This window comes from Ochotona curzoniae, unplaced genomic scaffold (assembly GCF_017591425.1).
Source record: "Ochotona curzoniae isolate NIBS_2020 unplaced genomic scaffold, NIBS_Ocur_1.0 contig_2321, whole genome shotgun sequence".
Classification (NCBI taxonomy): domain Eukaryota; kingdom Metazoa; phylum Chordata; class Mammalia; order Lagomorpha; family Ochotonidae; genus Ochotona; species Ochotona curzoniae.
In genome coordinates this window covers 23,072,914-23,197,806 of record NW_024465421.1, presented here as the reverse complement: position 1 = coordinate 23,197,806, position 124,893 = coordinate 23,072,914, and the positions used below count along the sequence as shown (strand labels likewise).

The following is a 124,893-nucleotide window of genomic DNA, read 5'->3' as shown; positions in this document are numbered from 1 at the left end:
CTTGGCCTCTGCGTGAGCCTGACCATACTGAGTTACCGTGCACCTGTGCTGTCGGCAAGAGGGGAGGAGGAGGGAACGGTGTGCCTCCATCCCTGCTCCCACTCCCTTCCCTGCAGCCTGTGAGGGCCCTGGCTTGGAGCTTGCCTAGCTGCCCAGCAGGACCGGATCAGCCATTGCACTAGACTGCATCCCTCAAGCCTTGTTCTTCCAGCCGTCCCCAGCCAATCAGGCATCGTGATGCAGTGAGGGGACGGATCTGGCAGAACTGGCCAATCATGGTTGACATTTGTGCTCCTAGGTCCTTCCACGCTCCAAGCCTTACGGTTGCCCAGGTAACTGCTCTGGGCTTACCACTAGAAACTCCTCACAGCATGAATCCACCACGCCAAGGTAGCCTTTGTGGGGCTTCCTCTGAACCGCCGAGCCTCCTCCCTCTGGCAGAAGGCGAATGTTGTGCCAGATTTCTGAGATCCCCAGAAAATCATCGAGTCTGAAGTCTGTGGTAAGGGATAAAGGCGGTTTATTCAGGTTAACTTGGTTCTCCCAGCCACCCGAGGCTGCAGCAGGAATAGCAGGGCAGAAAGAGAGAAGGGCCGAGGTTCAACAGCACAGGGTTCTTATACATTTCAGGACAATTCCATATAATTATAGTCATGATTGGTCAGTTTTAACTGTTAACTTTCAAAAAGAGCAATTTGGCATGCTTCTATTGGTGGGTTTGAAGCAAGCAACTTTCAAAAGGCACAAACGGATGGGCTATAGGGCAGTGGGTCTTATCTAACACCAGGGACCTCCTTCCTGAGGAGTGCTCTGCCTACGTGACTGCCAGGTGTCCTGCCAGATGTCACGTAGTAGGCTTCAGGCCTGGAGTTCACACAGCCCCTAGCCAAGCAAGTAAGGCAGAAATCACAAAAGCAGGAAAGACCTAAGTTCTTCACAACCACATCCGAGCCCCTGCTAGAGGCCCTGGAGGCCGCTGGGAGCTCAGGGGGACCCTGGCATTCCCGCTCGGGTCTTCTTGGCTCCTAGCAGCAGGCAGCTGGGACTGTTGGACGAGAGGCTGGCGTGGGTTTGGCCACAGCCGTGGGGGAAACGTCCAGGGAGGAGTCTGCAGGGTAAACTGAGACAGGCTGTGAAGGAGGTTATGGGGGTTGCTAAGCGAGAGGGGTCCAGTGGACCTCACATGTAGGGCTCTACTGTGTCCATTTTTTCACTTGCATTCCAGGTCCTTGGCTAAATGATGGCATAAGTGAGAGAAAGCCGGACAAGGTGGTCTCTCTTGTGGACTCCCAGGTTGCAAGGGCTGAATGACACACCCGATAGAAGAATAGGGGAAGAGGCAGAGGATCATAGGGATCCCTGGTGGCCAAGGTCCCTGTGAGGAAGGGATAGTTCACCTGAAGGGTGACAGGTCACCATGAAACCCATGTTCGTTACTTGAAAACTCTTCAAGTAAAGGGACTAGGGCACATTAAAGCCCTACCTGCAGGAGCACATGGGTGACCACGGAGCTGAAATGACATCCAGGGTATGGCTGCTGGAGCAGTGGGACCCATCTGGGGCTTTGGCCTATGGATGATGGGAAATGGGGTGGGGCTGGAAGGCCTCTCTGTCTCGAGGACTTGGGGTCAGGCGGGCCTGGCCGAGGTCTCTGGGAGGACTGTTTCTCTTCTGCACTAGCAGGCCTGCCACGAAGTGAGCAGAAACTAAACTGTCAAACCTTTCAAAGGTTCAAAAGGTCCTCCTGAGGCCATCACAATTAAACCCAGGCTGCCCACTGCTGGATGACCAGAGATGAAAGCTGACTCCAGGGAGCAGGGTTATTCAGGGGCTCCCGGGGAAGACAGGTGTCCTCTGGAGCTAAGTGTCTGCTCTTAGTTTGCAGGTTAGCAGCAGGGGGACTTCTACAGGAGGGGGAAAGTAATGGGTCTCACTGGTTGTGGTCAGCCTTGTCCCCTAAATTCCCATCAACCTGGCTCAGGGGGAGGAGGTGCACCTCGAGAATGAGTGGAACCAGACCCATGTCCTACAGGCCTTGGGTAGCGGCCACCACCCTGGGTAGCTGGGCTGCTCCCTCTGCTTGCCAGGTGTCTCCATGGCATGTTTCAGGCCTCCTTCTTAACTAAACAGTGCCATAATTTTGGTGTGACATCTTCGTGGAGGCTCTGAACTAAGTGGTCACTGCAACACGGTGACCTCACAATTACAACTTATAGCAGAGTTCCCGGGTTACTGTCCAGTGGCCCTGCTGCCAGGGCCAACCAGGTATGGAAGGCAGAGGCAAGCACTTCTTCCAGCTGTCCGTGAGGGTTTCTGGGACTCAGCCTGCATCATGAGCTGAGTGGAGGGATATAAACTCTCATAGTAGACATTCAAGTGCCCTCACAGCACTGTCTCCTGCTCTCGAGTCTGTAATTACTGCTGCATTGACCACAGGCCGCAGCCACATGCTTGGTACTTCCTATCCCCTTCAAGTATTGTGTCTTTGTGAATTCTGATATTATCACAAGGCCTTGTGCCACGTGGGGAGTGAACCAGTAGATGGAAGATCTCTCTGTCTTGCCCTCTCTGTAACTCTTTCAAATAAATAAGTCTTTAAAAAAGCAGTAGCTAGGGCCCAGAGTGATAGCATAGCGGTTAAAGTCCTCGCCTTGGGCGGGCCAAGATCCCATATGGGCACTGGTTCTAATCCTGGCGGTCCTGCTTCCCATTCAGCTCCCTGCCTGTGGCCTGGGAAGACAGTCAAGGACGGCCCAAAGCCTTGGGGTCTCCCACACGGGTACAGGGTCCCAAGGCTTTGGGCTGCACTCAACTGCTTCCCCAGGCCACAAGCTGGGAGCTGCACGTTCAAGGTGAGGACTGCTAATTTTTTTTTTTTTCTTTTTTCTTACGGGGAGTAGGACAGGCAGCTCCCAGGTAGGGTCTCCAGAGGATTTTATTGGGGCTCTTTGAAAGTGGTGGGATGTCCTAAGCAAGCATGCAAGTGCGCTTGCGCGCGCGCACACACACACACACACACACACACACACACACACAAAGATATCGATTATCTGCTTAAAGAACAAATTGGCTTCTGGAAAAGGGAAATTTGTTCAAGTGGCGGCTGCTGAGTGTGGCAGGGTTGGGCGCGTGGTACTGCAGCTGGAGAAACCTAGGCGGTGTACACGTGCCCAAGCTGCAGCCAACGGACTGTGGGCAGCGGCGAAGCTTCACGCACTGCCTTCACCTAACCTGTTCTTTGTGCTTCTGAAAATATGTTTTGTCTGTTTCCTGCTTTTGGGGCCAGATCACTTAGGCCAGCATGCCCTGCTAGCAACCCTTAGTTCCAGGAAACAATACTGCATGGTTTATTCACTCACTGTTCCTATAACTGTCTCCTGTGGTTGCCTGAGCTCACCCATTACCCCATGGCGGCCTCTCGTGGCTGTCCAACTCACCTAGTTCCTATGGGTGTATAACTCATTTTTGTATAAAAACCCATCTAACTCTTACCTTGGGGTCACCCTCTGAAGGAAAGGAGAGCTGACCCCAACCAGCTGGTTTACCTCCCTCCTTAATAAACTTTGATGTAACATGAGAATCCCGGCCCTGGATCCCTCTTTACCACTCAGTGAAACGTGGAAGAGCACAGACGACGGAGCACGTCCAGCCACAAATCCTGGCCTTTCATCATAGGCGCCTGGTAATAGACGCTCACAGCATCGCTTTCTGCTGATTTGTTGGCTCTGAGAATTCTCGCTGTTCATTGGCTACGGGCTGGGGGAACGACAAGTCGCGAGTGAACGGCCTTCTGGGAGCTGTAGTTTTAAAGCCTTGACGTCCCGCCTGGTCTCCCGATTAGCCTCGCGCGGACTTCCGGCTCCTGTGGGAGGTGTGTGTCCGGGGGCTGGGCCTGGCGGGCTGAGGCAGCTTGGTTTCTAGGTCCGGGCGGAGACCGGAGACCTGAGGGGGCGTGCTCCGCGTCCGCCCGGGCCGGCCCCGCACCCTCAGCGCGCTCCCCGCTCCAGGGCAGACCCGCCACCTGCCCTCTCAGCCCCGGTCGCCTCCCGCCGAGCGACCCTGGTGAGTCCCTGGCCCTCTCTGAAGGGACTCTTCAGAGGAGAGAATGGCGCGCGGCACCCTCCCGGGGTTTTGTGAGGAGCAGGAAACTAAGTCCTTGGTGTGAAGTAAAGTGGACGCAAGCCCGACGAGGCTTGGTGCAGAGAGCGAAGCTGCACGTGCAGGGAACTCTCGCTGGCGTCCAAGCCCACATCCAGCACACTCCCCCGCCCACGCCTGTGAATACCGTTTTGGGAAAACTGCACAGAAAGGTCCACGCGCACGTCGTGGGTCACACTGGTGACAGGGACGGAGGACTCCGTTGAGGAGGAATGTTGTCTAAATATACCTCTTACCCTCTTAACGGCAATGGCGCGTGTCACTTTGGCTCATAGGCTAATCTTTAGTGTTGACATACTATGTGGGCGTTGGTTTGTATCCCAGCTGCTCCACTTCCATCCAGCTCCTTACTTATATCCTGGGAAAGCAGTAGAGGATAGCCTAAAACCTTGGAACCCTGCACCTGCATGGGAGAAGAGACCTGGAGGAGGCTCCTGGCTTTTCCAATCAAAATCTTTTTTTTTTTTTCCATTTTTAAATTATATTTTTGACAATCTTTACATAGTCAATTAGGGTAAAAAGGAAAGTGGGTTCGACCATCATTTCCATATTGTTTCCTTCATGTATCTGAGGTAAAGGGGGATATTGCGGGAGAAGCCCCACCCAGACTCCTACCTACCCCAGGTCCCGGATGTGTGGCATGCTCTGAGATTCTTGCTCAGGTGGTTTTGATAGTTCACCAGTAATGAATCGCTGCCAATCTTGCCACTCCAAGGATGATGGTCGTTGAAGAATCCACTGATTGACACAGTCCATCATAGAGTCTCCGTTTGTCCAGATTTTCACTGCCCACATATAGCTGAGTCCAATCAAAATCTTTAATCTTTTTTTCTAATTAAAACTCCAACATACAGTTTCTAGAAGACTTGTAAAGAACATGACCAAAGATGACAACGTATGGTACATCCAAATCCAGTTGTGGCTAAATGGCTTGGGGTAGTTTCTGTGAGCCCATCTCTGGCAGATGAATTTTGGAATACAGTTTTCAGAATTTGAGCAAGACACTACAGGCTCATGTGATCTATAAGATAAAATCTCCAGAGGAATTGAGGGCACCATTCAACCATCAGATACATTCATAGCATTTTTAACTTAATATACCGTATGTGCTGAAAATTGTACTGTGACTACAGCTCTGTGGTATTTTCCAAGTAGTTTTGCAGGTGTTACTGTTTGTATCACCTGAAGTGGGGTCTGCGGGATGTAACTATAGTCCGTCAGTTGTCAGTCCGGCCATGGGTTTGGTGGTGTGGCAGCACCCTGAGTGAGGTTAGGTGTTGCTACCATAGAAATTGGGCTGGTAGGCTGGGGGAATCGTGGGAGCAAGGTTCTATAGTAATGGTTAGTAAGGAGGGAAGCCCCTGTGGATGTCAGAGGTTGGAGACTGGGATGCTTGCAGCCTTGGGTTAACTAAAAAAATTGGTGGAAAAATTGAATTAGAAGTTTTTTATCTTGTTACAAACGGTTTTTAAAATTCCATACATAACTTTTTCTTTTAAAAAACATTTTATTTGTTTACTTGTAAGGCAGTTAGAGATGTCTTCTATCTTTTAGTTCATTCCCCAAGTGGTCATAATAGCCGGGACTGGGCCAGGCCAAAGCCAGGAATCTGCTGCTCCATCCAGGTCTCCAACTTGGGTGGTAGGGGTTCAATCACATGGTCCATCTTGCATTGCTTTCCCAGGCTCCCCCTCAGGAAGCTGGATTGTAAGTGGAGCATCTGGAACTGGAGCAGGCAGTCATGGGATGCCAGCATCACAGGTGGCGATTTAATCCACTGCACCAAGATGCTGGCAATGTTTTCATAGTATGTGTTTTCAATGAATTTCGCACTCTCATTCCACATCGCCTCCATTCTGTACCACCCCCATTCCACACCACCCCCTGTCCTACTCTTCTTTCCCCAGGAGTGTTCAGATGCCAACCTGGCCATCAAGGGTGATCCCTGTGGGAGACTAAAAGGGTAACCTCCAGGGCCAGGTTGAGGCTGGCCAGCCCTGAACCTCAGCTGGGGAGCATGGCAGCCCCCTCGGAGCTCCTGGAGCAGGCTCCTGGGGAGCGGGAAGGGCTTCTCATCGTGAAGGTAGAAGATCCCTCCTGGGAGCAAGAGTCTGTCCAGCAAGCAGACAGCAGGCATGTGGAGGCATGCCGCCAGCGTTTTCGACAGTTCTGTTACAGGGAAGTAGGACGGCCTCATGAGGCCTTCAGCCGCCTCTGGGAGCTGTGCTGCCGCTGGCTGCGACCGGAGCTGCGCACCAAGGAGCAGATCCTGGAGCTGCTGGTGCTCGAGCAGTTCCTGACGGTGCTGCCAGGGCACATCCAGAGCTGGGTGCAGGAACAGTGCCCAGGGAGTGGCGAGGAGGCTGTCGCCTTGGTGGAGGATCTGCAGAAGCAGCCGGTGAAAGCCTGGCTGCAGGTGAGGGGCCCCTCCCGTGTCCAGAGAAGAGTGGGCTGAAGACAAGGGGTCGTCTCCATGGAGACAAGTCTCCAGGACACTCCTGGGCCAGGGGAGACACTGAGCCAGAGGGAGCGTGTGCACAAGCATGAGGTAGCATGGCATGAGGTGCTGAGAGGCGCCCTCCAGGGTACAGGAGGGCTGTTTCATAGAACAAAGTGGACATATTCCATCCAGCAGGGAGGTTTCAGTTCCACATGGGTTATGCTCTAGGCCAGAGGTGTGCACCCCATGCCCAAGCATGAGTAGGAAGGCAGGCAGAGTGGTTCGTGGGCACCCTGATGCCTTGCAGGGTGCTGGGCCCTTCACTGCAGGAGCATTTTGGGGTGATGCTTGAGAGCAGAGGGGTTGTGAGACTCTGTGCTCGGCAGGAGTATTGCCCTCCTCCTTCCTTGCTGAGTGCCTGTGACTCCTGGTCTGTGGGGGAAGGTTCTGCTCAATGCTTGACAATGGCTTGCCGCATGCCCCAGCATCCTGAAAGACGTGTCCTGTGTCTCCTTCCCAGGGGTTAGAATTCTGTCTCCATCTGGTCTCGGTGCTGACCGGCATGTTGTGGTTCCCGCACAGGATGTGCCCTCTGAGGAGGTGGAATCTGAGGTGTTGGGCCAGGGGTCTCGGGACGAGGGGCCTCCTCCGATGGCAGGGGCACAGAACGTGCCCCAGGAGCGGGACAGCTGTGGTGGTGAGTAAGCCTCCATTCTGGCAGGTGCTGGTGGCCAGGCAGGGACCTGGTCCCTTCCCCAGCACTGCTGCAAGGACAATTCTGTTTGGTGAGGCTCGGGCCCTGTGTGCAGCTGCGGGGAGGCTGTGAGGTATGGGTCCTGGGCCTGGGTGGCTTCTCTGAATTGTTCTTTGCCTGTAGCCCAACTTCCTGCGTGTCTCAGAGAGGCGAGTACCAGAGAGAGGACGGATGCCGGCCTGGCCTCTGGGGTCTCTGTGAGTTTCTTTCTGTGACACCGTCACCATCACCACCATCACTACCACCACCACCACCAGCAGCACCATCACCACCGCTGGCCCTGCCTCCTCTGTCTCTGGCCTCCTCCTGGGAGCCCGGAGCAAGGCAGCTCGATCCAGGCCCTCTCATCTTGTTCCAGGGACCTGTGGTGTTGGGAGACATTCCTTTCTATTTCTCTCGGGAGGAATGGGGCTCCCTAGACCCCGCTCAAAGGGATCTCTTCTGGGACATCAAGCGTGAGAACTCCCAGAACGCCACCCTGGGTGAGTATGTGTAGGACTGGGGCCCTGACGCAGTGGGGTGAGGTGAGGCAGCTCGCTTCCCCTTGGGAAATCCCTTAGTCTTCCCTGCTACAAACCCTCAGCCAGTTCCAAAGGGGACTTTCCTGTACAGTTTCTCTTGTGCTGGTGGGGCCAGGGGGGTGTATGTGTAAGGTGTGATGGTGTGGGCACGCTTAAGGGAGTTTTTATCTTTGGTTCTCACTCCTGGTGCGTTGAAGTGTCGTCCCCATTTCACAGATAAGGAAGCTGAGATGAAGAGAGATCAGAGAGGGTCAGGGCTGTAACTGATCAGACATGGTGGGGAGGTTACCTCAGCAGGAGTAGGGGTGCCCATCAAGCCTGGTCTTTGCCACAGGGCCCGCCCCTCGCTCAGGCAGAGCCCTCTCTCAACACGATTAGGAGATCTTTCACTGATATGGGTTGGCCATATCCAGGGCTCCTCCAGGTCCAAATAGGAGGAATGTTCCAGAAATGAGCTCACTGGAGCCTTTGAGGGAATCAGGTCAGCCAACCCTGATGGGTCCCTCTGCAGCCAGCAGGTATCAGGTTGGCCTGGGTGTAGTCAGAGCTGGGGTCTGAGCTAGCTGCAGTGTGAGCCCTTCAGCTTAGACAGACTTGTAGGCGCAGAATTAGCTAGCGTGTGCCTCCCTGAGCAGGGTCAGCTGAGGTGGACTCCAGGAGCCGCCGGGAGTTGCTTGGAATTGCATTTTATCACCATGCTAATGCTCTGCTGGCTCTCTGGGTCCAGGGGTTCTGAACTTGAGGCTGGGGTTCCCCCTTACCCCAGCCTGTGCCGATGGGGCTCAGGACACTGCCCTGCTCTCTCCTTGCAGGTCCAGGGCTCCAGAGGCCCGGCAAGAGGTCGCAGCTAGAGGCAGCTGTGCGGGGCCAGGCGGGTAGCTGCGGGGCTCTGTCCTGGGACTCCGAGGAGGCCGTAGCCTGGGAGAGCGAGAACCGGCCCGGAGTGACGTTGGGCGGGTTGGCGGGGACGCGGCGGCGTCGGCCTCCCACGAGCCGGCTGCAGTTCCAGGACCTGGCGACAGAGAAGCCTCACAGCTGCGGGCAGTGCGGGAAGCGCTTCCGCTGGGGCTCGGACCTGGTGCGGCACCAGCGCACGCACACAGGCGAGAAGCCGCACAAGTGCGCCGAGTGTGACAAGAGCTTCCGCAGCTCCTCGGACCTGGTGCGGCACCAGGGCGTGCACACGGGTGAGAAGCCCTTCTCATGCTCCGCATGCGGCAAGAGTTTCAGCCGCAGTGCCTACCTGGCCGACCACCAGCGCATCCACACGGGCGAAAAGCCCTTTGGCTGCAGCGACTGCGGCAAGAGCTTCTCGCTGCGCTCCTACCTGCTGGACCACCGGCGTGTGCACACCGGCGAGCGGCCCTTCAGCTGCAGCGAATGCGACAAGAGCTTTAAGCAGCGTGCGCACCTCATCACCCACCAGAGCCTGCACGCCAAGATGGCTCAGCCCGTGGGGTGAGCGGCCCTGGGAGGCCCCGCGCCACAGTGCAGCCTGATCCTCCACACAACGGGCCTGTCCATGGACCTGGGGGTCATGGAGGATGACCCCAGGACTGCTCCTGGAGACCCCCCGCACTTCCCTGTAATCTTGCTGCCTCTTCGGCCTTCTCCCTGTGCTTGTTTCCCAGGCCCAAGACAGCTGGAGAGCGTGAGGACCCTATGGGAGCCTCATGCCAGCACTCTTAGCTACTGCTTATGTGCAAGGGCTCCCTGGCCAGGCTCTCAATTCTGCCAGCCTGTGCAGATTGGCCCCGTCTCAGGGGGCTGCCAGACCGATGGCCCCTACCCCTCCAGCTCCAGGTCACAGCCGCTCTCTGTTATGTCCTGGCTGTGAGGGTGTGGGCTGTCTTGTTCTCTGTCCCACATGAGCCTCAGAGCCACCCCTGGCCAGTGCGTGCAGTGGTGGGCTCAACCCTGGAGACGAACAGTTCAATCAAGGCCAGCTGCCATGGGGGCAAGGCTTGTACTTTAACATTAGCACTCCATCTGCTCTTTTGTATTCCAGTCTGCAGGCTGGTTTCCATGAGCAGAGGCCAACTGTAGGCCCTCCACCAGAGGGTGTGGAATAAACAGGGAGACTTGCCTCCCACTGCTGTGTCCTTCCCATCACTGCCATGAGCTCCTGAGGACCCAGAATTGTCTGCCTGGCACCGTGGTCCTATGGACTGGATCCCAAAGAGCGGTGGGAACCCTGGGGCACCGGCTCCTGTGCCCACTTCACTCCCAGGCAGGACTTGGCCCCTGAAATGAGGAAAAGGGACTCAGAGATGTGGCCTTTGGGAGTGGGGACCCCTAGGCTGCTCTCTGTGGATCCAGAGCTACAGTCTGCTGGAGGCCCTGTCCCTGCTCCCCACAGCCTGCCCTCTGGCTGGCCCTGGCTGCTGGTGCTCACAGAGGAAGGGCCCCTGCTTGCCACCTGACTGAGTCCTTCCTGCTTACCTGATGGTGGCCTTCAGGGGCCCTGGCAGACACACAACGTCACTTGGTGCCTGCTCTGTGAGCCAGACCCCTTGCCGCCATCTAACATATTGCATGATCCTTGTCACAGTTCCTGTGGGTCTCCTTTTGTATCTGGCACTGATTTCCCTGGTGGCTTTTTCCCTCCAGGGCTTGGTGCTGACATGTCCATCTGGGTGGGGCTGGGGTTGGGGCAGTGGCAGGGCCAGTACAAGGACTTCTTCGGAGCTGGGGGCTGGCTCCTCAGAGAGCTGCTCAGGTGTAACAAGATCAGATAGGAACGTGGGCTAGGAGCTAAGAATAGGACTTGGCACTGGTTCTTAGCTCAGGGAAAGGCTTGGCCCCAGTCAGGAAGTGACCTGCCAGGCCCAGGACCCAGGGTTCCAGAAGGGGACGAAGTCCAGCTCAGATCATAAAGCAAGCTGATAGCCGTGGCGGCTGGTGGAGGAGGAGGCACAGGAAAGCTCAATGTGCAGAGGAAGCCCCACCTGCCCCCATGGCTTTCCTAGTGGCCGGGACCCTGCAGGCAGCCGCACTACTGGCAGACACTCGCGACAGCTTGGGCAGAAAGGTAGCAGGAAGGACATCCTGGCCCAACCTGCTTCTGACTGCCACCTGAGCCTGGCCTTGCCCTGCCCACCTGTGGCTTTGTCTCCCTCCCCAGGGGAAGTACAGCATGCAGGGCCCGAGGGTGGCCCTGGTACTCAGTAGTCCTGGGGTGTCTGCCGCTACAATCGCTGCCCTGGAGGGTGTGTTCCGGGCCCTGGGCTTTGAAAGCTGCCAGAGGACGGAGGCCTTGGTCCAGGTGAGCCCTCGCTCCTCCCCTCCACCCCAGTCCCTCATTCCCACTGTGGCCTTCAGGTCTCAGCCAGCCTTTACTCTGTACCAGAACTTCCTGCAGCAGCTAGCTTCATTCAGGAAGCACCTGGATGCCCTCGGAGGTCCTGTGGGCTGTGCCCTCGTGGCCTTGGTGGCCCCACGTGGGCAGCTCAGGCAGCCCCAGAGGCTGATCTGGGAGCTGAGCTGTTGTGAGGTCCTCCAGGGCTGTCCCAAAGTCTTCCTGCTGCTTTCAAGTGGCCCTGAGGGTGAGTGGCCAGGGCGGGGTACCTGGCTTTGGGGTGGGCAGAGGGGGGGTGGGGGTCGGCCAGAGCTTCACTGTAGACTGGTGCTTCTCCATCCAGCCGCCCCGGAATCTGGGCCCTTCCTTACCAGCCTCCGGGAGCTCTGTGGCCGCTGTCCTCACTGGTCACTGCTGCAGCTGTTGACAGAGGTGGGGGCATTGGGCCCATTACATTGGTTGGCAGGTGCTTTCCCACCTATTCGCTCTGCCCACGTGGTATCAGCTTCCAAGCCTTGTCCCCCCTCACCCCCTGAGCACCAGCCAGTCTGTGCAGTCCCTCCCAGGCTGTCAATGGTGCCCTCCTTGCCTTCCTTGTGTATACTCTGGCTTCTCTTGCTGCCCACTTCAGCACCCACACTGGCAGTCAACATCTGTAGGACCCACGGTGCTGGGGCAAGGTCTGACAGTCTTGGGGGTGGCTGAGGAGTCCCTAGATGACCGGGAAGTGAGGGGCAGCCCCTCTGACGTGGCCTGGGCTGTACCCTCCCAGCTGTTCTGCAGGGTGACTGATGAGTCTGGGGGGAATGTGTGCTGCCCAGTCTTCCGGAGCTCTTTGAGAGGGGCACTGTGCCTGGGAAGCGAGGAGTCCTGGAGGCCGGAGGTGAGGGGCAAGGTGTGATCCTTCATGTGCCTGCAGCGGCCCACAGGACACAGAAGACGGTGAAGGGCTGAGTCCCCTGAGGCCATGTGGATGAGTCTACGCACCTCTCCATAGGCAGAACCCATTCCCAGTGCTCAGTACGACATGTCCGGGGCCAGAGCTGCCCTCCTCCTGGCTGTGACCCAAGGCCGGCCGGGAGCCGCGCGTGATGTGGAGGCTCTAGGGGGCCTGTGTCGGACCCTGGGCTTCCAGACCACCTTGAGGATAGACCCCACGGTCCAGGTGAGGGGAAGCCCAGAACATGTGGTGGAGGCTCTGAAGGGATGCCCCAGGACGGGGAGGACTGTGGGCAACTTACCCTTCACAGGAAGTGCATTCTTGAGTCTAATCTGCAGTCATTACTGCCCTTCTGCTGTCATGGCCTATATAATCACCTGGGTCTCTTTCCTGGGTCAGAGCTTTCCCTGCAAGGGTCTCCCATCAGCACTTGTCTTCTCCTCGGGCCATGTAACTTCCTTCTGGAGCTTCCCTGACAGACCAAGAGCCCCAGCTCTAGAAGAATGGGCCGACCTCCACATTGCCACAACCCTGCTGGGCTTGCTCCCTGGACTCAGCCTGGCATGTGGAGTCCCAGTGAGTGGGGCTGAGGAAGCCTTCCTGGCCCTCGGCCTGGCCCTCACCCTAACCTCACCCTCACTCTAGGCCTTTTGGGAGGAGCTAGCCCGGTTCCAGGAGCAGCTGGACTCCCACCAGGGCCCTGTGAGTTGTGTGCTTATGGCCCTGATGGCCCATGGTGGGCCACGGGGGCAGCTGCTGGGGGCTGATGAGCAGGAGGTACAGCCAGAGGCGCTAGTGCAGGAGCTGTGCTGCTGCCCGACGCTGCGGAGCTGTCCCAAGATCATCCTGGTTCAGGCGTGCCGTGGGGGTGAGTGGCACTCGGCCTTCTGCTGGTCTCCTCCTGCTCTGGTCAGCTGCCAGCTTTGCTGTTGGGAAATCTTGACCACCTGTCCCTGCCCCATGAACAAAGCCCTAAATCCTCCAGAGTGATGGGCGTGCCCGGCCCCCTCTGCAGGCTGCTGTCCACCTCTCTCTCCTCCTCCCAGGGAACAGGGATGCTGGCAGGAGTTTGAGGGCTCTGCCCTGGTACCGGCGCTGGCTGTGGGCACCCCCCGCCCTCCCCTCCCATGCAGATGTTCTCCAGGTCCATGCTGATGCTCAAGGTGGGTCCCGTCTTGCAGAGCCCAGGCTCAGAAACCTCCGGAGACCATTCCAGGGGTGTCTGCAGAGATGCTGCTGCCGAGACAATGGGAAGGAAAAGCCTTCCTAGAACCCCGGGGCCTCTCTCTGGGAAGGCCTCGTACCAAAGCTGGAGTCAGCAGGGCGAACTGGCTCCCCTGAGCTCTCATGCTTGTCTCGTCTGCCCTGGAGCCAGATGCGGGGCACTGTGGGATGGAGGCGTCCTGGAGGTCACTGTCTGCAGGCGGCTGTCTCAGGGGTCCCACTTCAGGGAGCTGCAGCCAAGCAGACGTGCTGATGGTCTACGCAGCCTCTGAGGGTGAGGACGCAGCCTCTGGCCACAGAGGCAGCTGGGCTTGGGGTGCCAGCTACAATGCAGCCTCCCCCACCCTACATTTGCCCTGGCAGTGATGGTGAGCCCGTGTTCAGTGCTGACTTCTCTAGTGGGCACCTGTTCCCCTAGTCTTGGGAGTCCAGTTGTTGGCACTGACCCAGGACTGCCCCCTCCTCAGCTTCCACCACCAGTCGGCCCTTGGGAACTCTGGAAGGCGAAGGTAGGAGGCCTGGCCTGATCCTGATTCTGGGTCCTTTGGTGTAGGCTGTGTGGCCTATCGGGATGAGAAGGGCTCTGACTTCATCCAGACGCTGGTGGATGTCCTCAGGGCGGACCCCAGGAGAGACCTCCTGGAACTGCTGACTGAGGTGTGTTGGGTGGGGTGTGGGTGGGGCTAGGCTGGCCCTTCTCCCTGGCCCCAGTGTTCTGATGACCCTCCAATGCCTTCCACAGCTGAGACCACCAGGGAAGCAGCGGGGTGGGGGTGGGGGTGAGGGGCGGTCCTTCTCTTGAAGGGAGGGGGAGGGGATTGTGAGGGGCAGAGGAGGGCAGGGAGCAGGTGGGGGAGAATAGAGCAGCCATTGGCGCCTTGGGGCTGAAAGATGTGAAGGCAGCACTTCCACTGGAGGACCTGATGGGCTGGGGCCCCGCAGGTGAACAGGCGCGTGTGTGAGCTGGACGTGCTGGGGCCCGACAGCGACGAGCCGCGCAAGGCCTGCCTGGAGATCCGGAGCTCGCTGCGGGGCCGGCTCTGCCTGCGGGGCTGATGTTAGCGGCTTGCCCCATCCAGCCCGCCTCGCCTGCCTGTGGCCACCTAGGCCGGGTGCTCGGCTGCAATAAACTGTGAATGACCACCGTGGCTCTCGGGGATCTGTGACATAAATGAGATATCGGGATGAAGCACCTGGAACGAAACAGTGGGGAACGAAAGGCAGCCCTGGGGTCCGAGTGGGCGTCGAGGGTCCCAAGGAACACAGCCAGGCGGGGCGAGATGTCCTCACGTCCACGGGGGACCGGGTCATGCCTCTGGTCTCCGCTTCCTCCGGAGACACGGTCGGAGGTCAGCCTGCGCCTCGAAGGCCCCAAAATAGGTTGTTGCAGGTGCCCCGCGGCGGGAGGACCGCCTGGTACTCCAACATGCACGGGAGTTGCGGCCGAGCAGCCCACTCGCGTGGGGAGGAGCTCGGAGCCGCGAGGGGCGGGGCGGTGCTCCAGGCAGGGCATGCGCACTGGAGTAGGAAGCGCAGACGCCTCTAAGAAGGCTTTATAGGAAAAACTGGAATCACCGTTCCTGTAGGGCCGCGTGGCCTAATGGATAAGGCGTCTGATTCCGGATCAGAAGATTGAGGGTTCGAGTCCCTTCGTGGTCGCTGCAGGGTTGTATTTTCGCGGAAAATTTTCTTTCTTGCAAGGCTGTACCTTCTACCACCCGGGCACTCCTCAGTCCCCATACCCGCTCGGTGAACCCTGGGCTATGCGAGTCGGGGTGAGGCAACGAACTCAGAACCCAGCGCTGCAGTCTGGACGGAGCTGTATTGTAAAAAATCCAGCGGATGCTGGCGATGAGGTGATGACGGTTGCCTTAGATGCCCCAGAACCTTTCTTCCTAACTGTATTACCCACAGTTTTAAAAAATGCAAACCGAAATCTAACAGGTGATTTAGACTTCTTGCCATGGGAACGCAACCCTTGAAAGACCGGTAGTTGTGCGTGGGCCCTGAAGCGTTTGCGTGTTTGTTGAACGTGCGTGCTCCGTGGTGAGGGCTCGGCCGGCGTTCCCGCCTCGGGAGCCTCGGAGCAGAGAGAGCCGGGGCTGAGGAGGGCTGAGTGAGGGGGGCTGAGTGAGGGCTGGCTGAGTGAGGGTCACCGAGGAGGGCTGAGTGAGGGCTGAGGAAGGCTGAGTGAGGGACCCGGCTGAGGAGGGCTGAGTGAGGGTCGCGGGTCCCGGCTGAGTGAGGGCTGAGGTGAAGGAGACGGCTACCTGAGGCGGAGCGCGGGCGCAGAGCCGAGGCTGGGGAGAGAACCGCCGCGAAGCAGAGGCGCGGTGAGGACAGCAGCTGAGGAGAGGAAAAGCGGGGTCCCCAGCGGTGAGTGGCGCCTTCCGACTCCGCCGTCGGTCGCGTTTCAGGGGCTCACTAGAGCGAGTCAAGAGGAAAGAAAAGCATTCGCCCAACGTGGGGCTCGAACCCACGACCCTGAGATTAAGAGTCTCATGCTCTACCGACTGAGCTAGCCGGGCGCTGTGGGAGCCTGGAGGTCATGAGGTTAGGGCCCACGGGGCTCTGCCCCCTCGGAATCCGGTGCTCCCCGGGACGCGCTCTGGGGCGCCGGCGGCGGGGAGAGAGCAGAGTGGCCTCCGCTCGCCCACGTCCGCGTCCAGGAGGCCCTGCCGGCGCCGTCAGGAACGTCACCTCTCCGCTGATCCCGGACACGCCGGGGAGCCCGCGCCCTAAGTCGGGAGCCCGGCCGGGCTGAGCGCTCGCGTCAGGCCCAGCCGCTCCTGGGGGGCTGCCCGAGGCGGGGGGCGCGAGCGGGCCCCGTGGCCGGGACCCGGAGGCCTGCTGCCGGGGACCCTGCGCGGGAAGCAGAGTCGTCCACGGCTCCTTCGAGAGCGCCTCTTGTCGGCCCCGGTGGCCTAATGGATAAGGCATTGGCCTCCTAAGCCAGGGATTGTGGGTTCGAGTCCCACTCGGGGTAGAGAGCTAGCGTTTTAGACACTAGCAAAAGTGCACAGGGGGCGGAAGTATGTAACCAAGGCCGGTTCTGTTCCACACTGTGTCGGAACGCTCCACGGTCAGCTTCTGACTGAAGCCAGATGTTGCAAATCTGCTGAACGGCGGCCTCTTTGAGCAAAGCGCTGGGGATGGTATCCCTGTTTTAGTATTATTTTTAAATTTATTTTTATTGGAAAGACACATATACCGAAAGGACAGAAATCTGACGCCCCCAACCCCCAATTCAGGGGCCAGGTCTCCTTGTCAGGGTCCTGAGTTGGGGTCCCTGGGAGAGAACCCCGCACTCTCACAGGCTTACCCGACCCTCCCCGGTGGGCTGCAGCCTCTTGTCACCCGCCACCGGAGCTCGAGCGTCGGGAGCCCGGGGCCGAGGCCGCAGCGCCTGAGGAAAGGGCGAGCGTCCGCAAAGTCAGGCCTGCGGCGCTGCGCCTCTGCAGGGGAGACCGCACTCAGACCACACACTCCGGGGCGGGACCGGAGGCAGAGGGTGGAACCGCCGGTCGGATCTCCAAAGACTTCACAGCAGAACCCGGTCCCGTCGGCTCGTTGGTCTAGGGGTATGATTCTCGCTTTGGGTGCGAGAGGTCCCGGGTTCAAATCCCGGACGAGCCCTTCTGTTTTAATTTCGTGGAGAGTCTCGTGCCAGGCCAGCTCAGGATGCCGGGCGCAACGCATTGAAATCTTGTGATTAGCGCCTGTGGTCCCTGGTCCAACACCTCCACTTTTGCATACAGCCTCATACCAGGGCTCTAGTTTTTCCATTGCTCATTTGCACCAGCTCCTCCCTCGGTTCTTTGTGTGTAACCCAATGTGAGGGTCTGTCCTTGCCTTGTGACTGTGCGGCACCCGTCACCCCTTTGTGGGCTAAGAAACTAATAGCACTTGTAAAGCTGGGCAGGAACAGGAACTGGGCTCGTGGCTAAAAACACCTAGACTAATTGGACTTATCTGTATCCAATTTCCTGGCTAAATTAGGACGGGGTGGGGGTTGGGGAGTACATAAGGAGAGGTGAAGGAGCAGTAAACAGACTTTGGAGAGATTTCTGCCATCACTGGTCTCCTTGGTGCTTCATCCCCAGACCCTCTCCCTGCCCACGTGACTGGCTCGGCTGGCCCGAGCACTGCTCTGCTAGGCTCTGGTGACCGCAGCTGTAACTTCACACGAACTCTCAGAACATCCACAGAACCCAGTTCCTTCTTGAGGGACTGCCAGGGGCCCGCAGCTGGGTGAGGGCAACCACAGGACCCCAGTGGTGGGGAGGGCCTGTGCCCCCAGCACGCCCCGGATGGAATGGGGTGTGCCCAAGCGATATACAGGGCCTCCTGGTTCCGTGGGTGCTCTCCTGGCATGGGGTGGTGAGACCAACACGTGAGATGATTGTCTTTGCAAGGAAGCAATGTCTAGACTGTGGTGTTGGTTAGGGTGGGCCCATAGGAGGAGCCCACAGGGAGCCCCCAGGCCTGCTGCGTTGCCCTGAGAGGCCCTTCGTGACCCTGAGACCCTCCGGGGACAAGCAGGGTCACCAGGCTCCCAGCGAAGCTTTTTCTAAAGTTATCGCAACTGGATATTATTTCTTCAAGATGGTCAACCTATGGGATAGTTTCTGCCAGAGTAAAATTAATGGAGTTTAACTACGATCACAATTACAAATTCTGCACAATGGCTCGTTGGTCTAGGGGTATGATTCTCGCTTAGGGTGCGAGAGGTCCCGGGTTCAAATCCCGGACGAGCCCAATAGGTTATTTTAGGATGTGTGCGTCCGCTTTGTGGTGGTTGGGGCATCCTAAATGACTGGATAGGATTGTGGTTAGATTTTATGTGGTACTTTATAGATTCTTAGGTCCAGTGGTAGTTGTGACGGGCGGTTTGCTGCGTTTGCAGCACCCGGGTATTGAGGTTTTCCCGACGTGCTGTCGGAGGGAGGAGGACGGTGATGACAGAGGACGCACCGTCCCGTTCTCCCACGGTGATTATTGAGATCACTAACAGTACTGAGTTAAAAAGAATGCTCAACATGGAACTCGAACCCACGACCAAGAACCTCATGCTCTATTGATTGAGATAGCCGGGATCCCCACAAGGAGCTGTCCTCCCTCCCCCCCACCTGTTGATCCTCTGTGACTCCATACACGAGTCCTGGGGGACACAGCCATCCCCACGTTCCCCTCCAGACACTCCGGCAGCCTGGCTTGAGGGGCTGCATTCCTTGCGGGCTACCTAAGTAAGAGAAAAGGGCCGGACCCTGCATCAGATTTGGGGCCCTATAGTTCCCAACCGGCTGTTTGGAAGGGAGAGGGGTGCTTAGGAAAAACCCCGGGAGGCCCTCCTGTGAGGTGGGCTCTGCTCCAGCGCCCTAGGGTCAGTCCCCTGCGGCCCGTGGGAGGAGCAGTCCAGGCCAGTGGCCAAAGAAAGGGCTAGGCTAGAGGGCAGCTGCAGCGGTGGCCAAACCAGCCTGGGAGGGCCCACGGGTGTCTGAGAGCCTCGGAGCCTGCAAACCCCTTTCAACCCGGCTCTGGTCGGAGCTCGGGGGTCATCTAGTCCTTCTGACGGAGCTAGCACATGGCTGGGGCAAGCAAGGTCACGGCACACCCAGGCCGGCTTCCTACCCCATCCAGCACCAAGGATCTGCGCTGGCAGATTCTGGGGCTGTTTCACCTTCTGACCCCAGCACCCGCATTTCCCGCGCTCAGCCGCTGGGCAAGGCGCCGGTGAATCCCGTCTCAGAGATGGACTCGAAGTGCTTTTGCCGGCACCAGGCGCTGGGCTTGAAGCGCTGGGATCGGGGACCGGGTGGCTGCTCCACGACCCCAAAGGGCGGTCAAGGCCGATGAATTCAGAGTCCTCCCTGCCTGCCCAGCCCCAGGTTCGGGACGCCGGCAGGCAGGCCCGCCCGGGACAGCCTTTGCAGACCTCCCGCCCCGTGCCCGGGCGATCGCGCAGCCGCACTGCGGCTCCGAACCTGGCGGCGACTTCGGATCGTGCCCACCCTGATTGGCAGGGGCCAGGAGGGTGATTCCTTGGGTCGTTTTAAATGATTTGAAGGCAGAAGGCTGAATGTTGGATTTATGCTGGCCGCAGGGGCATCCTCTGACGAGGGCCTCTCCTCTTCCACAGCGAAAGGTCCCCATCCAAGGGCTTAGCCAGTGCTTGCTTGCTACAAGCTCTACTGGCTGCAGGCTCCATCTGATACCTCCAGGGCAAAGGATTCGCATCCCACAAACAGCTGTGGTGTCAAGCTCCCATGTGTAGGGAGTCCTTGGCAACGACTGCGCCCAGGCGCTGGCCCAGGGTCACTCTGCAGAACTGAAACCGTCTCTCCCTTTTCTTATTTCCCCTCGCTCCAACCTTGAAGATTCTGAATAGCCAGGTGTGATCTGTCTTCACCCATCCAGTTATCTGTGCACAGCTGTCTGACTAGCTTAGTAGACTGTGAGGCTCTTAATCTTAGAGTCGTGGTTCAAGCACTACTGTTTTGACAAAGAAGAATAATTCATTAGCTGCCTCTTGTCTCAGAAACGCAGAACGGACACCTGGGCCAGGCCATCTCAAGGCTGGTGAGATTGACACACCCTTTTCACGAGGAAGAGTGTGGCTCATGGTTCATGCTGCAAGACGGGCAGGTTGCTACTCACTTTTTCAATAAAGGCACCTTCTTGGTTTCAAGTCCATCTTGCACTCTTTCAGGGTTCCAGGGGCTAGAATTCTGAGCTCAGCGCCAGCAGGACCACACCTCTTGGCGGGCTAGGGGTGAGCCTCCGCAACCCCCCCCCCCAGCTTCTGGTAGCTTCCACAGTCAATGGTGTCTTTGCCTGTCCCTGGCCCACCGCTGAAAGGCCTTCCTCTCTCTGTACAGCCCTGTGTCTGCATCAGCCCCGGGCTGCTGATAACAGGGTCTCCTTACTCCAGCTGAACCCATTTCAGCTAGTTACACCTGCAGAGACCCTAGGCTTTGGAGTTTGGGGGAGAGGGCTGTTCAACCCCGCTGAGTAGCTGCTGGATAACACAGTATTTTCATTTTGGTTTTAAACCACCACAGTTAGGATGAATATGTGTGTTTGTCTTGGGCTCAGAGTGAACATGGACAGTCACTCTCGCTTCCTGTTCCACCAAAACATTGCTGCCGTGTTTGTCTTCTACCACAGAAACCGCAAAAACTCAGTTCTGCAAAACACAGCATCGTTGGAATTTGAACGACCGAGCTGATACTTCACAGGGAGCACTGTGGGTGCCAGGCATTCCGTTTCCTTTTACATTTCTGCAAAAAGAAAAAAAATTTTTTTAAATTTTTTAATTAAGAAAAAGTCATCTCTGCAAAGTGCTCAGTTTTCTGACAGGGCTGGACACACTACAGCATCTACAGTAGATGATTTGAAAGTTAAACCCCTAGAGCTTTCCTTGGAATTAACACCCTAACCTTAATCTCAGTTCCTCACAGCAAAATCAGGAGCCCAATAGTGTTAGACTCGGGGAGAGTCCAACCCCGTGGAGGGGAGCCGCACCGTCATTGGCAAAACAAGTCAAACGCAGAGGCTGCAATAAGCATGAGGATTTTATTGAGCGTTCGCAAATGGGCAACAGAGTCTCTGGAGGCACCCAGGACTCTGCGCACCCCAAGCAGGTTAAAGCACCTTTTTAAAGGACAAAACCGCAAACTTTGCATAACAGCTGGCGTTTTTACTTTAAGATTAGACAGCGCCAGGGCTCCCTTGGCTTTGCACAACAGTCTGCACTTTCTCAGACTGTTATGCCTCACTTTCTTTTTTATATTCTTGCATTGGCCTTGTTGCATTGGCCTTGCTTCCTTATCTTCTCCATTCTTGCAGCTGCCTTGTTCATGTCTGGGAAACTGAAACTTTTACTTGCTTCATGAAATGACTTCTCTACATTTATTCTAACATGGCTCTACTCTTGCTCAGCAAAAAGCAATATACAGAAGCAAAATCAAGCGGTTATTCTAAGCTCTTGCAATAGGGGGCTTGAGCCGTTACCATGGAGATCTAAGAGTCTATCAACTGAGCTAGACAGGAAAGTGCAGCTGGGTTACAACTAACTATTTAGGATCCTCAAAGTTATAGCAGCAATGGGGGATATTATATATATATAAAAAAAGTGATTGTGATTCTGGAGAGGGACCCTGGAGCCAGCTGCCTGGGCACAGTTCACCTGGGGACAGTGCACAGTCCCCCCGTTGTCCAGCCGCAGTTGCAGGCTTTTGGAGTCAGTGAGACCATCAGCTTCTCTCTAGCTCCCCTGCCACTGCCCCCTCTCTCCTGTAGCCCACACACTCATTGCCAACCCTTGACCTCCCCAGCTGTGAGCCCATGACGTTCACTCGGTCCTCAGGGATGGGCAGCAGGGCTGCAAGGCTGACCGCTCAGATTCCTAGGCCCCGCTCTCCCAGACCTAGTGCTGCAGGATGGGGGAGGGACTGAGGAAGGTGGGACACAGCCCTGGCACCCCAGGGCCTGTGGCTCCTGCCTCCACGGCATGCCTTTCAGCACTCGCGGCTGATCCCATCCTGCTGCTGGCCCCCTCTCCTTCCTGGAGTCACAGAGCTCTCTTCCAGAGACTGAGCAGCTCTGCGCCCACTCCCCACAAGGACCTCAAGTCCAGCCGGACCCCAGCCAGAGCCTAGCTTAGAACAGGTGTCCAATCCACCAGTTAGACTACAAACTCAGTAATTACCCGATAGAGGATTAGTGGTCAACATCTCACGTGGATGGCTCGTTGGTCTAGGGGTATGATTCTCGCTTCGGGTGCGAGAGGTCCCGGGTTCAAATCCCGGACGAGCCCAAGGGGGTTTGCTCATTTTACTTATTTAAAATATCCCGACTTTTCTTGAAGATAAATGAATACCGAGCTTTCTGATCTTAGAAAGCAGGGAAAGCACAGGGCGCACACACCCTCGGCGTCATGCTGTGCCTCGGATCCACCCAGTTCTGTTACAAACGTGCGGGTTAGGAAGGAATCCTGGGCGGGGTAGCTCCGTGCACGCCGGCTGTTCCTGGCCCCTGGAGTGTTCCTGGGGGGCCGCCCCGCTGCACCAGTCTCTCTGTGAAGGGGAGCCCTCAAACCCCTCCATCCGCGCACTCCGCTCGCCGACCCCTTAACCACCGTCTGCGCAGGCGCAGCTGTAGATCGTGCGACCCGCGCCAAGGTGGGTGTGCAGGACCCCGGGCGGCGATCACGAGCGCCCTATGGCCGGGGTCGCGTGTGTCACTGCTTGTTGGAAACATGTTGAATACATGTGGTTGAGTGAGATGCCTGATTTTAAGAAATCATACCTGTTTATTTCCTTTTTAAAAATGCACCCATCAGGCCATGTTAACTGGCAGCCGTGGTACACGCTTGGGAAGGGCAAGAACGGATTTTGCTGGGCTGGGGACATGACCATCATGTGGGGGACAGAGGGCCTGGCCCAGATGCTGATGGCCCCTAATAAAGTTCCCCTCATTTGGGAGACCCTCGGCTGGGCCGGCCGTTGTTTCCTTCCTACCCTCTGAGAGGTTCTGCCATCTGTTAAATGTGGGAGTGGCAGCAGGCACCGTAAGCATCCTGGGGAAAAAACCCAGAGGAGTTCTGGGGCATTCTGTGAGTGCTCAAATCAGTTTAGTAAAATTTCATAATTCGAAGGTCAGGAACCTTGACTGCTTGTCGGGGTCTGTGAACCACAAGGTTGCTTGGTGGTCGTGGGTCCTCTAGAAAGTAGTGTGCTGTTGTCCCGAGCTGGCCAGAGTCCCCATGCTCTCTCCCTGGGCTGTTCAGGACGTTTTCTGGGGTTTCCAGTAGCCTGCTGGGGAGCACAACAGGGGGTTCAGCTCTGGATCCCATTTTGGGACTGCTGTGGTAGGTTGGGGACGGAGCCAGTCCATTACAGGTGGTCAAGGGCTTGGCTAGTGGCATCTTGGGGTTCAAGCCTTACCCTGGACTGAACTTTAATTTTGCTTAGGATTTACTTATTTAAAAAACTTTTTTACTTATTTCTCTGAAAGGCAGAATGAGAAAGAGAGGGAGACGAGGGTGAGAGACCTCTTCCATCTGCTGCCTCACTCCCCAGATAACCCAACAGCCTGGTCCGGCCGGGAGCTGCAGGAGTCCTCGTGCGTGGGCCATCCCCACTGCTTACCCAGACACGTTAACAGGGAGCTGATCTGGGAGTGACACTGCAGGGATACTTTTGTGGCCAGCGGCAGCTTAACTTGCTACTTGGCCCCTGGGCTGAATTTAGAAAAGGCTTAGCATCATTCGTAATTTTTTTTTAATGGCTAACATCCACTTTCCCTTTGTGCTCTGGCCCCTGATAGTCACAATAGTAAACTCATCTGTGAATTTCACTAGAAAGCTCTTTGGAGAGTAGGTCTTACCAGCTTGTAATTCCTGTTTCTAACCTGGGGGCTTGATGCACATACTGAACGCATTTTGGGGCACGACTGCCAAGTGAGTTCGCAGTACCCGAGCTGCCAGGGTGACCCCTGGGGGACAGCCGTGGGCCAGGCGGTTGCGGTTGCTCCCGGAGGCCCCGGGTTCAAATCCGGAGGAGCCCCTTCCTTTTCCTCCCGCATTTGCAGCAGAACAGAGAAAAGAAAGCCCTGTCCGCTTCGGCGAGTCCCGTCCAGTGGCCCCCGCCTGGGCCTCTCTCTGTATGAAGTGCTCCCGCAGCGACGGCGAGGCGCTAGCTGGACACCGACAGGCCAGCGTGAAGGCAGGTCCAGCTCCCTTCCCTCGTCCTGAGGTGGGTGTGAAAGGGAAGCGGTTTGCCGGTGGCCCCGGCGCGGGTCTGGTAGGCGGCCTGGCCCGACGTCCTCCTTGGCCATCGTTTAGAGAAACGCGGCGGTCCTTGGGCCCCCGAGGCCACGGCGCACTATGCGGTCGGTGGAGCCAAAGCCACCGAGATCCCACGTCCGATCTGGTCTTGCTCTGGCCTCTTCGGGGTTGGACGGGAGGAGCCGGCAGGGGCATGGCAGAGAGGGGCCGGTGTCCTGCACGCACGCAGCAGGCGCTTACTGAGTGCTTGGCGACCTTTCCTAGTGGGCGTCCGGTGGTTAAGGGGCTCCAAAGTTAGTCTCGACCCGGATGGTGGAAGGTCCCACTGCTCGATCAGACTCGGAGCTCCTGGCAGCGGGGAGCGACCGTGAAGTGATCTGCGCTCTGAGACTTGTGGGCCGCCAGCTCCACGCGAAGAGGCCGCCGCGGGAGGCCAGGGAGGAGCCACCGCACTTGGGGGTCGGGTGATGCTCCCCGCTTTGTGCGGCGCTGGCACGGTGGGGCTGAGGATGCCTTGCTTGGATTCACTCCGGGTCCCACCCTTGCCCGCAGGTCTGAAAACAGCCTTCTTGTGACTGGGCCGTGTCCACCCGGCACCACCCCTAGACACGGCCCAGCCTCAAATAGAAACCTGCGGGTCTTATAAAAGTGGCTCGTTGGTCTAGGGGTATGATTCTCGCTTAGGGTGCGAGAGGTCCCGGGTTCAAATCCCGGACGAGCCCTTCTTTTCAACCCGCCTCAGTGGCTGGTGTCTCTTCTGCTTTACTGCGAGGGTTGAGGACGCACAGTCTTAGCCAGGTCTTTCGATTTATTACCGGTGCTGGTTCTGCGAATGTACCGTGAACTGAGGATACGGAATCACCTTGATCTCTAGTCCTTGAGGGCCAGCTGTAAAATTCACCACAAGGCTTAATGTGACCTTGCGCTCCTGGCAGAAAAAACCAGATTTTTTTTTTTTTTTTGAAAATGAGATCACACTGATTTATTGATTTTTGCATGGTGAGACACAAACTGTACCACAAGTATCCTTATGTATCTAAAGAGATGGAGGACAATTGTGACATTATCACCATTTAAACGTTCTTATAATCTTCTAAATTAGAAAAAAAAAAAAGAATCAAGTACTGGTGCATATTGGAACAGAACAACAGGAGCTTTAGAATGCCATGCAAATGGGTAGCTGTGGGCCAACAGCTAAGATGCCACTGGTCACCCACATTCCACATCGGAGTGCGTGGGTTCCTCTGGAAAGTCCAGCTTCCTGCGGATAGGCATCCTGGGGGGCAGCAGGTGAAGGCTCAAGTATGTGAGCCCCTGCTTCCCGCGTGGGAGAATCAGTGAGAGTCAGGGTCTGCCTGAGGAGGGCAGTTGTGTTCGTGGTTTCTTTGATGCTCCAACAAATTGCTGCAAAAGTTAGTGGCTCAGAATCACTCACTGACAAAGAGCAGATTGTGCCAAGCGTGAGCCTGACTCCAGATGTGCTGTCTGGCTTGCTGTTTTAAGATGTTGCCTCACTCTCTCACCTGTGCTCCTGCTTGGCCACTGTCAGGCTCTAGCCAGAGGCTGGACCCATGAGGCAGATGTTTTACAGTCAGTCGGCCTCCTGCAGGACCTCGGGACCAGGAGGGCGGACCAGTGCTGGAGGCCGCTGCAAGTGCCTGGCTCAGGGCCCTATCTTCCCCTTCACAGGAACTGGGACCACCCAGTTGCCTCACCAGTTCCCTCCCATGTTGAAGGTCCCTGGGGCTCACCTCCTGAGGGGGAGACCTGGGGCTCTGCACTCTTCCTCCCCCCCAGGACCCTGGCACCTTGTCTCGGGTGATGTGAGATACAGCGAGTTCCTGGTTTGCAGGAGGAACAGCTGCCTGAATGTCCCAGAGTGGGGGGGCTCAAGGTTAAAGGGTTCCCCACATTCACACAGACTGACAGGGTGCCACAGCCTCCCCCTCCCCAATCTCTACACCTCACAGTGGCTTCCCTGCACCCTGGCCCCTCAGGTCCTCCCCCTGGATGTGGCATTGCTGCCCAGCAAGCCTGGGTGGAGTGGACCTGTTGGGGCTTCCAGAAGGAGGAGGGGTGAAGGGCTTGGGTGTGGGCCACAGGCCCTACTCGAGCCATGTTGGAACCTGGTAAGAGCTCTGCTCACCACACCAGGTGAGTCTAGCTCACTGACTTCCCTCCAGGGTGTCAGGTATGATTCCAGTCCTCTTGGTCATCCTCTTTTTAAGGGTTCGTTTTGAAGAAACTGGGCCAGAGAACAAGAAGCCTGTATCTTTTAACAAGCACTTGCCTTGTGCTGGCTCCCTGGTGGGCACCGCCGGGACAGGGACTGGCGAAGAGTGTGGCTTTGGTTTCCACAGCGCTGCCCCAGTGCCCGGGCCAGGTGCCGGTTTGTCCCAAGCTCTGGACTCGGTGGGTGTGAGCCGGACAGATCTTGCGCAGGCTCTTGTTTGGCGCAGTTAGGCGGTTAGGCAACGCGGAGATGCCGGGAAGGGGCCTGCTGGACGGGCGCTCCCAGCTTGCGGGGCGCCCGGGCTCCGGCTCTGCGTGGGGTGGGGGAGCCCGAGGGGGAGCCCCCTCAGGCTTAGGAAGCTGTGCTCAGGAGGCGAACTGATTGTCACCTTGCGCTCGGGACACCTCTCCCATATCCACACCTCCACCGGCCCCCGTGTGCCCCGTCAGCTCTGTCGGCAGCGCCGGCGGCCGTGAACTCCAGCCCTGGGTTGCTTCGGTTTGGGCTTTGGAATCCTGAACATCTCGGCACCTGTCTGAGCACCCACGCGTGGCCGCGTGCCCAAGAGGGGCGGCCTTGGCCTCTGCTTGCTTCTGGGGGAAACCTCCTGCCGACGTCTGTTCCCTGCGCACTCCAGGCAGCGAAGGGTGCGGAGGCCGATGGCCAGAGGCGATGACCTGCTAGGACTACTGGAGCCACCGGGGAGGATGCCTTCTTCGTAAAGGGGGCGTGGGTGGCTCCCTTCTTGTTTAGGAGAAATCTGAACGCGCCGAGTGCCTTCGGGTTGTTCCGATGGTCACAAGAGCGCAGTGGGAGAACCTGACCTACGTGGCTCGTTGGTCTAGGGGTATGATTCTCGCTTAGGGTGCGAGAGGTCCCGGGTTCATAATCCCGGACGAGCCCTTCTTTTCACACCAAGACCTTCTTCTTTTCGGGACTCGCTGCGCGACCACATTCTGTCCCGCAGATCCCGTCGCGCAGGAGGAAATGAGGGAAACAGCTTTGGAACTCGCAGACTGTACAAGGTCAATGTTTTAGCTGGGTGAGAAGTTCTGTGGGCTGCGGTATCTCCGGAAGGGAGGGGAGTTGGTGAGGTTCCAGAGCGGCCATTACCACACGGTTGTCCCGCCCTAACTCAGGCGGGGAGCCGGCGCCACCCTGGGTCGGGGCCGGCGCGTTTTGGGGTCGGTGGGCCCGTGGCTGGCCCGGCTGCCCTAGGCCCTTGCTCGGCGTTGGACTCTGGCCCCACCGCCCTGAGCTGCGCGGTGACGGGCGGTGGTCCTGGGTCCTCCGCGCCCTCGTTGGAGTCTCCTCTTTCCCGCCGGCTCTGACTGTGAGAGAGCGAGCAGTTCCTGGCATAACCATTTCTTTCCTAAGATTATTATTATTTTTTTAACTTGCTTTCTGGGTTAAAAAACAAAAAAAGTCTGCTTTAAGGAAAATACGCTAGCCGACATCTTCGTTTTGCGTTAGCGCTAATAGGCGGGGTGATTGGCACCAGCTGTCTTGCTATAATACTAGACATTTTTTTTAAAAGAAAAGAAAAGGGGGGAAAAAAAACCCTTAAAAGCAGCGAGGAGCTTTCAGGATGGTGAGGAGGCCAAATTAACCTCGGGCGTGGTACCCAGAGAGTGCGGGCAGAGCCCCCAGGTTACAGGCTTTTGGAGAACGTTTACCAATGTGGAAAAAGGAGAGAACTTGTCGGGGTGGTAGGGCTTCTCGAATCTGTGACCCTAAAACACAAGTGTCTCCAGCTCAGCTGCCTCTGTAAAGTGGGTGTCCTAGACGTGGGGACCCTAGGGGTGTCTCCAGGGCTTCCCCCAAGCCCACCTCCACTCCCGCTCTCAGAATCTTGTCGGGTGATCTTACAGTAGATTCCTCCGCAGGAGCGCTGGAGAATGGCTCTAAGAAACCTGGGGGAGCCTCATGGCCTGCCGAGAGCACCTTAGCCAGGACCCAGGACCTCCCTTAGGTCTGAGGGGGTGTGGGACTCACCCCAACTGCGTTACCTTTCTAGCAAAAATGTTTTAACCTGGATGAAATATAAGAAAAACTAGAAAAATTCAGACTGGGGAACATTCTCCGAGGCAGCCGAGCCAGATCAGTCTGCTATTCAGGGTTAGGCGTGGCTCTGTGTCGTCTGACCCGGGAAACCCTGCTCCATTCAGCCTGTTTCTGCAGGTCTCTCGTCTTCAGGGCCTGGACAGGAGAGCTCGGGGTGCGGGTGGGGGCTGCGCGCCGGAGCCAGCCAGGACCCGAGCTGCGCCTGCAGCGCCCTGGAACCCCGCGCGTCCCGGAACGAGAGCTGCCTGCCGGGTGCCTTCGGAGGCGTCGGGGTGAGGGAGTCTCGGGCCCCTGCAGGCAGGCGGGCCTCGAGGAGATTGAAGACCGGTCCCCGGTTCGGTCCTTTTTTAAAGCCACAAAACGCATTCGTTATTTGAGGGGAAATTGTAGTATGAGACGCATGAGAGATCATCTCATAGCGCGGAGGAAAAGGGTAAATGGGAGCGCCAAGGGGTGTCTGAAGTCCCCGAAGTACTCTTGAGCAAAGGGGCGGATAGCGAGGAAAGTTCCTAAGGAGGTGACCTCGCCCTGGGGAGAATGTGGCTTCGGCAAGGAAGCCCGGGTGGGGGAATGGGGAAGGAGGGTCTTTTCGGCGCGTGACTGGAACCGCGTGCTCCGGGGTGGACACCACAGGCAGCCCCCGGTCCAGGGCGTGCTGGCGTCCAGCGGCGAGCTCTGGCTTCGGCTGTAGCTCAGCGTCAGAGGACGCCACCCCGGGCGCTGTCTGCGCGACGTGGTCCACCTCGGCAGCACCGGCCTGTCGGTCTGGACGTCCGGGTCTCTGGCGGTGCTCGTGGAGGGAGCGGGCCAGCCCGGGACACCCCTGCCGGCAGCGCGGAGCTCGCAGGAGCTGCGGCGGGCGGAGGTTGGTCCCTTGTTCCCTGGGACTGCAATAGAGGGCATCGCGTCTGAGGAACCCAGTCTCTTCATCAAGTGCATACTCCAATCGGCCTTCAGGTGGCTTCGCAGCCACCAGTCACCAGCTTCCTCCTGGAGGAGGGTTTCTATCTGCCCCAGTGGCCTAATGGATAAGGCACTGGCCTCCTAAGCCAGGGATTGTGGGTTCGAGTCCCACCTGGGGTAGGGACGATGATGGGCACTAGATGAGTAGACTAGATGAGTTCATCCATCGTTGACGCATTTTGAAATATGGCACCGGGTGAATCATCATCTACTTAGTAAGAGACAAAAGGATGTATCAGAACAATTCCTTCAACATAAAATGTTTGCATTTACTGTTTAGGACCTGGTCATGGTATGCACCTTTGATCCACCAATTACACTCCTGTGAGTCCACGTGCAAAGAAGCAAGTTTCCCCTGAGCAACAGGTCTTGGCTTTGTTTATTTAACAGATATCTGTATATCTATGTATATCTATGTATATCTATGTATCCATCCATCTATCTGAAATTGCGGAAACTGGGGTGGAGCCTTGAAGGCTTAGGAGAGGGACCGTGTTTTGATCCTGGGTGATAGTGCTACTGAATTTTCACTTTTAACGCAATATCCTTTAAAAGTATTGTGGGGGCTCAAGAGTGAGACACAGCAGTCCTGGGTATGTGGCTAGGGTGCATGGGGTGCCCCCCATCCCAGGGACTCAGGTTTGGGGCTCCCACATGCAGCTGCTGCCTGTGGCATCGATGACCTCCGCAACTTTCTCAGTACAAGGAGTGGCTCTCTGTTCACCTCCTTGCTGTCCAATGTGGCTCTGTACAGTCTTGCTGTTGAAATGATCAGGAGGAACTACAATCTTTTTCTTATCTCCCAGCCCCCTACCTGACCTGAGATTTGGAAAATGTAAATTCACCAAGGGAAGAATGTCTGGGCGGAAGTGTTAGTTCTGGGATCTGGTGCTGGGTCCCTCTGAGAATCCATCACTAGCAAAGGAATCCATTTCTCAGGAGAGTCTGCACCCACTTGTAACTCTTTTGTAAATACAGGTTCCCCCCCTTTTAAAAATGACTTTTATTTAAAAATAAAAGTTATTGAAAAACAGACACAGAGAAAGAGATGGCCCATCTTCCCACTCGTTCTTCAAACGTCCGTGGTGGCTTGGGCTGGACCAGGCCAAGGCTGACCAGGTCTCCCAGAGCAGTGGCAGTAACTCAGCCACCTGGACTATCGCTTGCTACAGCCAGCATGCACATCTGTGGAGAGCTGGCATTGGGGCTGGAACCCAGGCACTCCGATATGGATGCAGGTGTCCCGTGCAGTGTCTGCCCCTGTACTCTGTGTAAGAGACAGGCGTCTTTGTGGGTGTGTTCTTTTTTTTTTTCTTTAACTACGTTGCATTATGTGACACAGTCTGATAGGCTCTGGGAGTAAGTACAGTTCTTGATCTACTCTGCCATTTTCTCTTTCTTGGCTGTTGTTACTGCGTTGCCATACACACCTAAGCATCTTCATCAACTCACCTCCTGGGCTGCTTTTTTTTTTTTTTCCTTTTAAGTGTTTTATTTATATAAGGTAAACTGAGTTTACACACCTCACAGTACAGATTTGGGAGTGTAGAGTGATGCATCACTGGACTGCTTCTTTTGAGTCACATTATGTTTCCTTTTCAGCTTGAGGTCTTCACTTATTTATTGTCCTGTGCCAGCGATTTACAGAACCTTTCCCCATACTGTAGCCGGGTGGACTGCAAGAGGCTAGGGTTTGTCTGGGCATTGTCTTGCTCCTCAGTCTAGAAGCCCCACATCATTGGATTCTCAGAGCCCTGGCACCAAGTGCCGGCCATGTGATGCAATATTTAGTAACACATTTTGGGTGCTAAGATGATCATAGATCATAAGGTTTTCTTCAGTTCACTGGAAAAGTGATTAAAGGAGTTGACTAATTGCTCTGTGTACTTAGGGATTCCATCCATCCTGCTGTAGGGGCAACTGATATTTTCAGATCCCGGAACTAAGCCCTGCTGGAAACACACAGACTTTGCCAGATTCTATTGCCCTTATGCTATAAGTCAGTTTCCTGCAAATAATGTCTTTATAATAATTCAATGATTCTTCTCCCCTCTCCATATCTTTCATAAGGAGCTTCAAGGGTTGCTTGTTTTGAGTTGGCTTTTGGCTCGCTTAGGAGGTGGAATATGTATGTGATGGCAAGTTCCTGTCGGATGAGGATGCAAGTGCCCTCACCTTAATCCTCAGGCTTTTGTCTTGAGTGACAGGGAATAGGTGGACGCTATTGACTAAGACGTCACAGAGCAGAGAGCACATTTTAAAAAAGTCTGACACACACTTTTGAAAGACTCAAGAAACACAAGGAGGGCCCGACACGGTGACCACAATGGACGGTGCTGTGTCAATCCGAAGCCAGGAGCCAGGAACTTCCTCCAGGTCTCCCACGTGGGTGCAGGGTCCCAAGGCTTTGGGCCATCCTCGACTGCTTTCTCTGTATATCTCCTTCTCTCTTTAAATCTGACTTTCCAATAAAAAAAAAATCTTTAAAAAAAAAAAGAAATATTAAAGAAATGACTTGTCATCTGGCCTGTTATAAAAATAACAATTGACCCATGAAGCTCTGCATGGGATGCTATGTACAAATAGTATTTATCCAGCATAGGGGTTTGATGGGACAGAATTAAAGATGTAATAGCATTTTGTAGCTCATGCCTCCCATGAGTAGACATGGTCCTAGCCTGAAGCACTGAGGAGGTTAGCCATCATGAACCCATAGAACTAACACAGCTGGGCGGTGTTAACACTCTCCACCACAGTAACAATGAAACCCTGTGACTCAGTAGGTAGTTCCCCAGGGTCAGACAATGGCAGTAGCAGATGCAGGAATCCAAAGATTATTTTCCTAATCCCTAGGCAGGTTCAACAAGGACACCCTTAGCTTGGGTGGGGATGAAATACAGAGTGGGTGTTTACTCCAGCAGAAGGTTTCTCCTTGGCTTCATGTTTGCAGATGGTTACCGCTAGCATTGCATCATCTTCAAGCAGGAAGCAGGTGACTCTGGTGACCCCAAGGAGGAGAAGGGCGATTGCTCTCTGCTTGTCTCTAATGAGGCTCACAGGGAACATGACCCTAGCGGCTGTGGCTTGTCCTGGGATTATCTCAAATGCTCTCCTGCATCAATAGCCCGGTTGGTGTCCTCCACCTCCTCCTGGGTGCAGACTCAACTTGTGACCCTCAAGGCAACCCCACTCCCTCAGACTCTGGCTGTGTCTGAAGAGGTTGAGCATGCCCAGGACCTGTGGCGACATCGAGGATATCCATTCATACATGTTTGTCAAGCAGCAAAGGTTTGTGCAGCCACAACTCACTGCCTTGTACACTGAGTCCTGGAGATAACCCTGCAGTCAACAGCAGCTTAATGCCATCCCCTGGTCACTCCCAGAGTCTGCCTCGTCCGGCAGGGACACAGACTGGCTGTCTCTGCTTGCACCTCTGGTTGTTCTGCTGGCTCCACAAGTGAGACTCGGGGTGCTCAGCAGCATCCTCAGGAGGCCCCATTTGGACCCTGAAAGGTGCCTGGAAAATGGAGACTGTGACAGCTGCCACAGGTTAATCACAACATCCCCTACCCAAGAACTGGGGAGCGCTATTGGCTGACTGTGGACACAGTCCCCAAAGTAGACGTGCCTGGGTGCGAGGGGTAGGGACATTTCCTGACCCTGGTCATCAGGGGGTGTTGTGTTAGCCTTGCACAGTCCACTTGTCCTTTTGAAAACTGCTGGATGTTGTGTTTGCTTGCCTTCACTACAAGCAGCAAAGTCTCAATTTTATTTACATATCTAAGTGAAAAATCACTGTCAGTATCTCGGGGGTCCTTCGAGAGGTTCTGTGTGATCACCCTAGGCAGATAACCTTATTTGCCAATGAAGGCGTGGAAGCCCATGGAGACATGGGTGGCAAATATGCACAAGGAGCAAAATCCTGACATCTTTTTCATGTCCTGTGGTTGTCTATGTGGCCTACCTGACTCAAGTTTTTGAACTAAGACTACCGGGTACCCAGCCCCATGAGCGGGGCCAACCAGTCCAGCGTCTCCCAGTTCCTCCTCCTGGGGCTCTCCCGGCACCCGCAGCAGCAGCAGCTGCTGTTCGTGCTCTTCCTGAGCATGTACCTGGCCACGGTCCTGGGCAACCTGCTCATCCTCCTGGCCATCAGCACTGACACGCGCCTGCACACCCCCATGTACTTCTTCCTCAGTAACCTGTCCTTCGTGGATGTCTGCTTCTCCTCCACCACCGTCCCCAAGATGCTGGCCAATCACGTCCTTGGGACTCAGGCCATCTCCTTCTCTGGCTGTCTCACTCAGATGTATTTTGTTTTCTTGTTTGTGGACATGGACAATTTCCTCCTGGCTGTGATGGCCTATGACCGTTTTGTGGCTGTGTGCCACCCTCTGCATTACACAACAAAGATGACCCGTCAGCTCTGTGTCCTGATGGTTGCTGGGTCATGGGTCGTTGGCAACTTAAATGTCTTGTTGCACACCCTGCTGATGGCGCGACTCTCGTTTTGTGGGGACAATGCGATCCCCCACTTCTTCTGTGATGTCACTCCTCTCCTGAAACTCTCCTGCTCGGACACACACCTCAACGAGGTGATGATTCTTACCGAGGGGGCCCTGGTCATGATCGCCCCTTTTGTCTGCATCCTGGTGTCCTATGTCTTCATTGCTGGTGCTGTGCTGAGAGTGCCCTCCGTTGGGGGCAGGTGGAAAGCCTTCTCCACCTGCAGCTCCCACCTGGCCGTGGTTTCCCTCTTCTATGGCACCATCATTGCTGTGTATTTCAACCCTTCCTCCTCGCACTCAGCCGAGCGGGACACGGCAGCCACTGTGCTGTACACGGTGGTGACGCCTCTGCTGAATCCTTTCATCTACAGCCTCAGGAACCGGGACTTGAAGGGGGCTCTCGGAAGGGTGGTCGGCCAGAAGCCATTTCCTGCCTGACAAGAGATGCAAGATGGACTCTCCCTGTCAGGCTAAGTGCAGCGGTTATTGAAGCAAAGGTGGACGCAGCCAGCTGGGCTGATCCCTCACTCACAGCTAGCTCTGTTGCTTCTGCTTAGTGAGTCATTTCTGACTTGTACGGCCAGGTCAAATGTTTCCTTTGTAAGTGGTTTGTTTGTAGGATGTACAGTCACCAAGGAAGTTTTCGTGATTCACTTGTGTCTGGTCCCCAGGGCTGTGGGGACAATGAATTAGCATCTGTGGTGGTAAGATCGCACTGGGTCAGAAAACACTGCCAGTGTGTCCCTCTGCGTCAGGTGGACAAGAGGTTGGCACACAGAAATCCCCAGAAATTCAGTATAATGAATCATACCAGGAATGGTGGATGAGCTTTCTCATTCAAATGAGACTGCCTGGTGGACATGAGAGCCTGGCTCAGGAGGTAAGGCGTATCTTATGGTCACAGTCCTTAAACTGTTGCTGGAATTGTGTGCATCACATTCTGGTACCTGGGTGAGTCCTGGCTCTGTCTCCTGCTAATGCAGACCCTGTGGTGCAGGTGATGACGGTTGGGTCACTGCCTCATTCCTGCAGACTCTGAGTTCCTCACTCCTGCCTGTGGTGGATACTTGGGGAGTAGACCAGCAGACTGGAGGTCCCTGTCCTGTCTCTGGATGAAGCCAAAGGTCCTCTGCCTTTCACAGATAGAAAGGACTGAGGGAGACGTCCCCTCTGCCTCTGCAGAGTCCTCAAGCCTGCTCATGGTGTATCTACTGCAGCCTTGCTGCCTTGGTCCATATTATTTGGGGACGACCTGGAGACCCTTGTGAGGTTCGGGTTACAGGTTTTCTGTGTTCAGGTTCATGTGGCTGTTCAGTGAAGTGACTCTGGACCATGGAGGGTATGCCTGCTGTGGCTGCCAGCTCGCCGTGTCAGGTCAGAGCTCCCCAGGAACACCAGCTCAGATGTGCCCTTCTCCCTTTGAGAGCCCCTCTGGGTCCTTGGGGTACTTTAACGTTCAATGAACTCCAATAAAAATTTTCCCTACTATGTATTGTTGTATTTCTAAAATAGAATTCAAACAGGTGTATACGAAGTTGATAGCATTCAGATACTGATTTTTCTCATTGTAAAACTCAATTTATGAAGTCTAATAGTTAATATTTGAAATCTCTAAAAATATTTTATTCATTTATTTGAAAGATTGCAAATAATAAAAAGCATTTATTCTCCAAATGGTCGCCGTGGTTGAGGTCAGTCTAGGCCCAAGTCAGGGGTCTCCCACGTGGGTGTTAGTGACCCAGGTTCTTGAACCACTCTGCTGCTTTCTCAGGTGTATTAGCAGGGAGCTGCATGGGAAGTGCAGAGGACTCAGCTGGCCACAGGCGTCATCTTGGCCCTCTGTGCCCGTCCATTCCCTGTCGTCCTGTGAACAGCTTGTGGCTCCTGACTTGCGGGGAGACGATGGAGGGATGGAGGACGTGGAGGCTCATGGATGTTACACAGTGTCTCTCTGGGAGCACAGTGATCTTGGTCCTGTTTAAACCTTTTTTCCCCTGATACACACTTTGGTTACTATGCATATTGCTACTCTACATTCTTTTGACACAGGTTTGCTCATTCTCCTAGACTTTCTGCAAGTTTTCTCGGATGAAGATTCACTTTTTTGGGGGTCAGGATCTTATGTATTTGTAGGGGGAAGACGAGGGAGGGAGGAGGGAAAGCAGTGAAAGGAGGAAGGGAAGAATTAGAGCCCCCCATCTGCTGGTCCACTGTTTGCTGGGCTGGATGAAGCCAGAGCTGGCAGCTGGGAACTTCATCCAGGTCTCCAGGTGGACAGCAGGAACGGAAGCCCTTGAGCCATCCTCTGTTGCTTCCCTAGATATGTGTTAGCAGAAAGCTGATGTAGACACAGAATCGGGACTCAGTCTCAGCACTCAGCTGTGGCATGCCAACAGCTTAAAGAAATGTTTCAACTGCTGTGACTAAGCCTGACTTCAGATCTTCTTATTAAAAAAGCTGCTGGGTGTCCCGGAGCAATGGTCTAGACTAAATCCTCACTTTGCAGAATCCCATATGAGTGAAAAAGCTGCTGGGTGTCCTGGAGCAACGGTCTAGACTAAACCCTCGCTTTGCAGAATCCCATGTGAGTGTTGGTTCGTGTCCCTGCTGCTCCACTTCTAATACAGCTCCCTGTTTGTGGCAGAGAATGGCCCAAAGCCTTGGGCCCCTGCACCTGAGTTGGGGACAGAGAGGAGGCTCTTGGCTTCTAATTCCTGGCTTCGGATTGAGCTCAGTTCTGCTGTTGAGGCCACTAAGGGAGTGAACCAGTGGATGGGAAATCTTTCTGTATCCTTCTCTCTGTAAATCTGACTTTCCAGTAAAAATATAAATAAATAAGTCTTAAAAAAAGTAAACTCCTGGGGGGGGGTGCACCATGGCATTGTAGGCAAGCTTCTGCCCAATATGGGTATTGGGTAGTGTCCCTGCTGCCCCATGTCTGATCCGGTTCCTTGCTTGTGTCCTGGGAGAGCAGAGGACAACTCAAGTCCTTGGGCCTTTGTACATACATGGGAGACCCTGAGGCTGCTGGCTCAGCTCTGGCCATTGTGGCCTTTGGGGGAATGAAACAGTGAATATAAGGGCTCTCTCTGTGTGTCTAATTCTCTCTGTAGCTCTTTCAAATAAAAATGTAAAGAACTTAAAAAAAAAAACTTAAAATCTGTGGGCAGTGGAGAAAAATTAGTGTGATCTTATTCTGTGAAGACTCTCTGATGGGTTTTCTGACTCCATTCCCTGTTAAAGATGAAACTGTGTGTATGCAATTAAGGTGTGCTGGTTGGGAGATCATTCCCCATGGGCGTCAGCCCCCCGTTAAGCACTCTTGCGAGGGGAGTTACTGACATCGCTCTAGGAGGTGCTGAGCTGACAACAGAAGGTCACCCATTCAACTGCTCTGTGCTTGTTTCTGCTTCCCAGCCTAATCCCAGCCCTGGCCTTGCTACTTCCTGTGAAGCAAAGGCTGTTCATTGTGCTACTTGCCACCCCTTGCCTGGAGCAGTCTCATGCACTCACCTCCTCACTCGTGTCCGGTGTGGACAGGCCACCTGCCACTGCTAGGATCCCTTTAGCTCCTTCTGTACCTTTATGTCTAGAACGCAGTGCTGTAGTGGGCAGCATGGGGTGCCTGCTGGATCCCTTATCAAGTGGGAAAGCCTTACACCCAGGCAGATGGGCCTGTTCCTGGAAGAGGCTATCACTCCCTGGAGTGTCAGGATGTTGTCTTACTTAATTCCAGGCCATAGGTCTTTCCCAGGAAGCCTGCACCCAAGGCTGTCAGTGCTTTCTGCCTCCCCCTCTCCTTTTCCTTCTCTTCTCTCTCTCTCCCTCCTCTTTTCTCTGTCCCCCTGTCTCTCTTTCCTCTCTTGTCTTCCCCTTTCTTCCTCTAAGGATGTTTAAGTTTCAGGGAACTGACTTGTGTGATTGGATAGGCTTGCCATGTTGGGAATCCTTGGGGTGGACCTGGGAGTGGGGCAGTAGGTGCTGTGGTTTGGGTCCACTGACTTCTGTCCTGCAGGAGGCAGTCTTGTGCTACTTTCTGACTACACCAGTCTGCTCTCTTTCTTCACGGAGTTGACTAGTCTTCCCATTTCATAGAAAAGGATCTATGCAAAAATGATCGTGTCATTTATATCCGCCTTTCAATGCAAAAAAAAAGATTCATTTTATTTTTATTGGATAGATATACAGAGAGGTGGGGGGACGGAGAGAAAGATCTTCCTTCCGATGGTTCACTCCCCAAGCAACCGCAACAGCTGGAGCTGAGCCAATCTGAAGCCAGGAGACAGGAGCTCTCCCAGGTCTCCCACATGGGTGCAGGGTCCCAAAGCTTTGGGCCATCCTCAACTGCTTTTCCAGGCCACAGGCAGGGAACTGGATGGAAAGTAGGCCCACCGAGATTAGAACCGGCGCCCATATGGAATCCCAGTGCGTTTAAGGAGAGGACTTTAACCATTGGTATTGTGCTGGGCCCGCCTTCCTTTATTTTTATTAGAAAGTCAGATATACAGAGAGAAAGAGAGACAGAAAAAAAAGATCTTGCATGTGCTGATTCACTCCCCAAAGCCACAATGACTGGAGCTGAGCCAATTCAAAGCCAGGAGCTGGGAGCTTCTTTCAGGTCTTCCACATAGGTGCAGGGGCCTAGGACTTAAATCACCCTCCATTGCTTTCCCAGGCCTTTAGCAGGGAGTTGGATTATTCAGGACATGAACTGGTGCTCATATGGGATGCTGGTTCTTCAAGATTAAGTGTTAGTAGAGCCATCGTGCTGGGCCCACTACTCTCTTTCTTGCTACTCTGATTCAGGTTCCTGCTGCTGTCACCCATGGTGGGAGTCAGATGGAGTTCTGGGTTCCTGGCTTTCATCTGGCTTAGCCCTGAGCCCATCTCAGCTCAGCCCAGGAAGAAGATATAGCAGACAGAAGTCTGTTGCGCTCATATTCTAGCTGAGCTACATGGTGACTTGGGATTGACTGTCTCTTTACTGCTTATAAAGCACCTGGTACCACCAGCTACAGTGAAAGGATGGGATGTGGTATATACATGGCTCCTGTGTGGATTCAGGAGTTGCCACTGGGGAAGGAGCCAGCCTTTGAGTGGTTGAGGCATCCTTGAATGGCCTGATGCTGAGATCACATAGGGTGCTGGATTCTCCCAACCAGATTCTCTTTATTGCCAATACGGTCATGGATTAAAGCCATGTGTCCTGTCAACTGGAGGGGCTATGTCACCTCTAAACCTCTCTCCAGATGCACAGAGGAGCTCAGGGTTTCATGGGAAACACAGAAAAAGCCAGAGAACTGAACAAGGAAGTAGGAAGGAGAACGGAGTAGCCGAGTTTCCACCTCTGTGGGCGCAGGCCCAGAAGAACCAGCGATGAGGTTAGAGGCCCTATGAACTCAGTCAGGGAATGTTGATGTCAAGGTGTCTTCAGGTCTAATGTCTTATCATTTAGGCCCAGAGCCACAGGTAATGGTCTGTGCCCTCATTGTGGGTCCAAAGGGGACAGAGAGAGGAAGCAAGTCTCTGCTTCTCATCTCTAACGAGGTGCTTGGGGAGTCTGCTCCCAGGGGTGGAGAGGACTCCTGTAAAGGTTGCTCTGTGTTGCTCCAAGCACTGTGGCTGCTTGCAGGGCTGAGAGCATAAGGCCTCGCTCCTCACCACTCAGGACCTGCCTGTGTTTCCAGAACCACACTGATGCTGGCCAGGTGTGCTGGGGGAAGGGGAAGGAGGCAGCAGCAGCAGCCTGGCCGAGGCGGCTTTAGGAGGTGGAGGTGTCAGTCTTTGCTTGTTAAGACGTGAGTCCTACTGAAAAATTTTGTGCTTCTCCCAGATACAGTGAGCACGAGTGGGAGCCCCGAGTTCCTTGTTTGTCCCTTGAACCCAACAATAATCATCAACCATGTCTCTTGCCTCTTTATGAGCCACTGGGGAGTTGGATGGGAGGGAGTAGAGCAGAAGTGCAACTGGAGACCCTCAGAGAGGGTCAGTGTGCTTTCCAGTGTCAAACACAAGAGAGCCAAGGAGGCTAGCAGGAAACACAGTAGAGCTGAGTGTATGGAGAGTGGGAAGTCCAGATTAGAAGGTCTTAGAACTACCTTGCAGACGTGGTCCTGCCTGGAGCCAGAACACACCTCAACCTCCCATGTGTACGCTTCTAAATCTGCTGCTTGCTGTTCACCTGGGCCCAGCCCCATGAACTGGGCCAACCAGTCCAGCGTCTCCCAGTTCCTCCTCCTGGGGCTCTCCCGGCACCCGCAGCAGCAGCAGCTGCTGTTCGTGCTCTTCCTGAGCATGTACCTGGCCACGGTCCTGGGCAACCTGCTCATCCTCCTGGCCATCAGCACTGACACGCGCCTGCACACCCCCATGTACTTTTTCCTCAGTAACCTGTCCTTTGTGGATGTCTGCTTCTCCTCCACCACCGTCCCCAAGATGCTGGCCAATCACGTCCTTGGGACTCAGGCCATCTCCTTCTCTGGCTGTCTCACTCAGATGTACTTCCTCTTTGATCTTACTGACATGGACAATTTCCTCCTGGCTGTGATGGCCTATGACCGTTTTGTGGCTGTGTGCCACCCTCTGCATTACACAACAAAGATGACTCATCAGCTCTGTGTCCTGATGGTTGCTGGGTCATGGTTTGTGGCCAATCTTAATTCTCTATTGCACACCCTGCTGATGGCGCGACTCTCGTTTTGTGGGGACAATGCGATCCCCCACTTCTTCTGTGATGTCACTCCTCTCCTGAAACTCTCCTGCTCAGACACACACCTCAACGAGGTGATGATTCTTACCGAGGGGGCCCTGGTCATGATCGCCCCTTTTGTCTGCATCCTGGTGTCCTATGTCTTCATTGCTGGTGCTGTGCTGAGAGTGCCCTCCGTTGGGGGCAGGTGGAAAGCCTTCTCCACCTGCAGCTCCCACCTGGCCGTGGTTTCCCTCTTCTATGGCACCATCATTGCTGTGTATTTCAACCCTTCCTCCTCGCACTCAGCCGAGCGGGACACGGCAGCCACTGTGCTGTACACGGTGGTGACGCCTCTGCTGAATCCTTTCATCTACAGCCTCAGGAACCGGGACTTGAAGGGGGCTCTCGGAAGGGTGGTCGGCCGTTGCTGTTTGTGATGACAGTGCAATGGATTTATAGCATTCCCAGGAGTAAATATTTTCTCCAGCTCACTGAAATGCAACAAGTGTCTTTAGGAACTCAGAAGCAATACGCTCTATCTTGGGAACTTTACATTACAGGGAACTCTGCCCGATAACCCCACCTCCTTAAACAGGTAATAGTATTTGTTAGTTATTCCATTTTACCTTTCTCCCCAAGAGCCAAGCCTGTCCTGAGCCGTCACTCAGACTCCCATTAAATATGTCTGTGCCTCACTTCTGAAAAGTCTCTTAGCATCCCAGCAGTGGCGTTCATTCCTGGGCATGTGTTGGTTGCACCACCCAGGAACCCTTGAACCATGAGCAAATCCCAGTCAGTTACCTCAGACGTGCTGGGAACGGACCTTTATTCTCAAGGTTCCCTGGCAGGCTCTAACATATACCATCCTAGTGCCAACTGCACTGCCATGAAAGTGCTCAGAGAAACTGAGGCCCCTTTTGGCAAGCACAAGCCTTGGACGTTCTCTGTGGGCCCACAAGCTGTGCTGAGAAGGCTGTGTCTTGGTCCTTCATCCAGATGCCTGGTTCCCATACAGAACCATAAGAATACTTCAGGATTGTCTGGGGCCTCATCCACTAAGACTCTCACCTTGTGGACCTATGCAGTGTCAGGGTACCTCTGGTTTGCAAGAGTTGTCTCCTTGTATTGCAAGTCCCTCCACCCCCTTAGCCTTCAGGACCCGGGCCCAGGTCTCCTGCTCTGTGGAGACTGCTGACTCTTGTCAGTTAACACTGATGGTCCCTGTCCCAGGTTCTCTCAGAAAACTCCTCTAGGACTTATCATCCACGTGAAGCCAACTGCTTGCCTGTTCTTTCTTCTCCATATCTCCATTCCTGCTTCATCCTCAAGACCCTTAACTGGTGTGAGATGCTTGGGACTCAGCCATGCACTGTGTGCCTTGGCTGACCTGTGCAAAGCCAGGCCCCCTGAACAAGCTGTGTGTGAACCCATTTCTACTAGTTCAGTGAACAAAAATGGTCTAATACATGCTGTCAAAAATTCCATGTAAGAAAGTCAAAGTCCCCTGTAAAACACTGCTAAATATCTGAAAGGAGGGGTGGACTCTGGCACAGCGGTTGAGTGGCCACTTGGGATGTCCACAGCAGACTGCCTGTACTCAAGTTTTGACTCAGTTCTTCCTCAGTTCCAGTTTTCTGCTGTTGTGCATCCAGGAGGTGGCAGCTGGTCACTCAAGCACTGGGTTCCTGATACCCATGTGGAGATTTGCATTGAGTTTGTGGTTCTTGGCTTTATGCTGGCCCAGCTGTGGCTATTGCAAGCATTTTGGCAAGAGAAAGAACAGAGGAAGATTTGTCTGTCGAACGGTTTCTTTGCCTTTCAAATACAACAGATAAATAAGAAGTTGAAAATATAGGAAAAAAATTTTAACTAGAGCTGGTCTGCAAGCACGCATACAATCTTACACATCGATTTTTCTATTTACTGTTTCCCATGGTATTAACTATGTTAGAAATGTGATATCTACAATTGTGTGGTATAACATGACATGGATGTATTAAGTTTATTGGGATAATGTTGGACTTTGGCAGAGTCCTTGTGTGATTGTATCTGATTGCAGCAGACACCAGGCTCACATTGCTTTGTCCACTTCATGAACATTTCCACAGGGTGACTGGCGTGTCACTTTAGCAACAGGGACAAGAACTGGGTCCTGTTCCTTTGTTCAACTCTTTTTTTCAGTAAGAGGTGAAGTCACCTCTCCCACTTGTGGAAAGTTTCCAAAGCTCACTCCAGTGGTGTCAGCCATGGCCCAGGAACGACCAGGTCGTGTGTTCATTCATGGGTGGCGCATGTGGCACCTTTGCCCTTTCAATCTGTTCTTGGTTTAAATTCTAATTGCTAAATTATAAATTAAATTAAATTCTAAATTCTAATTGCTCAAGTAAAAGCCATTGCCTGGGCTACTTGTACTGTGGACTTGTTAGCTATATACTTGGTACTCGCTTCAATGAATTCTGTGGCTTGAGAAGAGGATTCTTGTCTTCAGTTTCAGATGTTAACTTTTTATAATATTTTTCTTGCTGTGTCTAATTCTGTTAGAAAAGTTAGAGCTCAAATGATCTGCTGGAAAGAAAAGTTGGCCTCCACTTCACAATCATTTTTGTGAACATTTATTTTTGTTGGAAAGGTTGATTTTTAAAACAGACTTATTTTTTTATTGGAAAGACAGATCAGATTTATAGGCAGGAGAGACAGGAAGATTTTCTATCTCCTGGTTCACTTCCCAAATGGCCACAACTGGAGTTGAGCTGACCCTAAGCCAGGAGCCTGGAGTTCCCTCTGGGTCTCCCACAGGGGTGCAGGGTCCCAAGGCTTTGGGCTGTCCTCGACTGCTTTCCCAGGCCACAGGCAGGGAGCTGGATGGGAAGTGGAGCTGCCAGGACACGAAGTGGTGCCCATATGGGATCCCAGCGCTAGTAAGGGAAGGATTAGCCAACTGAGGCATTGTGTTGGGCCCTCTGTGCAAAGCTCTACCACAGATATGAGGCACTGGGTCTGGGTGATGGAAAGTGTGTGATGTTCACCACCAACAAAGCAGCAATGGGATTCAGTATCTGGAAGATGTTATCTTGTGTTTTTCTCCTTATCCTCCCCTCACCCCTCAACTAGGCTGTAGCTGCACACGCATACCCAGTTTGATCAGTATCACCCAGGATGTACTAGTTGCTACAATGATTGTTTGGATGAATAAGTGAGTATATAAAGGAATCAATATGATGGAGAAGATCCTGAAGGGGGAGAGCTCCCATCATGTTCTGTCACCAAGTATTAAAGCTGCCACACTGAAGCCTGAGGCAAAAGGAGAAGCATCTACCCCATACACATATTGCACTATTTTTTGAAAAGATTTATTTATTTATTGGAAAGTCAGATATACAGAGAGGAGGAGAGACAGAGAGGAAGATCCTCCGTCCGATGATTCACTCCCTAAGTGAGCACAACGGCCGATGCTATGCCGATCCAAAGCCAGGATCCAGGAACTTCTTCTGGGTCTCCCACGCGGGTGCAGGGTCCCAAGGCTTTGGGCCGTCCTCAAATGCTTTCCTGCGCCACAAGTAGGGAGCTGGATGGGAAGTGGAGCTGCTGGGATTAGAACCAGCGTCCATATGGGATCCCAGCACGTTTAGCTGCTAGGCCATGACGCCGGGCCCACATTGCGCTATTTTTAACTAAATTTTCCAGACCACTAAAGGTTGTTAAAAAACAAATAGTAGGTGTGTTGAAACTCACATTATTTTATTTATCAGTAAACAAGAATTTTAAAATATTACTTTCCCAGCTTTAGTTAAAGTAAAATTCAGTACTGTTGTCAAAATCCACTTCTTGTCCTGCCTGGGTTTTAGCTGAATTGCCTCGTTCAGTGACTTCCCTTCAGCAGCTAAAGGTTTGAAATAATATGAACTTGCATCTTATTGGTTTTGTCTTTAAATTTTTGATAATTTTTCTCATTTAAAATTATTTATTTATTTGAGAGAGATTTTCCAAATGCTGGTTCACTCCCAGATAGATGGCTGCAAGGGTGAGGTCTGGTCTAGGAAGAAGCCAGGAGCTTCCTCCAGGCCTCGAACAGGTGTCCAGATGGAATGCCTGTGTCGCAGGGGGTGGCCTTACATGCTATGCCACAGCGCGGGCCCTCGAGTAGCATACTTTATTACTTACGCTTCTCTGACACTCGCTAAATTCTGCACTGCGTCTCGGTGCTACCCGGGGCTGCTGGGAGACTTGGATCAGCAGCAGTTTCCCGCGGATGTACCACGCGCAAGCGCAAGTCCCAGAAGCTCTCCAGATGCCAGTGTCACTTCCTCCCGGAAACGGACCAATCAGAGGTTGCGTTGCCTGGCTTTCTTCGCCCCGCCTCTCCGCTTTATCCAATAATAGCGATTCTTTCTTTTGGTTGGTGTTCTGCCACCCAATTAGACGGGAGGGGGCGGGGCTCATTCGGCAGGGCTCTGAGGCGCTGGCGCGGCCTCTCCTCAGAAGGTCTGCAGGAACGGTGCTAAACTGCGCGTTGTTTTTACCGCCAAGAAGCAGGTATAGAACACCAAACTTGGGCGTTTGGCAGGTCCCAGGAACCCTCTTTGCGTGGCTTGCTGTGAGTCCTCTAGGTATCCCTCCACCTGTTTTACTACACAGTGTTTCAGACTTCATCTGCCAGTTACACACTTTGGAGACATTTGTGGCTCCCTCCGAGTGTCGCTGAACCACTGGCTCTGGGGACAGCAGCTGTGAGGACCCTTCGCGTAGCTCTGTGAGGAGGCTCGTGCAGCCCGAGTCAACCTCCGGTCTGAACGCCGCTGCCCGCTTAGATGCCGTCCCACTTAGATGCCGTCCGCCTGACCCAAAACCACTTGGCTGAACTACTACCAGAGTTTTGACCCAGAGGAACTGTGTGGAAGCAGTGTTCACAGATTTATATTTTGGGTCTCTGGGGGTCTAGGAACTGGAGGCCCCTCCCAGATCTGGAAAGACGTCTCCAGAGAAGTCCGCTCTGGGAGCCTGGGCCCAACATGCTGTGAACTCGCTCAGGGACCCATCCCTCAGTGACACACTCTGGGATGCCTAAAGGATCAAGCAAAGCTCCGAAAAGTACCCTGCCGTCTTTATTTGTAGATATATCCCTAGCTATGTGTTGTAAATGGGCAGATAGAAACTGAAAGATTCATTCAAATAACGATGAAATAACCAAGGTGTTTAAGCTTACAAAGGTATAAGGGCCAGTGTGTGGCTAATTGGGTTAACCACTGCTTGGGACAGCAATATCCCATATCAGAGTCCTGGTTGAGTCTCAGCTACTCTGTTAGCCAATTCCTGCCTGATGCAAATGGGAAAGTGGAAGATGGCTCAGATTTGACCCTGCTCTCAATGTTGAATAAATGGATAGAGTTTCTGGGTCCTGGCTTTGGTTTGACCAGAGTTGGCTGCTGTAGCCATTTAGAGAGTGACCAGAGGATAGAAGATTTCTTTCTCCCCTTCAGTTGCTCAGCCTTTCAAACTACACACACACACACGATTAAATGAATATTTGTATTAAGAAGATAGCAATAAAAAGTGTAATTGACTAAAAACCTGTAAAAATGGGCCTGGAGGAACAGGATGAGGTCTTACGGAATTTTCCCTGGGACTTGTCTGTCCATATTGTTTTGTATCCCAGTTCTGATGCAGAAGTTAGGTCATATACTCTACCATCATTGCCAAGTCTACAGGGATTGGCAGAGATGTGGGACAATTACTCTGAGCTCTTCTGTAATGAGGCTCTGAGGGAGTCTGGTCCCAGGGGCCACCGAAGCTACTGTAAACACCTGCCTGTGACTCCCCAAAACGTCCTTCCTGCACGAGGGTGAAGGCTGTGAAGATCTCTTCCCTCATGGAGCAGCTGTCTGTATTTGCAAGACTTTTTCATCCTTAGAACAAAGGGGAATGTGGGCCAGTTCCCCCAAGGTGACGTGCGCTTGACATCACCGGTGCCAGTGTCTGCATCCACAGCGGGGATGTCAGTGTTTGCTGTAATGAGTGCAGGTCTTTGAGGAAGGCCCTTGCTGAATCTGCCCCATATAGGCAGCAGTAGTCAAAGTTCTGAATCCAGAGAAGAAGCTCAATATGAGCACAGTGGCACTCAGCTGTGTCTGTTCTCTCTATGAGCTGTTAAGGCCAGAGAGAAAGTTCAGTGAGACTTAGCTTTGGAATGGTATGAGACCTCCACAGTGGCAGAGCAGGACTGTGTGTGTGTGCCTGCCGGTGGATTTCATGTGAACGTTGAGAACATGGAAAGCTCAAGTGCAAAGGGAGCGTCATGGTCAAGGACTGAGGGTTGGTGATGGAGGCTGTAGGGACCAGGGGTGGACTCTGACTTAGCAGCTCAAATACAGGATCCACTAGCATGTGCATGGCTGCATCTTGCCTTGCTGAATTGAGTCCCTCAGCTTCAGCTTTACTGTCGTGTGTTTCTCTTCTCTGCATCCATGCTCAGTGGGATGAGCAGGGCCAACCAGTCCAGCGTCTCCCAGTTCCTCCTCCTGGGGCTCTCCCGGCACCCGCAGCAGCAGCAGCTGCTGTTCGTGCTCTTCCTGAGCATGTACCTGGCCACGGTCCTGGGCAACCTGCTCATCCTCCTGGCCATCAGCACTGACACGCGCCTGCACACCCCCATGTACTTCTTCCTCAGTAACCTGTCCTTCGTGGATGTCTGCTTCTCCTCCACCACCGTCCCCAAGATGCTGGCCAATCACGTCCTCGGGACTCAGGCCATCTCCTTCTCTGGCTGTCTCACTCAGATGTACTTTCTTTGTGTGTTTGCTGACATGGACAATTTCCTCCTGGCTGTGATGGCCTATGACCGTTTTGTGGCTGTGTGCCACCCTCTGCATTACACAACAAAGATGACCCATCAGCTCTGTGTCCTGATGGTTGCTGGGTCATGGTTTGTGGCCAATCTTAATTCTCTATTGCACACCCTGCTGATGGCGCGACTCTCGTTTTGTGGGGACAATGCGATCCCCCACTTCTTCTGTGAAATCGCTGCTCTCCTGAAGCTCTCCTGCTCGGACACACACCTCAACGAGGTGATGATTCTGTTTGAAGCAGGGCTGGTCATGATCGCCCCTTTTGTCTGCATCCTGGTGTCCTATGTCTTCATTGCTGGTGCTGTGCTGAGAGTGCCCTCCGTTGGGGGCAGGTGGAAAGCCTTCTCCACCTGCAGCTCCCACCTGGCCGTGGTGTTTCTCTTCTATGGCACCATCATATTTCTGTACTTCAGCCCGTCATCTTCACACTCATCTGAGAACGTTATAGCATCTGCTGTGATGTTCGCAGTGGTGACCCCCATGATGAACCCTTTTATTTACAGCCTGAGGAATAAAGATATAAAAATTGCTCTTGGAAAAGTAGTTACCATGAGATTTTTCTTCACTTAATAATGTCATAGGCCAAGAAAATCATCCAGAGAAAGCAAACAATTCATCACTAAGAAATTTACATTTTTATTTTTCTCAAGTGGGAAGTTTATATTTTGTAAAGGAAACTGATACTATTCATCTTTAGAGTATAAAGGTCTTAGCACAGATTATTTAGGTTCGAGATGGAAAGAACGACTTTAATAAAATGGCTTGATGATTCTGTTCTTCTCTTTCTACCTCAGCACACCCAGATTGCAGCTGGCTAACGTGGCCATTCAGGGTATTGTGTTTGTTTCTCTAGAAAAGTGAGAACATACTGTGTTGTGGAACAGTAGGGATCTCAGTAAGAAGATGCCTGCGAGGAATTTCAGGATTGTGTGTGTGGATGCTGTTGAGGAACTAGGAGCTGCCTTTTGGATCTGGATTAGTAGTCTCTTTATAGCAACACTAATTTTTACTGAATAATTTAATATATTTTTATCTAGAATGAAAGAAGATTAGGTAAAGGTCTTTGGCAAAGAAGCAGGGCTGCTCATGTGGTCAGCTTTCAGGGATATTTGATCATGTTTGTGGCTGGGATGATATTCATGTGTTGAGCTTCAATGTGATTGCTGTTTCTGACTCCACCACAGTCAACGAATGGCCTTTTTTTGAACCTGACATTCTGTGAAATTCAGTGTCATCTCTGCAGAGTTTAATGTCCGTGCTCAGCTCTTGAGTAACAGGGCTGTCTGCTTTGTCACACTGCACACACTTGGGTGAGAATGTTTGATGAGAGAGCAGACTTGCTAAGACAAAAAAGGAGGGGTTTATCCAGGTCTGATCCTGCCATTTATTTAAACTCATTGTTTTTGTTTTGTTTAAGATTTATTTAGTTATTTCTCATGGAGAGCACTGGCTACCAATGTGTCCTGGGCATCTTTCCAATTCCTTCCATTGTAATCAGTTCTAGGGAGCACAGGAGCAAACCTGCAACCACTAGCATGCTAGACAAGTATTTTACCAGTGGAGCCACACATCAGCAGGCTATTTAGTTGTTTTAAAATAGTTAGAGAGAGAGAGAGGAACAATGTCTTCCATCTACTAGTCCACTCCTCAAGTGGCTGTAGCTGTGCTAGAAGCCAGGAATTCCGTTCTGGTTTCCCACTTGGTGGCAGGGTTCATCTTCCATTGCTTTCCCAGAGCATTAGGTGGGAGCTGGATCAGAAGTTGGCACACTGGCATGGCATGCTGTGGCTTAGTGTGCTGCACCACAACACTGATCCAGAGAGTTATTGAATATTGCTCAGATGCCCCCCAGGACGTTTTTACATTATGTATTTTTCTCCTCGAGGGGAACGAGGTCTCATTATTACTACATTCTTAGCTCTGGCTGTTGCATTCAGAGGAGTAGATGAAGATTTCGATTCGACTGTCTTTCTCAGTCTTTCTGTTTTTCAAATAAGTTAAAACTGCACGTAGGAAGGTGATTTTAAGTAAAGCTGACCTCAAGGCATCTATGCAATTTTGTATCCTGATTTTTTACTTATTATTTCTAGGATATCCAATACATTAGAAATGTAATATTTACAGTTGTAGGGTATTTCATGACATGGACATATGATACCTTATTTAGATGATCCCCAACTTGAGCAGAGCAAACTCACTACAAGTGTAGACTATGCGACAGTCGCCAGCAGGCTCACACCGCTTTGTCTCAGGAGCATTTCCATGGGCGACTGCTGGGAGTCCCTTCAGCAGCAGGAACCTTTGATCACGTCCCTCTTTCTGCACAGTAACTCTGGCCTTTTCTGCCACAGATCCCACCTGTCCTGCTTCTTGAGGAAACACCCCAGAACTCCCTGCTGCAGCGTGTCAGCCACGCCCTGGTGTGAGAAGATCATGTGTTGTTGTGGATAGTGTGTGTGCTACCTTTGCCCTTTCCATCCCTTGTCAGCTCCTGTCCTAATTGTTCAGTGATAAAAGCCATGTATTGGGCTTATTTGTGGTGCGGGTTTGCTGGTTAAATACCAGATGTTATCTTTAACTAGTTGTGTGAATTAAGAAAAGGATTATATATTCAACGTGAGATGGTTTCTTTTTTAAGCATTTGTTTTGAAAGTTATACACACACACACACAGGGCAGGGATAGAGAGAGATTTTCTCTCTGGCTGGTTTACTCCTTAAGTGGTCGTAATGGCTGGTGCTGGGCCAGCCGTTCCGGACAGTGCTGGGCCAGCCGTTCCGGACAGTGCTGGGCCAGGCCAGGAGGTTCCTCTGGGCCCCCACACGCAGGGCAGAGTCGTCTTTTGCTGCTGTCTCAGGTCTTTAGCAGGAATCTGGATCAGAAATGAATAGCATAAAACAAACAAACAAACAAACAGAATAACAAGAAATGAATAGCCTAGACAAGAACTGCTGCCTGTATGTGATGTTGGTGGTGTCGGTGGAGGCTTTACCCACTGTGCAACAATGCCAGCTGCAGATGGTTTTTCATTAGAATGGCTTACTTTCTGTGTGTCCACTAAGAAACCATTCGGAGCTCAGACTCTCCTGGGAAGATGTCCACCTCACAGCGATTCTGAATATAGTTTTATTATACAGTTTAAATACATCCTTGTGATAGAATGTTTTAGAAAATTATAAAAAATTATGAAGGTAGTCTACATTTGTAATAATCACATCATTGAATAAACCTCAATAAATACTTTGTGCATTTATATCCAGTTAATCTCCTTTGCACAATAATCAATGTACTTATATCTATTCATCTATAAATTTGATCACATTCTATATAAAATGCTGGATTACCTGTGGGGGTTTAACATTTACTGTGTAAGGTTTTATATCTGTTATTAGAAGCCCTTCCAAATCTGCTTTTCTTGTTAGAGTGCTGCACGTGCCCCGGGTCAGGGTGGTGACATCCCAGTTGTTGCTTACCTGCGCTAGTGCTGATCTCCTTTTTCCTGTTTGATGCCGTTGCATCTGGTTAGATAGGCAAGGTTGGGACCTTGGTTGGCAGTTGTCTTGCTGTCTTTACTACAGGTACCGCAGGTTGGGACCCGGGCGTGATTGTTGTTCTTCACTGTGGCTGCTGCCTCAGGCGTTTCTGTCCAATACAGGAATAGGTATCCCAGGGTTGGTGCTTACCAAACCTGAGCCATGGATATTTTCCGGGTCCCTCACTATCCAGGCCCTGACCCACCTGCCCCTCCATTTTGAACTTCTGAGGTTCCAGAGATAGGACTGGAGGGGCTGAATGTCTCATGTGCAATGTGGATGTCCTGTAACATGGGCTGGGGGGCTGGCAGTGCAAACCCCAGTCAGTGCTCGTGGATCCAGCCCCTCTCAGAGCACAGGCTCTGACTTCTCCCCGCTCTGTCCCCTACAGGTTCACGTGCTGGAAGCTTGGTTCTTAATGTAAGTGCATTTGAGAAGTGGTGGGCTGGTAAGCCTCTCCCAGTGTCAGGTTTATGACATCCCAGGCAGCACTTTGCACAAGATGACATTGGTGGAAAAATCTGTGGTGAGCATGGATACATGAGTGTATGTAAGTGAAGAAAGTTCAGCTAGTGGACAGAAAGAGATGCTTAACCAATGTGAGGTTGAAGGAGTCACAGAATGTGTGTGAGGGGTGTGTGGGTCTATTCACTAAGTTGTCATCCTGCAAACGTGGTCTCTAAGAAGGTCCCCACTAGTAACGGGCATGACGGCTGGTTGCCAAGGTGGCTTCCTAGGACCTGACCTTGTATAATCCCTTCCTGTGTTGCCCGGGGGATGAATATGAAGGCTGAGGGAACACCAGCTCTTCTGTGTGAGGACATTAGCTCAGTGGAGAGGTCCGGGGAGCAGCTGTGAAGTGAAGGAGCTCTCTTGGAGTTGGAGGTGCAGCCCAAGCCAGTCTCGAGGACTGAGCCCCTGAAGCCAGCTTACCTGCTGCCTCATGTGGAAACCTGACCCGGAACCACTCAGCTAAACCATGACCAACATCCTGACCACACGGTCTGTGTGATAGATGTTTGCTGTTTTCTATTATCCAGGTTTGGAATAATTTGGTAACTGAAACAAGGGTAAGTGTGGGTAACTAATAGCACAGGGTAAGGCTGGTATCTAAGGGATTCATTGGTATTTATTTATACATAATACCTGCAAATAATTGACCTTATGGACATAGTGAAATGGTTTTTTTGTGTGACTCATTTTGTAGCTGCCTTTCATATTTGACCTGCTGTGTTACCAGCTACTCCTACTCAATGCTACTTCAAAAGTTTATGGTAGGGTCCAGTGCAGTAGCCTAGCAGCTAAAGTCCTTGCCTTGCACCTGCTGGGATCCCATATGGATGCTGGTTTGTGTCCTTAGCAGCTCTTATCCAGCTCCCTGCTTGTGGCCTGGGAAAACAGTCAAGAACGGCCCAAAAGCTTGGGACCTTGTATCCGGGTGGAAGACCTGGAAGAGGTTGCTGGCTCCTGGCTTTGGATCAGCTCAGCCACTTGGGGAGTGAGCCAGCAGATGGAAGATCTGTCTCTCTTCCTCTTGGTATATCTGACTTTCTATAAAAATAAATAAAATTAAAAAAAAGATTATAGTAAATGGATTTTAAAAATCTATTTGGGGACACAGGATTTTGAAATGTATACGTTCTTTTTTCAGCATGTGCCTTTAGACATCTCCTTGTGCATGATTTCCATTGTCAGCTGTTTCCCTGGACTCCCGCTGTGGTGGCGTATACACAGGCTGTGTAGTTACTGGTTAGTTTCTAGGTTTGTCTCAGAAGTTCCAGTCCAGCGTGATGGATTATGATGGGAGCAGAGGCGATCCTGGTTGTGTACCTGGACGCCGTATCGTGTAGGATTGTGAGTCGTGTTCCTGCTGTGAGGATGGTGATGGTTGCGTTATGGCAGGCCGGCAGATTGCTTTCCCACTGAGGAGCACGTTGTGCAGGGGTGTGGAGGTTGTTGTGCAGTACAGGGTTGAATACTGTGGTCATTCCTCAGGCTTCTTTGCTTCCCAAGTTCCACATCCCCTTGCTCAGCTTAGGTAACCGTCAACCTCATGATTCTTGTGGTGAGAGCCTGCCTCACCCTACAAGCAGCCTGGATGCCTTATACACCAGCTGCTTTCGCAGCCAATATGTGGACACGTGAATGCACCTCAGATACCCTTGATTCTTTTACTGAGAAAAGGGGAGGGCAGGGTGATCTTTCCCTGGCCATGGCAGCACTAGCAGTGGCTTCACTAGCCCACGTCTGGTAAAGCTGTGTCCATGCCTTGAGCTGCAACATTTAGGCTTGGAGGTAGCAGCAGTGTCAGTATGCCGATCAGACCTGTGTTTGGCTCCGTGTGGGCCACCCACCTGCTGTGTGGTCTGGTTCTCCAGCGGCACAGTGGTGTAATGGTATGTGCTGTAGTTCAATATGTCCTCCAAAATCCTTAAGTTGGAGCCCTGATGACCAATGTGACAGTATGAAGGGGTTTTCCCCTTCCAGATGAGTAGGTTCTAGGGGTTCTTATGTCACGAATGTAGTAATACCATTATCTTGGAGGTGGGTTTCTCATAAAAATAATTCATTCAGCCGACAGACTGCTTGCTGTCTCTCCCTTGCTAACTTTCTCTTGCCATGCAATTTCTTTCCTCAGAAAGACCTTCACTGTATGCAGCTCCCGTTTAGTTACCACCTTTCAGAACTGAGAGTCACATAAATCTGTGCTTTACACATCATCCAGGCTGTGGAATTCTGTTAGAAGATGGAAAAAAGAGTCTGAAACAACACTCATTGCTAATTTCACAGAACTATTTTATGCTTGGCTCGGCAAGACTTGCTTGCTACTTGCTGCTCAGTGAAGGATGCCATGACTCAGCCAATCATCAGAAAGTGATTGGAGCCCTGGACTGGACAGCTCTCCACATTTCTTCTACTCACCTCTATTCCTCTCTGTCGTTTCATGTTTTAAATCTTACTTTAGACTTTTGCTTCTTCACCTGTGCAATAGCCAATGGAATGTTGCATCTGGATTTTTATTATACTTAGGATGACCTGTCGCCTTTCAGTGCCGGTTCCAGGTTCCATAGTCCAATCACAATTTGTTCCTGGAAGGAGCTGATGGACATCCTGGGTGGTCTGTGGATCAGAGGCCTATTTTTAGTAAAGTGTAGCACGTGACATGGGAAGCCATCCTCAAGGAAGGCTACTGAAGGGGAGCAGTCTCCTCAATGGCGGTGTGTTATGTACTACTTGAAGTTGCTCTTTTTGCAACATTATAAATGTTTTTTCTTTACACCCAGTGCTTTAAGGAATTAAGTATAACTTTGCCATGCTCTGCCCCTAGGATCTCTGTCTTTCCGTAGGAGATGACCAGACAGGAGAACAAAATGAGATGGTCATTCAGATAACCCTGCACTGATCCCAACCCTTTCACAACTGACTATTCAAAACCTACAGAAATAAAGTCAAGGTCAGGAAGGCAGTGTAGTTTGAAATTTGAGGGAGTTTTCTCTTGAAGCTGTTTCCATCCAGATTGCTATCTCTGTAAGTTCTGACCCAAGACTTACATAAGCAATGTAGTCCACAGGGACCAGAAAATGGGACAAGTACTTTCTGCTTGTTACTAACAAGGCTCTGGGGGAGTCTGGTCCCAGCGGCCATGCAGACTCCTGAAAACACCTGTCTGACTCCCCCAGACATCTTCTGGCTCGGAGGGCAGAGGCTGTAAACCTGCCTGTGCTCTGCAGGCTTTGCAATCCTTAGACTAAAGAGGAAAAGTGACCAGATCTTCTGAGGGGGAGGGTACAGAATGACCATCTCACAAACACCTCCAGGTATGATTTAATGTGGAAATGTCAGTATTTCTTTACCAATGAGAATGTTCTTGGAAGAACCGCCCAAATCTTCCCCATTCAGTGAGGTGTAGTGAGAACCTAGACTCCCATCTGCTTGAGTTTAGGATAAAGATGAGTTTAACCTTCCTCCTGTCCTTACTGTGGAGTGAGAGAAAGTTTGAGAGTGCTGGGAGGCCAGCGCGCTTAAGAGAAGGGCAATCCACGTGCCTGGTCTAAAAGTAGGTGGCATCTAGGATCAGGTGTTGAGAGGTGGTGCATGGACTAGGAGCAGATACTGACTGATCAACTTCAGTACACATTTTCTAGTACATGGCCACACCTGGAGCTTGATTGGTGGCATTCACACCCCCATAGTCTACGTTTCTGACCTCTCTTTATGTTCTGTGTATCCATGCCCAACCCCATGAGCGGGGCCAACCAGTCCAGCGTCTCCCAGTTCCTCCTCCTGGGGCTCTCCCGGCACCCGCAGCAGCAGCAGCTGCTGTTCGTGCTCTTCCTGAGCATGTACCTGGCCACGGTCCTGGGCAACCTGCTCATCCTCCTGGCCATCAGCACTGACACGCGCCTGCACACCCCCATGTACTTCTTCCTCAGTAACCTGTCCTTCGTGGATGTCTGCTTCTCCTCCACCACCGTCCCCAAGATGCTGGCCAATCACGTCCTTGGGACTCAGGCCATCTCCTTCTCTGGCTGTCTCACTCAGATGTATTTTGTTTTCTTGTTTGTGGACATGGACAATTTCCTCCTGGCTGTGATGGCCTATGACCGTTTTGTGGCTGTGTGCCACCCTCTGCATTACACAACAAAGATGACCCATCAGCTCTGTGTCCTGATGGTTGCTGGGTCATGGGTCATGTCGAACATGGACATGCTATTGCACACCCTGCTGATGGCGCGACTCTCGTTTTGTGGGGACAATGCAATCCCCCACTTCTTCTGTGATGTCACTCCTCTCCTGAAACTCTCCTGCTCGGACACACACCTCAACGAGGTGATGATTCTGTTTGAAGCAGGGCTGGTCATGATCGCCCCTTTTGTCTGCATCCTGGTGTCCTATGTCTTCATTGCTGGTGCTGTGCTGAGAGTGCCCTCCGTTGGGGGCAGGTGGAAAGCCTTCTCCACCTGCAGCTCCCACCTGGCCGTGGTGTTTCTCTTCTATGGCACCATCATATTTCTGTACTTCAGCCCGTCATCCTCACATTCAGCGGAAAATGATATAGCATCTGCTGTGATGTTCGCAGTGGTGACCCCCATGATGAACCCTTTCGTCTACAGTTGGAGGAACAAAGACATGAAACGTGCTCTTGGCAAACTAATTACCATGAAATTTCTTTTTCCTCAATGATGTGGTACAGAGGGAACTATTACTTCAAAGACTTCTCTCTACTGTATATGGCTTCACATTTGTCTGTGTAAGAGAAAACTCCTGTCCATTTTGGGAGAAAACAACTCTTGATACGAGTTTCTCAGGCTAAAGATGGAAAGAGCCCCCCTCAGTCTGGTGGCGTGACTGTTCCGGTCTTCAGTGTCCTCCAGCAGAACCCGCTATAACATGCTCAGGTGAAGGGCTGCTTGCGTGATACGAGCTTCTTCAAAAGGGGAACTCCTGGCTCCTGGCTTTTCGACTGGCTCGGCTCTGGCTGTTGTGGCCATTTAGGGGAGTGAACCAATGCATGGAAGATCCCTGTCTCTCTATTTCTCCTTCTCTGTAAAATCTGTCAAATAAATATAAATAAATCTCTACAAAATAAAAAATGACAAATATATGAAGTTGATTATATTATCCTTATCTGGTTTTTGATCTTTTTAAAAAATTAATTTATTTTCATTATAAAGTTAGATATACAGAGAGGAGGAGAGACAGAGAGGAAGATCTTCGTCTGATGATTAACTCCCCAAGTAACCGCAATGGCCGGTGCTGCGCGGATCCGCAGCCAGGAGCCAGGGACCTCTTCTGGGTCTCCCACACGGGTGCAGGGTCCCAAACCTTTGGGCCGTCCTCAGCTGCTTTCCCAGGCTACAAGCAGGGAGCTGGATGGGAAGTGGAGCTGCTGGGATTAGAAGTGGTGCCCATATGGGATCCTGGTGTGTTCAAGGAGAGGACATAAGCTGTTAGGCCACGGTGCCGGGCCCTGGTTTTTTATCTTAAAATTTTTTTTAATTAATTAATTGTTTTTAAAGCAGTCAGTATATGAACTGGCACTCAAGTGGGATCCCAGCACATGCAAGGCGAGGACCTTCACCACTAGGCTACTGTGCAGGGATCCTCATCTTTGTCTTGTTATATATCTGTTATGTATCTGTTATATATCTGATTTTGGATCTGCTGTATTTCTCCTACTTGAATTTAAATGAGTTTCCTGGATGTATAATGATCAGTTTTTATAATAAATGTAAGAAATTTTTAGCATTATTTCTTCAAACATGTTTTCTGTTCTCTCCTCATACTGCCCTCCCCTTTCCGTGTGGATTTTTTGCTCTTAATAATATCCCCAGTCAGTATTATTGTTATTACTATATTTTTAGAAAGTCAGATATACAAAGAAGGGAGGAGAGACAGAGAGGAAGATCTTCCATCTGATGATTTACTCCCCAAGTGAGCGCAATGGTGCTGTGCCGATCCAAAGCTGGGAACCAGGAGCCTCTTCCGGGTCTCCCACACAGGTGTAGGGTCCCAAAGCTTTGGGCCGTCCTCGATTGCGTTCCCAGGCCACAGGCAGGGAGCTGGATGGGAAGCAGGGCCACCAGGACATGAACTGACGCCCATATGGGATCCTGGCATGTGCAAAGGCTAGGACTTTAGCTGCTAGTCTACCATGCTGACCCCGAGCCTACATTTTAATAAGCATATCTCCATCATGTCATTTAAAATGTTCCTCTGTTCCCTATATTTCCTTTAAATGGAATTTGGATCAGAGGCTTGATCAGACTGAAGTGCAGTTTGTGTGTGTGTGTGTGTGTGTGTGTGTGTGTGTATGTGTGTGTTTTTACAAGACACATCGCACATGGAGATGTGATCTTCAGCTGGAAAATATGAACTGTATGGTTGTTCCTTTTCTTCAGTTGCTTGCTTTTTATTGATGCTTACCGCCATGCCCTGAACTCATTAGAAGCCTATTTCATTTTCTCGTCCTATTGCGTTACTTCGGAAGCCCAGGGTGATGTGGAATAGGGCTGGTGACAGGAGACATTCTTGTTCCTTATTTTTGATGCTAGGGAGAAAGCATCTAATTTCTGATGAAGCATAATATGAATTATAAGCTATTGTACATGTTAATTGTCAAGTTCTTGGCTCCTAGGATTTATGTCATAAATAGTGTTGGATTTTTATCAAATGCTTTTTCTACTTCCATAGATAGGATCATATGAGTTTTCTTTGTTGGTCGTGGGTGCGATGGGTTATATTAGTTGCTTTTTAAAAAAGAATTACATATATATTTGAAAGTGAGAGTTACAGAGAGAGGAGGAAGATAGAGAAATCTTCCATCTGTTGGTTCACTACCCAAATAGCCACCAAAGCCAGGACTGGCTGAAGCCAAGAATTGGGAGCTTCATCTAGATGTCCCAGATGGGCGCAGGGGTCTAGGGACTGGGCCCACTGCTTTCCCAAGCACACTATCAGGAAGCTGGATTAGGAACGGAGAACTGGTACTAAAACTGGCACTCATAGGGAATGCCAGCAGCACAAGTGGAGGCTTAACCTACATGGCAAAAGAAAAGAAATAAGTGAATTGAAAACATAAAATCAATAGGAAAAATCAGCTAAATAGCTAATTCTTTGAAAAGAACAATAAAACTTTTATTCAGTCTAATCAACAAAAAAGAACAAGATACAAATCACTACTATCAGAAATGAAACGGGGAACATTACTACTGACTCCATGGACAACAGAAGGATAACAGAAATATTGTGGCCATTTGCTCATAAATTTAATCACTTAAATGAAATGGACTTTTTGTTTTTATATATTTATCTCTTTTGGAAAGGCGGGTCTGCAAAGAGGAGAGACAGATTTTCTGGTTGTCTCCACAAGTGACTGCAATGGCTGGAGCTAAGCTGACCTGAAGCCAGGAGTCAGGAGCCTCTTCCAGCTCTCCCACATGGGTGCAGGGTCCCAAGACTTTGGGCCATTCTCTGTTTTCCCAAGCCACAAGCAGGGAGCTGAATGGGAAGTGGAGCAGCCAGGACAAGAACCGATCCCCGTAAGGATGCCGGCGTTGCAGGTGGAGGTTTAGCCTATTACACCACTGTGCCAGTCTCATTATCTCCAACCCTTTAAGGTTGCTGTTATGTTAGCATAACTGGAGTTTTCCTTCCTGCAATGCTTTGCTGTGCTTACTCTGTCCTCTTCTTGGCTGTGACTCCCTACTCTGTACTATATTTGGAATTGAACTCAATTCTTCTCTACCATTCCATGTGGTGTAATATGATACTTTTAGTCTTTTTTCTACCATGCTTTTATCATTGAAGTTATTACGTGTTACTTTCTTTAGTGGAGTCCTTTAAAAGAAACAACAACAACTCTCTCCACCTTATTCCATTTAGCCATGGCTAAGAACCACCGGATCACACCCCAACACAGAGGACCAAGTAGGAGCAGCCCATGAAGCAGTGAGAAGGCAGGAGAGCATGACACACCTACACCTGAATAAGTCAGGTAAGCTGTGCATGAAGGGAGTGATCATGGATAACAAAGGCCACAGAAGTCAACTGATACTGGAATGTTGGACTTGATAAAACTGGAGACCATTGCAGACCTTGATAAAAAGTTTAGGGAAGTGATGGGATTGAAAGTGAAACTCAGATGGACTTAGGAGAGATGGAAAGAGTGGAGACCACTCTGCCAACTAAGATTCAAGATATTAGCTTTTTTTTTTTAAGATTTATTTTTACTATTTTTTTTATTGGAAAGGCAGATATACAGAGAGGATATACAGAGAGGAGAGACAGAGAGGAAGATCTTCCGTCCGATGATTCACTCCCCAAGTGAGCGCAACAACCGATGCTATGCCGATCCGAAGCCAGGAGCCTCTTCTGGGTCTCCCACGTGGGTGCTGGGTCCCAAAGCTTTGGGCCGTCCTCAACTGCTTTCCTGGGCCACAGGCAGGGAGCTGGAAGGGAAGCGGGGCTGCCAGGATTAGAAGTGGTGCCCATATGGGATCCCGGGCGTGCAAGGCAAGGACCTTAACCACTTGCGCCACCGCGCCGGGCCCCAAGATATTAGCTTTGTAATATTCCATCATATGGGACCCAATGTGGTAGCCCAGTGGCTAAATCCTTGCTTTGCATTTGCTGGGATCTCATATGGGCACTGGTTTGTGTCCGGCTGCTCCACTTCCCATCCTGCACCTGGGTCTGGAGACCCAGAAGAAGCTCCTGGCTTGGCTCAGCCCAGCTCTAGCCATTGCAGCCACTTGGGGAGTGAATCAGCAGATATTTCACCCTATCTTTCTGGAAATATGCCTTTCCAACAAAAAGAAATAAGTCTAAAAATTTCTTCATATTCAGTCAGCTCTCCAAGTTGCTTAGAACTGTTCTTTATTGTTACCATTTTTTAAAATTGACATCTTTGTGCATGGGAAACATGGATGGGTCAAAGAATATAACATTTTTTGGAAACATTTTGGTCACAGTGTCAAGCGATGTCATCCCACTTTTGCCAAATTGGACACTTAACACACTGAGAAAAATGACATCATGTTGAACCTATAATTCTTACACGACTGGTAAGCTGGAAGTCTTTTGTCTGTCAGCCATTCACTGTTCTTTATCTCAAAGTTCTCGGTTCTGGCCATCTTTCTGGTCTGAATGGTTCCAATGCCACCTCCCAGAGCCCTTTCAGGAAGATTAACCCATAACTCAGAAGTCACTGTCACTGTAGTATGTTTGGGAGTTTGACTTCTCTTGTCCCCAACACTGTGGGCTGTGTCTAGAGCTGCAGCTTTAAGGGATGGAGGTTTTTGATTTATAGTTGCTGTCAGAGTTGGATTTTTGTCTTGTGTGTTTTCTCTTATTTTAAGAATTTGTTCTATCTCAAATTAAGACAGATTGGGCCTGGCGCAGTAGCCTAGCTACTGAAGTCCTCCCTTGCCTTGAATGTGCTGGGATCCCATATGGGCGCTTGTCCTAATCCCAGCAGCCTCGCTTCCCATCCAGCTCCCTGCTTAGGGCCTGGGAAAGCAGTCAAGGACGGCCCAAAGCCTTGGGACCCTGCACCCATGTGGGAGACCTGGAAGAGGCTCCATGCTCCTGGTTTCGGATTGGCACAGCTGCAACTGTGGCCACTTGGGGAGTGAACCATCAGACAGATCTTCCTCTGTATCTCCTCCTCCTCTGTATGACTTTCCAATAACAATCTTAAAAAAAAATTACAGAGACTGAGAGATAATCCATCCACTGGTTTATTCCCCAAATGGCTGCCAAGGCCAGAGCTGGGCGTCAATGCCAGGGGTCTGACGCTGCTTCTGGACCTCCCACCTGGGGCCGGGTCCAAGCACCTGGGCCACTGCTTCCTCAGGTGCATCAACAGCTGGATGGGAAGTGGAGCAGTCGGGACATAAACCAGTGACCCTAAGTGATGACAGCACTGTAGGCAGAGGATTAGCCAGCTTTTGTTTTTTTAAAGGTGATAATTTTGCATTTTTTGTTATAGCTAAGTAAAGCATTGATACTTACTGTTAAATTACCTCTGAAATCTTAAAGCAATTTGTTAATCACTCCTAACTACAATTTGCCTTCTATTTGCATTATTTTGGCTCAGTTAGTATACACATATTTCAAAATGACTTAAAACAACCTGGAAATCTTTTACAAGTGTCCCACTTTTTTCCTAGATTCTTAGGTCCCCCAGGGATCTGTGCTGTTGTGTGAAAGCCAGCCCTGGAGGATGAGATCCCCAGCCCCTAACTTTTGCTGCTGCTTCTGCAGAATCTTGATTTTCTTGCTATTCAATTGGTGATGGGGCCTGTAATGGGGCACTTAGTTCTCCTGCAGCTTCCCAAGGGCTCTGGTGTTTGAGAGGCTCCTTGCCCCACCTCCCCCACAGGCCTCACTGTCCCCCGTACGTGTGTGCGTGAGAAACCTATGCTTTCACAGCCACCGCTCCAGCATAAGGATATTTGGGTTGTGCTGTTAACAACCATTCATGCTTCATCTAGGACTAGTATCCTTGCGACTGCTGGTGAACTCTCGACCCCAGGCAGGGCACAGGACAGTCTCAAGGCCTTTCCTCTCTGTTGCCCTGACTGCCCCGTTCATCACTATCCATGGCCACTTCATTTCTGAGTGTGCAGGCAGCTTTTTGACCTCCTACAACCGTGTGGTGGTGGCCCTGGCAACAAAGGTCTCCTGGCCATCCTTGCCCAAGTTAGCCAGACTACCAAAGGAGTGACTGGCATAGTTTTGTGCCCAATTATAAAGGGCAGTTGGCCTGAAATAGGACTTCTAAGGCTTGTGGTTTTCTTCTGTTGTTTAATTCCCCAAATGCCTACAGTAGCCAGGGCCGGGCCAGGCTGAGGCCAGAACTCTACCCAGGTCTTCCACATGGTGGCGGGCACTCAGTTGCTTCAGCCACCACCTGCTGCTTCCCAGTGGCATGCTGGCAGAAGCCAGACTAGAAGCAGAAGTGGCACTGCAACAGGAGCTGCAAATGTCTCAAGTGGTACTTACCTTTGAGCTACATGCCCACCATGTTTTGTTATGGTTTTCCAATTATGATTCAGGGCTGAATTATGTTATAGCATGTCCTTTTAGGATACTCTGTATCAAAACGGCAAAGCACAAGAGCAGAAAAGAAAAAAAAAATTGACCTATAGGCAGAAAGGGAGAACAAAAACCCAAAAACCTAGTATTTGTATATGGTGTGATTTCACAACTAAATGAGAAACTGATGAAAATTTAAGAGCATTCAGTGAGGCGGCTGGTGATACCAATTAAAAAGTAACACTCCCTACACTCGGTTGACTGTAGTTCAATGCTGATCATGACAACGGCATTCTTATGTCTGTTGCCTTGCTACAATTTGATGTATATAACATTAAAAATACTGACACATTAAAAAAATAAGTAATGTCCCATGTAAAAACAAAACCCCAAGCAGGAAAAGCATGATGGAAAAATGATTACAATGAAAAAAACAATATAAAATGTGAAAATTAGAAAAATTTACTTAGATATAAAGTAGAATGTTTATGGTTCAAAAACAAAATCTGTAAACTTCACAAATTTTCCCAAGTAATTTATAGGACAAACGCATTGCAATGAAAATACCCAGAAACCTAAAACAACCAAAACTAACCACTAGTTCCTGGTCACGGCACAGGACTGGTCCTGTGAAGGCACTGGCGGCCTGGTTTCTATGCGGGGAATAGGAGCTTGGACATCAGCAGGTCAAAGATGGCGAGCATCTGCTCCCTGGAGACACCTGCAATCTGTACCCTGCGGGGAATGGAAGCTACGCACTCAGGACTCGTGCGAGGTAGATCACCCACTGCCGAGGGTCTGACGGCTGTGCAGCTGGGATACATGATGAAGTCGTGAGGTTCCTAACCTGCCCCGGCCCTAGCTAAGGTCTTCCTGCCTCCAGATCTATCACTTCTCTTCAGGCTGTCGGGGTTTCCTTCTTAGCAGATAAGACATTGCCTCAGTAGAGCGACAAGAATCTGAAAAGTTTTGTCAGGAGCGGGGCTGAATCCCAGACTGCCAGATCCAGGCACATCAAGCCTCTTTGGGCAAGAGACAGTTATTGAGGGGTAACAGAGAACTCACAACAGACACTTCAATTATGTTATGAAAGCATTTCTGTAAAATAGTTTTCACCACAAACTGCAAATGTTAAGTTTAGACTACATACACACGAGACCTCTGACACTGAACTGCCGTAGTTTTCTGATATTCTAAGTAAACAACTCCTTTCAATACCCAAGCCTTCACAGGGTGTTCTGAGGTTGTATGAATCATTACTAAAAGCTGCTAGCTTACAAATCAGTAGTTTTGTTCTTTCAGGGGAATACAGTTCCAGACAAGGACCTCTGCATTCTCTTTTTGTGTGAATTCCCCCGTGACAAAAGACTGGCAATACTTCGAACAGACACAGGTTACTCTGTTCACACACAGCTTAGCAGCCTTGAGAAACATTTGAAGTCTTTCTTGGGAGGGGGATCTGTAATCAATGCAATGTGCACAATTTCATGAAAGAAAGCTTAGCCCAAAGCCTTGATGCTGAGGTACAGCCCTTGAGGATGTTTCCTTCCCTGCGAATTCCCCAACAATCTGAAGTTTAGCCAAGATGGGGATTTATCCAATTTTGGCTACAATGAGGCTTTCCAGTATCGGTATCGCATTTTGGCAGCTGGCGAATCCAGAACTGCTTATGCTTGTCAGGCTCAGGTGGAACAGTCGGCCCGTTCTTGATCTCATTTCTGCTTCCTGGCCTTGCATGTGGGGGAGGTTCTCTCATGTCGGGTACAGTTTGACAGCCGACTGAATCTTCTCCCACATTTTTTGCGACCATATGGCTTCTGAGCCTTGTGACTCTGTAGATGAAGCAGCAATTCTTCATTCTTGGGGAAGGTTTTCCTGCACTCTGGACACTTAAGTATCTTCTCCCTTATGTGGATTCCCTCATGGCGACTCCGATGAGAATTCTGACGAAAGTTTTTCCCACACTGAGAACAGGAATACGGTTTTTCCCCTGTGTGGATTCGCTCGTGTTTATTGAGGTTTGTTTTATGATTGAAGCTCTTCCCACAGTGGCTACAGTCATAAGGTTTTTCTCCAGTGTGAGTCCTCCGATGGGAAATAAGGTAGGAACTTTCATTAAACTGTCTCCCACACAGCGGACAGGTGTACCATCTCCTTGTTTTGCGGTTTTGAGTCAGGGCAGTAATACTGACATCCACATATTTTGAGAGTTCTTCTGGTGGAGTATCATTCTCAATAGTAACTAAAAGATTTCTCACTTTCCTTCTCTGTGGAATGAATGTATTTAGTGTTCTTTCCTCACAGCAATCTAGAGGTTGCTTAGAGACGAAAGAACAATCTATTTCATCATAATCCCCAGACTCTTCTCCACACTGCTGCTTCTCTGCAGGTTCCTTCTGAAGATCTTCACCTTCAGGGCTACTGTCATCCACTGAGGAAGGAGAGAGATAACTCAGTAACTTCTGAGGAATGTATCAACATAAGACAGGAAAGACAAGTTAATTTCTCATGTAACTTTTCAATCAGAAATGTGACAGCTGGCAGATAATGGCCATTTATATTCCTTTGCCTTTCTTATTATTTTGCTATTAAAAAGAATTATGGGCCTGGCACAGTTGCCTAATCCTTGACTAGCATGAGTGTGGATATATATATATCCATATATACGGGTGCCAGTTTCTGTCCCAGCTTCCCCATTTCCCATCCAGCTCCCTGCCTGTGGCGCAGGAAAGCAGTCGAGGACAGCCCAAGGCCTTGGGACCCTGCACCTGCCTGGGAGACCCAGAAGAAGCTCTTGGCTTTCAGTTTTGGACAGGCTCAGCTTGAGTCACTGCAACCATTTGGGGAGTGAACCAGCAGATGGAATATCTCCTCTCTGTCTCTAGATCTTTCAAGAAAAATAAAAAAAACTTTAAAAAATAACAAATAACTGGAACCAATAAGATGAAAATAAAGGGTTCAACTACACCGTAAGTGGCAATGTGAATCTCTGCTGGATTTAGCAGTTGAAAGATATCTTCTTAAGGGCCCGGCGCGGTGGCGCAGTGGTTAAGGTCCTCGCCTTGCACGCCCGGGATCCCATGTGGGTGCCGGCTGTTGCACTCACTTAGGGAGTGAATCATCAGATGGAAGATCTTCCTCTCTATCTCTCCTCTCTGTATATCCACCTTTCCAATAAAAAAAAAAGATATCTTCTTAATTAACTTTTTAAAAAGATTTATTTTTATTGTAAAGTCAGATATATATAGAGAGAAGGAAAGTTAGAAAGGAAGATATTTTTTTTAAAAAATATTTATTTATTTTTATTGGAAAGGTGGATATACAGAGAGGAGGAGAAAGAGAGAGGAAGATCTTCCATGTGATGATTCACTCCCCAAGTGAGTGCAACGGGCCGATGCTATGCCGATCCGAAGCCAGGAGCCTCTTCCGGGTCTCCCACGTGGGTGCAGGATCCCAAGGCTTTGGGCCGTCCTCGACTGCTTTCCCGGGCCACAGGCAGAGAGCTGGATGGGAAGCGAGCTGCCGGGATTAGAACCGGCTCCCATATGGGATCCCGGGCGTGCAAGGCGAGGACCTTAACCACTGTGCCATCGCACCAGGCCCATGATCTACATTTTCAAATGTTGGAAATGTTTTCAGTGAAACTCTTAGGCTGGTACTTTTTCTTGTTTTGTCTTTTTTTTTTTTAATAATTTCAATCGACTAAGGTAACTGGTTTATCTACATTTATATATTTTTAATACTTTTTAGATTTCCATGTTCTTTAAAAAACCTTTAACTCACTAATTTACAATTTTATCAGCATCTTCTTTCAGTTTTCACTTTTCACTTACTCTACTGTCTTGCTAATCCCGAGTGAAAGCTTAACCTAATACATGTTTATAGCTACCGAATTTCCCTTTAAGCATCACTTAAGTTATACCCTGGATTCTGATGTATAGTATTCTCTAGAAAAATTATGCCAACTTAATTTATATTTTCTTCCTCTAACTGAAAGTTAAGAGTTTTGAAAATTCCAGCTTAAAGGATTTATATTTTTGAATTTTCTTTTTAGACATATTGCATTGTGGTGGATCCTAATGGATTATTTCCATATTTTAGAATCTACTAAGTATCTATTGCATTGTGTAAGTACTCAGTTCCTTCCACACTCTGGAACAGGCATAGGCTCAACCATTAGAGCAAATAAAATAGAAACTAGCTTACTGAGAATGTTTATAGTTTCTACCTTTGTCCTTATTTTGATGTGGGCTGAGACACACCTGCTCTGTTCCCTTATGTGAAGGCTCAACCTTTGATCCTTGTCAGCATGAAGTCACTGCCCACCTATAATATATCTGTGGGGTTCCAGCCATGATTTCAGAGACTCAGAGGAAAATCTCATCTCATTTTCTGTCATGGAGTTAATCTCATTTAAAATCAAATCTATTTTCAAACTGCTCCAGATCCCAATCTATCTCAACTTTGTGACAGTTTTTGTATCTAGACCACTTTCCCACTGTTTTACGTGACTGACTCATCTTACAGGCAAGATTAGAGTCAGCGAAGAAGAATAATTCATACTCTTATCACCTGCTGAATCCACCCCTACCTAAAGAGAAAGACAAGTAGCATATTGAAATGCTAAATAATAAAGTAATCTGCTTCAGATATGAGCAAAGTAAGCACAAGGATTGTGTTTACTGCGCCCAAGATGCAAGTCCAAAACACTCCTGCACGGGCGATATACGCACCAAGCAGTCACTCAAAATAAATACTAGCTTTAGCCAAGACCCAGGAAAGCCCAGTGAAACAAATCTGATCCTTTCACACTTTTCTCTAAAATAAAGAAAACCACTACAAAGAGCAAATTAAGGGAAGTTAATGAGGCTCATTATATACCAGTAACTCTGAAAATACAGTATAATAGAGCTAGGAGTTCCACAGGCACAGTGCAGTGCTGTGGTCCCAGGCCACTCCCCAGGCCTGTCCAACTTTGGCTCAGAGGTAAACAGCCCCACACAGCCCTGCAGACAAAGCAAAAAGCCTTAGCTGCTCAGGAAGGACATTCGTGAGCACACAAGCTTCGAGGGTAATAGTGCATTTTCTAGAAAAAAGTTGAATCACCTCTGATGGCTGCCATGATAACCGGAGAAGGGCGGAGTTTGCCCCCAACCAAATCTCGAACGGAAGACAAACAGAAAATGGGAGCATACTATTTCTGAACCCACTGTTTGGCTCATATGCTCACGCCTGGATGTCCTTTGAAGTAGTATTTTTACTGGTTATAAGACTAACTCTGAGTGACCTCCCTCCCCATTCATTTCATGTTCAATGCATGTGACTCCAACCTAGTACAGAGGAACTTCAAAAAAGCTCATGGAAAAATGCAATTAACCAATAAGTTTCCTTTGACCCAAAATAATTCTCAAATTGTAGATACAGATCACCAAAAATTCCTTTGAAAATACATGTTATGGGGAAAAAAAAAGCTTGGGTATATTTTTTGGTTTTTTTGGTACCAAAAGAAATTTGCTTACCTTTAAATCTGCCTTTCACAAACTTTTAGAAATACTCTTCTATAGGTGACTGTATAGCCTAACTCTAATGAAAGTAATTTCTAATAATTACTGAATACTGATGTGTTAGACAATAGTCCAAGTATTTGGTATGCATTTGTTACTTCATGCATTGCTTAAAATATTACTGTGAGTATAAAATGATTATTAGTATTGCAGAAAATTAAAAGAAAAGAAAGGAAGAGGGAGGAAGGGTGGGAAGTATCATGTACTTCCAATTGTATATATGAAATGAAATTTGTTTTCTTTATACAAATTTCTTAAAAATTTAAAATTAGTGGGCCCGGTGCAGTGATCCTAGTGGTTAAAGTCCTTGCCTTGAACACACAATGGGATCCCATATGGGAGCCGGTTCTAATCCCGGCAGATCCACTTCCCATTCAGCTCCCTGCCTGTGGCCTGGGAAAGCAGTCGAGGACGGCCCAAAGCTTTGGGACCCTACACCCATGTGGGAGACCCGGAGGAAGCTCCTGGCTTCTGGCTTCAGATAGGCATAGCACTGGTCATTGTGCTCACTTGGGGAGTGAATCATCACATGGAAGATCTTTCTCTCTGTCTCTCCTCTCTGTATATCTGACTTTGCAATAAAAATAAATATTTTTTTGAAAAATTTAAAGTTATCATTACTTTACAGATGAAAAGGTGGGACAAAAAGAAGTTAGGAAATGGGCCCGGCGCGGTGGCGCAAGTGGTTAAGGTCCTCGCCTAGCACGCCCGGGATCCCATATGGGCGCCGGTTCTAATCCCGGCAGCCCCGCTTCCCTTCCAGCTCCCTGCCTGTGGCCCGGGAAAGCAGTCGAGGACGGCCCAAGGCTTTGGGACCCTGCACCTGCGTGGGAGGCCCGGAGGAGGCTCCTGGCTTCGGATCGGCATAGTATCGGCCCGTTGCGCTCACTTGGGGAGTGAATCATCGGATGGAAGATCTTCCTCTCTGTCTCTCCTCTCTGTATATCCGCCTTTCCAATGAGAAAATAATAAAAATAAATCTTTTAAAAAAAAAAAAAAAAAAAGAAGTTAGGAAATTTGCTGAAGGTCACACAGTTCTAAGTAGCAGAGCAAGGATTTGGAGCAGGGGAATCTAGTGTGAGAGTTTACAGTCATGGTCCAGAGCCATTCTGCCTCCTGGCTGTCTTAAGATTTGTCAGTGAATTTCTATAAATGCTTGCCATTCAAGAACAAACTTATTTTTTTTTTTTTTAAGATTTATTTTTATTATTTTCTCTTTGGAAAGGCAGATATACAGAGAGGAGAGACAGAGAGGAAGATCTTCCATCCGATGATTCACTCCCCAAGTGAGCGCAACGGGCCGATACTATGCCGATCCGAAGCCAGGAGCCTCCTCCGGGTCTCCCACGCAGGTGCAGGGTCCCAAAGCCTTGGGCCGTCCTCGACTGCTTTCCCGGGCCACAGGCAGGGAGCTGGAAGGGAAGCGGGGCTGCCGGGATTAGAACCGGCGCCCATATGGGATCCCGGGCGTGCTAGGCGAGGACCTTAACCACTTGCGCCACCGCGCCGGGCCCAAGAACAAACTTATTTGACCTACTTATCAATAATAACTGACAAACCTGGGCCCGGTGCGATAGCGTAGTGCTTAAAATCCTTGCCTTGAACACGCCAGGATCCCATATGGACGCTGGTTCTAATCCCAGCAGCCCCACTTCCCATCCAGGTCCCTGCCTGTGGTCTGGGAAAGCAGTCAAGGACGGTCCAAAGCTTTGGGACCCTGCACTCTTTGGATTGGCTCAGCTCCAGGAGTTGTGGCCACTTGGGGGGATCAACCACTGGATGGAAGATCTTCGTCTCTGTCTCTCCTCCTCTCTGTACATCTGCCTTTACAATAAAAATAATCTTAAAAAACAAATAATAATAATTGACAAACCTCCTCAGTGTCACAGAGAAACTGCCCTACAGCAGCCTCTTTAATCTGCCTAGAGGTTGTTACATTTGCAGCTCGCCAAAATGTTAGATTTGCCAACCACCAGGAAAAGAATAATTCAGCCACATATGTGAAAAGAATTTAGATGGCCTTTATTTCAGGGAACCACGGTCACGGGCTTCCCTTCCCCATGCCGCAGAAAGGACAGACAGGAAGGCGTGGGCTGCAGAGGAAGAAGATCGCAGAAGAGACGGGGAAGGGACTTTTTAAACGCTCCTTGACACGGAAGCCAAAACATGGGTCGCCTCGGCCCCTATTTGGTGGGGGGATAAGGGTCTGTGCCCCTCATTGGTGCAGCATGTGGTTTCACAGCCTGAGGGGCCCGCCAGAATGCTGCCATCCTTTCAGAGTTTGGTTGGAGGCAAACCCCGCCCTTCTCTGGTTATTGTGGTACCCATCACTTCCCTTAAAAATGGTCCTCTATCTCTACTCCCTCTGCTACCTCCAACATACAAGGACAAAAAGCCACTTAGAGCCGGAGTGCTGCCGAGGTTCTGCCACATGGGATAATGCAAATGTGCACAGGTGCTTCACCCTGTGAACTGTGCCTCAAAAGCCCAAGGGACCAAGCACGTGCTCTTCATAACACAGAACTAAAACACAAAGGACTTGATTTCTTACCTAGTAACACCATCTCCCCAACATTACTATTCTCTTCCTTCTCTGACGTGGAGTGCTGAGCAGGATCCAGGCTTACACATTCTTCTTGGGAGTGAAATATATTCAAATCCTCAAAGAGTACCAGTTCCTGGAAGAACAAGAGGTCCCTTTCCTCTTAATAAATGAAGTTCTCTGACAGTTCTGCTGATAAGAAAGACCAAGACACAAAGATGAAAAGACAGTGAAAGGAACCTATTAATCCCACCCAGGTATGGTATAGATAATACAGCCAGGATGAGAAAAGCCAGGGGAAAAGCAGAAGAAAAATTCCCAAAGAGGCAACTCCTAGGAATGTGCTTGTGTACATGGATTGGCCAAGCAGGGAAGGCTGCAGGAGCAGAGAGGGTGGTGCACTCAGTGAATGGGAAAACCGAACCCACCTCCGGGTCAGCTTTCAAACACAGAGACAGAGTCTCTTGTTTCTGTGCGACTCCTCTGGGCAGAAGCTTCACTAAGGGTCGAGAACGCACTGGGAAGAGAGGAAGCTGTTAGTTATTGAGAAACTCTGTGATGCTAACAGAGCCTCTGCCTGCGCCTTGAGGCCAGGCCGCCCTCGCTCCTGCACCAGCAACTCAGAGAGCAGCCTGTGCTTTCCCTACAAGCCCTTGCAGAGTTCACGCCATAAACCTGAGGGCCTGGAATCTATATGAGCTTTCTCCTCGCTACTGAAAAAAAAAATTTTTTTTAAGCAAAATTTCCCAGAGAGCTACCAAAACAGAGCTTTAGGAAAGACCAAGTGTGAAGATGTTTAGAGCAAATATGAAATTTCTAAATTCCCACATAAACTGAATGCAACTTGATAATCTGATTTCCTTTTCCTAAAACAATATAACTTCTAAAATGTTTGGGTAAAACCAGCACTACAGAAAGACGCCCAGTGTTTAACCTTACACACACCCAGCCAATCACTCAGGCTGGAGCTCAGGAAGAAAATTTTCCTCTTCCCAATGGCTCAACGGAACAAAGAACTCCCCCTCTAAAATCTATCATTTGAACTCGAATTATTTACTGCCACAAAAGCCTATCTCAGATCCTGGCACCAACCCCTTCTCTGCCAGTGCAACAAACACACGCTTCTCACCTCTTCTCTGAAGGCTTGCGCTCACATCCTTCAGGATAACCAAGGTCTCCACAGCTTTCTGACTGGGCTGGGCCACACTTGGCTTGGGCAAGAAGGTAAGGAAGTGCTCCAGCACTAGCTGGTGGATGCTCTTGGGCCCACTCGTGGTATCTCGATGGAGGTCTTGGCCCAGCTTGGAGTTGGTAGGAACTTGCAATATAAAGGACTGCTTTGATTTGGGGGGCATAGGAGCCACTTTTGCAGCCATTGTGCCTTGCGACCACAGACCACACTCGTTTCTGGGGTTCCACAGCCAACTCTTAAAGAGGGAAATCTGCCAGAGCCAAGCTGCAGACAGAGAAACCACGGATCACCCACAAAGCCAGGGAGAGCAGGAATGCACATGTGATTAGGGCAGTAAGGCCACAAATGGTCCTAAATCAGGAAAGGAAGAGACCGGGACGGGGTGGAGACACAACTGAACCAGGATGGTCCTCAATAGGATACGATGCAAACCAAAACTCAGTGGCCAAGGAAGGGAGCAAAGATGGCTGAGCAGGAGGCTAAGGACCATCTTCAGAGGAAACCCGAAGCGCAAAACCAATCGGGAAGAGCGTTACATTCACGTTTGCAAAAAGCGCAACAGGCTGGATGACAGGATTCAGGGGCACAAATATCGAGGACAAGCTACTTAAAAGCAGACTGACTGCTGCATCTGGCCATTCTTCTACCCCGGGATCGGAGCTGTCTCAAGTGCCCTTCGTAGGGACAGCTGATGACTCTACAAGGTAATGTAAAGACGGCAAGAGTTGTCCATACAGGGGCTGCTGACTTCTCTCCAGTGTCAAAGCCTTTTTGAGAGCGCAAGAGGACATCCTTCTGGACCCACTGGGTCAGGCGTACCCTGCGTTTTATCTTAAGGGCCAAGGGCCATTTTTACCGCAAAGCAGAGCCGTCGGTGCTACCTGGGGCGCGCACCCAGGTGCCCCGATTCTACTCGGCTCCCCTAGCGACAGATCGCGATCTGTTCCCGCCCTCGCGGAATCCCTCACCTCTTTGGGCTCTGCGACCCAAGGGGCGCTCGCTGGGACCGACTCAGGGACCCAGGCTCGGGGAAACACCGGGACACTTGGCGCGAGTGACCGAACCCTGGCCTCGCCTTTCGGAGAGTTCTCTCAGGCCGTCGGCCACCATGGGTGCGAGCCGCCGTCACTCGAGAGGGCGGCGGGGACGTGGTGTCTACTGGGAGGCGAGGTGCCTCCGGCACTGTGACGTCAGGCCTCGTTTCCGGTCCTAAGGCATGGTCTCCCCACTCGGAGCGACCGTCTGCGTTGGAAAGAGCGAGTTTCGAGGCCAGTCCGCGGCGCTCTCAGGGACCGGGGAGATCAGTCAGGCAGCATCCGCTCTTTCTGCCGCTCCACCTCAGACCCTGCGAGCAGGAGGCTGGCTCCGGTCCTCTGGATCGGGCTGGCACCGCTGCAGGGGCGGCCGGCTCAGCCGCGGACCCTTCTGGGAAATGTAGTCCGACTCCAAGCTACCCAGGGAGCGGCGGGGCCGGCCTGATCCGCCACAGGAAGTGGCGCGTCGCGGGACCGGAAGGGCGATGTTGGGCGCTGAGGTTTCTTCGGGAGCACGCTGGCAGATGGGACAGCGAAGGCGACGTTGACCAACGGGTGGTCATGGCCTGGTTCAGAGCAGAGTCTCCTTCCCCGTCTCGCCAGTTTGCGGTCTGGACCTGTCATCTTCATCCCTCAAGAATCGTCGCTGTGCCTCTCGGGAGGTCTCCATGCTTGCGCTGCAGTTCAGGCTGCTGGAAGCTGAACTCGGACTTGGAACGTTGTTTCCGTAGTGGGTTCATTTTTCCAGCGAGAAGCTGATGATGTTGTAGGGTTTCGACCCTGAGTACAGCAGCAACCTCAATTCTTGTCTCGCAGGAAAGAAAAGCTGAGGAAGGAGGCTCCTGTCCTAGTGACGAGAGGAGGCTACAGAACCCGTGCCTCCTGCCACTATGGCAGGAGGAAGAAGGGAAAAAAACCCAAGTTAACGGTGGAGATAGAATCCTTTAAAGATTCATGTCAAAGATATTTCTCCATGAACAAAGGAGAATTCCTGGTTTCTGTAATACCTGGCCCTGGGACAAAAGGCCCAGAAAAGTGTCACCACCCAACTTCCTTGGTCCCTTTTTAAAAAGAGATCAGTCTTAGGCCCTCCCCCTTGGCCATGGGCTGACACTTCATGTGAGGAATTGGTATGTTAAGTCGCCCTTGTCTCTTGGGGAAGCGAGTTCTGCACTAAAATACTTGTTCTGGTTAATCCAAGAATGTGGGGAAAATACCTTTATATTTGAGGGAAAAAATGACTCAGGGACCCAGAATACCCTAACTACTACTACCCAGTCTAACTCCTCTGTCAGTGAGGCTTAGGAAAACCTGTGGGCAGAGATCGCCTTTCGCCTTCATACACATTCGAACATGGATGTGTATAAAGCGAAACCATAGCTGACTTGCTGAAACGTGGTTTAAGACGAATGGTACAAAGAACATAACAATCGTACGGCACGAAAAGAGTACTAAAATTTTTTTTCTTAAAGATTTGTTTTTATTGAAAAGGCGGATATACAGAGAGGAGGAGAGACAGAGAGGAAGATCTTCCATCCGATGATTCATTCCCCAAGTGAGTGCAATGGCCGGTGCTACGCCGATCCAAAGCAAAGAGCCAGGAACTTCCTCCAGATCTCCCACACGGGTGCAGGGTCCCAAGGCTTTGGGCCGTCCTCGACTGCTTTCTCAGGCCACAAGCAGGGAGCTGGATGGGAAGAGGTGCTGCCGGGATTAGAACTGGCGCCCAGAAGGGATCCTGGCGCGTTCAGGAGGGCAAGGACTTTAGCCACTAAGCCACACCACTGGGCCCTCCACATTTTCAAAGTGGTTAGAGAAGAATGTGGACACACCATTGGCCTACAGTTCCGAGGGAAAGCAAGGGCGGAATGTTTGGCCCGAGGAGCATCTGGGAGTGCAGATTCAGTGGGGGGGTTATCACGCAATAGCCATGCACTTCTTTCTCTGAAGTCTACTTCACATTGCAGCACCTGTGCTACTTTCATCCTTGATTGGCAAGTAGTTGCTGACCTCTGCTACAATCTGGTAAGCTTTTTGGCTTCATTATGTTTCATCTGTCAGCTAGCACCAGGTAGTGTCTGGTGAGGACTGGTGGGTGGATGAACCATGACCCAGGCCGAGAGCCCGGAGCCACGCGGGTGGGAGCCACGCGGGTGGGGCGCTCAGTGAGGCCGCTGACCATTCGCTGGACAGATGGTCAGAGGGCCTGTGTTCTTCCCCCCATCGTGTCCCCCGGGGCTGAAGATAGCCTGAAGGGGGCCAGAAGAAGAGAAACTGGTGAACGTGTATATGTGGGATCTGGCTGTCACGTTGTAGAAGGAGATGTTTCTGGTCATGTAGTCTAGGAAGATGCCCACGCGCCTCGGCGGCTCCCTCATCTTCAGGCGGGTCGGCGGGAAGGAAGACACCTGGTACTCATTCTGCTTCATCATCATCACCCAGTAGCCATTCTCAGGTGACAAAGTCATGCTCCCCTTCCGGCTCACGGATGCCTTGCAGACCCCCAGCATCCATGTTGTCTTGTCTCTGACCTCCACTTCCCAGTAATGGCGGCCGGAGAGGAAGCTGGGGGTGCCCAGAGCAATGATGCAGCTGTCAAATCTCTCTGAGCCTTCTGGAAGTTGGTCCCACTTGTTTCCAAGTCTCATGCTCTTCAAATTGTCAGAGAAGATGAGGTTGGGGTGTGAGGTTTTTGTATCCAGGATGATATTAACTGCAGAGGAAGTTAGGAAAACAAGCTGGGGTGCACCAGCAGCATGACCCCAAGGTTTTTCCTACCCCCAGGACACAGGGGCAGGACCACTGTTCCAGAATGTGGTGGGGGACACTCAGGGGTGCAGCAGACCAAGCTTGTTTGCCTTTATTGGGGCACTTACCAGCATATGCCTGTGCACCAATCAGTTCTGGAACTAGAGGAGAAAAAGAACAGGGGGAAGGTCCTGAGGCCTGCTGTCCAGGGAGCTGAGTGACACTCCCCCACAGCACAGAGAGACAAGAATACCTCTGTGAGGACCCTGCAGCTTGTAACTGGGACAGCCTTGTTCGTCCCAGGCACCCAGGCCTGTCCAGAGAGGTAGCAGCCAGCAAGGTGGCACAGAGGGCTGCACAGCATGTGTGGTCTTCTGTGACCAAATAGATCCCTGAAACCAGTGCCGTGTCACAGGAACCCTGGCCATCACTCACCATTGAATGTTTCCATTTCCAAACGCAGTGTTTCTAAAGGGGGAGAAAGGGAAGCTCAGGTTATACCACCAAACTCTGTACGGAGGGGGAAGCTGGAGACGTGAGAGTTGAGATGAGGCAGGAAAGCGAGGGGCTCTGCGCTGTGTGGAGCTCAGTGATGAAGTGAAAGGCAGCTCTCATTCCCCCTAAGCCCACCTACCTGAGAAGTGCTTCATGCTCTTCTCTATAAACTCTGACTTCTGGTAGAGCAGGTGAATCTTTTCTCTCACCTCCGGAGGAGTAACCCATGGCTCAGGAGCAGTCATGGCCTTGGCCCTAAGGACGAGACTGTTAGCCAGACAGAATCGGAGCAAGACGGTGGCCAAGTTCCCATGACCAGAGCAAAGGTGCAACCTGAGCTGCGTAAAGCAAAAGCCTCTCTGAACTCAAGATTCTGAGCAGTGCTTCTCAACTTTGGCCACACATGGGCGTCTCAAGAGAAGTTTCAAGAACCATAGATACCAAACCTCTGTGAGTTTAATAATGGCCTTAAAGTAGTATTGATATTATCTATTGGAATTATCTATATGGAGTTAATTATATGTTCAGTCTGATTCTTTCTTTTTTTTTTAAGATTTATTTTTATTATATTTTATTGGAAAGGCAGATATACAGAGAGGAGAGACAGAGAGGAAGATCTTCCGTCCGATGATTCACTTCCCAAGTGAGCGCAACAGCTGATACTATGCCGATCCGAAGCCAGGAACCTCTCCCGGGTCTCCCACGCGGGTGCAGGGTCCCAAAGCTTTGGGCCGTCCTCGACTGCTTTCTCAGGCCACAGGCAGGGAGCTGGAAGGGAAGCGGGGCAGCCAGGATAGAACCGGCGCCCATATGGGATCCCAGGTGTGCAAGGCGAGGACCTTAACCACTTGCGCCACCGCGCCGGGCCCTGATTCTTTCTTTTAAAGATATATTTAGGGCCTGGCGGCTAAAGTCCTCGCCTTGAATGTGCCAGGATCCCATATGGGCGCCAGTTCTAATCCCAGCAAGCTCCACTTCCCATCCAGCTTCCTGCTTGTGGCCTGGGAAAGCAGTCAAGGATTTCCCAATGTCTTGGGACCCTGCATCCATGTGGGAGACATGGAAAAAGTTCCTGGCTCCTAGCTTCAGATCGGCACAGCATCGGCCATTGCACTCACTTGGGGAGGGAATCATCGGACAGAAGATCTTCCTCACTATCTCTCCTCCACTCTGTATATCTGACTTCGTAATAAAAATAAGTCTTTTAAAATATATATATTTATTTTTATTGGAAAATCAGATTTTCAGAGTAAAGGAGAGACAGAGGAAAAGACCTTCCTTCCGCTGGTTCACTCCCCAAGTAGTTGCAATGGTTGGTGCTGAGCCAATCCAAAGCCAGGAGCCCCTTCTGGGTCTCCTGTGTGGGTGCAGGGTCCCAAGGCTTTGGGCCATCTGCAACTTTCCTAGGCTACAAGCAGAGAGCAGAAAGGGAAGTAGAGCAGCCAGGATATGAACTGGCACCCATATGTGATCCCAGACGTGCAAGGCGAGGACTTAGTCACTAGGCTACCACATTGGGCCCTGTCTTTGATTCTTTTGAAATAAAAATAAGTGAGAAAACAAATCGTAGTAAAATTCTAATTACACCCTATGGATTGGCTAGACTAGAAATAAAAATGGCAAGGATGTGGAGAACTTGAATCCTCCGCATTGCTGGTGGGCTTGTGAAATGATACAGCTATGGTGGGAGACTATATAGTGGTTCCTCAAAAAATTTAACAGAACTTCAGTCTGATCCAGCAGTTCCACTTGCAGACATATATTCTAAGTAACTGAAAGCAGGCTCTCCAGTCGAGTATTTAATGCCCATTTTAAAAGCAATGTTATTCCCAATAGCAGAAGGTACAGTTTAATGTCCATCAGCTGATGAATGGATAAGCAAAATGTGGTATAGAAACATGATTTAAAAATGCGATAGAATGTTATTCAGCTGTAAAAGGAAGTAAAATTCTGACATGTAATACAACAAGAATGAACACTGGGGACACTGTGCTGGGTGGAAGGAGTCACGGTCAGGACAGACATAGCCTTGGTCCACTCGGGTGAAGTCCCGAGTGGCCATGGTTCCAGAGACAGAGCGCTGGGTAGTGGTTGCCGGGGGCGGGGAGTGCGAGTGAGGAGTTGGTGTTTGATGGGGATGCATTTGGGAAGAGAGGGAGTGCTAGAGATGGTTGGAGGCGGTAAATCTGCAGCAGCCTGAGTGTCCTTCCTGCTGCTCACCTGCACACCTGAAGATGGTTAAAATAGCACTGTGCTGCCTCCTCCATCCTCAATCAGAACGCTCTAAAATCTCACTAGCTCACTGCCTATAGGCTGATGAGCACTGGCCACTGGGAACTCCCCACCCCCACCCCCAATCACCATCTAGCCAGGGGGCACAGGCAAGTCCTCCCTGCGTTGTAACAGTGTGGCAGCCCAGCAGCACTGTCCCCTGGCTTGGTGCAGTTGCATGGGCATCTGTTTTGTATAGTTCCCCAAGCAGCCCTGTGTGCAGCCTCCTCCCTTTGCTCCCAGCCCCTCTGCCAGGCTCGGCCCAGCTCACACGGAGACTCCTGGGAAGTGCTGCCTTCCCCGAGGCCACAGGCAGCTCTGCCGGGCATTCACTGCCTTGTCAGCCCCTCTCTGCATAAATCCAGGCAAGCTGCGGGCAGGGTAAGTGTCTGCAGTCACAGACCTGGGGTTTGGGGGCGGCTCCCTCCTAGGTGGGAGGGAGGCGCCCAGAGGGTCATGACAGGAGCTCTCTACCTGTGCAAGGTGACTCCGATGCCCTAGGAGAGAAAAGAGGGAAGCTTTCCAGCACCAGCCTTCAGAGGCCGAGCCCTGCCCGCTCCCCCTGGCTCCTGCCCTTACCAGGAATCCAGCCCCCTCCCCCCCCCCCGACACTGCAGCACTGCTCCTCAAGTCTGCCTCTCATCACCTGAGCATTTGCCCTGCTGGGGCCTGCCATGAAGCTGCACCCAGCCCTCACACCTGTTTTGGATAATGCCAGGGACCACCAGTCTCAAGACACGCCTCATCCAAAGGGTCTGGGCACGGAAGACATCAAGGGCCATCCAGGTCCCCGCCCCTCAGGCCTCCCTCAGGGCTTGGGCAGTGCTGGAAACCTGAGCCAGACTAGCAAGTCTAGGGGACAGGGAGGCCCTGCCCTGACACACTCACCTGCACCAGCTCCCATTCTGGCTGGCACTGCTGGGCTTCCAGCTCCCCAGTCAGCTCATCCAGAAGGGCGATGTCACAGGACACTTGGGTGCCATATTTCTCCCGGACCTGGCCAATGGTCTGGCCCAGCTCATCCAGCCAGGCCACAAACAGCTGCTCTTGACGCTCCAGAAACTTGAAAAGCTGCTCCACCTGGCTCCGGATTCTCTGTTTCTGGATTTCAGTTTGTTTCTGAGGAATATAGGAGAGAGAGAGTAGGAGTCAGTAATATGAGATGGGCCCTGTGTATCCTGGGGGTCCCCAGAAGCCCACCTCCTGGAGAAGGCAGATGGGAGCCTTAGGTTCCACAGCAGCAAGCAAGCTAGATTGAAACCTCCTAGAGCCGACTGAGGCCCTTGCCAAATGGCAAATTTGGACAGAGAGAGCCTTGTGGAACACCAGGACGTGGAAAAGAGGGGCTGGCGTAAGTCGGGTACTGGGGCAGGTGCTTCTCTCACAACCCTCAGGAGCCAGCGCTGCCAAGCAACCTTGACTTTAAGAGTGTGAGATAGCAAATTGCTTTGGCTTAAGCCCATGATGCTTGTGACAGTACCCACGGGAAACTGAGAGCCCTGGTGTGTGTGCCTCCCTGGAAAGCTGGTGCTAGAATGCCCATGCCCTGGGGTTCTGCATGGAAGGCCATGGCCTCCAGGTGTGCTTCTGGCTTGACGAGCTGTATGTAGGCATTGTAAGGAGCCACTTGAACAGTGGCCCCGAAGCCTAACGTGAACCCACCATTTTAGACCCGGTGCCACCTTAAATATCTGCTTCCCCTAGGTCCTAACCCCACTTGTGTAAGCTTCGCACCTTTTAGATTTAAATTGTGTTCTCTGCCAATCCGCTGTTCTTTATGGCACCATACCAGCTGGCCCTAGGCACCAATCCCCGGGGCACTAGCTCTCAGATTCTCTGTGGTCCTTCCCCTGCATAGGCTGTATTGTCACCACCCAAGGCCCTTGTCACCCAAACCGATGCAGTCGGTGGTCTTGGATTCTAACCTCTGAATCTGTAAACTAACCAAATTCTTTCTCTGTAAAGTTGACCATCTCTATTTTAGTTGTAAGGAAAAGCCACCGAGTACAAGTGGGTACAAACAGGAACCAGCGAGGGAGACAGGCCCAGCCCAGTGGAAATGCATGAGCAAGGCCAGGCCCTAGGGCGGCGGCATCTCCTTCTCAAGAAGAAAGAGGAGCAGCTTACCTGTCTGTCCTGCACAGCAGAAGGTAAAGGTGTTTGCTGAAGTTGGTGGTGTTGAAGAACCACAGTTGTGAAAATATGTGGGGCTGGCATAGTGGCACGGCATTGACTTTCTTTGAATCAGAGCCCTGCCTGGCACTGGCCCCTCCCTGCCTCCTGCAGGTGTGAATGCCTTACCAGGAGGCTCTCCATCTGCTCAGCTCCCTGGGACCCCTGCTGCTCTCCAGATTGTCTCAGCTGCTTCAGACGTTCCAGTTGCTGCTGAATCTGCTCCTGGGAAAGGGGTGCTTGTTGAGCTCCTGTCATTGTCAGCTGACAAGCAACATCCACCCCTAGCGGCAAGGCTGAGGGCGCTGCAGTAGGGGGCAGTATTGTGTGCAGAGGAGAAAGGGCCACGGGTTCCATCACCATGGGACATAGAGACAAAGGGAGACCCCGCGACCTCCTGGGAGCCCCAGAATTCAGGCACATCTGAAAGCACAGTGACCTCCCACCACCAGCAGCCCTGGGTCTCCAAGCTACAACCGGCCTATTCTCCCTTGGCTGCTGCAGTCTGTGTTGTGATATGGCCATTTACAGCCTAGGAGTTCTGGCTAGTGTACCAACATCCCAGAGATGGTGCAGGAAACATGTCCAGCACCCATGATGTGTGCTGGGGTGGGCCTTCCGGTGGTGACACCTACCCTGTACTCCAGGGCGACCTCCTCCAGTGGGCGCACACGGTGGCCTTGGTGCTCCTGACTCAGCCTACAGATGAGGCAAATGGGCTCCCTGTGGTCCTCGCAGAAGAGCAGCTGGACCTGCTTCATGTGGCGCTGACACTGTGGCAGCGGCTGAGAGCTCAGCTCTGGGGAGTTCTTCCATGCCAGGGAGGCCTGACATTGCAGGCAGCTGTGCAAGTGGTTGCTGGAGGCCCTGAGGTGCCCGGGAACAAGAGGGCAGCTGCAGACGCCGTGCCTGCAGATACCACCAACTGGGTCTCCTTTCTGGGTGTGGCAGAGGGAACATGCAGCCTTGCCCTGTGGCTTCCCTGGGGACAATGACAGTGGAATGAGTGGAAAAGCCAAGATGTTCTTAAAACAGGGCTGTCGGCCACAGGACCACATAGATCCTTGGCTAGACCCTGTCCAGCGTGTCCTCAGACTTCTGCCCAGCGAGCAGCAAACATGTCCTGGGGGCCAAGCGCTGAATGAACAGATGGGCCACTGCACATGCCCCAGGTTCAGGCGGCATTAAAGGAAAGCTGAGGAGGGAGATTTCTGAGGCTAAGGACACACCATCCCTCATGACAGCTGTGAGCAAGTCCACCTCAAGAGGACCACAGCGGCTTCAGAAAACAGTAACGACCGACCGACCGACCCACCAGGAATAGGAGGGTCCCAAAAGTAACAGAGTATCTCAGTGCTTTGTGAGCAGGTGCGTGCAGGTGTCTCTTCAGGGTCCACAACCTGCACACGATTCAGAGGGCCGCCAGGGCACCCAGAAATCCCACTGATAGAAACGGGGAAGAAAAGGGATTGGGAATAACAGCTTTACAGGCCACAGTTGCTATGGATATGAGGTTTTCTGGATATTCTGAGTTCTTTCTCACCTGAGAAGAGTTGGACGTCTGGATCTGAGGCCTGGCAGAGCGCATCTTCTGCTGCTGCTCCCTGGGTGTCGGGGGTCTCTGTACCCTCAATTCCCTTTTCCCCCCAGGGTGCTGTAGATTCCTCTTCTGTAGTCACCAATGCACTGGGAGGTGTGTTCCTGAATGGTCCCCGCTGTGGAACCGTGGACTGTTCAGGATTCCTAGCGTTCATCCGAGTGGTGTTCCCAGCCCCGATCTCCTCCCCAGCTAGAAGAGATCCTGGTTTTGAGGCTTCCTTGTCTTCTGAAGAAATGGTAAATTCGAGGCTTTTTGGTCGCTTCTTTCCTGAATCTAAGTATAAGTCGGCTTTCCTCTGTTCCTTCCTGGCTAGCTGCACACCATAGTGCCCCTGCAGCCGGCCTGCTGAGCTGACGTTCCTGCGGAGCTGGGCGCTCACCTCAGCCGGCCTACCCCCAGAGGGCTTGCACAGCCCGGGGCTCCTCCTGCCCAGCAGCTTGCCCTGAGCATCCAGGCTGGGGCACTTGGGGTCCCTCCGTTTGCCCTGAGGCTTCTTCTGGGACCCCCTCCCGGCCTCCGGCTGGCTGGCCAACAGGCTGGGCGTGCTGTCCCCGCCCTGTGGCTCCCCCTTGCTGTCCGGGCCGGCTGCCACCTTAAGGTTCCAGGCTGTCTTCACTGCTGAGGATGGTGCCTCAGGGCCCTCCCAACTGCTTTCCGCAGGCTCTGTAATGACAGGCAGGGCAAGACCATGAGCTTCACCAGGGGTGGAGCACGGGAAGAGAGACCCCTCAGGCACTGTGCATGGACATTTGTGCTCAGAATATTCCAGAACTTGGCAGTGGCTACCTTAGCAGTTAGTGCCAGGTGAAAACACTGGATTTTTTAGCAAACATTACTTTCCAGGCTTTTAAAGGAGAATTTGTTTTGACTAAGATCTTACACAGAACTCAAAAATGTAAAATAAAAACTGGTGCAAATTCACTTAAAAGCAAAGAATAGTTAATGTGTTTGATCAACACCAAAAATTAGAAGATTACAAAACTTAGTTAAAGCTTCAAAAAATATCCCTGTACTTCCTCCCTTTGATTGTGTGAGTTGAAGGAATTTTTAAAAAAAGATTTATTTATTTTTTGTATTGTACAGGCAAATATACAGAAAGAAGGAAATACAAAGATCCTCCATCTGCTGGTTCTCTCTGCAAGCGGCTTCAAAAGCTGGAGCTGAGCTGATCCGAAGCCAAGAGCCTGGAGCTTCTTCTGGGTCTCCCATACACAGGTAGGGTCCCAAGATTTTGGGCCGTCCTCGACTGCTTTCCGAGGCCACAGGCAGGGAGCTGGATGGGAGGTGGAGCAGCTGGGATTAGAACCAGCGCCCATATGAGATCCTGGCATGTGCAAGGCTAGGACTTTAGCCACTAGGTTATTACACCAAGCCCTGAAGGATATTTTAAGTCAGACAAGCACATGTAATAGGGATATTAAAACAGTGGTGTGGCATAAATGACAAGGCCTTCATCTGTTATACCCATGTCCCACCTGGCCACCAGTTAGTGTCCCAGCTGCTCCACTTCCCGTCCGGCTCCTACTAATAACCTCACACGGGCAGCAGAGGGTGAGCCAGGCATTTGGGCACCAGCACCTCTGTGGATGAGCTGAGTGAAGCCTGGCTTCAGGCTGGTTCAGCTCTGATTTTGTGACCGTGTGGGGGTAAGTCAGCTGATAGGAGATCTCTTCCTCTCTCCCTAACTGATTTTCAAAATGAATGAATATCCTTTTTTTTTTTTTTAACAGTTTTAGGCTACTGCTTTAACAGAAAGGAAAGGCTACATAGAAAAGAATTCAAGTACAACCTGAGCCATCACTGGAGAGACACTGGAGGCCTCTAATATTTTAGTGTTTATTTATGATCATCTATTTCTTTTTCACATTTGTTTGTTTTTATTAGAAAAGCAGATCTACAAAGAGAAGGAGAGACAAATTTTCCATTTGCTGGTTCATTCCCCAAGTGACCACCATGACCAGAACTGAGCCAGGAGCTTCTTCCAGGTCTCCCACGCAGGTGCAGGGTCCCAAGGCTTTGGGCCATCCTCCACTGCTTTTCCCAGGCCACAGGCAGGGAGCTGGATGGGAAGTAGAGCAGCGTGAAGCTGCTGCCTGGGACACCTGCATCACCTAGCAGGGGAATGGATTGGTGCCCGACTCTACTTCTGATTCCAGTTTCTAGCTGGTGCCCACCCTGGGAGGCAGCAGATGATGGCTCATGTGTCCGGATGCCTGCCTAGCAGAAGGCTCAGACCGAGCTCCTGATACCTGGTTGCCTGCTGGCCGTGTCCTGACTGTCGCTGGCATTCGGTAAGTGAACCAGAGGATGAAAGGTGTCTGCCTGCCTGCCTGTGTCTCTGATTTTCAAATAAAATGTGTCAATATATAATGTTAAAAACTGAAATGTTCTACCCATCAGATTATGTTAAGTTATATTCCAAGAGTGGAAGACTTGTTTGCAGCTTAAATAGTTCTGTGTCGTAGAAATACATGAAACGCATTTTTGAGAGAGCCTTAAAGTCTAGAAATAATAGAAAGGTTCAGACATCAAAGAAAGTATCTCAGGCCCACTCAGGACCTCAAGATGTCTTAAAAACACAAACTGTATAGCCAGATTTATTGAGCACACTGTAATTAAATCAGAATCAAGCAGAAGGATAGCAGCAGCAGCAGCAGCAGATGGAAGAAAGGGAGAGAGGAGGAAGGAAAGAAGGAACTGTGTCCTTTGGAGAACTCCACGGACACTGGCAGTTGTGCTGAAAAGGGCTGTGGAGCTGGAGTCCAGTGGCTGGCCCTGATTACACCTCAGTCCTGTTGGTGTGTTTGATTTGCAGGCGCTCTCTGCACCCCTCCCTTGTCTGCATTGTGGTGTTCATCACAAAGCAAGGAATCCTAAAGCAAGCATCCAGACCAAACACCTGCAAGTCCCCATCCAGAGCTGCAGTCGGTCCCAGCCTTGTTTTAAGACCTGGGGAGCTTGACCGACCCAGACGCTAGAGAGAGGCCAACGGGCTTGCTGGTAGAGGAGATCCTAGGACTCCTAACCCCCTAAGGGAAAATGCGAGGTCTGAGCCTGCTGGTCTTCCCTCCCAGCAGCGGACAGCAGGCAGCCCCAGGTCCCTTACCCGGGCCAGTCACTCTGTGGAGCTCCTCTGCCAGGAGACGCTGGTTGATGGCCCGCAGGACCTGCAGGGTCAGCCGCACAGCGTACTCCTTCCCGTAGTAGGTGACCAGCAGCGTGGCCAGCTCCACTGGCCTGGCCATCTGCAGCTGGCCCCGGGGAATCCGGGAGTGCTCTTTTTCCAGGCTGATGTTTTGCAGCTTAAACTTGAACTTCTCAAGGTCATAGGGCACCAGGTCCTCCAGGGTGTTCAGCAGGTGATCACTCAGAGTCCTGGCCATGGTGGTGAGTAGGAGAGTATGAGCCAGCCAGCTGCCTCCTGGCAGGAAAATAACCCGTCTGTCCCAGCAGCCCCAAGGGCAGGCAATAAGAGGCAGCTTGTGAAATAACGGAAAAGACACAGGAAATGCTTGATGCTATGGTTAGAGCTGAGACACCGTTCAGGGTGTGTCACTACCAGCTCCTATTCTCTGACTCAGAGGGTTTTCCAGCTGGGGAGGCTTTGTGCCTTGCAAGGCATGTGCCCCCTCCCTATAACCCAGCTGTTAGCCCACACTGAGCCAGGGAGAAGTGAGGGAGGCTCTGCGATTGGATTTCAGATCGAACACCCACTGCCACTGCCTCATGGATGCATACTGTCTCCACACCAGAAAGCACAATGTCCTCCTGCAAACTTGAGATTTTGTGGAGCCTCCGAGCCAACGGTTGGGCGAGGTAGGGGGTAGCAGTGCCCTCAGCCCCACAAGCTTTCCCTCTTCCCTGACCAGGGAGGCAGGGCACTGCCAGGGCACGTGCTGTGATGTCACCCCTGGGGCTGCGCTGGAGCCTCTCGAGACCTGGCTGAGCGGTTCAGCTGCTGCTTGTGAGGTCTGTGTCCTGTCTCCGACTGCTTGGGTGCGTGTCAGGCCTGACGCTGCTCCCGATTCCAGATTTAGTTCCTGTGTGCCCTGGAAGGCAGTGGTAATAGTTCGAGTCACTGGATTCCTACCACCCCAGTGTGAGACCTGCATTGAGTTCCTGGCAAGGCTCCTTCCTGGCCTGGCCCTTTCACAGGCATGCAGCTGTGAGACAGCAGACAGAGGCCAGGACTTGGACAAGCCATGTACCCCAAGGGGCACACTTATCAGGCTGCTGAATCTTTGCAGGCAGAACATCTGTTCTCATTCCAAAAGTTTAGGTCAATGATTATTAGCTAGTGGAGGTCTCGGATTTCTTTCTTAAAAGTAAACATATTGGGGCAGATGGAGGGTGAGCTTGTGTCATAGTGCAGTCTGTTGTTCTCTACTCCAGAGCAAATAGGAATTTCCCAAGAACTTGCAACTGGCTCTTTGTTTTCTCTCAACACTGTAAGTCTCTTTCACAAGGAAGCCAGGGGCAGACAGCACTGATATCCCTCTTTTTGTTTTTAAAGATTTATTTTATTTTCATTACAAAGTCAGATATACAGAGAGGAGGAGAGACAGTGAGGAAGATCTTCCATCTGATGATTAACTCCTCAAGTGAGCGCAATGGCTGGTGCTGCACCTATCCGAAGCTAGGAGCCAGGAATTTCTTCCATGTCTCCCACATGGATGCAGGGTCCCAAAGCTTTGGGCCATCCTCAACTGCTTCCCCAGGCCACAAGCAGGGAGCTGGATGGGAAGTGGAGCTTGATGGGATTAGAACCAGCACCCATATGGGATATTGGCACGTTCAAGGCGAGGACTTCAGCTACTAGGCCATGGCGCTGGGCCCACTGATATGACTTAACGGTCAAGCTAGCAATGAAGCATATTTAAAAGCTTTTTTTCTGATTATTGAGGAGTCCATGCTTTTAAATTCTCAAATGATGCAGAAATAATGCTGTAAAAGGTTGTTCTCAGTCTCTCTCCTTCAAATAATAGAAATAAAAACAGAAAAACAGGAATGGGGAGGAAAACAACAAGCAGGTCAAGGAGCAGCATCTCTCACACCTCTGAGGCCCGCCGCAGGCCCGGCCTGCCAGCCCCACTGTCCCTGGATGCCACCTCTTTACCATTGAGGCTCGGGTCAGGTACCACCCTGACCCCTTGCTGGACAAGCAGCCCTGTATGTGAGACTCTCTGGGCCTGGCCACCCTCAGGAGAAGGCTTTGGTAAGTTTTTGGTTGGTAGAATTTGCCTTCCTGTTGCACATGTTTTCTATTTTACCGAATATTCGGGCACACTGTGGATTTGGTTGGCAGCTGACCACATGCAGTCTCCCGGGCCCCAGTGAGAAGAAGGTGTCCAGACACAGTCTCCTTTCAGAACGTGGGTGTGGCCACGTGCGCATTGGTGGCGCAGACAGCAGGAGCGTGAACTGCTCAGATTAGCCTTGCAGGGACCATCGTAGGCATCAGGCTCGAGGGGCAGAAACCCAGTGCCTCCCAGGCAGCTGCTCATCGCCGGAGAGAGAAATGAGAGTGACCGGGATGCGAGTGGCTGTGGCGAGTTCTTAGAACCCCACTGCACAGGAAGCTACTCTGAGCCGTGACGAAAGCACCGTCGGCAGCATGGCCTTGGGAATGGAGCTTTCCTCCTGACTCAGGACATTCTGCAATGGCAGTAGCACCTTTCACAACAGGGTCTTCTGGGAGGTCTGAGTCAAGAGGGGCTCACCGAACTTACACAACTTTTTAATTTGTTGGTGCTGTAATGATTTTTTAAGAGTTATTTTATTTGGAAGCCAAAGTTATGGTGAGAGGGATAGAGAGAGAGGTCTTTCATCCACTGATTCACTCCCTAAGTGGCCACAATGGACTGAGCTGAGCTGTTCCAAAGCTGGAAGCCAGGAGCTTCTTCCTCGTCTCCCACGTGAGTACAGGAACTCAAGCACTTGGGCCATCCTCTATTGCCTTCCCAGACCATAAGCATGGAGCTGGATCAGAAGTGGAACATCTGGGATTCTAACTGGCACCCATATAGGATGCCCATACCAGAGGCAAATTGGCATGCTATGCCACCACACTGGCCCTGCTGTAGTGATTCTTTAAAATCAAAACGTGATAATAGCATAGAGCCTTTGTGATATATTTGTTGAAAATTATTTATTTAAAATATTTAGATTATTTATTTAAAAGGTGGTAGGGAGGAAGAAGGGGTCAGAGGAGAGAGAATGATCCTCCAGCCATTGTTGCACATCTCCTCCCCGCCCCAACAAATGCCTGAGGCTGCCTCCCAGGGTGCACATCTGCAGGAAGCCTGCACCAGAGGCAAAGCTGGGGCGGAACTGACACTCCAGTGAAGGACGTGGGTGTCCCATGTGGCCAAGGCGCGTCTCCCTCCTGCTGTGTTTTCAGCAAGCATGCACTGGGGCTGCTCCTCTCTCTTGTGCTCTGCCAGAAGCTGAGTGATCCTGTTTGCGGGCTCCATTGTAAACCCACGTCAGCACAGCAGCTGCAGGTGTCCACTCCCTTCTTATTCCCCAGTAATGCACAGTTCTAGTACCACAATTTGTACTCCACTTCTGGCTCACCAATGGCTTCACTGCCTATGGCATTTCTTTCTGCATCATTTGGCATTTTAAAAAAATGAGTATTGGGGCTCCAACTCCCTGCTAATGGCTTGGGAAAAGCATCAGTAGTTGACCCAAATGCTTGGTCCCCTGCTACCCACATAGGAGACCCCGATGAAGCTCCTGGCTTGTGTCCTGCCCAGCTGATGGCCATTATGGCCTTCTGAAGAATGAAGCAAAGGATGAAAGATCTCTGTGTCTCTTCCTTTCTCTGTAACTCAGACTTTTAAATAAATATTTCAAAAAACGAGCATTATGTTGCTTTTATAATAAAATACAGGGTTTTTTTTTAAGTCTTGTAACTAGCTTAGGCTCCAAGGGGATGTCAGTCCCTAGTCCCTAAAGCCACTGTGATGAAGGAGATTTGTGGTGTTTGAATGTGACACTGGTTTTGAAGGAATGGGAAGAATTGTGGGGAAGCTCGTGGGAGACTCCCTGTGCTGATCTGGAGTTGTTCCAGTTGTTCTCCGTGACCCAGATTCCATTCCCTACCCCTGCTTGCCTCCATTGTATTTTTTCTACTCTATTTAATTTTTAAAAGATTTATTTATTTTTATTAGAAAGACAGATATACAGAGAGGAAAATTTTCCATTTGATGATTCACTCCCCAAGTGACCATAATGGCCAGAACTACACTGATCTGAAGCCAGGAGCCAGGAACTTCTTTTGGGTCTTCCATGAGGGTGGCAAGGTCCCAAGGCTTTGGGCCATCCTTGACTGCTTTCCTAGTTCACAAGCAGGGAGCTGGATGGGAAACAGGACTGGGATTAGACTGGGATTAGAACCAGCACCCATATGGGATCCTGGCACATGCAAGGCAAGGATTTTGTCACTAGACTACCTCACCAGACCCACATGATAAATAAATAATTTAAGGCCACCAGATTGTTACACCATTTTGACACTGTTAGATTTGCCACTCGCCAAAATGTTAAATTCGCCAGCCACCAGGCAAAGAATAATTCAGCCACATATGTGAAAAGAATTTAGATGGCCTTTATTTCAGGGAGCCACAGTCACGGGCTTCCCTTCCCCGTGCCGCAGGAAAGACAGACGTGGAGCTGCAGAGGAAGAAGAGCACGAAAGAGACAGGGAAGGGGCCCTTTTAAACTCTCCTTGGCACGGAAGTCAAGATGGGGGTCGCCTCGGCCTTTATTGGTGGCGGGGTATGGGTCTGTGCCCCTCATTGGTTCAGTGGTGGTCTCACCACCTGAGGGGCCCACCAGAATTCTGCCATCCATTCAGAGTTTGGTTGGAGGCAAACCCCACCGTTCTCCGGCCACTGTGGTAGCCATGAGACAGCTGTTTCGACACATCAATATTTTCAGCTTTCTTTATGAGAAGTAGAAAGTGGAGTGAGAGTGAGAATGCGATGAGAGAGAGCAAAAGAGAGAGAAAACAAGCTAGCTCTTACTCTACTGACTCACTCCCCAAATGACTGCAATAATGCCAAGCCAGGGACTCAAGTTGGAGCCAGAAACTACCCAGCTCTCTGACATCAGTGGCGGGAATCCAAACACTGGAGCCTGGTTGCTTGATTCCTGGGTGTGGATCTGCAGGAAACTTGCAGTGGGAGCATAGCCAGGACTTCAACTCAGGCATCTAATGCAGGACCCAGACATCCCAACATGCTGCCTGACCACTAGGCCAAATACTTGCCCATTGTGACTTGCTAGAACCCCTAGGCACAAAAAAAAAAAAAAAAAAAAAAAAAAAAAAAAAATTAGACTTCATCCGTTAAAGAAAATCATTAACCTTCTTGGATCTAAAGTTTTGACTTGCCCAATACTGAGCAGGCCATAATTTAAATGCTCAAGTGAAAACTGAAGTTGAGGTCATATCCCAGCTGATGCATAAATTATACATGACCAGGTCACTGCTCACCCCGCAGACAGCTGTTGCATAATTCTGGGCAAAGCATTTGGTGGTAGAGCCTAGAAATTAATCTATGATCGTTCACCTCTCAAAATATTAAATTTCTTTCTTTTTAAAAATTTTATTGAAAAGGCAGATAAGAGAGAAAGATCTTCTATCTGCTGGTTCACTCCCCAAGCGGCAACAAAAACTGGAGCTGAGCTGATCCGAAGCCAGGAGCCAGGAGCTTCTTCTGGGTCTCCCACGTAGATGCAGGGTCCCAAAGCTTTGGGCCATCCTCCACTGCTTTCCCAGGGCACCAGCAGGAAGCTGGATGGGAGGTGGAGCAGCTGAGATTAGAACCAGTGTCCACATGGGATGGCAGCACATGCAAAGTGAGGATTTAACTACTAGGCTACCTTATCAGGCTCTCAAATTTCTTTCTTAAAATTATTATTTTTTTTTTTATTGGAAAGGCAGATATACAGAGAGGAGAGACAGAGAGGAAGATCTTCCGTCCGATGATTCACTTCCCAAGTGACCGCAACGGCTGATACTATGCCGATCCGAAGCCAGGAGCCTCTTCCTGGTCTCCCACATGGGTGCAGGGTCCCAAAGCTTTGGGCCATCCTCGACTGCTTTCCCAGGCCACAGGCAGGGAGCTGGAAGGGAAGCGGGGCTGCCGGGATAGAACCAGCGCCCATATGGGATCCCCGGGCGTGCAAGGCAAGGACCTTAACCACTTGCCCCACCGCGCCGGGCCCTCTTTCTTAAAATTAAACAGAATGGGGCCCAGCGCGGTAATCTAGTGACCAAATTCCTTACCTTGCCTTGAATGCGCAGGGATACCAAATGTGTGCCCATGCTAATCCCAGCAGCTCCACTTCCATCCAGCTTCCTGCTTGTGGCCTGGGAAAGCAGTAGAGGACGGCCCAAAGCTTTGGGAACCTGTACCCGCATGGGAGACTGGGAAAAAGCTTCTGGCTCCTGGCTTTGGATCAGCATAGTTCCAGCCCTTATGGTCATTTGGGAGTGAATCAATGGATGGAAGATCTTTCTCTCTGTTTTTCCTCCTCTGTATATCTTTCCAATAAATATAAGTAAATCTTAAAAAAAAAATCCTCTACCACTTCTTTAAGAAGGGCGGTGGTGTATAGATACTGTAGAAGTTACCATGGAAATGATAATAAGAAACTGGATATGAAGGGGAGCAGACGATGCAAACTGGCACTCAGGTGACAGTGTTACCAGCGCTGGAAGTGGCAGCTATCCCCCTCTTTGGTATTTTATTTTATAGTTTGGTCTTTCAAATAGGGCACTTGAGGAGGATCTTGTTGGGAGAGGGGGCCACTGCTTTACTGAGCAGACTTCTACGGACGAGAGTGCGAAGCCAGGGCTGGTGTCTGCTTGGGGTCTGGGAAGCGAGGCAGCCGGCGAGGGGCCGCAGGAGTGGTTGGCAGGGGTCGGGGCATATCCGGGTCAGAACAAGAGGACGCCCAGTCTTTTACTGAGGTGAGGGGACTTGGGAAAGTTGGGGTGAAGCACTCATCTGACTCAGGCAGGGGAAGAGAAATAATGGTTTCCGCAGGAGGAAGGAGTCTCTGCCCACGCATGGCACTGCCCACAAGAGACCCGCCTTTTCAACATTGTGACAGATGCAGCAGGCTCCATAAATGCGATCCAGGAGACTGTCCAATATACCTAGACACGCAGGAAAAGTGCAGGTTCTTTTGACCCTCAACTTTATTCATTTTTTTCTTACGTTTCTTTGGTGGGGGGGATCAATATCTCTAGGTTTTTGGGAATACATTCGCCGACTGCCCACAAGCTTACAAACCCCAGCGGCTCAGCGTCTGGGAGACACCCCACTCTTGGAGGTCCCCCTTTGGCCACCCGGTCCTCGCCCCGTGCTCCAGAATTGCCAAGCTTCTCCGCATTTTGAAACTACTTGTTTATGAGTGGAAGCCGCCTGAAGTGGCGGAAAACACGATATTGACAGGCAGCAGCTGTGAGAAAGGGGCGGGTTTCCCACCTTCCCGCTTCCGTTTCCGGCCTGTCGAAGGGTTCCCTGGGGGAAATCGGAGAAGGTCCCCAAAGCGGCGCAGCCCTCAGTGTCCCCTAGGTCCTCTGCAAGGATGGGCGCAGGACGCGCCCGGCACAGCGTCCCCCTCAGGTCCGCCTCCGCGGCGGGACTCGGTCCCACGCCCCCGCGGCACCTCCCAGGGCCAGCGCCCGCAGAGCCGCCAGGAGAGGACGATGGAAAAAGGGGAAGCCTTGTGGCTTGCCCAACGCCCACTGGCTTCTGGGAAACGGCCCGCCCACTCGCGTCACAAAGCCCAGAACCACATCTCCCAGAGGCCCCCGGGGGAGCACCGAACCCACTGGAGGCGAATGCTTGGCAGGGTCTCCCGGAGGGCGCTGGCCGCTGATCCGATTGCCAGCCTTCGCGGTGCTCGCAACCGCACAGGGAGCCCACACGTCGACTGCGGGGGCTGCGGCGGCGTCTCACATAGGTGGAAACAAGAGTGCAAACCTAGACTCCAGAGATCCTACCTCCACCCTCAGAGCTCAGCCACCCCGGCTGAAGACCAGAGGTTAAGCCTTGGGAGGGATAAAGGGTAGCAGCAGGGAGGACGCCAAGGAAGCTTCTAGAATGGTGGGTGTGCTCACTGTGGCACTCCCCAGGCCAGATACCTATGAAGTGGCAAGATGTAAAGACTGAAAGCAGCCTCTTTTAGTAACCAGGAGACCTGGGGTTCCCTGTCAGAGAACCAGGGGGCTGGCACTGTGGCTAAGCAAGCTAATCCAACCACCTGCAAATGCTGGCATCTAATATGTCAGTTTGTGTCCTGGCTGCTCCATTTTGATCCAGCTCCCAGCTTGTGGCCCCAAGTCCTGACTCCTTGCACCCATTTGGGAGATCCAGAAGAAGCTCCTGACTCCTGGCTTTGGATAGGCTCAGCTCTAGTTGTTGCAGCCATTTGGGAGGGAACCATGGGCGGAAGATTTTTCTCTCTCTCCTCCGTAGATCTGCCTTTCCAATAAAAATAAATTGTAAATAAAAGGCAGTACCAATAGCGGTCACAAGAAGGCACGGTTTTCACCAGTGCTGTAAGGGAACAGTTGTTCGGAGAAATCATGCAAGGTCCTAATCCACTTTCTAGAAACACAGACCTTCCGCAATGTAGTGTACGATTTTCAAGAGCTTCTGTCATCTCCAAATCTATCCACAGAAACTTTGGCTCTGTGCTGGCTACGATGGTCTCCAGCACTAACTCCATTTTGAGTGCTCAGTAGCCACCGTCATGCAGTTCTTCTGGACAGTGCCTGCGCTAAAAGTCCAGCGTTCTCAGGCTAAGATCCCTAGACCTTCATGAATCCACGTAGATCTGCTACTAGCCTGAAATTACAACCAAATGCCAGCTATTGTGTCACCCGGATATGGGTAGACCAGCCTCCAAAAAGTAAAAAATGAAATGAAATGCAGTACTCTGGGATAATCCTGAAAGTTCATCTATCCAAGTAAGCACGCATCAATAGTCTAACATTAAAGGGACTTTGGAGAACAAGTGATGCCGGCCAGGACCCTTTCCCGGCAGGAGTCGCTGGCCCCGTGGCACACCCGGCTGCCTCCCCCTGTGCCCAGCGGGGTGAGGCCGGGCGCGGCCCCGGAGTGGACGGAAACTGTCAGGGACTTCCATGGGGACTGCCATGGAGAACTGGCCAGCGGCGCATAACCACTCGGGGGTCCGGATTCCCTCCACCCCGATGCGCTGACGCAGTGAACTGAGGACGGTCATTTTAATAAGCTTTTGTTTGGGACTCCTGATCCCTGTCATCCTCCGGCCACAGCTTCCTTCCCTCCCTCCCTCTAGCCCATGTGGGGATCGGCGGCCCGGTCCGTCTCCTCACAGTCTTCCATCCCAGGACTTCCAGTACTCGCCTCACGGCCCCGCCTCTTGCCTACAATTGGCCCCTCGTTCGTCCCGCCCCTTCGGCAGGTCTTCCCTTCTTATTAGTCGTCGGTGCGTCCGCAGCGAGACCTGATCCAATGGGCGCTGGAGTGACCCGGAAGTTGGGCCGGAGGAGGGTCTGTTGGCTTTTGGACACAGGCAGGAACTTCCGGCTCGAGGGCCGAGGCTGGAGAGTGTCCGGCACTTGATGAGGAACACATTCTTCGAGTTTTACCTCAGGAAGGTCTGGCCAAGGCAGGTCGAGGGGCTGGGCGGCGGCTCCCAGGACAGGCCGAGGTCGAAGCGCTGGAGCTAGCCGCGCCGCTGCCGCGCCCGGGGTCCTGTGCCGGGACTCGGAGCCCCTGGCCCGGACGCTCCTGCCTAGGCTGTCCACCCTCGGTAGCGGCCGGAGCGGGCACAGCCGGTCCAGAGGGCCCAGCTGCCCGGGGTCCTGACGATGGCTTCGGACACGATCTCTCAGGAACGGGAAGGGCTGCTGATCGTGAAGCTGGAGGAGGACTGCGCCTGGAGCCAGGAGCTGCCCCCCGCTGACCCGGCGCCCAGCCCAGAGGCCTCCCACCTGCGTTTCAGAGGCTTCCGTTTCCAGGAGGCTGCCGGCCCCCGGGAAGCCCTCAGCCGGCTCCAGGAGCTGTGCCACGGCTGGCTGCGACCGGAGCTGCGCACCAAGGAGCAGATCCTGGAGCTGCTGGTGCTCGAGCAGTTTCTGACCATCCTGCCCCGGGAGATCCAGGCCCGCGTGCAGGAGTTACACCCGGAGAGCGGGGAAGAAGCCGTGACCCTGGTGGAGGACATGCAGAGAGAGCTCGGGAGGCTGAGGCACCAGGTGAGATCCCCGAGCAAGTTTACCTGGTTCCCCTGAGTCTTACCGTTGGAATGGACCTTTGTGTGGTTAATTCTGGAATCCTCATTCCCTAGATTTTGTCCCCAATGAGCAGAGGGAGTAGGAGTGGGGCCCTGTTTCCATGCAGAGGCAGTACGTCTCTGAATCACCAGGGTTAAGTCCTCTCTGGCGCTTTGTGATTTTGGCGAGGTACTTGTAATTAATAATCTTTAGCCGTTATTTTAGGATCAAAATGCTTTCTGCAGAACTGAACTTTGGGAAAGCATGGTAGTGAGACCCCCTAAGGATCACCCTAGTGTCGCCAAATAGCAATAAAAGTGTGTAGAAAAGGTGGAGGAGAGCCAGAGAGAATGAGGTGTGTTGGAAGAGCTGCGCGGGTAGGTGTGCCCCTCGGGAGTGAGCCTTCCCTCTGACCGGAGCAGCCCGCTGGGTTCTCACAGACCCACGTGGGGTCAGCGTCTTGGGTCTCACTGGGTCCTCAGCAGAAGGCTTGCTCTCAGCGCCCTGTACTGGTTCCCTTCCCTCTGGCCCTGTTGTGATGATAAGTGATGTGGGTTGGTTCCCAGGTCACAAACCGTGGGCGGGGAACAGAAGTACTTTTGGAGGAGCCTTTGCCTCTGGAAACAGCCCGAGAGTCACCGAGCTTCAAGTTGGAGCCCCTGGAGACTGAGCGAAGCCCTGGCCCCAGGCTGCAGGAGCTGCTAGGTCCCAGCCCCACAGGGGACCCCCAGGCTGTAAAGGAGAGGGGTGAGGAACAGTTATTTGGGCGAATGGGAGGGAGGAGGGGCTTGGGGTTGCCCCTGACACTGGAAGGGTGTAGCACAGGTGCCAAGGAGAAGGACTTTGTGAATTTGAAGTCCTTAGAGCTGGAGTGCAAGACCCAGAAGTGGTGGTGTGGGGTTTTGGGGGGAATTGGGAAGGGGAAGATCTTGATCAAGCCCCATTTGTATGCAGAACAGAAGATATTCAGAGCCAGATAAATGCCAGGGCTGTGGAGTGCTGTTGGCCAGCCAGCTAGGAAGAGTGCTGGCTTTGGGTATCAGTACTACGCCTCTGTTGCCATCGCTGAGATACTGTGCTACAATAACCATTGGGTGGCCAAGAGTTAGGATCGCCATTCTCATTGTGATTTCTGTCACCTTCAGCATTATCTGCTCCCTGGCTTTCTCTCTTTCCTCCTGAAGGGAACCTGGAAGACAAGGCTGTGACTGGGCCCCAGGTGATGTGGAAGTTCCCATTGTCTTCTCCCAGCACCCTTCTTCCTTCCCTTGGGTGGGTAGGGCCCTTCTGCCACTTGGAGGGCCCACTTTCCCTCAAAAGTGTCTCCCTGCCTTCTGTGTCTTTTCCACTACTCACTTGTAAGCCTGGCACCCCTCTTCCCCAAAATATGTGTCCTTGGTACCCCTGGGGTTTGTCCCTTTAACCATGACTCAGCTTGAATTGTTCTTGTTGCATTCGGGGCTAAAAGAAATCTTGTGCTGTTTCAGTTGCCTGAGAGCTTAGAGAATGTGGCAGTGTTCATGTCCCCGGAGGAATGGGGACATCGGGATCCTAGTAAGAGCGCCTTCTCCAGGGACCTGGTGCAGGAGAATTGTAAGGTGGTGAATTCACTGGGTAAGGATTCTTCTCTCTCTTTTTCTTTCTTTCATTCTTTTCTTCTATCTTTTTGCTTGAAATGCAGAGAGACAGGGAAAGATACGTCTTCCGTTGACTGGTTCTTTCCCTGGATGGATGCAAGCTCAAGGCCTGGGCCATGCCAAAGGCAGGAGTCAGGAGCTCCCTCTGGCCTCCAGCGTTGGGGGCAGGCGCTCCGAGTCTCAGGATGCCTAGACCTCTCCTTTTCCTTCCTCGCAGTTGTATGACCCTCTCTGAACTCTCTTCTGTTTCCTGTGCTTCATTAGCATTTCCAGTATATTCCATAAGGAGAAAACTTTCAGGGGCACAGCCACCAACCTTCAAATTTAGCAGTTGTCAGAGCCATAGACATTCAGAAAGGGTGATCCTGTAGTCCTAGAGGAATAGTCAGTTTGATGTTGAATTCAGGAAACCCTTGTAGAAGTTTTGAAATGCTATTTTTTGCCCAGAATAGGCCAAACATACATTAGAAAGCATCTGTTTGTTGAAGTATTATGCAGAGATTAACAATGATGCCTGTAAAACATGACGAACAGGCTGGGGCCTGGCGTGGTAGCCTAATGGCTAAAGTCCTCGCCTTACAGGAGGACTTTGCCTTTCCAATTAAAAAATATTTAAATAAATGACAAAATAGATAATTAAGTTTGAACAGTGGGCATATAAAGACAAAAATTTATTGAATAGCTCTCAGCCTTTAGTATGTATGAACATCGTCACAATGAAAGTGGGAGAAAGTGAAAACATGACAGAGAGCCAGCTGTGCATTGTGGTTAAATGCACGCAGTAGCGTAGGCTGAGGCACACACCTGTGGAAAGTCACACTGCACTCTGTTTTCCTCTTTCAGGTTTGTGCAACGAGAATGCCAGCCAGACTCACTTGGCACAACTGCTAAGAATAGTGTACATATATTTCCAAGAAACATTGCTAGGCTTCCTGAGCATTCCGTATCTTTGCACTGCCGACATGGGACAAGACTCTCTCTGTTTTCCTTGCTTGGTATAGGAAAGTGGTGACACAGAAAATCTGTTTCTTTCCTTATGAACAGAGTCACACATTCCCAGTCAGGAAGCCCTAGGCACCCAGGTGGACCAGGGAAGAAAGCCACGGGACCCCGGCATCCAGGCATGCAAGGAGGCCCTGGGCCCCCGAAGCCCAGCTCCAGGTAAGGCACTCAGCTCAGCAGGCCCTGCAGGGCCTCTGAGGCCGAGAGAGAGGCATTTGAGCGTGGGTGCAGGACCAGCCCTCCACCTCTGCCAGTGAGGCCCATGAATCCTGTGTGGCCACTGCCTGTGCTGTCCAGCAAGGCAGGTGAGGCACAGACTGCAGGCTGCAAGGAGGCTTGCTCTTTGGGGACTACTTGCCTCATACTGTTCTCAGCCCTGCTCCACCCTACCCATTGTGTGGGGTAGAAGTCAGAGGCTTAGTAGCAAGGGCCATGGACGCACCAGGGAGAGAATTCCAAGACTGTTTGAGCTCTAAGTCTTGAAAGATGCCCCCGTGCCTCACCTGGAGGCCTCCGGAGCATCTTACCTTAAGGGAGGATGGGAGACTGAGGCAGAACTAGCTTTTCTGGGATTCTGGCCTGACATGCCTTGGCAGTTCATCCTGACTTTATTTTCTGCAGTGTCGAACAATGTATGACTTTGGTTTCTTTTTGGCTGCAGGGGAGGAGAAATTTGAGAAGCCAGAAGAAAGTACTCAGTTTAATTCCCCTGAGAACACACACCCTCAGGCGCTGCTGCCAGGCCAGGCCAGAAGTGAGGTGCCCTGGAGTCCTGAGCAAGGAAGACCTCATGACAGGGCAGACTGGCGCTGGGAGCCTCCCTCAGAGGCCACAGCGGAACAGGCGTTGGTGGGAACCACAAGTTACAGAGAACTGGGGCAATCCAAGGAAGCACAGCCGAAGAAGCTCCATTTGTGTCCCTTGTGTGGGAAGAACTTCTCCAACAACTCAAACCTAATTAGGCACCAGCGAATTCATGCTGCGGAAAGACTATGTGTGGGTGTGGACTGTGGTGAAGTTTATGCTGGGAACCCTCACTTCCTGTCCCTGCAGTGGGCACACCTTGGGGAGGAGGCCCATAAGTGCCTCGAATGTGGCAAATGCTTTAGTCAGAATACTCACTTGACCCGCCATCAGCGTACCCACACAGGTGAGAAACCTTATCAGTGTAACATCTGTGGAAAAAGCTTCTCGTGCAACTCCAACCTCCACAGGCACCAGAGAACACACACCGGGGAAAAGCCGTACAAGTGTCCTGAGTGCGGGGAGATCTTTGCCCATAGCTCTAACCTCCTTCGGCACCAGAGAATTCATACAGGAGAGAGACCCTATAAGTGTACTGAGTGTGGGAAAAGTTTCTCCAGGAGTTCACACCTTGTCATTCATGAAAGAACTCATGAGAGAGAGAGACTTTACCCCTTCACCGAGTGTGGGGAAGCCAGGAATGATAGCACCCCTTTTCTTACGAACCACGGGACCCCCAAGGCAGAGAAGAAACTGTTTGAGTGTTTAACCTGTGGGAAAAGCTTCCGGCAGGGTATGCACCTCACAAGACATCAGAGGACACACACAGGAGAGAAACCATACAAATGTACCCTTTGTGGGGAGAACTTCTCTCACAGGTCTAACCTAATCAGGCACCAGAGGATTCACACAGGAGAGAAGCCATACACCTGTCATGAATGTGGAGACAGCTTCTCTCACAGTTCCAACCGGATTCGGCATCTGAGAACCCACACAGGAGAAAGACCCTATAAATGTTCTGAATGTGGAGAGAGCTTCTCTCGGAGTTCACGCCTCATGAGTCATCAGAGGACTCACACCGGCTAGGTAGAGAGGTGTTTCTCTTTGCCCCATTCGGTGGCATGTTCAGAAGGGCCTGTTGTCTAAAGCTGGGATTCCTTGCTCAGCCACCCAGACGTGCACTTCTGCATTTTCCAGGTGATTAACATCAATGGGGAGTGTAGTGTGAGAGAGGCACAGAGGCTGCAAAGGATTGGTATGGAACTGAAGCAGCTGTGTCTGCGCTGCTAAAGACGGAAGTCTGAGGGAACCTGCTCGAAGCAGAGGTCGCTGTGTGTCTGGCCTGTCCCAAGGTGTGCTGCCTCTCCTGGTGTATTTTGCCAAGATGTGATTTGGGTACCTACCTTATTGTGTCTGATGTTTGTCCCAAAAGCTGTGGAAACACATCTTTCTGTTACTACTTTCTGATTTGGGACATTGAGTAGGAGTATTTGGGCCCCTGGGGACTGGGAAGCCGGTGAAGAGGGGCCAGGTCTCGTAGAGCTCAACAGGAGACTGCTTGTGAGTTGCAGTGTTCCCAGAGGCCGTGGGCTGCATAGGTCAGCCACCACACCCCGCAAGGGCCCACAAGCACACCACACATGTAGATGTTACCTCAGACAAGCAGGGACCTATGGGACTTACAGCTTTTCAAGAAATTGGCAGTGGAGTTTGTGGTCTGGTTCCTCTTCCTTTGGCAAAGGTTCGCTCCCCCACCTTTGTCACAAGTGATCAACAGAGCTTTGGAGCCTTACTCCTGGGCAGTGTTCTCTGAAAGGTGAATTCCCTGGGAAACTTTGGAAATGGGGCTCCTAGGAAAATTAGTGACTGTGTCCTTCCTTGTAGAAAATGTTTGAATGGTAAATAAACATCTCCAGGAAACAAGGATGTGTGTGATGTTTCACTGGTTTGCACCCTGTGGCTAATCTGCCTCTCCTCTACCGTGCTCCCAGCACCTGCTTTCTCTTTGTAGACCTGCTAGATTGATGAGGAATGCTCTGACAAAGGTGGCAATAGCTGGGCTGAGGCGGGATGTCGGCTGGCTGGGGCTGTGATAACAGAATCAAGCTAAATGGAAACTCGGGGCGATGTTGAGTTAGGGTCTCAAAAGTATTCTTTCCGTCTGATTTATAGCAGTAAAAATATTTTTGCTGGGCCCAGCGCATAGCCTAGTTGTTAAAGTCCTCTTCTTGCACGTGCCAGGATCCCGTATGGGTGCTGGTTTGTATCCTGGCAGCCCCACTTCCCATCCAGCTCCCTGCTTGTGGCCTGGGAAAGCAGTCAAGGATGGCCCAAAGCCTTGGGACCCTGCAGCTGTATGGCAGACCCAGAAGAGGCTCCTGGCTTCAGATCAGCTCAACTCCAGGCTTTGCGGCCACTTGGGGAATGAATTAGAGGACAGAAGATCTTCCTCTCTGAATATCCAACTTTCCAATAAAAATGAATAAATCTTTAAAATTGTTTTTTGCTTTAGTTAAAATGTTCTTGTGTAGTTGCTGAGAGAGCTGTCTCTTCTGGGTTTCTTTCTGATTGACAAGCAGTCTAAGATGGTACTGACAACTGTTGCAGGCAACAGCAAAGTTATGAGGAATCGGGAAAGGGAGGGAGACTACCAGAAATGTTCTAAGAGTAGAGTCTGATGCCAGGAACATTCATCTGGCCACAGCCTGGAGCAGTGTGCTGAGGAAAGATCCAGCAGTGTGTTGCTAACAGGCGAACACTGGGCTCAGGTGGCGAGATGAACCCTGGATATGTCCTGCTTCCCTTGCCTTCTCAAGCTTGCCTCAGGTTAGGGTGATTTTTTCCCTCTTTAGTTCATATAGCCATTTTTTAAAAATGTTTTTCTTATTTACCTCGTTCACAGGGGCAGTGATGAGTTTGGGATCATCAGTGATGGAGGCAGGGCCGAGAGCCAGTGGAGCAGGCAGAGCTGATGTGGCGACTGATGCCAGGTGTTGGGTGGAGGGGTGAAGTGGATATTTCTGCTGGACACTAAATAGTAAGTAACTTAAGTGAACTAAATTTCAACCTAGGTGAAGCCCCAGGTTAACTGCCATCCCAGGTCCCCCTCCCCCTGAATATTCCCCTCAGCGGATTCTATAACATGGTCATCTGGTGGTGGTCCTACTTGGAGAGTTGCAGTTTGAAGCTAGAACAGTGAGGATCTCCCCCCACACCTGCCCAACTTCTCCCTACCCTGACGTACCAGGAAATCATGTTGGGAACTGAAAAGGTCTTCTGGTGGGATCTTTCTCCCAATCCCCAGTGTGGCTTCCCCTTTAGCAAACTGGGCAGAGCTGGTCTCGGCCATGATTCTATTTAGTTATATTTTTATTTTATTTTACTGTGGAAATGTATATAAAAATCAAAAGGTAAATGTCTTCTGTTTGCTGGCTCATTCCCCAATGTCCATAACAGTCAAAATATCCAGGATGAAGCCAGGAGGCAGTCTCCTATGTGGGTGGAAGGGGCCCAAACACTTGTGCCGTCTTCTGGTTTTCCTTGCAGGGAAGTTGGATCAGAAGTAGAGCAGCTAGGACAGAAAGCCACACCTATGTGGGATGCTGGCATTACAGGTGGTAGCATTACCTGCCACACCACAATGCCAGCTGCCTATTCTCAGCCTTTTAATGAGCTATGTCACATAAAATATTGCATGTAGCACTATGCCTAGCGTATAGACGGTACTTGCTGTACCAGTGTGGGCTAACCTCTGTGGCATGGAGTCAGTGTGACACTGTACTGGTGGGAAGTGTGGGGAGCAGGCTTTGGAACATCTTCCTGCGTAGTCCTGTCCAGCAGCAGATCTGCCAGACTCCCCTGAGATCACAGTGGGATGACTGCTAGCACTTCTTACATTCCTGTTTGGATAAGACGGAATTGCTTTTTACATTGATAGTTTTACCCTGAAGCTATGAAAGAAAGCACTACAGGTTTTAGTGGCCTTTTCTGTCAAAGGGTAACTGATAGAAAGAGTGACCCCGGCACCATAAGTCCATGTTGGGTACAAAGGAGACCCGGGAGATGTAGACTGACAATGCCACAGGCACACACGAGCAGAGACGCAGGATACTCTGAGGAAGGCTTCAGGGCAGAATCAGTACCACATTGGGCAACGTGAAAAGGGCCTGCACAGTTTAACTTAAAGTAATAGGCCAGAGGACATGCCACAGGTGGGTAGGGACTGATAAGCATTGAGGAAGAGTTTGGGTGTCTGAGCAGTACAGTCTGAAGTTCAGCACCCTGCTAAGAGTTTACCACGGACACAGGTAGCAGCTGGTGGAATGAGCAGACTCTCCACTGTTTTAAGACATAAGCTTTGTACATTTTTTTAAAAAGATTAACTTATTTTTGTTGGAAACAATATGTAGAAAAGAGCTACTGAATTAATGTACAAGGTAAAGATCTCAGGAATAATTAGGTATATGTACACAGACAAAAAAGGAAGCCATTTACCACAATAATATTTTTTAAAAAAACTTAAAGAGCAAATTACATTTATAATTCCTATGGAAAAAAATGAAATGAAAGTTTGTTCCTAAATTAACTTTACTTAAATTATGAGTAAGTTTCCAGAGGGATGCTGTATTTCTGGTAGAGGCTTTCATCATTTTTTTTAGTGAGTTTTTAAACTTTCTCAATGTGTAGCACAACATAGTGAAAAATAACATTCGCACCTCTTGTCTTTCCAGCTCGCATTTGCTCTCACCCTTTGTTCTGCTTGGCTGCTATGACAAATCTCTCCAATTTCTTCTTATAATTTTTCCTAACTTTTAAAAGATTTATTTATTTATTTGTGTATTTTTATTGGAAAGTCAGTTTTATGGAGAGAGAAATGTCTTCCATCCTGTGGTTGACTCCACCAGTAGCCACAGTGGCCAGAGCTGAGCCTATCCGAAGCCAAAAGCCAGGAGCCTCTGCTGGGTCTCCCAAGTGGATGCAAGGTCCTAGCGCACTGGGTGTCCTCCACTGCCTTCCCAGCCCGCAAGCAGGGAGCTGGATGGGAAGTGGAGCAGCTGGGACACAAAGTGGCACCCATAAGGTGTGCAAGGTGAAGAGTTAGCCATTAGACCATTGCGTTGGGCCTCATAATAATATTATTATTAAGCAAACTTGTGGTATTGATATTCATGAAATTACCTCAATTCTTTGACCAGACTATTTGAGCGCAATGATGTCTTACTGTCACAGTGGCTGCAAGTGGCTGACTCAATAATTCCTCAACTGCTAAAGGGCGATAATGAGATCAATGGCAGCCTGAAACACCCGGCTGGTTGCGACTTAATAAATATTCGCGGAACCCCGTGCCAGGGGTTCTGAGCGGAGATCTCAGGTGCGGGGCCGGGGACCGCAACGGGGCGGCGCGGGATCCCGGGCCCACGCCACTTCCGCTTCCGGCCGCGGGCGCGCGGGCCTCGGACCGGCGCCAGGAGGGTCTCCGGGCAGGATCCGGAAGCAGGAGGCGTCGCCGGGGAGCGGGGTGCGCCCGGCTTCACGCCGCTCGGCGCGGTGCGGGCTCCTCGGGGCGGCAGCTGGCGGCGGAGCCCGAGGCGGCGGGAAAATGCCTCAGCGAGGTAACCGGGGAGCGGCTTCCTCTTTTGGTTTATTTGATTTCTTCGGAAAGCAGAGCGGTAGAGAAGGAGGGAGGAAGAGCCTCCATCCACTGCTCCACTCCCTCTTGGGCAGCTCTGGCCGGGCTGGTCCAAATCCAGGGGCCAGGCGCTTCCTCTTGCACCCAAGGGTGCAGCGTCCCAAGCACTTGAGCCATCCTCTACTGCTTTCCCGCGTCATTATCAGGGAGCTGGATCGAAAGTGGGGCCGCCGTGATTCGAACCAGCTGCAGTTATTCGTAGCCAGCAGCTTCGCGGTTTCTGGGGACTGGTAGGAACCTGTGGGGCCCAGTGGACTGGCTGGGCTCCATCTTTTACCCCACTCGCAGGTACATTCAGAGCCACAGCAGAAGCCCAAGTGCTTAGAGAGAGGCTGCTGGCGTGCTCTGCCATCAGCGCGCCTGTTGCAGGTGAACCCAAGTGCACATGGGCAGCCATGTCCAGGGGCCCAGGGCTTTGGGTGTCCTCTACTGCCTTCCCAGGCCACAAGCAGTGAGGTGGATGGGAATTGGAGCAGCTGGAACTTGAACCTGTGCCTATATAGGATGCTGGCCCTTGAAGGTGGAGAAATGACTAATTGAACCATGGTGCTGTGCCCTGCCTGAAAATTTAAGGGAAATTTTGGCATGTCCTTCTAATTCTTGCTTCCTAGATTTTCTTTACAGTGGAGATGAGATAGTAAGCCCACTGGTTATGTCTTTAGGTGATCTCCAAATTCCCGAATGGTTGAAATTTTCTCTTCTAACCAGCTTGTTGTAGATTTTTAAGAAAGGATTTATTTATTGGAAAAGCAGATTTACAGAAAGTTGAAGAAACTCAGAGGAAGACCTTCCATCTGCTGGTTCGTTCCCGATGGCTGCAACAGCTGGAGCTGAGCCAATCGGAAGCCAGGAGCTCTTCCGGGTCTCCCACGTGAACGCAAGCCATCGTCCGCTGCTTTCCTAAGCCACAAACAGGGAGCTGGATAGGAAGTGGAGTAGTGGGGACGCAAACCAGTACCCATACGGGATACTGGCACTAGAAGGTAGAGGATTAGCCAGCTCAGCCATTGCGCTAACCCCCAAATTTTAGTTGTATTTATTTTTACTTTAAAGATTGAGACACAAAGAGAGAGTGCTTCCATGGTTGTTTCTCCAAGTGACTGCAGTGGCCAGGGCTGGCCAGACAAAAACCGGGGGCCTTGGAACACGTTCCAGTGTTTCTGCATGTGTGGTAGAGGGTGTAAGTATTTACACTGTCATCTGCTGCTTTCCCAGGCACGTCAGTGGGCAGCTGGGTCCAAAGTGGACCAGCTGGAACACAAAGCAGTATGCCAGCTTCGCAGGTGTGGCTTAGCTGTTGTAGCACAATACTGGCTCCTGGGTCTTTATTTTCAAGGTTAGGTCATTGACTAGCACTTGACTGCTCTTACCTGTTGTAGTTAAACTGAGTAATACAAGAGAGAGACAAAGTGCCTGGCAGTTGATTTTTTTTCTTTTTTCAGATATACTTATTTTTTATTGCAAAGTCAGATATACAGAGAGGAGGAGAGACAAAAAGGAAGATCTCCCATCTGATGATCACTCTCCATGTGACCACAATGGTCAAAGCTGAGCTGAGCCAAAGCCAGGAGCCAGGAGTTTCTTCCAGGCCTCCCACACAGGTGCAGGGTCCCAAGGCTTTGGGCCGTCCGCGACTGCTTCAGATTGACACAGCACCGGCTGTTGCTGTCACTTGGGGAATGAACCATCCGATGGAAGATCTTCCTTTTTGTCTCTCCTCCTCTCTGTATATCTGATTTTCCAATAAAAACAAATAAATCTTTTAAAAAGATACTTATGTTTTACTTGAAAGTTAGAAAGACAGAGGAACAGATATACTTCCATCTGCTGAGTCATTCCTCATTGGCTCCAACAGCCAGAGGAGCTGGTCTGAAACTGGGAGCTAGGTCTCCCACGTGGGTGCAGGGTCCCAAGGCTTTGGGCTGTCCTCCACTGCTTTCCCAGGCCACAGGCAGGGAGCTGGATGGGAAGTGGAGCAGCTGGGTCTAGAACTGGTACCTATGTGTGGTGGCAGCACTGCAGATGGAAAATTAACATCCTAAACCACCATGCCAGGCCCCCAATTGATTTTTTTAAAAGACTGATTTATTTGAAAGGTAAAGTGACAGAAAGATCTTGGATCTGTTGACTTATTCTGCCAATGCCTGGATAAGACTGAAGTAAAATATCAGGGATTTCTTTTGTGTCCTCCACATGGAGGAACAGGAGCTCAGTGCTTCATTCATTGCCCTCTGCTTCCCAGGTGTATTAGCACGACACTAGATTTTAAGTGGAGTATCTGGGTCTTGAACTGACACTCTGAAATAGGATGTTGTTGTCATAAACAGTGGCTTACTTCCCTGTGGCACTACTGGCAGTTGATTTTTAGAGGGAAGGCTTTTTTTTTTTTACATTTTTTCTTTCACAATAAATACAAGATGTGGGGATCTGTTGCAGTGGCTCAATTGGCTAATCCTCCACCTTCAAGTGCCAGGATCCCATATAGGCGTTGGTTCATGTCCCAGCTGCTCCACTTCCCATCCAGCTCCCTGCTTGTGCCCTGGGAAAGCAGTAGAGGACAGCCCAAAGCCTTGGGACCCTGTGCCCGTGAGGGAGACCCAGAAGAAGCTCCTGGCTCCGCATCAGCTCAGCTCCAGCTGTTATGGCCATCTAGGGAGTGAGTCAGCAAATGGAAGATCTTTCTCTGACTCTCCTACCTTTTGTAAATCTGCCTTTCCAATAAAAATAAATCTACATAAATAAATACAAAACAATAAGGTTCATGTGAGTTTATTATTGATATACCTTTTTTTCTGCCCACAGTGCTCTTAGAAAAAAGATCCTTTCATTGAGTTTTGTAGCAGACCAGACAGGCTTCGATTGTCAAGGCTGGCATCAGTGTGCTGGACACAAGAGCCAGACTGTTAAAGCAGAATGATGGTGGTAGAAGTGAAGGTGGCTGAGCACCTTGATCCTGTTATCAGAGCTCTGTGGGAGACCAGGGGGCCTGGGACCAAGAGCTCCAGTCAGAGGGAAGACTCAGCTCCACAGAAAGACAGCCTCAGGCCTGAGAGTTCTTGCTGGCACTTCCGGAACTTCCGCTACCGGGAAGCAGCTGGACCCCGTGAGGCCGTCAGCCGACTTCAGGAATTATGTCGTCTGTGGCTCAGGCCAGACGTCCACTCCAAGGAGCAGATCTTGGAACTGCTGGTGTTAGAGCAGCTGTTGACCATCCTACCCAGAGAGATGCAGACCCAGATGCAGAAGCACCATCTGCAAGACCTCGAGGAGGCTGTGGTCCTGCTGGAACACTTGCAGAGAGAGGCTGGAAAGGCGAGGAGCTCGGTGAGAGGACACACTACTGACCTGGGCAGCGGGCAGGTTGAGGTTGGAGACACAGAGGTGGGGTAGTTCATTGCTAAACAAGGTGACTCATGGCATTGTTTTCTGGTCCTAGAGGACAGCTGAGGGGAGACTGAACTCATGGGCCCACAGCTAAAGTCACTCTAGGTTTCTGGGATCCTGGCAGAGATCGGCCTTAAAGAGAGTTGTTTGTTTTTGTGTGTATACTTTTTGGAGGCAGGATGGATGAGGGTGATGGGCCAAGTCCGCCTTGACCAACATTCAGAATCTTAGAAGCAAAAATAAGGGCAATAAAAAATTGGGATGGGCGGTGGCTGCAAGAAAGGGAGAGCACCTAGAGTCCAAAGTAAGGACAGTCCAGAAGGAAAGGTGAGCATCCAGGGAAGCCTGTAGGGACAAAGTGGAGAACGGGGAAGCTTGGAAAGAGGCAGCTGTGGGGAGATGCTGGGGAAAGGGTCCTTTTTGCGGGAGCCTGGGGGATGGTAGCTTGCCTTCTGGCTCCAGGCCTCCCAGGAAGCCAATTGTCCTCTTCTTTTTTCTTTTTTGCCTATTCCTGCTGTGTCCCCATTTTCCATGAAAACCTTTGGCTGTGGGGATCTGACTAACAGGAAACCTTTTTTATTCAGTTCCTTAATTTTTAGGGAAGGTTAGCAGATGAAAAAGTACTAAGGCAGGGATTTAAGAGAAAGGCTGACAGAGTGGCATGAGCCTCGGTGGCCTGCCTCTTCAGCCTGCTCCTGCTGTCCTGAGCTGGGTTGCATGCTGTGTTGTAGGGTCAGTAGCTACAGCCTTTTGCCTTTCGATTTCTCCAGATTGGTGGAGAGTTCTTTGTGGGACATTAGTGGGCCAGTTTGTTCAAATTCTTTGGTCACTGTGTGCAGTTTCCCCTCTTCCTAGTCTGGGCTGCATACTGTGTCTCCCTTTGTCTTCACCTGACTCAGAAGTAACGAGGATGGATTCATTTCTAGGCTACAGTCGGTGAGCTGGGAGAGGCGGCAGCACCCTTGGGAGAAACAGCTGAGGTCTCAGCCTTCCAGTCAGAGGCATCTGAGACTCAACCTGTAAGCAAGTCCCTAGATGGAGAAACTTGGAATCCATACCAGCGTCAACAAGAACAGCTGTGCAGGATTACTGAGAAAGAAACTGAACCTGTTTTTGAGAGAGGTAAGGAGCTATGTGAAAACTTCCTTCTCCTGAGATCTACGATAGTACTTTTTTCAGCCAGGATTTTATAGGTATTCTCCAGGTACCCAGCTCTGGGGAGCTGCACAGCCTGATAGCAGGCAGCATGTCCCACCAGGCAGTGGGAGAAGGTAGCAGCCATTGGTGAAGGTGCTGTTTGTCTAGAGGATAGAAGCCGCTAATCACAGAACCTGGTGCTTGTTTGGAAACTTGAGAGAAAGGGAAGGAAACAAGAAGGCTTGCAGCCACACTGTCCATGTGAAATACAGAAGGAATTGTGATCAGAAATAGGTGTTTAAAAAAATGATTGGGCCCAGTGTGGTGGCCCAGCGGCTAAAGTCCTCACCTTGAACACGCTGGATTCCATACGGGTGCCCGGTTCTAATCCCGGCAGCCCCACTTCCCATCCAGCTTCCTGCTTGTGGCCTGGAAAAGCAGTCAAGGATGGCCCAAAGCCTTGGGACCCTGCACCCGCATGGGAGACCCAGAAGAGCTCCTGGTTCCTGGCTTTGGATCGCCACAGCATCGGCTGTTGCTGTCACTTGGGCAGTAAACCATCAGATGGAAGATATTTCTGTCTCTTCTCTCTATACATATCTGACTTTCCAATAAAAATAAATAAATCTTTAAGGAAAGAAAGAAAGAAAGAAAGAAAGAAAGAAAGAAAGAAAGAAAATCTGCTGTCCTGGCACTGTGCTGGGTCAGAGGTCCCCAGTACATCCCAGACTTGCAGAAACAGCATTTTCCAGAGGAAGCTGAGGCCAGAGGCTCAGGGCCAGAGGCTCCATGTGCAGTGTTCCTCTGATAGCTCCTGCTCTTGATCCACCAGCTGTAAGACAAGTTTTGCAGTTGAAATATTGTTTAGCAGATGGAGTGTTTTGGACACTAAGTACCTCTACACAAGAAAAAAGAATAAAAAGTAGGGGAGGGTGTTGTTCAGAATGTGAAGACAGCTGTATACCAGGAGAATAAAAGGCAAGAGCTTCATCTCTTAGGTATTCACCAAATGTCCCAAGGGCCTAGCCTGGCAAGACCTAGGAACCGGGTACGTTGGAGTCTCCTACAATAGTGGCAGGAGCCCACATGCATTGGCCATTTTTCACTGCTTTTCAGGATGTTAGAGGGAGCTAGATCAGAAGCGAAGCAGCCCAGGCATGAACTGGCACCCATTATGGGTACTGGCGTTACATATGGTGGCTTAAAGTGCTGTGTCCCAATGCCAGCTGCTCCTAAGCTGTGATGAGAATAAAAGAATTTTTTTTTTCTCCCAACAGATAGGAACAGTCAACTGTGGCAATGGCAAATGGGTCTGGAGCTGGTAGATACTTGGTTATTAATTGTGGAAAGGCCACTTCCCAGTACCACACACAAGACTTGTAAAGGTGTCACAGCCATACTGACTGGCTGGGGATTTCTATGTTAGAAAAGAGCTCAAAAGTTTCACAGAAATGAGACGTCTCCTCTGGCCCTTTTCCACCCACAGCTGCGCCTGCTCAGCAGATGCTAGCCTTTGCCGAGCAGACAAACACTAAAGACTGGCCAGTGGCGCCCGAGCTCGTCGTGCCAGAGTCCCAGGTGAGCTGTGCTTAGCCACCTTCCTCTGCTGCCTGTGACTCCTAGTGCCCAGGGGGGACTCAGGTCGTGAACTGCAGATCATCTCTGGGAAGATGAGCACCGCCTAAGATGATTGCTAATCTATTGCTTTGTTTATGTCTCCTCATTTTTACAAATACATTCATGTGGGGCTTAGTGATGGAGATGTGTCCCGAAAAGCAAATTGCTGAGTGATTTTTCATTGTGCAATTGTTGTAGAGTGCACTGAGCCACATTTAGTTGATAGAGATAAAAAACTTGATGAAGTCTTTAGATAAGAATCAAGAAACGGGGTAAGCAATAGATAGACAAGGTTGCTATTGATTAATATGACATACTGTCTTAGAATAAATTTTTCTTAGCAAAAAGAATATATGCTGTAACAATATTTTAAATTAAAAAATCACTAGAAATATAAATGACAATAGTGAATGCAATGAATCAGTGAAGTCATTTTCATGATCAAATGTCATGAACCTTATGTAGTTGTGTTCCTGTACATCTGACAGGAGAGCATCTCCACAGATACTTAACACATTATACTGTGACAACGACAAGCAGTAGAAAGTGTCCAGCTCAGTATGACCTGAGGGGACCCTTGTTTTGCTTGTGGTCTCCCATTGATTGAAGCACTGATATGCAGCATATGAGTGTAATTATATACTGTTAATTCCTTCACTTTCTATCCAGGTGGTCAGGCTGCTGCTGTAGTGGTAAGTACTGAGCCAGAGTCCATTCTCTTTCTCTAGAGCTTGTTGTGTTTTGAAGAAGTGGCCGTGTATTTTTCCCAGGAAGAATGGGAGTCGTTGGAACCCACTGAGAAGGCCCTTTACGTTGATGTAATGCAGGAGAACTATGAGGCTGTCGTCTCTGTAGGTAAAGATTGTCCCTGCCCTTTATGTAGAAGTTGAGTCATCTGTTCTGTTCTCACCTTCCTGGGCATAACCCCTTATGGGAGCATCCCTTCTTCTGTTAGCTGATGGTTCTCTGGATGACATGAAGGAGAGGAAAGATGCTTCCAGATTCCCTGGTGAGCTCTTGCCCACTGCACATCCTCTTTTCTGAGTCCGAACATTCTTTATCCCTTCCTCCTACTTCCTGCAAATTTGTGCTCATGTCTTTTCTCCTTTTGGTAAAGGGCGGCCCCATTTACCCAATATTTCAGGCTGAATAACTTGGGGTCATCCTTCGCTGTGATAGTTCCATCATGCCTTCCAGCCAGTGTATCACTACTCCTCTCAACTCCACTGTCAGAATATCGCTTGGGTGCAGTTGAGCCTCAGCCTCTTGCACTGCTAACATCCTGGTCTGAGCCAGTCAGATGCGATTGTTGGTTCCCTAATGATGCCTCCTGCTTCTGCTTTTGCCTACCAGTCTGTTTCCTACATGGCAGTCAAAATTATCTAAAACCTTGATGAAATCATTATGTTTCCCCATTTTAAAAGCACTGCATGGCTTCTTATTTATATTCAGAGCCTAGGGCCCTTCATGAATTGATTGACACTCATCTCTATTCACATTTCCTGCCATTAAGTGTTTGTGTGTCCTCTTAAGAAACACTGATCTTGCCATGTTTGACCCTAACCAAAAACATTGTTGTTCTTTTGTTCGCTTTATTTGGCGCGTTAAGTTCCTTGCTCACTTCCTTTTCAAACATCTCTATGTCTTATGCAATTCAGTTTGTTTATGTCACTTAAGGGAAAAAGAGCAGGTATCTTTCTATGAACTTGTGCATACGAGAGATTATCACATAAGATACTGACTTCTGGGAGCTGATAGATGCTTCCCTTTGATTTAGAATGGAAAAGGGCCACATAAACCCTTGTAAAGGTATCTTGTCACTATTGAAAGAGTAGGGTCTTCTGTGTTTTAGAAATGAGCTCGGAGCTATTTGTAGATGGCAACGAGACGTCTCCTCTGGCTCTTTTCCACCCACAGCTGTGCCTGCTCAACAGATTCTAGCCTTTCCTGAGCAGACAAACACCAAACACTGGACAGTGGCGCCCAAGCACATCTTGCCAGAGTCCCAGGTGAGCTGTGCTTTTAGCTCCTTAGGGCTGCTCAAGCTTGGCTTCATCTACCTATCCCCGCTACCCAGCTTCCCCAGCAGATGTCCTGAGGTATATCATCCAGATGTTCTCTCCTGGACAAATAAAACTAGCAAACAGGAATTCCTGGCTCCTCCTTTTTTGCCTTCTCACATTAAAGAAAAATCATATACTATTAATTCCTTCACTTTCTATCCAGGTGGTCAGGCTGCTGCTGTAGTGGTAAGTACTGAGCCAGAGTCCATTCTCTTCTCTAGAGCTTGTTGTGTTTTGAAGAAGTGGCCGTGTATTTTTCCCAGGAAGAATGGGAGTTATTGGAACCCACTGAGAAGGCCCTTTACGTTGATGTAATGCAGGAGAACTATGAGGCTGTCGTCTCTGTAGGTAAAGATTGTCCCTGCCCTTTATGTAGAAGTTGAGTCATCTGTTCTGTTCTCACCTTCCTGGGCATAACCCCTTATGGGAGCATCCCTTCTTCTGTTAGCTGATGGTTCTCTGGATGACATGAAGGAGAGGAAAGATGCTTCCAGATTCCCTGGTGAGCTCTTGCCCAATGTATAAACTCATTTCTTACCTGAAAAAACTTTTTGATCCCTTCTTCCCCAAATCTGCTCTTCATTTCTTTAAATCTTATTGTAGAACACCACTGTAACCCATTTCTCAGGGCAGAAACTTGACTTGTCATCCTTTACTCTGCTTTTGCTGCCATACCCCACAAATCCTCTTTTTGGAAAATTATTATTATTGTTTAAATTATTTAAAAGGCAAAATTACAGAAAAAGAGAGATCTTCCATCTGCTGGTTTACTCCCCAGATGGTCTCAATAGTCAGAGCTGAGCCTATCCGAAACCAGGAATTAGGAGCTTCTTCCAGATCTTCCTCATGGGTGCAGGGTCCCAAGGCTTTGGTCTTGTCTTCCACTGCTTTCCCAGGCCACAAACAGGGAGCTGGATGGGAAGTAGAGCAGCCAGGACTTAAGTCAGAGGCCATATGGCATACGAGCCCTATTGGCTTAGATTTAACCTGCTATATCAAGGCGTCACCCCTACCCCACCCCCATTGATGCAATTCTTAGCTTCATTTTCGCTTTATATTCTGAGTCCGATCATGTGTCAGTGTGTCGCTCACTTCTCATTCTTGTCTAAACTGGTGTTATCCTGAACTAACTCAACATCTGTAGGTTGCTTGCTTCCTGGTGTGTGTGTGTGTGTGTGTGATTTTTTAAGGTTTTTTTCTTTGGGGGGGGGGAGAAGGTGAAGAGTGGGTAGGGAGACAGAAATGTTCCATCCACTTGTTAACACCCCGTTTGACTGCAATAGCCAGTGCTGGGTCAGATCAGAGCCAGGAGCCAGGAACTCTATCCTGCTCCCTTTTGTGGGAAGCATGGATCAAAGAACTAGGCCCATCTCCTACTGGTTTCCCAGATGCATTAGCAGAAAGCCAAATTAGAAGTAAAGTAGCCGGGACATAATTGGCATTCTGATATAGGATGACAGCATTGAAACCTGTTTTGCCACAATTCCAACTCCTTCATATTTGGTCTGTTGAGATTTAATTACTGATTTGAAAGGTAAAGAGAGAACTTCTATCCTCTGGTTTCACTCCCCAAATGGACAATGGCCAGGGGTGGGCCAGGCTGAACTGAAGGAGTCCAGTGCTCCATCTGAGTCTCATATGTGAGTGGCAGGGAGAGGCTCAGTCACCTGGGCCATCTGCTGCTTTCCCAGGCACATTAGTGGGGACCCACAATGGAAGTGGGGTAGTCAGGACTTGAATCAACAGCAGCTTAGTCTACTGTACCACAGTGCTCTCCCATGAAACCTAATTTTTTTAAATGCTTTTTCTCATTCTTTAAGTTTCTTGAAAACATTTATCACTTCTTGGTGTTATTTATTAGTATGTAAGCATCATTAAATCAGGGAGTTTTGTATTCATCACTGTAACCTCACCTGTAGTGTAGTGACTGGCACACTATACTGAATAAATATTTATTCAGTGCATGAGCAATGAATGCATTTCATTCTTAGTAATTTCTGTTTGGAAAAGGTACACCAAGTGATTTTGATTTGTTCCCATGGTTATATAGATCTGTCCTGCCGGGCCTAGGCTAAATCAAGGAGAACTAAGCAAGTTCAGTACAATGTGATAGCAGTGACTTGAGTGTGTGGTGCTTGATGCACTGTCTTTTACCCTGGCACCTTTACACATGATCTGATCCATCTTGAATCCTCTTAAAGAGCAGCTGAAATTCCCTGCAAACTCCAGAATTTGGTTTCCCCTGGGTCAAACATGATCTTTATGGCAGGAGAGGAGGAGTGTGCACTTTATTCCCATTCCCTGGCTCCTTGCCATTGATCTACTTCAGGTTTGTTTCTTAGTCTCTGTTTTTCATAGCAACCCATAAATGCAGTATTGAGACTGTCCTTGGGCCCGGCACAATGGCTCAGTTGACTAAATAATTACTTTGCAAATGCTGGGATCCCATATTGGTGGTGTTTCATGTCACGGCTGCTCCACTTCCCATCCAGCTCCATGCTCATGGGCTGGGAAAGCAGTAGAGGATGAACCAAAGCCTTGGGACCCTGGGAGGCCAGAAGCTCTTGGCTTTGAATCAGCTCAGCTCCGGATGTTGTGGCCACTTGGGGAGTGAACCAGCAGATAGAAGATTCTTCTCTCCATAAATTTGCCTTTCCAATAAAAATCAATCATTCTTAAAAAAAAAAAAAACCAAGCAAACAAAAACAAACCTGTCCTTGACTCTTCCTGACACAGTCTGGAATTGATGAATGAGTTTGATATTAGTTAGTCTTTGACATCATTGTCTCCATTTCACAGCCTTATTTGTGCTTCCTAAACCGAAAGTGATCTCCTGCTTGGAGCACGGGGAGGAGCCCTGGGTTCAGGGAGCCCTGGAGTTCCAGCCAAGTCTTGGGGAGTCTCCTACAGATAAAGACCTCGTGAGGAGAGGAGGTATTTGTGTCTTGTCGCAAATCTTTGCAAGAGCTTAACATTTTAAGATTTGAGGTATGTGGGGGGAGTGTGTGCGTTTTAGTTATTACTGAATTTTTCTGCTTCTGTAGTTTCTTGTTCTGGAATACAGATAGCTGATTTGTTTTTTTAAAAAAAATTATTTATTTATTTACTTATTTGTTGCTTATTCCAAAAGGATTGAAACTCAGAGATGACACTGAGAATTGTCAGCCTCCAGGTCTTTCTGAGTTACAAATACCATCTCCAGGAAACATGGCATCCAAGAAGGCCAGAGAGAAAGTTGTCCAGAAAATAACAGGCAAAGAAAATCATGGTGATGCACAGAGCGTGGGGAGGTGTCAGCGAGAATTTCCAGTGAAGAAAAGAAAGAAACGCTCCACCTGGAAACAAGAACTACTGAAGCTTATGAATCTTCACAAGAAAAACCGTGCTGGAGAGAAGCCTTTTAAATGTCAGGAATGTGGGAAAAGCTTCAAAGTTAGCTCTGATCTTATTAAGCACCAAAGGATCCACACTGAGGAAAAACCTTACAAATGTCAGCAGTGTGAAAAGAGGTTTAGATGGAGTTCTGATCTCAATAAGCACTTAACAACACACCAAGGAATAAAGCCATATAAGTGCTCATGGTGTGGGAAAAGCTTCAGTCAAAATACAAATCTGCACACACACCAACGAACTCATACTGGAGAGAAGCCCTTTACTTGTCATGAATGTGGAAAAAAATTTAGTCAAAATTCCCACCTTATTAAGCACCGGAGAACCCACACAGGTGAGCAGCCTTATTCCTGTGGCGTGTGCAAGAGGAACTTCAGCAGGCGGTCAAGCCTTCTTAGACACCAGAAGCTCCACCAATAAAGGGAGCTTGTCCTATGTCCTCAATGTAAAGAAATTCACCAAATGGAGACACTGGTGTGTGTGTGTGTGTGTGTGTGTGTAAAACACACGTAGATTCGTGAGGCATCAATGACTTGTCATTGTTCAGAAATGTGGTATAATGATTCTCAAATGGAATCAAGGTGGGCTATGCAGGGAATAGTTGTACTGCTTGCTGTCTTTTACTTGTAACTGTCAGAAGTCACTTATCCAGAGATGTGTTCCCAGAGCATTCTGAATAAGGGAAAAGGATGCTTGGGGAGTATGTCTCTGAAAAATTGGCAAAATCAGTTTTGAAGCAGATGCAGTTATTGTCTTCTGTGGTCACTCTTAAACACATATGATAGAAACATTTGTAGCTGGCCTTGTAAAACAAAAAGCACTAATATGTATGTTCATTGTGTATGTTTTACTATTCAGGGTAGCATGCTTACCAGTTTCAGGAATTTCATGGAGCAGAAATGAATTGTAATGCCGAGTGTTCCAAGAACAAAATTATTCTTTTCTCTTGTAGTCACTGTTGACAAAGGTGGACTCACTTGAATTTCTTCTTGAACTTTTTAGCTCTTTTGGCTCTTAAATTCTCTTAACACAATTTTTACTATGGTGAAAATCTATTTATCTCACCATTAGGGAATCTACCAGCTGAACTAAAAATGCACTATTTTATGGTTCTCATTGGTGGTGTTTGAAAATTGGATAACACCTTTAACGAGGACATATTGAAACGGGTAGGAACTTGTAGCCATGGGATATTATATTAGATGTAAAGAATTTGATACAATAAGTGAAATTAGACTGTTTACTTACCTCATAATGTCAGTAGGGTAAAGCAGCCATAAAAATGAGCACTTCCTAAAACCTGAAAGAAGATAGATTAATATCTCAGGCTTTTATTTACATTTTTAATTTGACTTCTGTTTGTTATTAAGAACATGAGTGCTTTTTTTTGGTTGTTTGTTTTAATGAAAAGTGTAATATGTGTATCCTGCAGGCAGGATTCTGTGGCTTCTTGCTGTGGAGACCTGGGCATCCAGGGAGGAGACCAGGTTCCTGATAGGAAAGGTTGGTTGGGTGAGGGAGGGCAAGCCCGTGTCTGTTGTTGAGTTTTACTGTACCAGGGTCTGCCCAGGTGTCCTTTCCAGCACAGCATTTAACAGAAGGCTTGTGAAATAACTTTACTGGGCTGCTGAAAGTCTGTTGCCTGTGCATTTTCTTACACTATCTATTTCATTATAACGGTGACTCAGGTATGTTCTTGTTAGGGATTTTAGGTGTATCAGGAAAGAGGTTAGAGAAATCATCTCTTCCAAATCTAATTTTTTTTTTTTTTTTAAAGAAGTACAGGGACTTAGTCGACCATATCACTAGAAAGCCCATGGCTGTCGCACAGCTGTATTGGGCAGGTGTGGAGGCCACCTTAGCAGGACATAGATGTTTTCTTTGCACAGCTAACCTGGGTGGTGCTGTTTTGAATCTAGCTTAAAAATGTGTTTGTGGATTTGTCACTGAAGCCCTCTTAGGTCTCCCATTTTCTGTATAAATAAGAAATAACACTCAGGGTTGTTGTAGAGATTCAATGGACTGATGAATGTACAATACCTGGGAAAGAGCCTGGCCCATAGTAGGTACGTGTTCAGGACGTGCTTTCTCCCCTGCTCCCAGTGAGAAGTTGGGCTAATTGATTATATTAAAGAAGCAAATGCTTCTGTGGCCATTCCAGCTCCATTCAGATGCTGAGTCCTTGTGGTTCCCTGAGTTGATTTGCTTTTTGGCTTCATGCTGTACATTGCTTGGCACAAGAGCTATTCATCTGTAGCTTTTAGAGGGTTTTTATTCTCTGAAATGAATTCTACCAAGTATTATTTCCTTCAAAAAAATTTTTTTTAAGATTTATATATTTTTGTTGGATAGTCAAATATACGGAGAGAAGGAGAGACAGAGAGGAAGATCTTCTGTTCGATGATTCACTTCCTAAGTGACCGCAACAGCCAGAGTTGCGCCGATCCGAAGCCAGGAGCCAGGAGCTGCTTCTGGGTCTCCCACGCTGGTGCAGGGTCCCAAGGCTTTGGGCCATCCTCGACTGCTTTCCTAGGCCACAAGCAGGGAACTGAATGGGAAGCGGGGCTACTGGGATTAGAACCAGTGCCCATATGGGATCTTGGCATGTGCAAGGTGAGGACCTTAGCTGCTAGGCCACTGCACCAGGCCCTGCCTACTTCTTAGCTGACACTTCTTTGCCTTAGACTCTTGGGACTCTTCCTCTTTTTTCAGGACTTACGTGGGGGTTTCTTTTTGGCTTTGCATTCATACAGTTTAATGAGGGCCTGGTATGCTAGGCACTGGCTTGCCTCTGAAGACATAACAGTGGGCAAGAGATAACGCATGCCTTCAGGGTTCTTGTATTTCAGCAAGCAGTGTAAAGGAGAATAAATTGTTTTTGCTTTCTACGGTAAGGGTCATGAGATGGTTTAGGCCATTGGTGTGGGCTGAAGCATTTATTTGTTAGTTCAGAATTCCAGTACTCTCCTTTCCTGCACAGAAGGTATATGGGAGGAACCTGGAAATCTCTTCCCAAATCCCCGGATCTGTCATGGATGTTTGCAGGAATGAGAAATAAAATGTCTGTTGTGTTAAACCGTTGAGATGTTGGTGCTGTTGTGTTTCTGCGGATAATCCTGGCTGTCTTGAAGGAGCTTGCTATGGCACTTCGGGGAAATGGCTGTTCTACCAAGGCTCGGGATCTTTTCCTCTTTCATTCCACCTGGCCTTTGGGCCTCAGGGAGATCTGCTTTCCTCTAGGTGTAGAGTCGAGCTGATGAAACACTGAAGGAAGATTTCGGAGCTCATAGTGCTCTTGAGTAGTAGATGGACAAGTCAACTGGACAGGCAACCACTCTTCTCTCCACCTAGCCTGTCCCACTTACCTTATTCGTCATTTCCCTTTGCCTGATGGCCCTGAAAGCGATGGAAGGACTGGGGAGAAGGGAAAGGGTGCCTGCCCTTCCCTTCAGGAGTGTGGGAGGCTTCAGAGAAAGGTTCAGGAACCACTCTGTCCTATCTTCTGTGAGTCGCACCTTGGAAGGTAAGAGCTAAGACAAGCAGATTTGTGAGGGTCAGAAGAGGGGGAGGTGGATGCTCTCGCTGGACCAGGAAGTACGGTCTAGGAGAGGCTTGGAGAGGAGTAGAGGCAGAAGAGAGCCAGCTGACTCCAGTAACAGCCAGTAACCATCAACACACTGACTCACCGCATCTTGGGCTAGGGATTTGGGGTCTAAATTGGAAAAATAGATTTGTGCAGTTTTGTCACAAATGATGTTTTTTTAATATAATCTTTATGTGGGTGATTAGGGCACACTGGGTCAAGGGCTACAGGAAAGTGGATAATACCATTGTTTCCACATTAATTTTTCCCTGTATCTGGGGTCAGGGGAGAAACAAAGGGAGAAGCCCCACCCAGCCTCCCACCCATCCCAGGTCCCCGACGTGGGGCGCGCTCTCAGGGCCCTGCTCAAGCAGTTTTGATAGTTCAACAGTTCTGAGTTGCTGCCAATCTTGCCACTCCGAACATGATGAAATCTGTTCAGAATCCACTGGCTGCCATAGTCTCTTCATGGCTGGGGTTCTGAGATCAGCAGTTCAGTTGAAGGGATCCCCAAAAAAACTTCATCTGAGGTGATCCAGACCTGATTCTTATATGTGCTTGCCAAGGACAGGCTCCGGCACAGTATGAGGATTACTTTATATATTATTAAAAAATTAATATAAAACATTTCTAAGATGATAAAATGATCAAAGTTTAACAAATAGACTATTTGGCATGGTTTACAAATGAAGGACACAGCCCTACATTTAGATATTAGTATTAAAGTTCTCACAGATATGCCCTCCAGAAACAACCAAATGATTTCTAGAAAAGCAGATTGTGTTTTATCTTAGTATATTCTGATAGCAGCCTTGCAGTTGTTCCAGAATTGCTTCTGAGAACCCTCTCATTCACCCAGTGCATAGCTCCTCCCATTTGCTTGCATGGTCTAAGGGCCACAGTGCTGGGACCATTCCAGACCCGAATGGAAGATTCCATTGAGCAGATGGACATTCAAGCTGGCATTGGAAAACCTATTATCCTCTGAAGGAAAGGCCAGGAGAATTTAGAATCAAACTAAAACTCTTAGAAATTCTATCAGTTCTGGGGCTGTTGCAGAATGTTGAATTGTTCTGGAAAGTCTGGTAGGAGGAATGCTATGCAGCAGCTTTTAAGTGGACAGTTTGGGTAGTGAAAGATTAAATTCCTTAAAAGTTTTCCCAAACATTAGCAAGTGTTCATGTGCATCTCCTGCCTTTCTGGTCGGTTCTCTTGGGACTCTGTTAATCAGCTCCTCTGCAGGGGCGGCCTAGACAGAGGGACTTACCTCTGAAGCTCCCGTACTCTTTCCATAGGCTTGCTTCTCTCCTGGAGATTGTAACCTTGGAAGTGTAGCCAAGTGGAGAATACTGAAGCGTTACCCATACTGTTTCTAGTGTTCCTGGCAGGAAGCCCTCCAAACAAGCATAACAGTGTATTTTTGTTATTGAATCTTTTCTACACTTTATTTGTGGTCACAGGAGCAGTGGCCTGGTATGACCGGAGCATCTACCAAAACCTGCTATGCACAGTATTTTTGTTGGCGGTGGTAGTGGTGAATCCTCCAGTGGACAGTGATACTGGGGCTATAGTCATGTGTTGTCTGATCAGCCACCTGTAAGTTTTCTTGCTCTTGTCTGGGCGGAGGATTAGAAGTGGAACAGTGGGGACTTGAAAGAAGTAGAGGCAGACAGGAATCTTACCTCTGAGTGTTCACCAGCTTCCTGCAATAGCCAGGAGTGGGTCAGGCCAAAGCCAGGAGTGTGAAACTCAGAGTCTTCCATGTGATAGCTAGCAGATATCCAGGCACCTGAGTCACCACTTGCTGCCTCCCAGAGTGTATGTTAGTAGGAAGCTGGAATTAGAAGCAAAGATGAGGGGGCCAACATTGTGGCATACTAAGTAAAGCCTTCACCTGGGGTGCCGGTATCCCATATGGGTGCCTGTTTAAGTCCTGACTACTCCACTTCCTATCCTGCGCCCTGCTGATGTTCCTGGAAAGCATTAGAAGATGGCCCAAAGCCTTGTGCCCCAGCGCACCCATGTGGTTGAGCCAGAAGAAGCTTCAGGCTCTAGGCTTCAGACCAACCCAGCTCCAGCCCTTTTGCTGCTGTTTGGGGAGTGGACCAGCAGATGAAAGATCACTCCATCTCCTTCTCTCTCTAAAATAAATAAATCATAAACCACAATGATAGCAAAAAAAAAAAAAAAAGACTCAAATCTAGGAATTCCAATATGGACAAATTTATTGTAAGAGGAGACTTAAACCTTTCTCTCCTTGCCATCCCTGCCCCCACCTTCTGTACTGTTCTTTCGTATGAAAATAAATACATTGCAAAAAAATACTCCTGGGATAAAAAACTCCTAATGTGGGTGTTAGTGAGCAAGATTACCTTCAAGACATGGAGGCACTATGCTTCAGGAATAGCAACAATGCATGCTGATGTTCACTTCCTGGGACAACCCAAACAGACCCGTTCCTTACCATGCCAGTCAAGATGAGGCTTCTCCCCATTCCCAGGAGAGAGCCTCCACCTGATGGAGCTCGTGCACTGCTGCCTCCATTCCCACCCACGTAGGCTCTGGTGTCTGTCACTGCCTTGGACCATCCAGGTCTCTGATCCCTGACCCCTAGCTTCACATCTGCATTGCAGCTTTAGAAGCTACAGTTGAATGCCCACCATTGAGTTCTGGAAACTTCACATATGGCAAGTGAGGTAGGCATTTGTTGTCTGCCTCCCAGCATCCAGTTTCCCTTTCTTCCCAAAAACTGATTGTGGGCGGGAGGGGGGTGGGGGATCTGGTAGGTTCCTGATCATGGATTCCAGGAGTCAAAAATAAAACCCATACTGAGTTAATAAGAAGAGGATTCTAACCCCTGGTGAGGTGATCGTTAGGATATAACCTAGGTGGGTCTCAATAGGACTTCTGTTGGGAATTCTAGTCCAGACTGATGATGGCTGTTGATGGTCATCTTGAAATTAGGAGAGAGGTGACCTTGGTGTGAAATCAATATCCTGGAAGTCAGTGGAGTGATATACATTCAGTCCCCAGTGGCATAGCAGCTTTAAAGTCATGCCTCACCTGTTCCCTGCAGCAATGCTGGGCTTCTCAGATGCATGAATTCATGCATTCGGTTTCTTTTCCTCCCTTCCTCCCCCCTCCTTTCCTTCCTTCCTTCCTTTCCTTCCTTCCTTCCTTCCTTCCTTTCTCTTTCTTAAGATTTATTTGTTCCTATTGGAAAGCCAGATTTACAGAGACAAGGAGATATCTTTTGGCTATCTATTGGCTCACTTCCCAAGTGGCCACAGCAGCCAGAGCTGAGCTGATCCAAAGCCAGGAGCCAGGAGCTTCTTCCAGATCTGCCAAGTGGGCACAGGGTCCCAAGGCTTTGGGCCATTGTCTGCTGCTTTCCCAGGCCACAAGCAGGGAACTGGACAGGAAGCTGGTGCTTGCAAGGCAAGGATTTAGCCACTGAGCCATCGCTGTGGGGTGATTCTTTGTTTTCTAAGCCAGTGCAAATCAATGTTTCTTTTAACTATAACTAGTAAGTATTGTAATAACAGATTTAGCGTAATACACATAGGGGATGAATAATCCTTTTATTTATGTACACTTACTTAAATGCTTATGGAAATAGGCAAATAAATTAAAAGAACAATAAGGAACTGCTTGTGAGCCTCATAAATTACTAACATTTGCCAATCTTATTTTGAAGCTGTTGTTGCCTTTGAAGTCTCTTCAAGCAGATCTCAGACTTTAATCTCACCCTATGTGGCTAGCTTGCCAGTGGCAGATGGTTCTTGATGCTGTTTGCCTTAAACTGTCTTTGAGAAAGTGTTGACTTTCAGCCAAGACCTTCTTTCCCACAGCAGTAAGGTTAATTGAGAGTCAGGGAGCTGCCTTTGCCGCCCCAGAGGGTGACCAGAACTTGACCCACAACTTCTGGCCTGATCTTGGGGAATTGCTTCATGAGAACAGCAGGCATCCCAGGGCCTCATGATGAGGGGCCCAGAAGGGATGCTCTGTGCCGTAATCCACCAGGGCGGCTTCTTAATCACGCAGAACTGTGTAACGTAGTGTTGTACTTTTAACAAGCCCCGGAGTGATTGATTCGTTAAGAGTTATGTGGCATCGGTTAACTGGGGGTTTTCTGGAAGCCTGAAGAACAAAATAATTATGATAATTACCCAGCAATTCATATAGGACATTTTCCCAGGAGCTCCAATTGTTCTTGTAGTCATTTCTTACTTTCTTTGATTTTACATTTTTCTTGGAATAATGTATAAGTGAATATTCGAAACATTAGCATTTTGTTATGTTTCACCTCAGCGGTTAGCATTCCTGGTTCTTTTGGATTAGCGCGTGACTATGGTATTTGGGGAACTGGCATGAAGAAAGATGACTTGGAGTTTAGAAATCCCTGTTCAGCTCGCTCTCTCCTTTGGCTTGATTGTGTCCTTTTCTGCCTTGGGTCCTCTTCCTGGGGTTTTTCTAAAGCAGTTGACTTCTATGTTTCAACACCAGAAATATCCTTGTCTTAGTAAATATGATACAGAGCACTGGAAAGATTCGTTATGAATCACTAATACTTGCTGTATTTATCATTTATAAAACTACCTAACCCACTAAGAGTTCTCTGCAGCTAGAACTCTGGGGCTGCAACTCACTGTCCCTCACCTGCAGCTCCCCAGGTGATTCCTACAGCACGTGCGGCCGGTCCTCGTGTTAACCCAGAGCGAACTCGTTCTGTCCTTATCTCTGCTTAAAGGTGCTTGCTTAAATCAGTTTGGAAAAATGTATGGTCTATATACTTATGTGGCATTGTTTTATGTGCTTGGAAAGCATGTTTACAAACATTGTTTTTTTGTTGTTGTTGTTTTAGTTTTGTTTTTTTGAGAATGCTGAATTTTAGATACAGGGGATATAGTCTAGGCTTCCTTCATTGCTTAAATAAGTAAGATGCTATCGCCTTCAATTTGACAAGCAATTGAATTTCCATTGTGAGTTTTTTGCTCTGCCTAAACCTGGACCACAACTCTGACTCTCCGAAAACAGAATAGGAAAAACATACTCTCCTTTGTTACATACCTGGATATTATTTTTAAAATATATATATAGCCGGGGCCCGGCGCGGTGGCGCAGTGGTTAAGGTCCTCACCTTGCACGCCCGGGATCCCATATGGGCGCCGGTTCTAATCCCGGCGGCCCCTCTTCCCATCCAGCTCCCTGCCTGTGGCCCGGGAAAGCAGTCGAGGACGGCCCAA

General features: G+C 50.4%; 10 protein-coding genes, 1 long non-coding RNA gene and 10 other non-coding genes across 30 annotated transcripts in view; 18 read left to right on the top strand and 3 right to left on the bottom strand.

The window, feature by feature from the left end:
- The first annotated feature begins 6,046 nt into the window (after window positions 1-6,046).
- LOC121151888 (zinc finger protein 213-like) lies at window positions 6,047-10,013 on the top strand. The gene is made up of 4 exons (XM_040973742.1): window positions 6,047-6,574; window positions 7,181-7,295; window positions 7,610-7,834; window positions 8,686-10,013. The coding sequence occupies exons 1-4, from the start codon at window positions 6,176-6,178 to the stop codon at window positions 9,333-9,335; spliced, it is 1,389 nt and encodes a 462-aa protein (XP_040829676.1). The 5' UTR covers window positions 6,047-6,175; the 3' UTR covers window positions 9,336-10,013.
- A 1,296-nt stretch (window positions 10,014-11,309) lies between these two features.
- LOC121152053 lies at window positions 11,310-11,982 on the top strand. The gene is made up of 3 exons (XR_005883219.1): window positions 11,310-11,418; window positions 11,515-11,603; window positions 11,944-11,982. It is a non-coding gene; the product is annotated as an uncharacterized LOC121152053 (long non-coding RNA).
- Window positions 11,983-12,068: 86 nt separating this feature from the next.
- On the top strand, window positions 12,069-14,391 carry LOC121151887 (putative caspase-16). The gene is made up of 6 exons (XM_040973741.1): window positions 12,069-12,336; window positions 12,757-12,979; window positions 13,158-13,274; window positions 13,535-13,609; window positions 13,889-13,992; window positions 14,278-14,391. The coding sequence occupies exons 1-6, from the start codon at window positions 12,199-12,201 to the stop codon at window positions 14,389-14,391; spliced, it is 771 nt and encodes a 256-aa protein (XP_040829675.1). The 5' UTR covers window positions 12,069-12,198.
- A 530-nt stretch (window positions 14,392-14,921) lies between these two features.
- Window positions 14,922-14,994, top strand: TRNAR-CCG. Its single transcript has one exon. It is a non-coding gene; the product is annotated as a tRNA-Arg (tRNA).
- Window positions 14,995-15,790: 796 nt separating this feature from the next.
- TRNAK-CUU lies at window positions 15,791-15,863 on the bottom strand. Its single transcript has one exon. It is a non-coding gene; the product is annotated as a tRNA-Lys (tRNA).
- Window positions 15,864-16,248: 385 nt separating this feature from the next.
- TRNAR-CCU lies at window positions 16,249-16,321 on the top strand. Its single transcript has one exon. It is a non-coding gene; the product is annotated as a tRNA-Arg (tRNA).
- Window positions 16,322-16,899: 578 nt separating this feature from the next.
- TRNAP-UGG lies at window positions 16,900-16,971 on the top strand. Its single transcript has one exon. It is a non-coding gene; the product is annotated as a tRNA-Pro (tRNA).
- Window positions 16,972-18,021: 1,050 nt separating this feature from the next.
- TRNAP-AGG lies at window positions 18,022-18,093 on the top strand. Its single transcript has one exon. It is a non-coding gene; the product is annotated as a tRNA-Pro (tRNA).
- Window positions 18,094-22,081: 3,988 nt separating this feature from the next.
- TRNAP-CGG lies at window positions 22,082-22,153 on the top strand. The gene has a single exon. It is a non-coding gene; the product is annotated as a tRNA-Pro (tRNA).
- A 2,621-nt stretch (window positions 22,154-24,774) lies between these two features.
- Window positions 24,775-24,846, top strand: TRNAP-AGG. The gene has a single exon. It is a non-coding gene; the product is annotated as a tRNA-Pro (tRNA).
- A 2,341-nt stretch (window positions 24,847-27,187) lies between these two features.
- On the top strand, window positions 27,188-27,260 carry TRNAP-AGG. The gene has a single exon. It is a non-coding gene; the product is annotated as a tRNA-Pro (tRNA).
- Window positions 27,261-29,431: 2,171 nt separating this feature from the next.
- TRNAR-CCU lies at window positions 29,432-29,504 on the top strand. Its single transcript has one exon. It is a non-coding gene; the product is annotated as a tRNA-Arg (tRNA).
- A 3,887-nt stretch (window positions 29,505-33,391) lies between these two features.
- LOC121152052 (olfactory receptor 1F1-like) lies at window positions 33,392-34,330 on the top strand. The gene has a single exon (XM_040973971.1). The coding sequence runs from the start codon at window positions 33,392-33,394 to the stop codon at window positions 34,328-34,330; it is 939 nt and encodes a 312-aa protein (XP_040829905.1).
- Window positions 34,331-40,087: 5,757 nt separating this feature from the next.
- LOC121151886 (olfactory receptor 1F1-like) lies at window positions 40,088-43,191 on the top strand. Its single transcript, XM_040973740.1, has 2 exons — window positions 40,088-41,006; window positions 43,157-43,191. The coding sequence occupies exons 1-2, from the start codon at window positions 40,088-40,090 to the stop codon at window positions 43,189-43,191; spliced, it is 954 nt and encodes a 317-aa protein (XP_040829674.1).
- A 3,865-nt stretch (window positions 43,192-47,056) lies between these two features.
- LOC121151885 (olfactory receptor 1361-like) lies at window positions 47,057-47,995 on the top strand. The gene has a single exon (XM_040973738.1). The coding sequence runs from the start codon at window positions 47,057-47,059 to the stop codon at window positions 47,993-47,995; it is 939 nt and encodes a 312-aa protein (XP_040829672.1).
- Window positions 47,996-55,199: 7,204 nt separating this feature from the next.
- LOC121151729 (olfactory receptor 1361-like) lies at window positions 55,200-56,141 on the top strand. Its single transcript, XM_040973476.1, has one exon. It carries the CDS (start codon window positions 55,200-55,202, stop codon window positions 56,139-56,141), a length of 942 nt encoding a protein of 313 aa, XP_040829410.1.
- Window positions 56,142-63,577: 7,436 nt separating this feature from the next.
- Window positions 63,578-72,943, bottom strand: LOC121151728 (zinc finger protein 200-like). Of its 3 annotated transcripts, none has more exons than XM_040973474.1 (5): window positions 72,765-72,943; window positions 71,734-72,060; window positions 71,033-71,121; window positions 70,614-70,740; window positions 63,578-64,929 (listed from the first exon to the last, which is right to left on the bottom strand). In XM_040973474.1, exons 2-5 carry the CDS (start codon window positions 71,978-71,980, stop codon window positions 64,211-64,213), a joined length of 1,182 nt encoding a protein of 393 aa, XP_040829408.1. In that variant the 5' UTR covers window positions 71,981-72,060; window positions 72,765-72,943; the 3' UTR covers window positions 63,578-64,210. The 3 variants fall into 3 exon arrangements, with proteins under 3 accessions (XP_040829408.1, XP_040829409.1, XP_040829407.1); XM_040973475.1 differs by lacking the exon at window positions 72,765-72,943 and adding an exon at window positions 67,071-67,073 and having other exon boundaries at window positions 71,734-72,745; XM_040973473.1 differs by lacking the exon at window positions 72,765-72,943 and having other exon boundaries at window positions 71,734-72,742.
- A 1,690-nt stretch (window positions 72,944-74,633) lies between these two features.
- Window positions 74,634-85,558, bottom strand: LOC121151723 (pyrin-like). The gene is made up of 10 exons (XM_040973458.1): window positions 85,223-85,558; window positions 82,060-82,779; window positions 81,152-81,498; window positions 80,646-80,741; window positions 79,233-79,463; window positions 78,819-78,841; window positions 76,213-76,328; window positions 76,014-76,046; window positions 75,707-75,739; window positions 74,634-75,543 (listed from the first exon to the last, which is right to left on the bottom strand). The coding sequence occupies exons 1-10, from the start codon at window positions 85,497-85,499 to the stop codon at window positions 74,993-74,995; spliced, it is 2,427 nt and encodes an 808-aa protein (XP_040829392.1). The 5' UTR covers window positions 85,500-85,558; the 3' UTR covers window positions 74,634-74,992.
- Window positions 85,559-93,601: 8,043 nt separating this feature from the next.
- On the top strand, window positions 93,602-100,704 carry LOC121151724 (zinc finger protein 263). Of its 4 annotated transcripts, none has more exons than XM_040973460.1 (6): window positions 93,602-95,383; window positions 95,968-96,148; window positions 96,586-96,620; window positions 96,889-97,015; window positions 98,083-98,199; window positions 98,702-100,704. In XM_040973460.1, the coding sequence occupies exons 1-6, from the start codon at window positions 94,997-94,999 to the stop codon at window positions 99,868-99,870; spliced, it is 2,016 nt and encodes a 671-aa protein (XP_040829394.1). In that variant the 5' UTR covers window positions 93,602-94,996; the 3' UTR covers window positions 99,871-100,704. The 4 variants fall into 4 exon arrangements, with proteins under 4 accessions (XP_040829394.1, XP_040829393.1, XP_040829397.1 ...); XM_040973459.1 differs by having other exon boundaries at window positions 96,547-96,620; XM_040973463.1 differs by lacking the exon at window positions 98,702-100,704 and having other exon boundaries at window positions 96,547-96,620; window positions 97,882-98,172.
- A 939-nt stretch (window positions 100,705-101,643) lies between these two features.
- The window catches only part of LOC121151725 (putative zinc finger protein 75C), a 27,222-nt gene continuing 3,972 nt past the window's right edge, over window positions 101,644-124,893 (top strand). The window contains exons 1-10 of one of the 5 annotated variants that reach the window (XM_040973466.1): window positions 101,644-101,821; window positions 107,276-107,797; window positions 108,784-108,979; window positions 110,481-110,572; window positions 111,340-111,466; window positions 112,529-112,620; window positions 112,896-113,022; window positions 115,474-115,608; window positions 115,805-116,398; window positions 117,497-117,567. In XM_040973466.1, the coding sequence (XP_040829400.1) occupies window positions 107,387-107,797; window positions 108,784-108,979; window positions 110,481-110,572; window positions 111,340-111,466; window positions 112,529-112,620; window positions 112,896-113,022; window positions 115,474-115,608; window positions 115,805-116,398; window positions 117,497-117,567 (1,845 nt within the window). In that variant the 5' untranslated portion in view covers window positions 101,644-101,821; window positions 107,276-107,386. Of the gene's footprint in view, window positions 101,822-104,369; window positions 104,397-107,275; window positions 107,798-108,783; window positions 108,980-110,480; window positions 110,573-111,339; window positions 111,467-112,463; window positions 112,701-112,895; window positions 113,023-115,473; window positions 115,609-115,804; window positions 117,819-124,893 lie in introns of those variants that run through there. The other 4 variants (XM_040973464.1, XM_040973465.1, XM_040973467.1 and 1 more) reach the window with 4 other exon arrangements.
- On the top strand, window positions 109,672-109,900 carry LOC121152098. The gene has a single exon (XR_005883229.1).

What these genes read in the sequence shown, in the direction of transcription:
- LOC121151887 (XM_040973741.1), top strand. Translation starts at nt 12,199, where the DNA reads ATGTCCGGGGCCAGAGCTGCCCTCCTCCTGGCTGTGACCCAAGGCCGG. An exon ending in GGATAGACCCCACGGTCCAG is followed by an intron (nt 12,337 to 12,756) that starts GTGAGGGGAAGC and finishes CCCTCACTCTAG; the next exon opens with GCCTTTTGGGAGGAGCTAGC. An exon ending in TCCTGGAACTGCTGACTGAG is followed by an intron (nt 13,993 to 14,277) that starts GTGTGTTGGGTG and finishes GGGGCCCCGCAG; the next exon opens with GTGAACAGGCGCGTGTGTGA.
- LOC121152052 (XM_040973971.1), top strand. Translation starts at nt 33,392, where the DNA reads ATGAGCGGGGCCAACCAGTCCAGCGTCTCCCAGTTCCTCCTCCTGGGG.
- LOC121151724 (XM_040973459.1), top strand. Translation starts at nt 94,997, where the DNA reads ATGGCTTCGGACACGATCTCTCAGGAACGGGAAGGGCTGCTGATCGTG. An exon ending in AGGCTGTGACTGGGCCCCAG is followed by an intron (nt 96,621 to 96,888) that starts GTGATGTGGAAG and finishes GTGCTGTTTCAG; the next exon opens with TTGCCTGAGAGCTTAGAGAA. An exon ending in CCCCCGAAGCCCAGCTCCAG is followed by an intron (nt 98,200 to 98,701) that starts GTAAGGCACTCA and finishes TTTTGGCTGCAG; the next exon opens with GGGAGGAGAAATTTGAGAAG.
- LOC121151886 (XM_040973740.1), top strand. Translation starts at nt 40,088, where the DNA reads ATGAACTGGGCCAACCAGTCCAGCGTCTCCCAGTTCCTCCTCCTGGGG. An exon ending in TCTCGGAAGGGTGGTCGGCC is followed by an intron (nt 41,007 to 43,156) that starts GTTGCTGTTTGT and finishes TCTGCTGGAAAG; the next exon opens with AAAAGTTGGCCTCCACTTCA.
- LOC121151885 (XM_040973738.1), top strand. Translation starts at nt 47,057, where the DNA reads ATGAGCAGGGCCAACCAGTCCAGCGTCTCCCAGTTCCTCCTCCTGGGG.
- LOC121151728 (XM_040973475.1), bottom strand. Translation starts at nt 71,980, where the DNA reads ATGGCTGCAAAAGTGGCTCCTATGCCCCCCAAATCAAAGCAGTCCTTT. An exon ending in CGCAAGCCTTCAGAGAAGAG is followed by an intron (nt 71,122 to 71,733) that starts GTGAGAAGCGTG and finishes CTCTCTTCCCAG; the next exon opens with TGCGTTCTCGACCCTTAGTG. An exon ending in GTTTGAAAGCTGACCCGGAG is followed by an intron (nt 70,741 to 71,032) that starts GTGGGTTCGGTT and finishes TTGTTCTTCCAG; the next exon opens with GAACTGGTACTCTTTGAGGA.
- LOC121151729 (XM_040973476.1), top strand. Translation starts at nt 55,200, where the DNA reads ATGAGCGGGGCCAACCAGTCCAGCGTCTCCCAGTTCCTCCTCCTGGGG.
- LOC121151888 (XM_040973742.1), top strand. Translation starts at nt 6,176, where the DNA reads ATGGCAGCCCCCTCGGAGCTCCTGGAGCAGGCTCCTGGGGAGCGGGAA. An exon ending in CGGTGAAAGCCTGGCTGCAG is followed by an intron (nt 6,575 to 7,180) that starts GTGAGGGGCCCC and finishes GTTCCCGCACAG; the next exon opens with GATGTGCCCTCTGAGGAGGT. An exon ending in CTCCCAGAACGCCACCCTGG is followed by an intron (nt 7,835 to 8,685) that starts GTGAGTATGTGT and finishes CTCTCCTTGCAG; the next exon opens with GTCCAGGGCTCCAGAGGCCC.
- LOC121151723 (XM_040973458.1), bottom strand. Translation starts at nt 85,499, where the DNA reads ATGGCCAGGACTCTGAGTGATCACCTGCTGAACACCCTGGAGGACCTG. An exon ending in AGGTCGCCCTGGAGTACAGG is followed by an intron (nt 80,742 to 81,151) that starts GTAGGTGTCACC and finishes CCCCTTTCCCAG; the next exon opens with GAGCAGATTCAGCAGCAACT. An exon ending in ATCGGAGTCACCTTGCACAG is followed by an intron (nt 76,329 to 78,818) that starts GTAGAGAGCTCC and finishes TCTCGTCCTTAG; the next exon opens with GGCCAAGGCCATGACTGCTC.